The sequence below is a fragment of the Buteo buteo genome, chromosome 15, assembly GCF_964188355.1.
Source record: "Buteo buteo chromosome 15, bButBut1.hap1.1, whole genome shotgun sequence".
NCBI classification, from domain to species: domain Eukaryota; kingdom Metazoa; phylum Chordata; class Aves; order Accipitriformes; family Accipitridae; genus Buteo; species Buteo buteo.
This window is the reverse complement of record NC_134185.1, coordinates 30,776,063-30,920,241: the sequence shown is the minus strand read 5'-3', so window position 1 is coordinate 30,920,241 and position 144,179 is coordinate 30,776,063. Positions and strand designations below refer to the sequence as shown.

Genomic DNA, 144,179 nt, shown 5'->3' with positions numbered 1-144,179 from the left:
CAGAACAGTGCTGCCGTATAAACTCAGAGCAGTTATCTGGGGTAATTACTACATCCCCCTGCTAATGTAATAGGGAGCTGGTGGTGGTGTCTGCCTTCTCCAGTGCACATACGTGAAGGAGCAACCTCAGTGATTGTGAATGTGAAGCGTGTGAAGCAGTGCCATAGTCTATTTGACTTGATGAAGTTCAACAACATGTTCAAGTTGTGTTGAATTCAGCGCCTCGGGAGCAGTGTCCCAGGTACAATCCTGCATGGCTGTCTCATGGCCACATGGCCCCAAAACCTGTTTTCAGGGGGGACAGTGCATCTCCTGACCACAGGGTGTGGAAGGCTGCCTCTGCCTGAAATGGATGTGCCTGGCAGGCCAAGGAATCCTCTAATTTTCCACCTGGATGCAGATTCAAGTAGATGGTGAGGGCTCCAACACAGATATAGTGCAAATGCAATTGAGAAGGGAATGAACAAAACAATTTCTAAACAAACAAGTAAATGAAGACCATAATTTCTTTGCAGTGGTGCTCAAGCTAGGTGAATACTGGTTCATATTTCTTGGGATGAGCAGTGCTGGGGAGAGAGGTGCCATCTTCTTTGTAACTCTATTAACATTTTATGCATTTTTGGTTGGGTTTTTTGGTTTTTTGTTTTTGTTTTTTTTTTTTAACATGTCATAACTTAAGTTCTTTTAAAACCACAGTAACATTTCTAATACTCCCCCCAGTAGTGCAAATTGTAGCAAGTAGGTTTTCTGACGAATCCTGGTCCAAAACTACTAAGAGCTCCACTAGGAGCCTTGGGTGAGTAAAAAGAGCTGAGCAGACACCTGAAGTGGTGGAGGAGCAGCCAAAGGCTGGGGAAGAGTGGAAAGCAGCCAGCCAGGGAAACATTCAGGTAGAGCCATTCCCAAGAGCCTTTTTTCCAAGTAGATATTTGCTTCTTCATTCCTTGAGCTAAGTACTATTCTGCTAAATGATATCAAGCACAGCTTTCTGATACTTGGGTGTAAAATACTGCTATGGGAGAAGCTTTGCCTGGACTTGCAGGGAGTTTATGGTGCTGGCTCCTGTGAGGTGGTATTGTAAATCCAGCGTCAGGGCTGGTGACTCACATGCAGGCTGGCCTTTCCTGCTTGCCAGACTAAAACCTCTGGCAGTTCAGCACACACAGTGACTCACAGGAGACACTCAGCTTCCCACCAGGCAGTGATCCTCACCTTGCAGTCTGATTCCTGTCATTTATCCAGGAATTCCACAGAGGCTTCTCTAAGGGCTCTGTCAAGTACTTTAAGTTCTGCTGCAAAGAAATATATAAATGAGCCGTGTAGCTAAATCAATCTGACATTCACAAGTGCTCAATGAAGTGACATCGACCCGAAATCAAAGCAGTTCTGAATGGCTAATCGATGGTAAGTGAATCTGCATTAAAATGGGTGCGAGCACTGTGCTACTGTGCTCCAGTTTCAACAGAGTTAAGATTCCATGTAGTGAGAGAGAGACTGCAACAGTTGGAAGACAAAGGCAGCATTTCCTCCCTTAATAAATCCAGATTGTCAGAACAGAGACCTGTCCCCATCTTCCACTCTCTGGTCTTAACCCCTTCTATCCAAATGTCAATCGGCAAGTTTTCCTTTGATTGCAAGGCAGAACATGTCTAGGCAAAACCAGCATCTCTAGGTTTTATCCATGAATCATTTACTGTCTCTGTATTTCAATCAAAAAAGGATTTGCATGAAATCCCAGAGCCTGTAATAAGCCATAGATGTGCCATTATGGGAACAGTCTTTGCATGACCTGCAAACCCTTTCTCCAGCATCTGCCAGGACAGAACAGGCTATGACATAAAAGGGCTCAACACTCAGCGTGGGCTTTTGCTCTTGGCGATGGAGCAGTAGAGTTAGGATGAAACTCCACAACTGGAAAACCCCATCCCATCTCATCCCATCCCATCCCATCCCACTTGTCTCAAAAGTCTCCAGTCGGCATGCTAACACAGGGACCTTGTATGAAGGGTACAACAGCCATTTATTTTCTGCTTTCTCTCTAATTCCTATAGGCATCATTCCCTGGAGTGTGTGGCTGGCTACCAGTTCACTCCTGCCTTGCTGGCAGCTGGGACCCCCATCCCCATGGGGTTTACTCTGGGCCCAGTTATAACAGGCTCCCAGATGGATGTTACTCTCACCCCGGATTACTTTGCTCTTTGCAGAAGTCCTTTCCACCTTCAGCTCAAGACTGGCTCAATGTTCTTTGGCAGGACACTAGAGGAAAGCCAAGGTCATGTAAATCAGTCAGGGTGGTGAAGACAAAGGAGGCAGACGCATGTCACTCCAGCTCTGATGGCAAGCTGGGCATGCAGAAAGAGAGCGGGGCTCAGCTCGGATGATAAAAGAAGAAAAAAAAAAATCTCTCTATTCTGAGAGTTTAGCAACTTCATCTTCCTCCTATGAGAGTCTACTGTGACACAATCCTGGCTGAAGGGTAGATGAGCATGTCTGTGTCCTAAATTCACTGGAGTGCGTTGTGCATGGAGAGGCACCAAGGACATGATGACAGCAGGACAGATCCAGCTGGCTCTTCCATCTCAGAGCTTCATAAGGAACCTGTCTTTCCTTGCATATGACAAGTGAAGGCTCCCCTGGCCATCTTCCCTTCTTTCCATCTCATTTCACCTCCTCTTCCTCTTCTTTGCAAGCGGAGGAGGCTGGGAGCAGGCGAGTGTGAATGGGAAGACTGCCCCCGCGACTTGCTTCTCCTCTGAACCATGAGCGAAGAGGGGTTGCAATTTCAAGGCAATTCATGTATTGTGCATCCTTAAATCCTTGGACTGTGATGAGAGCTGAGGTCCCAGATCTCTTAGGTGCCCTGAAAAATTTAATCCTGTGTTTAGCACTGTCCTGGGCCTCCAGAACTGTGCATCTGCTGAAGCAGTACAGCCCCAACTGACACCCCGCTCTCTTCCTTGGCTTGTAGATGTAGCACTGCAGAATCCAAGCTGACTGCAGTTCATCCGAGCCCACGTGGGATCGTGTGAGTCGCTGTGTGCAAACTACAAGGAAGCTTTATGACAACCAGGAAATCTTCAACAGTTTCTGAGATCAATTCTCCCAGTGACCTTTGAAGAGCCTCTCATTTACATGCTTTAACCTTTTTTATTCAGAGATCCAAGGTCATGCAGGGGAAAGCTTGCACAGAGCAACAGCCCCCTGCCCCCCAAAGCCAACAAAAAAAAAACCCCAACAGAAAAAACAAGCAGGATGACTCTATCTTGAGCTTTTATTAACATTTCCAGTGATAGACCTTCAAGCGCTCTCTATATATAGCAATTATTTAAACTTTATAGTTAACTGACATGATTCCAAACTGCATCAGACAATCAAGCCTTCAGGTAAGAGTGCAGCAGCCACAAGCATGGCATGGATGCTTTTGAACAGAAATACTCAGCTCTTTCTGTAAATTATTGCCCCATTTTCTCACCAGCCTCCCAGCTGACTGAGAGTGTTGCTGCAGTGATATTAGCTAAGCCTGCACACATTTATTTCACAAACACTGCATAGCCGGCAGCAGAACAGGTAGAGCTCTCCAATGACATCACGAGTAGGTTTTGACTCAGTGGCAGGGCTAGAGTTATTTGTGGCTCTCCTCAAATATTTGCTGATAAACAAGCAAAATAACTGAAATCATTCTGTTTCTTTTCCTTGCCAATTAGACTTTCATAAATAATTGCCACCTTTAATGAGATGGTGACTGCGAGCGATACCGGTGGTGACTTTTGATGGCAAACTGTAAAGGGAAGACTATACATGTGTGCTGGCGAGGGATGCTACCACAAACCTAAGAAATGAAGAGACCTGTACGTTTGTAATTCAGCAGCTGTGAAGAGGTGGGCCTGAGAAGTGCTTAGCAGATCCTGCTCCATGTGGCCATCACTACGCCGCGTAGCTGGGTCTAACCAGGGACCCTCAGTACCAGCGGTGGTGGGAACTGCTTTCCTCTCTCCATCAGTGCTGCAGGTGCAGCTTTCTGGTTTGAAGGGAGAAGTGGCTGCACAGAAGATTTCTTCGATGGCAGAAACACTTCTGCAGCTTTGACTGAAAGACCTGTGCCTAAAGGAAGAGACTGTTTCAACTGCACCTTTGGGCATCTGAACACAATTAAGACTCATTAGTTGCTCCCCCAGAGGCATAGCTGCATGCATGCAGCTATTCATGGCAAAGAGGACTAGATCTGCAGGGGCTAACCTATGGCTAATACAGTGCCTCAGCAAGGCAGGGAATCACCCTGAATTATTCATCAGTCTGTCAAGCTGGCCAAAAATTATTATTTTTTTTTTTTAATGTATGATTCTGAACCTCTTAAACTGAGGTCATTGTAAATGAATGTCACCAACTTCTGGTGAGATAAAACAATGGTACTGGGGTGGGAAGGGGATTGGGAAAGAAGGAAAGCTTGTGGATTGAGCAAGATAACTTAAATACTCTTCAGTTGTACTTGCAATATAGAGAAATTTTGAAGGAAAGGCCCTGCAGCGTTGAAAATCTAGTGTGGAAAACATAAACACTTTTATTCCAGGGTTTAGGCAGGAAGGGATCTGTGGGGGGTCTCTGGTCCAACCTCTCACTCAAAGCAGGGTCAGCTTCAAAAGTAGCTCAGAAAGAAAGGCAACTTGAATCCCACCACAATCAGGTAAAGAGTATGCTGCTTTGAGTGGAGGGGAGCCTTTTACATGAAAGCAGCATGACTATATATTCCCATCAAGCATGTTCTTATTTAGCACATACAACTGTTCCCACTAACTTAAGGAGATTGGCTAGCTGGGGGGTGTTTTCAGGGTAGAGCTGCCTATCTGCTCTTTTGCTCTTTGCAGAGTAAATGCCAGGGAATGGTTTGGGCATAGGAGACAGATGCATTCTCACCTTCAGTAAAGGGAAAAGCAGTATTCCTGTTTCTCTTTCTTCTTCTCTACATCTGGTGAGCAGTTCTTGGTCAAGAATTGAACATATTCTGGAAGTCGAGAGCCTTAATGTGTTCCACACGTGAGATGAGAGGGGAGGGGAGAGAGGCTTGGCTGAGGGTCAGAAGAAAGAAATCTGTAGCTGTCCCTTTGCAGTAAGCTAATATATTACCTTTGCAAATAGGCTATTTGAAAACTAGTTGCCATTGATTTCACCTGCCATTGATTTTGTCTAAAAGTTATCAGCAGTGATATAATATGCACGGACCCTGTTTGGTGGTCAAAAGGGTTGAAGGCAGACCTAAATTTAATCCAGCTGTTTGGCTTCCTCCTTTGGGAGAAAAGTGTTCCTGGTAACACAGGCTGGGGTTTTAATCAATGCTATGGTGAGAAAAGTGAACCTTAAGGCAGAGTTGTCACAGTTGTGGAAAGGATGGCAGACTATGTGCTGTAGGCACAGGGTGATATGTCCCAGCCCTGTGCCTAATGGACAGCACTGGTGAGCCTGAGCTCCAGGTCTTACTCATTATTACTAATTTTTTTATTTTTACAGAAGGGAGAGGGGAACATTTACCCACACTGGCTCCCTACCATCATGCAGTTCTGACCTCTCATGCTCTGCAGCAAGCATGCCAAGACTGGAGGAGTCCTTCTGTCGGCTTCCTCTCTCCTCTGCCTTTGGGTGGGCTCCCGAGAGCAGTGGGGATACAGCAGCTGCTCAGCTACACCAGTGCCGTGCTGACAAACTCAGCGTTGGAGCTGGGCATCAAAGGTTGCTCTGGAGGGGTGTACTTTTAGCATCTGGGTTGAGTCCCGTGTAGTTTGAAACAGGTTTGTCTAGCCTGGTCTGATTTGTTTGGCCCAAAGAGCCGAGACACAGATGCCTTTGACCAAGGAGTCTTCTTGGTGGGCAGGCGGTTCTCACCAGCTGTTGGAGGTAGCCCAGGAGACATTCAGATCTTTCGCTCTGAAAACATCTTGCAGCTCAGAGCAGCCTTCCCCGCCACCCTGTTTTCACACTGTGCCCCTGCACAGCGGCACCAAGAGCATCAGCACTGAAGAAGAGGCAGCTCTGCTCCGCTCCCGTGTGCTGGGTGCGGGAGGCGCAAGGAGCCGGCGAGACGGCCGGCTTCCCCGGCAAGGACATCGGACCTGGGTGGTTGGTGGTGCAAACCTGCCACCCTAGGTATTCCCAGTCTGGTCTGAGCAGCTGGACGAGGGTCCCTTGACTTATCTGCTGAGACTTATGCTAGGCAGTCTTTTTCTGAAGAAAGGTAATAACCTGACAGCAGTGTGGTTACAAACTGAGGTGTCGCTGTTTGCTTAGTTTAAAAGTTGGGGAACAGGCAAACGAAAGCCTCCTGGGCTGGGGTGGGCAACAGAATCAGGAGCAGACACAGGCATCCCAGAGCCTGGTAGTGCCCACTGCTCTGGACCAGGCTGCCTCTTCTGTGAACAGTCAAGGGTGAGACGTTTACCCAGTGAACCTGTAAGATTTCCCCTCTGGGTTCCTCCTCATGGTGCAGTTGGTCCTGTGGCTGCATCCACCTGTGAGATGGAATAAGGCTGGACCAGCCGTCCAGATGTTGCTATCTGAGATCCTAGCTAGCCCTTTGCAGCTCTCCATCACACACGTGTGCGTGCGCACACACACACACACTTTTTGGGTGTGAAAGAATGCATTTGCAGCAAATAAGCATGTTTACGTGTGCATCTCTCCACAGTGAATTTCAGTACATTCCCTGGATTCCCTCTCACACCTACTCCATCAGGATGGTGCTGAGCACTTACAACCAAGCAATGCAGCTGAAGTGTAGAACAGGTAACACTCTTCCAGTGACCCCCAAATCTGCACCTGAATAAATTGCGTGAATACGACTGTTAGAAACCACAAAGCATTCAGATGTTGGGCAGAGAGGTAAATTCATCAAATAAGTTGCTAAAAAAACATAATAAACTTGTTCAGCTCTAATATGAATCCTAAAACTTTGATATATCTACTGCCTTCCGAAGAGTTCATTCCTCTGGTTTTGCACACAAGCAATCTTCTGCAAGTGATTTCTACCACAGGCTACAATCAGCTGTAGCCTAGCCTCATTTTCTTTTCAGGCTTTAATCAGCAAGGAGCAGAACCAATCCATTTAATGCAGACTTCTGGTAACATAATTAGTTAACTGAGGTCCTTTGTCTCTTTAAATTCACAAATGTTACACTTCCCTTCCCAAGCCCTTAAATGGATACAAAATTAAGTTATCTTTGGGGGTTGTTCTGGTGTTGGCAGGCTGGATTTTTCAGAAAGCTTATCTGCAGCACCAGGACAATCTGCCACTTAAAATGGAGCAGCGGGGATATTTTATTTTCTCATGCTTGGTCTCAAATCAGAGGTGTTCTTAATTAATTTTTAAAATGCTCTTTTAAAAGGCTCTAAAGTAATTAAAAGAATGACAGGAGATGTGGTATATTACCACTGCCAAACATGATTCAGACAAACTGTCACTAGAAAATGTCTCTGACAATTCAAAGTTCTCCAAAATCTATTATTAAAGCTGTTTGGGCTTTTTCTTTTTTTTTTTTCCCCTTGTCAGCCACAGTGCTAAACATAATCTCAGATCTAGCAAAATACAAATTACTGTGGAGGGCTCTACTGTGTTTTATTCTCTTCTCTGGCATTGGGAACTTCTGGGATATATGGGCTGTAGCCAGTGTCAGCAGTCACAAAGCAGCATCATTACTGGGCAACCAATTTCCTCCAGCACGGCTGGTCTAAAGTAGCATATGAATCTTGTCCCTCCTATTTCTGTTTCCAGTTTGCAGAGCGATAGAGTAAGGGAGGGCTTTCCAGCTAGTCCAACATCACATTGCTCTCAGCACTGGCATCAGCCCCGTCAGTCTGAGGCCTTGTTCAGGTAAGTCTGGAAAATTGCTGAAAGTCTCCTGAAACTTTTGAAACTGTTGTTTCCAAAGGGCATTTTGGAGGTTGTGGAAAAAAATCTCCTTAACCCAAAAATGGAGAGTCAAATAAAGAAAGTTTTAGTATAACGCAAAGCAAATGTACATTATTATTTCAGGCTTTTCTTCATTTAGGGGATGGCCTTGTTTCAAACCTGTCCATTCAGAGCTAAGCATGTTATTCTGGTCTGCAGCCCCCTCTCATAGCCTCGAGCCCTGGGACTATTTTCAGACTATGCCTGGAACAAACAAGTCCATTTCCATCCTTCGAACCCCTCCTACAAATTTTCTTCTTTTTTGGCTGGCATTCTACAAATAACCTCCTACCGCTGCTCCTCCATCATCTCCCAGCTCTCCCTTCAGTTAAGTTCATGCTAATAAACTGAAAAACATGCGGGGATTGATGGGATGAGATCCCTGCTCAGCTGTTCTGCAGTGACTGGGTTTTAATTCCTCTGGGTCTCCTTTTGCTTTCTATCCCCAGGTCAGGAGTCACAGCAGTTTTCACGTAGGGTGCTCTTCTTCTAACAGACTGGATGTTTTCCATCCATACCTGTCCTTTCCCCTTCACAAATTCTGACACCAGCTGAGATTTCCACACATCCCCAATTCCCCATCAGAGAGGATGCAATTACTAGCACACCTCCCCAGTATGGCTCATACAGGGGAGGCAAGGGAGCACGATCGTGGCCTAGCCAACATACGCTAGGGTCTGCCAGTCTCTGCCTTTTGCAAGCTGGAGGGCCACCGAGAGCTAGCACCCAGGTGGGCTAGAGCACGGCTTTGTACAAAACCCTCTTGTCTTGGTTTGGTTAGATGTTGCCAGGAACGGAGCCAGGGTCTTGGTACCACTGGTTTTGTTAAAAAATACAGTGCAAAAATAGCACCTTAATTGTAAATACTGCATTCTCCCAGGTTTAGCTTTTGGTGGCTGAACGCTTCAGTAATTTGATGACCTTCTGGCAGCAGGGGCTTTATTCCTTTGACAGCACCTCCAGGAGCCAGGGCCACTTTTGTGTCACCAGCTTGCTGAGCACATGGGGCACAGCCAGACCAGGGAAAGGCTATACTGGTGGGCTTTGTGTCTCACCCTTGGGCCTCTCTCGAGAAGCTTACCCCCACCTTTCATCACCTCAGTGTCATATAGATGTGTGGTTGCCTTCAGCCCGGAGAAAGCAGATGTCTTCTTGGAGCACTGGAAGTTGTTGTTGCTCACTGTCTGCACATGTGGATTGTCCCATGAGGTTGCCCCGTGGGGAAGGGTAAGGAATAAGCTTATGACAGACTTATAGAGAGCTTTGCCCTAAAAATAGATAAGGCATGGAAAGGGGAAGCACAGGGGTGGAGAGAAGAGGGGTTGAGAGCCCTGGAGGGAGAAAGCTGGAGGAGAGTTGCATGCAGCAGTCCAGGTGGCTGCAGGATGTGAAAATCCTCCCACTGCTCAGATTTGCCTAGCAACTCTCTTCTTGGCTGCCAGCATTGCTGGTGTTTTGCCATACAGATGCAGCCTCCATCTGATGGGGAGCAGAGAAGGGGGTTGTAGGAATGCATCCCCACTCTTGGGAGATCTGTGCCTGGTGCCTTGCAAAGAGGCAGCAGTGAAGGTGTTGACTCAATGGTTGCCCCTGGCTGCTCATGGGCCCGGTGTGGTGTCTGCCACCATGTAAGTGATGGCTCTTTTACAATCCTGCAGTGCTCAGAAGCAAGTGTTAATTAGGAGCCCAACTTTATGGGCTACCAACGTCCTTCACCATTGTGAACACAGTGATATGGCAGGGTGCCATCTGCATAGTTCTCTAATTATAAACACAGTGAAAACTACTAGCCATAGAAAAGTGCTGGTGGAAATAAACTGCTTTGACCTTGTTTTATCTCTGGTCACACCAGGGTTAAAATCTACTTCTTGACCTACCTGCAAATCTTCAGCTCTTCTGAGAGCGAGTCAAATATATAAGACCTCCTCTGAGAGAGGGTCTTATATTCCGACCCAATGCACAAATCCCCTGGGTTTTGTGTCTCGTGAGTAACAGGTTGTGTTGTGAAGTAGTACAGGATCAGAGACTGAATTGTCCCCATGCAAGATGAGAAAAAGTCCTGAATCAGAGACAGAGGCAAATCTCTTCGGCAGCAATGGTGACCGAAAAGGGTCCTGACGCCAGACCCCGAGGCTGGTATTCAAAGACAGCTGTGTGGTAGGTCTAAGAAAAAAAGGAAAGGCAGCTGCTGGGAAGGGGAGGAGAAGGTCTGGGGATGTATGGCAGGGCCTGGGGTGGAGTGATGGCTGGCTCACGGGGCTGAGGAAGTGTGAAGTTGGAAGAGAAAAGGTTTGAAAGGGACCCCAGGCCAAGCAGTGCAGTTGATAACCAACAGGAGATCACAGAAAGGAACAATGTAGGTGGCTTTGTGTAGGATGAAAGTTTCCATGGGGTGTGTTGGAGGGGATTTGTACCCAGAGTCTATGTTTTGTCCCCTCTTCCCTCTTCAGTTGTGGTTCACTGGAGCTAACAGTGCTTCCATCACAGCCCCAGGCCCTTTCAGCATCTCTTCTTTTCTCCTCTTCCCTGGTCTGCTTTGCCTGGAGAGCTTTTCCTTCAGCTCGCAATATGTCAAATTGTGCTCCTTGCTCTGCGGTGAAGTCGCTGCAAGCCCCAGTGAAATCCATTCAGGCATGGTGGGTATCTTTTCTGACTGTGCAGCGTTTCCCAACAGATGCAGCATTTGCAAGAGGCAAGCTAAGGAGGCGTTTCCAATCAACAAAGAAGAGAGATGAATGTCAGTGTCAAGGCCTGGGCTGCTCAACAGCCTCCGCACAGAGGACCATGCAGGGATCTCTCCATCCTGGTCACTTCTGTGGCCCATGTGATGGTCCTAGCTTCATGGACGCCCCATGCTGGTGGGAAGGGACCTCCATTGGTCTCCAGTTCAACCTCTCTCTTGGAGCAGGAATATCACAAAGGTATAATCCTGCTCGTGATTTTGCTCTTCAGCCTCCATAAACAAAGCAATAAGCACGGTACCTTGCTGGATCTCCGTGCTGTGTGGGCTTCAGTAGCTTCCCTGGGAGGCGGGTGTGTGACAAACAGCACGGACCAGCACTTGTGGTTTCCCCTGAGAAGAGGGCAGGAGCAAAGGTGTTTGGAGTCGGGCACTTTCTCTTCAACTCCCATGCAGCATTATGCACACACAGAATATTCAAGGCAAAGCTGCTATGAGTTTAAGGAGAGCACCAAGCTCCTCTTTCCGAAGTGCAACTCTTTCACCCTTTCACAGGGCTGTGATGTCTTTGACCCAGCAGGCAGGAATTTGACATGTCTCACCAGGAGGCCATAGTTTTGAAAATATGCCAGGCTTTCTTCAAGAAGCCTCCTTGCATACACACTCCGTCCTGAAGGCCTTCACCCATGCAGTATTTTGGACTGAGGGCAGAATCTGTGGGCTACAGACCACGACTCAGTCAGTGGCGGGAGCAAAGGAGACACATCTCAGTGAAGCCCATCAGAGCAGCCTGATCTACCCTCCAAAATAGTCTCCGTGACTGAGAAGGGAAAGGAACATCAACCATCAGTTTATTTCTCAGCAGCTTAGCAGCAGATACGTTGAGACGTGGATCATCTCCAGACATCAAGTGTCCTTGCAGTTGTGTTTGAATCACCCCCCCCCCCGCCCAAGTTGCTGAAACCAGGCAAAAAGCTGAAAAAAACATACTTAACTGTTATTCAGCAGAGTTAGCTTCAGCTCAGCAGAGTCCCTGTGCACCGGCTGAAGGCTCTCCTTTGAGTGCACCATTGACTGCACAAATGCTCTCGGGGAAGCTTTGAAACTTGGCTGAATCCTTCTGTCACAAGAATAAGGCGAGCTGAAATGTAAATCTTGACATCTGCTTGGAGACAGTAATGCTCTCCCAGTGGCCAAGCCAAAGTTACACACACAAGGAGATTATTTTCTTGAAAAAGAAGTAAAAAAAAAACAGGCTGAGAAAATGTGACTTTAACCCAGGAAGGAGGTGAGGGGAGCAAAATACAATGTGCTCATGAAGAACCCCAAGAGTGGCAGGAGTTGCTTGTGGGCAGAAGTCGTGAGGCAGGGGTTGGCAGTTCCTAAGAGGGAGGGATTTTTATAAAGACATCAAGAGTTAGTGTTCAGATAACGGGAGCTTTCAAAGGGGTATCAGACATCTTTCCTTCAGAATATACTGCAAGGCAGTCCAAAATAATTTCTTATTTGTAGAAAACTGTTAGTTTAACCTTTGTCTTGCTTTATATTCCTGACCGGAACAGCATGCAAATGCAATTCCTAGAGTATTCATTTAAAAGACAGTTTTGAAAAGGCAATTTTGTAGTAAATTTATTTTTATTTTAAGGTTTTCCTTCTCAGGGAAACACAATGTTCCTGAGTACTACCAAAATGACCTAAGAAGCTCTGATAAAACTTTAAACTCAAAATTGCTGAATGAAGCTTCTATATCATACAGATCTGAAACAGCTATTGTACATGAAAAAGTCTCTGCTTACATTACAAGGAAAGCCTGGCAAGGTATACTACAACCAAGAGACATTTGGATGTAGGGAAGATCACCTTCACCCCACAATGCATTTCTGTCAAAATAGCACTGAATAATTTTACTAAATAGTAAAAACTTTTAAATTAGTGATCTTGTCTTGAGGAAGCTTATCTGTGCTTTCTATCCAGAAGATATGTAGCCATAAGTCATGTCATAATGATTTTGGTGTCTATTGACAGCCCTACAACACGACAAATTTAGTAACAGTGAGCCTGCAAAATCTTTCTGTGCATTGCAGCTTTTTCTAGGAAATTGGCCCATTTGTGTTTCTTCATCTTTATGTAGCAGGAAATAGGAAAATTCTCTGCAGTTTCTCTCCCCTTTCATCTGTCCAGGGAACCAGACCTCCAAGCAGATAACCTCCAGCGCTGAGCCAGTTTGAAGCACTTTACAAAGCCATTGCACAAGGAAATTGGATAAGAGAATTGAGGACTGAAAAGTTTGCCATGTGTTTAAAAACCTGCTTGTGAAAGGGACTAGAAATACAGTATGAACAACTCTTTACAGTGTTTTAATTAGCAAAGGGTTTCTATCCCTATAATAAGTTTTAAACCTATGTCACATCAAAGAAAGAAAAGGAACGATAAAAAGCCACAGTGAGCTAGCCTGCTCTCTGTGACTGAATCCAGACTATAGCTAAGAGTTACAGACCCCTGTTTTTTCATTTAAAGTGTCATCATTTACATTGTTTTTCCATTTATGTACCGTGACTGCTCATGGTGCTTTGTGTGATAACATGTTATGACTAATAATAGCCACCAAACACAATAAATCCCTATTACCTACTGTTACAGGGAGGCAGAGCAACTTTTTTACATAATAATACTGAGAAAAATACATATAGCCACAGAAATGTACACTTTCAGAAAGGTTGAAGACAGCAGGAAGATTTTGTTTAAGGATTTAGCTTTATCTGACAACCAAGCTGTAATATTAAATCCTCCTGAAATCTGCCACCAAAAATTCAAGGCTCGGTATTATTAGAAGTGCTAGTCTTGGCAATTGTTGAAAGACATATGGGAGTTTGACATCTTGCCCTGGTTAGGGGAAAGATACTAATACACAGCTGGGCTAAGGAGCCGGGGAAGCTGTTCTGGTTAACACCATGTGGTATGCATCGTGACCTAAAGAGAAGAAAGCCTGTTTCCATGCTATATCTAAAAAGCCTGCAGGCAGCCAAAACCCTCTTCTGTGCAGTTAAATTCAAGGAGTTAAAGGCAAAAATCCAACAATAAAGGTGTGCGGGTTTTCTCTCTTAGTTCCTAGATTAACTCTAAGCCGTTTCTTTGTGAAGGGCCATGTTCATCCGAAAGCACATCTGTAACGTCATTGCTGACCTACAGGAGACTGAGGTCTGGGTTACGAGTTGAGGCATTTGTTTCGTGCTGCTTCCTATGACAGTTTGCACCTGCACTGGCCAGCCCCCAAAGGAGAACCCCTCCAACAGGCATTTCTTGAATGAATGGGCAGCTGAGTTTCAGCGAAAGGCTTGGAAGGGAAGGAACAAAGGAGAGGCAGCAACGTTCCTGTCCACCTGCAAGCTGGGCCAAGTAGTGTCCTTGCTCTCTGGATACGGTCCCTGTACAGGAAGATTTTCTGTTTGATAAGGAGGTAGGTACGTGGTGAGGTGACCAGACTTACATGTCCTAATGGGGCAGACCTTGGGGCAGTGCCCCGACTGCCCACAGGAATAGCACGTGCCTTTGGGCCTTGGGTGCTGTCCTTGCCCTCCTTGTCCCCTGCAGCACCCAGCTTTGAACTCATCTGTTCCTCCCGAAGCCATAATACATCCCAAAGCACATCCACAGGGCGACACAACCCTGATTTTCCTGTGTGTCCATGGGCTTCTTACCATCACTAGCTAGTGTGGCAAGGGGAAAGCCATGAGAAGCCCAGCGAGCCCACGGGGCCCCTGCCCCATCCCTCCTTGTTCCTTGCCTCTCTCCGAACCAGCCTCTCACGAGGACGCAGACCCCGGTCAGCTCCTCCACCTGATGCTTCCTTCCCCAGCTCCTTCCCAGAGCCCTTTTTCCAGCTGAGCCCTGTGATTTCTCCTTGCTTAAAAACGTGGCTCAGAGAGCTGTCTCTGTGAGGGTTGGCAGCTAACTGGCACAGCTGCTGGTGGGAGTTGGGCTTGCTTATTCACACTGCTGTGCTTGCCTATCAGCCTGAGTAAGAGTGATGGGAGACGCAAAACCCAGTAATCCCATGGCAGATGAGATTAAATACATCTCTACCTCCTTTCCACAGCAAGGGCCTTCTCTGTATCACTTTAATGCAACAGCTCTTGAATGTTCTGTATGATTGTAAAGCATTCAGTCCAATATCTGCTCTTAAAAAAAAAACCCAAAACAGAGACTGCATTGCTGGTTTTTAACGGCTTAAGCAGTTTTCCAGCAGTTGGATCTGGACTTGGCGCAGCTCTTGCTCTGCCTGTGTAAGACCTTCCTACTCTACAGTCATTTCTCACCTTGATTATTTAATGTACCCTTTTTGCTTGTAATAGATTACATTATCCCAATCCAAGCATAAGAGAAAAATGCTCTTCCTCACAGTGCTAATTAGCAGCCATGGCTGGCTGTTCCCAGCAGAGCGGACCTTCCTTTGTCTGCAAAAGTCTTAAAACAGTAGAGAAAGTAAAATACCTTGTGTTAAAAAGCTGAAAATTGGACGTGCTGGATTCCCCTCCTCTCTGTGTCTGGCAAGAAGAGTTTAACACGGATGTTTCTGATTGCAGCTGAAAAAGGATTCCTGGTAGCAGTGCCTTGCTGTTGCTTTGTTCCATGGGTTTGCAATGGAGGGGCTGCTGGATGGCAACACAGGTGGGAAATGTGAAGGGATTATCCATCTGAAGCAGCACTCATGGTAGTTTCTGTTAAAGTGAACAAGATGCTGTCCTACCAGAACAAGCCAGAAGAGAAGTTAAACACAGTTTCCCATGGAAAATAAACTCACTGGGATGCTGAAATCTGAGCCTTTATAAGACATGATGGCTCCAGTGACAACCAAGCCTGCCAGTTCCCTCCATGGGCTGATACAGGCAGGGTTACATGTCACAACAGCAACTTGAACTAGGGTCGTATCTGAAGCAACTGTGTTTGTACCTTGTCTGTTACAATCCTCAGTCTCTAAAATGAAGCTTGATTGATTGTTGTTGGGGTTTTTTTGTAATATGCCATTGACAAGTCCACTAGCACAATCCACGTGAGAGGGACTACTTTAATATGATAAGGCCACTCTGATTGCTGCCACATCTCATTAACAACCAGCTGACCTGCTATTGTGACTCCAATTTCACAGATCCATTTGCACTCTATCTGGTTAATCACCACCATTTTTAGCTTGCTGATATTAATTGGTAATTTACTGTGGCTCTGTCTATTTGATGGACACTGATTTCATCTCACCACCAATGCTTCTACCCCACTGTCTCTCTGCGATTGACTGGTAAAACTAAAATCAATGAGAATTAAGTTTGAAGCTGGTTTGAAATCAGAATAATTGCTGTAATTGATTCACTTTAATGGTGTCTCAGCCTCCTGAAGTCAGTGCTTCCATTCACTGTTACCATCTTGAAGGACGCACAAGGATGGCCTGCCCCAGCTACACCTGAGAGACCGAAGTAGCACAGAGCTGCCGACCCCATGACCTACAGCTCAGGAGCAGGAGAGCAACTGCCTCACAGCATACCCACCCGTGTCTATCACCAGCAGAGGTTGGAGGGTATGCCCAGAGACAATAAGAAGAGAGCAGGGAGCTGTGCTGCTCTCTCTGACCCTCCATAGGGAAACACAACCTGTCCACACCAGAGTTCAGGACTGTCAGTGACTATAACAAATATGCTTAGTCCCAGAAAATATACATCCATGGCCAGCATCCAAGGGCGTACCAGGCTCCGCTACACCTGGAAGCACAAAGAAAAGTGTCCTGGCTTTGTGGTTACAGCTGTGATGGCTTGATCATGCAAGCAGAACGAGGCTTTGTAGGGACAGCTCATATCTTCTATTAGCTTGAGTGACATTGTTGGGGAAAAGACCCTGCACTAGCTGCTGATGAGCACTTTTTATGCACCTGCAGGTGGCCCTGGAGGCCAGCACACTTGCTTGTCCCCAGCAAAGTTACAGCAGAAAACAGCAGGCCATGGCCCTGCTGCACTTGGAGCATTAGCAGAGGATGACGGTGCCCCTGTGTGCGGTGACGCAGGGACCTGGAAGGGCAAGGCTGGGCTGGCCATGTGTCCACGTGCCACCAAGAATGTACGTGGGCTGCACTGGCTACAAATGGCTGTGATGTGGCTTGTGCAAGTGTGGATTTGCCGCAAGCCCCAACAGCTGTTCTGAGTTAAGGGGAGTGATGGCACAGAGCTGAACCTCACGTGTTTGGGGGCTGTAAATCTCATGCAGGGCACTAGGAAATGAGGGGGGGCAAGGAGAAAGCAAGATCCTGCACTGGAACAACATTATGCAAACAAACCTTTGAGCCCCAGACCAAGCCTTTTGTGGCCCTGCAGTTGCACATGTGTCTGTCACAGAGTGAGAGAGTTATGGGACACGTTCCACGTACCCTGGAGATCTGAGCAGGGACCTGAGGGTTTCTGGGAGACGCAATACTTATTCTCTGCTCACCATCCCGCTTCCCACTGCCACCCAAGGCCCCTTGCCTGCATGCTGAGTCCTGGATTATTCCTGCATCCTCAGTGTGTGCATTTCTGAGAATCATTCCTCCCCATGCATTTTCTGTAAGTAGAAAATTGCTTTTTTTGTTTGGCAAACCAAAGGGGCTTCCTGGATCATACGACTGCATATGAGTTTTGCACTCTGTCAAATATGCAATTGGGAAATGAATACAAAATCTAGGTGTGATTTGCAAGACGGATTTGCATGGGCTCAATCAGCTCCCAGGAAAGCAAGACCAAAGCCAGTGGTTTAGAGCAAGAGATGAGTTACGATCCGTGCCTACAAAAGGAGCATACCCGATTCTTCTAGCTCCGATGGATTGGCAAGCCTCTCCTGCATTGACACCATGATTTCAAAACAGCACACCCAACTTGCTGCAGCTGTGTCCATTACAGAGTCAGGGTTTGCAGCTCAGCAAAGATGCACTGAGTAGGTTTCCATCTAACTCCTAGGCGCACAGCCGAGCACTTACCAGGAGTAAAATTGCAGGCTAGATGCTGACAGTCAATCAGAGTTCAATTGCACCTCTGGGGTCTCAGAAGAGCAACTGGTTGTTTTATGCTGTTAGATTTTGCTTGGCCTTCAATGCTGCAAGAGCCCAAATTAATAACTATTATAATTATATATATAAACAATAATAATGATATCAAGATCTAGGTGATAACATTAACTTGTTACTGGTAGAATACTTCCTAGGCCAAAAGGAAAGGAACTGGGATCTGTATTTACCATTGTAAGATCCAGGCTTAGAACGTAAAGGAGAATGGATGTAGCAATAAAGGCTGTCTGAGTTTCCAACTCAGAGATGCAATTCAGTTAAATTACAGATTCAGCCCCTTGCCCTTCCTGGAGACAGTCCACTGGGAGAACTAAAAAATCAGCATCTTCATCCCCATGCGCAGAAGAACAGCTCCAACAGATGGTGAGCCTGCAAACAGATAGTGAAAATGTCGGGGAGCCAGGGGAGGGAGGGGAGCAAACGAGACCCAAGATGAGATGAGCTGCGAGGGCAGTCCGCTGCTGCACTGGCTAGTTACAGGACAAGCCTAGTTATTGCAGCAGACTTATTGCCTGCTAGTGAAGGTGTGCAGCTCCCCTCTGCCCAGGAGCCTGGGCTTTCTTGCGGATGAGCTGAGCTGGAGGGGGTCCCCCATCCTACACCCCTGCACAGCCACAAGCTGGTAGTCTCCACAGTGGGAGCCTCATACAGGAGATGGTCAGATCCTGCTGCAGGGATCTGTAGCAGTCCAGGCCCACTATGTTATTTTCCCACTATTTTCCACTGCAAAGAAAGAAAAGGAGCAAATCCTACATGGTTTTGTCTCAGCTGGTAAAGTTTCTCACTCAAAAGCATTTCCAATGGAGAGACTAAGCAAGGACCTGTGTCAGTGAATCAGAAAATTAATATCTTCCCCTCTGTATATCTTAAATTTTCATCTTAGCATTTTGCTGTTAGCATTTTTCCATGTTGACAGCTATATTGCTGGAACACTTCTAGCAGATACCTGAGCACTTTGGAAAAACCCTCCTGGCCACACAGCTCTTAAAATATGTCCAACTTTTCTAACTAGTGGTTTGTTAAAGTGGATGGGGAATTTCTTTAAAGAGCAGAGAAGGAAATAATAATAACAGGGGAAAAAATCTCGGAATGTGCCAGGGTCAGGCCATAATGACCTGATCCAATCTGACCCTGGATAAGACATGGAAATATCAGGTATTATAAAAATAATAGAGTTCAAAGACCTGGAGCAAATCATTCTTGTTCCACCTTTCCTGTAGTTCCCCCTAAGAATGGAAAAAATGTGTGAACCTGAGTTACCTGACAATTTCAAAGCATGCTGAAATCCAGGGGAATCTCTAGCCGCCTTCTTAAATGGCCTGATATATTACTCTTGGCAAAGGAGTAATTGCAATGCTACTCAGGTAGCTACTCATCCATGTGTAGGGTAGGCTATGCCCAGAGCTCGGGGGCTTTCAAGGGCAGATATTGTTCAAGTGCTCCTGGAGCGACTGGGAATGCATACTCTATGGAAAGTCAATTAAATTTGTTTCCTACATCTTTGAGTCCCCCAGGAGCAGCTCTAAACTTTAGTAATGTGGAACTTTATGTCATATCCTCCAAGCAAGGTAGATTCAGTCTGTCAGCCTCGTAGTCATACGCATGGGGCAGAGTCCTTGTGCCTCCAGCACAAGGTGGGCTTATGGATGCTAACCTGCCTCAATTTGACTTGCTCCTATGATGTATAAAATGCCCCCTGGCAGTGGAAAGTCTAAGATAGATTTCAGATGTGTGGCTCACGGAGCAAATACCTGCCCATCATGATGACATGTGGTACCATGTGGTACGTAGTGATCCAGGTGCAGTTGTGCATCAGGCCACCACTAGCAATGTGCATCGCCGAATGTGGCTGTGGCTGTCCAAAGCCTCGCTAGAGCTGAGAAGGCGAGAAGCTGAGCTTCTCCCTTTGGTTAGGAGAAGCAGTGCTGGACCCTTGGCAGCAGCCAGAGGAGCCAAATGACCTATGGTTGCCTCATAAACATTTCTGCACATCATAGCCTATTTGCACACATTGGGCATGACTGTTTCCAATGAGATGCCATCTGGAATAAGAACAAGCAACTTCAAGCATGTATTTGAGCATTCAGACAAGTTAGAAAGCAGACAGGAACGTGGAAGTTAACATTCAGATATTTCCCAAGCTTGTATACCTAGAAGCCAAATGCTCCAGCTAAACAGATTGTGCCCTATTAAATCAAAATAGTGCATTGACAAAAGCTTAGCCCACAAGATGTCATCTGGATCATTGTTACACAACAATGTGTCCATTGGCTATGGATATTCTCCCTGCATTCTTAATTAAAACATTAATGCCTCGCTACATTCCTTGCCCACCCCAGCCACATTTCAAGGCAATAGGGATTAGTTTCATAGGAGGACAAACAGTGCACTGAGATGCTGGGCATTTTGTGTTTGGAATGGTCTTTTGTCCTGGGGTGCTTCTGTGCTCACACAGCTCCAAACACAGTGGGGTCCTCATCTACCACTGGATAACCCGAATTACTAACTATGATGATCTACCAGCTCTTTGCAAACTGATATGTGAGCTAAAGTTAGAATCTATTAACCTGATTCTCAGGTAGACTAAGGCCATTTTAAGCCACTATGGCAATAGAAAGGGCTTCATGATTACAGCAAATTATATTTATATACACTTCAGGAAATTGTTCTTAGATGTCTCTTCCTCCAGTTAATCGATGGACATTTAACTTAAGATATTGAACACCATTGCAAAGACTACAATAGATTCTCCTTCCTTGTATATTCATAGCTGCAAACCAAGCTGACATCTAGTTTTCTCAATCTGCGGACTCTTAGACATTTTTCAGTGCAAGTAAGTTTCAGCTTCCTGGGAATGGACTTGCTCTTTTTTGCAGATCTTTCAGAGCTGCTTGGTGCTTACAGGCAGCAAAACAAAAGGGGAAGAGGTGGCAGTCTTGTTCAGAGAGAAAAGCTAAAGAACATAAGCTTTTCAAGGACACCTTGCATAGCAGAGGAACGTGGTTTTGGTGTATTTATCCAAATTTATAATGTGCTTGTTGTCATGGTATCTAAGCATTACATAATGGGTTTAAAAGAAGAGCAGTGGCCTGGGGCTGTCATTTAAACCTACTTAGGTTTTCAAGGCTGAGGTGGGATGGGGGGATGCAGCACAGAGATTAAGAAATGGCATTAAAAATTCAAGGAGCCACTTTAAAGTCATTTGCAGCCAGATACTGCCCCTCTGTTGCCAAAGCCAGGTTTGCTTGCTGCATGCAGTCCCAAGTGGTCGCCCCTCAAATCTCTAGCTCAGTAGAGCAGGTCAGGCCCTCGATGAGCAGTGCCAGGAAGAGATAGACATGAAGTGGGATGTGTTCTCATGGGAACACAGGTGGGAATTTCCTTATCCCCCATTCCCACTCCAAGTACCCCGTGGCAGTTCAGGGTTTGTCAACACAAGCAAACCAATCTAGGTCTCTTTCTACTAAGTTAAAAGAGCGGGAAAAGAAAAATTAAAGCCTATCCATGACGGTTCATGGTGCTGCTGTTCCAGGCGAAGAAACGTTTGCATGTATCTGTGGTAAGAGGCTGAATCCCAGACAGGGACCTCCAGCACCCCAGCCAGAGCAGGTACAGGAGCACGGTGCATCAGCCATGCCTGAAGAAGGGATTGTTCTGAGTGAATTTAGATCTAGGAGCATGAGCTGGCAGCCCCAGATGTCAATGCTCTGCTTTTCTGGGCTCACGTTGCAGCTGCCTCTTGGAAGCCTGCAAAAATGGCTTGTGCTTCTGTGCAAAGAGTCATGGTGTGGGTCTCTTGGTCTTGGCATTGCTCACCACTGCCTCTGGGTGTCCTGTGTTTGGAGGGAGAGGGGCAGACACTACCATGGTGAGGCACAGTGCCACTTGGTCCTTTCACCCATCTTCCTCCACCCCCCAGCTTGCCCCTTGCTGAGTCTCTCCCCCCTTCCTAGCTCTTCAGTTCTGCTTCTCCTCCACGGCTGAGGCAGGGGCAGGGCATGGGGCATCACACGGTGGGACCTGCTTCCTCCACAGCACTTGGCCAGCCAAATGCATCTGCATCACTCATTTCCTTTGCACTGGTCTTAAGAATCTGCTATTGGGTAAAGCAAACCCGCAGGCCCAATCGCAAGACATCATCAGAAACATTAACCTTTTCTTCCCCCATTTGGTTAAAGAAACCTTTCAACATTTGCACCCCTGAAGGCTGCATGCACTAAATCCAGCCACCTCACGCCCCTCAATAAGTGGCGCAGACCAAGCTCTCTTTCCTCATGAAGTATCATCTCCAGCTGCTGGCCAAGTTTTATTGTCCTTTTCCGGATTTTCTCCAGCTTTTCAGCAGCCTTCAGCGAAGCACAGATCTGAGCCTGGCACACAGGTTGCTCAGGGCCAGGCTCCTCAGCACAGCTGGTGCTCTGCTCCTGCTCCCTGCCACAGCCAAAGGTGCCAATGTCCCTCCTGACCACAGCATCCTGGCAACGTCCCCTCGCCCTTCCTGGTCCTGTGTCCCTCACTAGCAGAGGGACCTGGTAATTAGGACAAACTTTTTTTTTTTTTCCTTCTGAAGATGCTTGTGGATCAAAACTGCACAGAGTAAGGTTGGAACCAGAGAAAACAGAACATTTCTATGCGATGGAGATTTTAAGCAAGAAGCAGCTCCTCCTCCTCCCAGTTCCTCTGCCTTTCTACTTTCATATAAATAAAGTTGTATGCGATCTCTTGATTAATCTGAGTTTGATATGACTGCAGCAATACATTATATTCTTCATTGAGACTAATGTATTCCATAATCCACCCTCTGTTACATTGTTTAGGCAGTAAAACCACAACATGACTTTTGCACATCCACGCCTTCAAGGCAGTTGAAAGAATTTGGGTGGGAGGGGAAATTCATCTTCCAGAAGCCGTGTTGAAATGTTGCCTTATCTTTCCACTTTGTAATTCAATTAACTATTGAAGCATTAGCATTTCCTGCATGGTGGAAATTGTCTGTCCAGCCCTAATTTAAATGCACTTCTTTGAACGGGATATACTTACTGTGTAGGTTAACTAAGTGGCCCATTGTTTTTATTACATACTCTAGTGTACATTTATTATATATACATATATCTAAGTATATGTAGTTCCTGGTAGTCTCCTCTTCGTCGGAAATTGTTAACGGCATTGATAACACCACTAAATAGCAGTGAGTTATACTCGTCACGTAGCCAAGTGGTAATCCTTTTAGCACGATCTTTGTGCTTTGTCCTAAACCCACTCCTGCACTGAAGCCTCACAGGCTACAGCACAGCCCACAGCTCAGCCAGCAGGCACCCTGCCCTTTTGAATTTTGGGGTGGAGGTTATTTGTGCCTGCTGGGTGGTGGCTGGGGATAGCAGGGGCATTGTCACCCCCCCTTATGCTGAGCAGTGGTCAAGTGGCTTCCAGAAGCTTGAGGAGGAAAATATTATAGAGTTGAAAAACCTGCCTGAATAACAAAAAAAGTCATGTGCTTTGGTTGCCAAGTATGGGTGCCTCTCCTAGCTGACACAGCAGAGTGCAAAGCCTCCGAGTGCTGGCTGCAGCTTTTGCAATAGCAATAGAATAATTCTGTGGTATTAATAAAAACTTCTGATGAGAGCAGAGTTTCTCAAGTGTTAATGAACTTTTCTGGAGGAGTCTCTGCTTCCTGCCTTCTGTTCAGCCTCCTCAGCTTTCCTAGCAGAATGGGATTCGTGACCCTGGGGATTGTAGAATCATAGAATAGTTTGGGTTGGAAGGAACCTTTAGAGGTCATCTAGTCCAACCCCCCTGCAATAGGCAGGGACATCTTCAAGTAGATGTTGCAGTGAGGGCTCCGGCAGGAGTGTCCCCACGAGCCTACTGCAGGGAAAGCTCCAGCTTTGCCCTGCAACGTCACTGTGTTTGATGTCACATAGAGAAATGTTTTTCTTTCGCTTCATTTTTTACAGAAATTAATTTGTTGAGCCCCAAGGGAAATAGTTGCATTCAATATGGTGAGCCTCAGGAATTGGAGCGGTCTTGGGAAATAGGCTCATAGTGGGCTTAAATTTCAGCTCTTCCTTGAGAGCCTCTTCCAAAGTCAGCACTGCGTTTCAGCCCTGTTCCATCTCTCCTGGTCGCCGTCCTGCGGTCCAGCATTGCTGATGGCAGGGCTCTTCTGCAGCGCAGTGTCATGTCTAGGTACGTGCTATGGCACGTCTAGGCTGAGCAAGCCCAAAGCATCCTCAGGACAGAGCTTGCCCCATGCTTGCCAGCTTTCTCCCACCCCCATAGCATGGTGCCCCAGGGGCCTTATGCTGCTGGGGTAGGCAGGTCCATGGTTCTTCTTTCCAGAGGAGAAAAATTTTGTCTGTTCAAGTGAGATCTCACCTCAGCCTGGCTTTCTGGCTTCCCTCAGGCAGGAGGAAGGGATGTGGAGTGTCCCCCAAAAGCCAAAGTCCAGGGTTTGTGGAAGAAAATGTCACTGCTCCTCCACAACCCAGCAGCATGAGACATGCCATACCTTCTCCATCCCTCAGTCCCTCCTACCCCTGTCTTCCACCCAGCTTAGCCCCCGACCCACAGCATCCCGGCTGGCACCGCAGTGAAGGGCAGGACTGTGCTCACTGCTTTTGGCTATGCTGCCTGGCATAAGTGATTTAACTCAAAGATTGTTTGTTTGCGCTCCTCCTAAGAGGTGTTTGGGATTGCAATCAAAAGTGTAGAACTAACACTGGGGGGGTGGATGATCAGCCATCCGCATTTCAAGATCATGGATTTTTTTCCTTTTTATTGTTGACGTCAGAGTTTTGCTCTGAACCTCCACATCTCTTCTGCTGTGAATATTAATCAGTTTAATACGAAGCATCAGTCATAGCAAAGCTCTGCTACAGAAGATATCTCTGCATACAGCAAAAATTCTTCAATCTTAATGAAGTCTTGCACAGGAAAGCTGTTGCCCTTCTGCCCAGCCAAGACCAGGGAGGCGGAGATGAACTTTAGATTGCAAGCCCCAATAAACTGGATGTTTTCACATTCATTCCTGGATCAGGCAAGTACATGGATGTAGCTAATGGGCTTTCATCAATCCCTGCTGTTTTAGGAAGCCTTCAGAAAAGTCCCTGGGTTCCAACACAGGTGTTACTTCTACCCCGAATATACCCTGCCTTGAATATTATTACAATTGTGTCAAAGATGCACAGCTGGGGGGTAAAATCCACTTTGTGCTTGGTGCTATCTAGGCATGACAGAGAGATTGGCCTTGCTGCAAAGGGACTGGGGTAATTTCAGGTACTTTTGTAGTAGGATGTTGCCCAAGTATACCGTGTTCAGAAGGGTGGTAGCTCTCATGACAAAACAACATGTTCAGGTTTTTTTTGGAGGGCACTCATTATATTTTGGGGGCTGAAGGACCAAGGCAAGGAATCCATAAATACAAAGCCAGTGTTTTCCTCCTTCTCCTCCACTGCTCCTGCTGGTAAGGACTTCTGTATCCCTATACCTATAGCAGGGCTGCTTGCAGGATCAATGCTGGGGAGGGGGCCCTGAAATTTGTGCAGTGGGCAGCTCTTTTCCACCAAGATGAAGGACGCTGATGGGTCTTTATCTCAATGAAATGGTGTTTGCAGCCTTCTTTACCATGGATAGTAATTGCACAGGAAAGCTCTGTGATGGGAAAGAACCTCTCATTTGAGCAGCCAGCTAAAGTTCTTGGAAATGGCACATGGACACAGGCACTTCTCTACAGACCTTCTCTTTTTGAAAAGGCATCTCAGGACTGCACTGCTTTTATGGGGAAGCATTTTTTCTCATTTCCAATTGTAACTTCCCTTGTCCCTGTCCTTCTGCTGTGCACTCCTGAGATAACCCCTTCAGACAACTGCTGACAGCAATAAGACTTCTCTTCCCTATACAAAAGAAACTCATGATGTTCTCCAGCCCCTTGATTGCCTTAGTGGTCTCTTGCTAGATGACTCTTATCCTGGAGAACCCAAAACTGTGCACGATACTCCAGGTGCAGCCTCAACAGTATCAAATAAAGAGGAATAATCAGTTTCCTTGACTTTTTGGCTAATGTAGCCCAGTATATACCTGGCCTTTATCACCACAAGGGCATACTACACATACACACGCGCACACACGCACACACACACAGGGTACGGGACTTTGCAACAGCAAAGCTAACACAAGATATGATGTTAAGTGCCGGTTTCCCTCTCCTCAGCCAGAACAATCACAGTACCTGTCCTGCACATTAATGAAACTGCACCAACAAAAGGTTGTGGGACAGCAGTGAAATGGGATGGCTCATCAGAACTCATTTTTCCGCTTTGATTGGAAACACTTGTTTTCGGTCTTCTAGACAGAGACCAGATGGGGAGTCCAGCAGGGCAAACTTCCAATTTCCTAATGCACTGTTGTGTTCTCATCTGGACTGGAAGGCATGTCCTATGGGGAGCAGCTAAGGACTCTGGGTTTGTCTAGTTTGGAGAAAAGGAGGCTGAGGGGTGACCTCATGGCTCTCTACAACCTCCTGAGGAGGGGACGTGGAGAAGGAGGTGCTGAGCTCTTCTCCCTGGGATCCAGTGACAGGACGTGTGGGAATGGTTCAAAGCTGTGCCAGGGGAGGTTCAGACTGGACATTAGGAAGTGTTTCTTCACTGAGAGGGTGGTCAAACACTGGAACAGGCTTCCTAGAGAGGTGGTGGATGCCCCAAGCCTGTCAGTGTTGAAGAGGCATTTGGACAATGCCCTTAACAACATGCTTTAACTTTCGGTCAGCCCTCAATTGGTCAGGCAGTTGGACTAGATGATCATTGGAGGTCCCTTCCAACTGAAATTTCTATTCTATTCTATTCTATTCTATTCTATTCTATTCTATTCTATTCTCTCTACAGAGATAAGGCTTTGCAGACAGAAGCATGTCTGCTGCAAACACCCAGCCACGGCTGCTAATTAGCACCTCATAGATCTGCAAGGAAGATCATTTTTCTTTTGTGAAGAAACTGGGTTAATATGATCTTTTATGAGGAAAAAGGGAGCAGTAAATAATCAAGATGAGAAATGGTTGCAGTGTGGTCAGGTCTGAAGTGAGCAGAGCAAAGCAGTGTGGGAGCCATGTGGAATGAGTTTCTTCATGCAGTTTGAAACACAGAAGAGAAAGAAGAGGGTATATGCAGCCCTGGTTTCTCTCTGAGCTAAAGAAGTTATTGGTTCAGATAGTACCATGGCCTAAATTAAAGAGATGATTCATGCCTCTTAGTAGTTTTAAAGTATCATCGGGGATTATTTTTTTTTTAGAAACCAGATTATCAGCTGTGCATAGCAGGGAGTTGGGTGAGCTGTAAGATGAATGTTGCTAAGAAATTCATGCACTAGGTGGAATGAAGTCACTGCAGAAAGAAATAAAATAGTCATCGATGGGTACTGTACAGCAAACAGCATCACATGCTTTCAGGCACTCTCACACCTTCAATGGGCACATTTTGTAAAGCTCAGTCAGATGGAAAGACTTAATGTTTTTTTGTTCTCCTCCCCAAGTCACAGTGACAAACTGAATTAGCACTCCTGGGGGCAGCAGATGAAAAATCATCTTGATCCTTTTTCTATCTTTGCTTTTGAAACCGTCTGTGGTAGGTGGAAATTCCACTTTCCTTTGGCCTATGAAGAGCCTTAATGCCCCATTTGCCCTGAGAGAATGTGGCCTCTCTTCCTGTTAAAAGGATCTGAGCGTAATTTCCTAACCTTTGCTCTTAACCACATGGCCATGGGGTAAAAGAGAAATAGGAAGCCTCTAGAAAAGGAAAAAAAAAAAAAAAAAGATTGCTGTTTGGATAATGGTGGATCACTAAGGTTAATTATAATGCCTCTATGCAATGATTTGGAAGGTACCAGAACATGACAGGCTATGGCACTGAGCTGCTTAGACAGCAGTGCTTACTTAGTGCAACACCATGTAATTGTTCAAAGACACGGTGGCAGGCTGTTCTACAAGAAGCTGCCTTTATTAAGCAATTGCTTTCATTAGCAGCATTTTCTCTACCACCAAGATCAACTCTATTAAACAGCTAATTTCTCCTGGCCCTCTTTCTTTGTCAGGTTTAATGGGGGTCAGAAAATATTCCTGTCAATCTTCTCTCACCAAATGTTTCACAAAGTCACATCTGTTCTCCAGTGTTGTTTCATTTGGAGGGTGGTCAATTAAAAAAAAAAAAAAAAAGCAAAGACTTCCAAAATTTTAATCAAAAGTCATGCAGGGGAACACTGTTTTGAAATTGTTTTCAAAAATAAATAATTTATTACTGGAGCAAGGAAAACTGTGGGAGCAGATGAAAGCAGATGTGAAGTGATATAACAAGGAAGGAACAACTGTATCTTCATGTATAAAATGATGGGCTGACAGCTGGGAGGGAGAGACCTGGTGGGCATGCTAGAAACAAGGCATGAAAGTGCCAGCTTAATGCGTTTGTAACTATAAGGAAAGAAATAAGCACAAAATAGAGGATAACACTGTGCTTCTCAAAACGATCCATGGGCTGCCATCAGTCTGCGTACATTGTGCAGTTCTGGTCCCACATCTCTAAAAGGATGGAGCAGAATGGGAGAAGGTTCAACAAAGGGTGAGGACTGGTCAGAGATCTGGAACAGCTTCCCTGTGAGCAATGATAAATCACGTAGGCTGGGACTCTTCAGTCTGGAGAAGCAGTCCTGTGGGAGGGCATGTGATAGAGCTCTGCCAAATCCTGAGTGGTCTGAAAAAACTGAATAGTGACAGACTATGTAAGAACTAGGGGTCCTAAAATGATGCCGCTTGAGATCAAGTCCAGAATAAATGAAAGGAGGCAACTTGTCATACTTCAGGTGTAAACTAGGGGAACTCCTTTCTGAGGGACACTGTGGGTACAAGACAGTACTTAGAAGAGACATCTGTTAGGGCTCTGAAAAAAATTAATCACAACTTCAGGAACCCCGCTGCGTTGAAAATAGTTGTCCAGAAGAATATAAGCAGGGAAGGTATGACGTATGCTCATACTCTCATTCTTTTGAAATAGTTGAGAAAGTTCTGTGATGCACATGGAGAACTCAGCTGTCAGGCCATGGCATTGCTGTGTTTCTGACCATAGCCTCTCTGAATAAAAACCACAGGACCAGTAAGAAGAAAAATAATGTTGTGTCTCATTGTGTTATTATCAATATTAGGAATTTTTCATGCTTGTAGTGAAACTGGTGTCCACTGAAATAGTGGCCTGAAAGAACCCTGGATGTGGGGAGAGCAGATTCTGGCTGCTGAAGGAACTAGTTAGTAAGGTCCCATGGGAATCTGCTTTTGAAGGTATTGGGGTCCATGAATGCTGGTCACTTTTTAAGAGCCATCTTTTAAGAGAGGAGGAACAGGCAATTCAAAAGTGTCAGAAGTCAAGCAAGCGGGGCAGAAGGCCGGCTTGGATGAGCAGCAATCTTCTTCCAGAACTCAGGTGGAAAAGTAAAGTGTATGGACATTGGAAGCAAGGACAGGCAACACAGGAAGACTACAGAGATGCTATTTGCCTCTGTAGGAAGAAAATTCATGCAGCCAAAGCTTGATTAGAGTTCAAGCTGGCCAGTACTGTGAAGGACAACAAAAAGGGCTTTTTGAAATATGCTAACAGCAAAAGGAGGATCAGAGGTAACATCGGTTTGTTACTTGATGAGGTTGGTCACCTCACAAATAGGGATGTAGAAAAAGCATTAATACCGCCTTCTCCTCTGTCTTTAACATCAGTCCTGGGCCCTGGGCCCCCTGGAGCCCTGTGTTGGAAGACAGTGCCTGGGGGAATAACAAACTCCCAGCCCACTCTGAACTTGTTCGAGACTTGCTACTCCAGCTGGATGCACATAAATCTATGGGCCCCAATGGTACGCATCCCAGGGTACTGAAAGAGCTGGCCGCTGCTACCACAGGACATCTCTCCATTATTTTTCAATGGTCTTGGGAGTCTGGAGAGGTACCAGTTGACAGGAAGCTGGTAAATGTTATCCCAATTTTCAAGAAGGGTAAGAAGGAAGACCCTGGTAATTACAGGACTGTTAGTCTGACTTCAGTGCCTAGTAAAATTATGGAGAAGGTTATTCCGGGAGTTATTGAAAAACACTTGAGAGACAATGCAGTCATTGGTCACAGCCAGCATGGGTTCACGAGGGGAAAGTCCTGTTTAACTAACTTAATTTCCTTTTATGACAAGGTCATCCATCTAGTTGACCAAAGGAAGCCAGTAGATGTGGGGTTTCTTTTCAAAAGCAATTGTCTCTCACAGTATCATTCTGCACAAAATGTCCTGCATACAGCTAGACATGTCACGCTGGATGAACAATTGGCTGACAGATTGGGCTCAAAGGGTTATAGTAAATGGGGTTACATCAGGTTGGAGACCATCACCAGTGGGGTTCTGCGGGGCTCAATTTGAGGGTCAGCACATTAAGTAAGTTTGCTGATGATACCAAATTAGTAAGAGCTGTGGACTCCCTCCAGGGTAGAGTGACCTTACAGGGAGATCTGGATAGACTAGAGAGCTGGGCAATCACCAATCACATGAAATTTAACAAGAGCAAGTGACAGATTCTGCACCTGGGACAGGGTAGTCCTGGCTAAATACATACAAACTGGAGGATGAGAGGCTGGAGAGCAGACCTGTGGAAAGAGATCTGGGGGTTTGGGTTGATGTCAAGCTGAAGGGGAGTCAAGAGTGTGCCCTGGCAGCCAAAAGACCCCACTGTGTCCTGGGGTGCATCAAGCACAGCATCGCCAGCCAGTCGAGGGAGGTGACTATCCCACTCTACACTGCACTGGTGCGGCCCCACCTCGAGCACTGGGTGCAGTTTTGGGCACCTCAATTTATGAAGGACATCAAACTGCTAAGAGTGTGTCCAGAGGAGGGTGACCCAGATGGTGAAAGGGCTTGTTCAGCTTAGAGAAGAGGAGGCTGAGGGGTGGCCTCATCGCAGTCTACATCTTTCTCGAGGGGGGGAGGTTCTGATCTCCTCTCCCTGGTGACCAGCGATAGCACATGAGGAAATGGTATGAAGCTGCGTCAGGGAAAGTTCAGATTGGACATTAGGGAAAGGTTCTTCACTGAGAGGGTGCTTGGTCACTGGAGCAGGCTCCCCACAGAAGTGGTCACAGCACCAAGCCTGTCAGAGTTCAAGGAGCATCTGGACGATGCTCTTAGTCATATGGTTTAGTTTTAGGTAGTCCTGCGAGGAGCAGGGAGTTGGACTCGATGATCCTTATGGGTGCCTTCCAGCTTCAGGTATTCTATGATTCTAAGACAGAGGTAGAGCAGGAAAGAAAATCACTGAGCCTTAGTCATGCCAAGATCAGTGGCTGAAACAAGACAAATCCCCTGACTATAGATTTGGCAATTCCTCCAGTGATATACTGCAGCAAGCAGAGACAAGAGCCGAGATGCTCGAGAGACACCCTGTTGCTTGTGATGGGGTTACTTTCACAAGGCAAGGATGCAGAAGACGAGCTGCCCTGGGTGCAGCTGGGGTCTCACCACTGCCTCCAGTGGCAGCAGGCACTGTAAGAAGAGCAGAGACTGATGGTGAGGTGCCACCTGAGGCCCTGAGCCATGCCATTAGGGAAGTGGTGCACAGGGTGTGATCCCCAGCTTGCCCTCTGCACAGGCTCCCCTGTGACTCTGAGAAGGCCCAACTGGAAGAAGTGGCTTGTTTTTCGGCTCAGGGATATTTTGCATACCCGCATCTTGGCCAGGTAATCACCTCATTCTCCTTACTGTCAGCTGAAATGATCTTCTGGTTCTCCAAGAGTTCATTCTGTTCCCCATGGGCAAAGCCAGGGTGGAGACAAGGGCTGGAACACTGTTCTGTGCTGCTTGTGACAGAAGCAGGAATGGACTGTCCCCTTGCACCGATAGCCTGAAAGCAGCCATTTCAGGGTACGGCTGTGTCTTCACTGCGAAGGAGAGCTGTCTTTCTGTTTAGTTATAGCCTCCCAGCAGTGCTGGTAGGAAGAGACCCTGATGGCTTCCAGTCCAACCCCCTGCTGTCACCAGCACCAGGTCTAGACAAATTCCAAAAACCTCCAGGGATGGAAATCCCTGACTCTGATGAGCTGTCCCAGGGCTGAATTAAAAATCCTAGGGCAAAGCAGGGCTATCCAATTCTTACCTAGAACCCAAGGCTGACCTTAAGTAAGTGCACTGAGAGAGGAAAAATGCCCATCTCTTCCAGACTCGTTATTAAGATATTTTGGATATCAGCCGTCATAGCCTAAAATAAACCCCACACCTTGTCTGCCATCAGCTAGGGTTGACTTTGCAGTTCTGGCAAGTTTTTGCTTGCAGCCAACTTCAGACTAAATTCCAGGTCTCTTTCTACCCCAAGAACAAAGTAATGCTTAGATGCTGGATTGGGTGACATGAGATCTGAGGTTGTGATTTTAGGTGGATTTTAAGAGAATGTGGATGCAGCTGAACTTGAGGGCATTGTGTCAGCTTAGCACAGCCAGCCTCTCTTGAACATGCTTGCTCTGTCGGGAACCTTTCTCCACAGAAACTGAGACTGCTTCTTCTTGCTTGTGCTTCATATTGTCCCAAAAGCAGGTAGAAGACACTAATTCTCACAGAAACCCCGGTCCCCTTTGCCTGGGAAAACAGGGCAGTGTCCCTCTGGGTGTGAACGTCTGGCTGTTACCCAACCATGGACTACCATCTACATCGCTTACGTTGGAACATCACCTGGGTGTTTGGGGTTCTGGGGGAACCTGGGAAGGGAATGGTCTCAGCATGCCGACTCCTGTACCAGCATTTTTCTGACAGTAAAGTGCTCCTGCTAGGCACAGCCAGCCGTGCCTCTCTCAGCTTTCCACAGGGACAGAGGGTTTGCTGGTCTGTGCAGAATGTTTTTTTAATTTTTATTATTGTGGTGCCCAGAGCTGGGCTGATGAGACAGGAAAGGTCCTGACTTATTTGAGGGAACCTGTCAAACAAGCATTTCTCTATCCGGGAGTGAAACCAGTGTGGAAGCTCATAAGCCCACTTGTTCAAAGCAGAGCTGTCTGCACTTCAAACTGTTCATGGAGTGGGGAATGCTCTGAGCTCCGCAGCTCCAGAATATGCCTCTAGCTCACTTGGTAAGATGTGACAGGCAACGTCCCGTCCCTGGCTGCTGCTTGGTGTGTACCAGTCATCCCAGCCTCCTGGGAGAATGCAACGTCTTGATGGCCATGCAGCAGCTACCAGCCTTGCTGCATTTTCCAAGGCACGTGTGGAGGTGAAGCCAAATACCTCTGCACATCCCTGTCCAAATTCCAAAATGCTCTGTGACTCCCTGGTGTTGGTGGGAGGCATCTGGCTGCCTCAAGAGCAGGAACACTCATGTCCCAAGCTCAGTTATATGGAGTTATCTGACAATTGTTACTACTTGCAGGTTTGTTTGTAGGCTAGAGGCCAGCAGAGAGGGGGCATTAAAACATTCTGACAGATGCTAAAACTGTGCTGGGGACGGTGTGGCCAGCAAGGACTGGCCGACCCCCCTTACCAAACAAAGATTAGTTGCTGAAGTAGCTGGGAACTGGCAGCGTTGTTTTTATAACTGACCTCCCAACCAAGAAGGGCAAGTTGGGGAAAAACATATTTCCATTCATTCAAGCAGCACTGAATATATTGAAAAAAACCTGCAGTCTATTCATGGCTTTTGTCAGCTGGGAAAGAGGTTGAATTCATGCAACAAATTATTCAGAAGAAATTGTTTGCCAGACTCTCATTATGAGCTCCACAGAACAGAGGAGTTGAAACATCAGACAGAATTAACTTCATGTTATAAAACCCTTTTGGGATGTAATGACTAGACCCTGCCAGCCCTACTGTACTGTAAGGGCCTGGTTGATGATGATTTTATTAGGAACCTATGTCTATTCAGCCTGTATATGTCTGTATGTAGCAAAATCCGTGAAAATCCTATGAGATATTGTCCAGGATATGTCTGAGGAGCAATGCAGTGAGCCAGGCCAATGCAAGCAGAATTCAAGTGTGAGTTCTGAGTAGGACTAAGCATTCCTCACAGTAATGAAAGATCAAGCTCATAAGCATTAGCACTGAAAAAGATTTTCAAAATGTGTTGCAGCTAGCAGCATTTTGCTGAGGGCAAAGCTAGACCAACACCAGTCTTCTTTCCTAATCGGATCCTTAATTACAAGGTCTTTGCTCAATGCAGTTAATAAATCTCTTCAGGACATGACACTGTGAGAACATGCATTCTGCTCAGCACAACGTGGGGCCTGTAGCCAGAGCAGCGGTCCACAATCCATAGGGTGAAGAAAGTGCAATTGGTTCATAAGCATGGGAAAGCAACAAATCAGATTCAGCTGACACAAAAATGTCCTACGGAGTCTACGCCGTTTCACCAGATTGCTCACAACAGCTCAGAAAATGTTGATCTTGCCTTTTTTAATACACTGCGTTGGACTTCTTATGCATATTTATATTCTTGTCAACTTCTATTTTTTAGTCCTGTTCCAGCTAAACTTCATTGGCCAATGTGAAATGTGTTTTTAACTTTTAGGGACCTCAGTTAAAAACCAAAATAGTAATGAAAATTGTTTCTTGTTCTTAACTGCCAGGGAAATGAAAAATCAATTAGTTGCACAGCTCTGGCTAGAAGCAATGGGAGAGTAAAGGGACGATCAGTCCTGCAGTTGAGTAGAAAGCATTTCGTGAAGCATTTTGGAAAGCATTTCTTGAAGCATTTTGGAAAGTGAAGTTCATCATAAGTGCTCAGAGGCAAATACTGTGTATTCCTAAGGAAAATAATATATGTTGGGCATTTCTAGTATTTATAGCTATCATTTATTCAGAAAGAAGTTTTTAATGCTTTTAAGGTAAATGCTGATCTTAGAATAATTCCATTAAATTAAGCAAACCCGAAACAACATTTGCATTAGCAACTAGCAAGACAGAGACTCAAATCACTGCGATTTTTCCCTCAAGTTTCACACAAAGGAAACTTAATAACATCTGTCACTTCCTCAGCTAGAAAAGAAAAAAAAGCATTAAAGGAAAAAACCAAGAGGGATCCTGCTGAGATAGGGGCCTTAAGCATAATTCCTCTAGACTTATTTTCTTTTTTCTAAAATAGCAACTGTGATGGTGACCCTTAGAATAACCTACAGTGATGATTCAGTTGCACAGCCTGTAAACAGCAGGGATCAGATTGACTTCACATCTATACACACTGCAATGTGGGACAAATGCTCTGTAAAACACTACTTATAACTACTGTTAATAAACAGCCATCATTTTGTGCTTTCAGTGCAGGGCTTGTTCAAGAAATAGCTCAGGCCATGGCTGTGATGTAACTGCATCCAAGAGCCTTAGGAAAAGGAAGTTCCAAAAGGTATCGCTTCATTTTCTCAAGTAGCAGAAGTACCCAACATAGGCAACTGATATGGAAATAAGAAGTGGAGAAACCAGCTAAAATAAGGAGGAGGTCAGGGTGGTTGGGACCAACTGCTGCATCCCCAAGTTCTAACAGGATTTAATAAAATCAGGTGTTAAGAAGGGTCCAGTTCATGCAGCTTTTGCAAATGCAAACTAGATTTTGCAAACCAAGAACACTGTGATCATGGCAGCAAAACGACTATGCAATTGTCAAACGTAAATTACTTGCACTGTGTAAAAGCGAGGAATGTAACAGTCTCCCTACATTGGACAGGCTGAATGTGGAACCGGGATTGTCACTTTTCTTGGGGACCAAAGTTGTCCTAAGAAGAAGTTCCTGTGGTTGTGCATGTGGGCTGGTGTACGTGTGCTGTGTTTGGGCAGATATTGAAAAGAAAGCAGAAATGGAAGCACTGAAATCCACATTAAGAGGCAGAAGTAGTTCTGGAGCAGGGTCAAAGTGAATGGAAAGGAAAAAAGAGAAAGGCTCCGTGATTGCTGGAGAAGTTGAGAGTAGCAAACATCAGGAATCAGGCTTTTTTCCTTAATCTCACTGAGATGCCCTTTTTCTTGTAGAAAGTTACTGTGATACTTTTAAACAGGGGTAGGAAGGCGAGGGCATGGAAATTGGGTGACTTTCAATGAGATGCCCCGTGATGGCAGCTATTCCCTGGGCTGCCTCCTCTCATGGTGGCTCTGCTACATTTTGATTGAATACAAGCCTACCAGGGTCAGGCAAATGAGCAAACCAAGGGAACAGATACAACCATTCTTCCAGAAGCGCCTGGTATCAGCTATGCATTAAAATCAGCAGGACATTCTCTTTAAGATCTGCAGAAGTCTTAACTATCACTGCTAATTGGATCTGGAGATTTGTTTAATTAAACTAAGCAGATTAGTGCAGAGATCTGCAGGAGAAGGCTGTTGCTTGGCCTTAAGAAGTGAGAGGTGCAGTAAGGACTTCTGTGTAGGTGAGATGGGCTGATGAGTTAGTGGGTCTGAAGAACCTCACTGGTGCCCTTGCAGGATCTGAGGTCCAGCATTTGTCATTCTCTGGATGGAGCCAAGTGCCCATATCCACACCTGATGTATAAACCTGCCCAGCAGGTTTTTAGGCTGGTACAATTAAAATGGCAGTTTTAAATTATAGTTCAAACAGGCATGCTTTCCAGCCATTTCCAATCTGTCATAGGGGAAATAACCACATGAGATGGGATCTGTAGGGATTTAGGCCTGGAATAAACTCTGGCTCAGTAAAATACATAAAAGGAAACAACATTAAAGGAAAACGATTGCCACTGCAAAAATGAAGTACACAGGATTTAGCAGGTAACAGATTTAATGTTACCTGTGTGAACTTTATTCTACCCTCCCCGCCCCCCCCCTCCCAGTTGTTGATTGCACTGTCATGAACTGCTTTTTTCTACGGTGCTAATGTCTCTCCCATGGAGGAAATTTTATTTTTTTAACTGCACAGTATTAAACTATAATATATTGTTAATGGGAATTCCTGCCAAGCAGCCTGGATGACAAATGCTGAGAACTTGAAAGTGGCTGTGCAACATTATTTGTGACTCTCAAATTGCAAAGGTTTGTGTGCTGTTTAATTTCCTCTGGATGTGGCGGAAAACAGTAAGCAGTATTTGCAATATACAGTACCTGGCATTATGAAGAGACAGCGGACTAATTCTAGACTAGAGCCTGTTGAGCTTAGTGCCTTCAAGAAGGAATTCTGCAAAGGACCAAAACGTGGCACCGTAGCGGGATGTTTCATGCACCCTTCATGCAGGACCCACCGCAGGATGGGTGCCTGTGAGGGAGGAGGCTCTGGAAGTTTGGTGGCAGCTGGCAGAGGGGCAATGCAGGGCAGGCAGATGCTTCTACCTTCTGCACCAAGCCCCTGGGATCCCAAGTGACTAGTGCTGGGGCCCAGCAGAGAAGGGGACGTCAAGGTCAATATATTGAAACACTCAGGAAAATGGAAAATCGATTTCCGTGGTGCGACACCGGGTGTTGCTTGCAGGGCACTTAGCACCTGTGTCCTGTCCTGCACTCACATCTGGTGCAAACACGTTGGATGGATTCCCAGCTGGCTTGGCTTGGTACGCGACTATTCGTATTGGTGAGACTGGGTGGGTTTTACACCAGCTGTGGACCGAGCCTCACCTGTGGGCAGGAGGAATGGACCCAGGCGGATTTTGCTTGGTCGAGGCAGCAATACACACTTGCTGCCAGCCCACCGAGTAGCTGCTGTTCATCACAGGATTTGCTGTTTGGAAGCCAGATGGTTTCTGCATTCTGGATACATTGTGTTATCTATACACTGTGTGTGTGTGTGTATTATACATACTACATTGCACAAATGCGCAAGTGCAATAACATATTTACATTATACATGTGTTTATGTATATCGTGCTAGCTACTTTGATGAGAGTTAGTGGAATCTGAGAAGCAACTGCTTTTCCAGTAAAACATGAGTAAAAATGAAGTAGAAACTATGTGAGGTTTACTAAATCTGAAGTTAATGAATGGCATTAGGGGGACCCAAAGTCACAAATAGCTCTTTGGACTGGCAAAAGCACTTAGATCCAGAGTCATGCCTCCTCGCTAGTGCCATGTGGGGTGCACTATCAATATTCACTTGAAAGGTAGTTGCCTCTAACATGAAAGAACAGGAACATGTGGTGATCCGGCTCCGAAGACGAAGAACCCTGTTTGGATCTGTGGAGAAAGCAACTAGGAAAAGCAGAGGCAGGGAAGCCGATGCTGCCGTCAGTCCCCGCTGTGTGCCTTCCCCAAGCGCTGTGAAGTTTCAGCCTGGATTACGTTGTCACACCACTGTGAGAGTACGCCAGGCCCAGGGAGGACAAATCCTTCAGGTCTTGCTTCAAACTGGAGCTGTTTGATGTTAAATTGAAAAGAAAAAAAGTTTGCATTAAAAGGAAGACCAAATGACCCCACCACCCTTTTGCCATATGAGACAGTACCGTGGAATATTTTTAGGTTTTTGAAATAGAACGTTTTACACATCATGCTTTTCTGTGGAGAAGAGAGTGAAATGGAGAAAAAGTCTTTCTTAGGCCTTCATTCCCCTGTGCCAGAGCAAGCCTCCTCCTATCCCTTACATCACAGAATACAGAATAATGTAGGTCGGCTCTGAAAAGCTCAAGTCCAACGCGCTGCTCCAAACAGGTCCAATTACGTGGGTTTGCTCAGGGCCATGTTCGGCTGAGGGTTGAATACCTGCAAGGATGGTGATCCCACAGTCACTCTGGTCCCTGTTCCAGTATGTGTTGTGAAAAATCTGTTTCCCTATAAAATGGAGAGTCTCAGAAACACAGATTTTAAACGGTGGCATTTTCCCATAATAATATTGAATCCATATTTTTTCCCACAATGTCAGAATATTAAAAACAAAATCAGGAAATAATAACAGCTGAAACAAAATATTCCAAAATGAAGTGAAAAACATTTTCACTGTATGTTTTTCGTCAGAACCACACAGTTTCCACAAGTTTTTTCTGCTTTGACAGAAAGGCGTGTTCTTAGGGTTTATTGCCTGGTCTAAACCCTTCCAGTTAGCTCTAACTAGGACTTTGGTCAGTGTTATTGTGTGATGGGGTCCTGGCATACAGCCCAGTGCCATGGTCCTGACTTGGGCTCTGGAATAAGAGCTTGTGATGATGTGTTTGATTCTTTAAGCCCTGTACTGGCTTCTCTGATGCCATTAAAATGTTTCTAAGCAAAACACACTGATCTGTGAATGGCAAGACTGAGTGATTGCTCTATCCACTGTGTGGTTTTGTTTGTTTGTTTGTTTGTTCTTGCCAGATACAATGTGCAATGGTGCTGTTTACAGCTGGATATATTCATCTGGCATTGCTCTCTTTCTTCAAACACTTTTACTAACTTTGATTTTAGTGACTGGATGAAGTTTTGCATTTTGCTTTCATTGTTTCTAGGTCTTTCAAAGGGTTTTGGTCTTGATTAAAAGATGGGTAAACTACTCAAAGTCTTCTTAAAGACCTAAGCCTGGATTTTAAGCACTCAGCTCCCACCAACACTAGTGGAGTTATGTAGTGAAACAGTTGTGGCAGCTCTGGGTCCAATTGCTCAGAGAACTTTTCAGAGGTTGAGGGGAAGGAAGATGCCTCACCCAGGCATTTTGCAGATTGTCCCTATATATAAATGTTTTTGAGCAGAGGAACAGTAAGTCAGTAGGTGTCAGGGACTCTGACCTTCCTTTGGCCACTAATGTGAGCCTACATTTTCTTTCAACAGCCTACCAAAGCTTCTCTTATGCTGGGCAGAAGAACGTGCGTTTCAGAGGTTGTGGAGGCTGACATTTATCTTACCCCTAATCCAGCAAGCTTTAATACTGTAAGGTGTCAGCTGGAGAAACCCACTGGAAGAGCAGCCTGGGAATTGCTTTTAAAGGCAGGGCAACCTACCAGCCCTCTGCATTCAAAACTTCTGAGTTTTCTCCTGGAAGCTGGGATATTTAAATTCTTACATGGGTAGAGATTTCTTCTGCTCTGCCTCCTGCTTGTGAGCCAGAAATGAGCATTCATTTCACAGTTCCAAGCATTGTCACTCCATTTCATTAAAGAAGAAGGAGGAGGAGAAGGAGAATAAGAAGAAGGAGACAGAGAAGGAGAAGGAGAAGGATGAGACTAGATGAGATTCTGGTCCTCCAGAGAATCAATTTATTTCTGTGTGTATGTGTACATGCCTGTATGTATACATACACATATATACACAAATACTGACATATAACATGTTTATATATAAATATATATTTATGTGTATAGGTAGGTATATATACACACACATATATATATATGTTGGACTTATCTCCAAGAAGAGCTGTCCATTTTTAAATGGTCTGTTTTCACACAGCATCTACTGTACATTTCCAGCACCTGACTTGCCAAGCACAGATGCCTGCTTTACGGACGAAGGAGCCGGCTCACGCACAAGTTTTGTCCTGGAGCTGAGAATAAACCTACTTTTTCCAAGTTCCCTTCCAGGGCATTTTTCTGGTGCTCAGCTCTGCCTCCTGGTGCGCTGTTGCTCTGACTTGGAAGAACAAAATGATACAGGCATTCTGCTACATGGGAAATAGCCATGCTGATGACTATCAGACCAGAGCACTCGCACAGAGGGAGCAAAATGGATCAAGTTTTCCCATCCTTTCTCCTTCATGCCATTGACGTTTGGTTTGCTGCAACCTCCCTGAGCCACCTGCTTATAATTCTCCATCAGTGTGGGGATAACAGCAAGTGGTCAGCTCCAACCTACCCAAACCAGAGTGCCCTGGTCTCCCTGGACCTTACCTCAGCACTGACCAGGATGCAAAATCCACCCCATTTATTTCCAGAAGCAGAGACTGTAGAGGCTACAGACCCCAGTGGTGTGGGGATTTATGGGTGTGTGCGCAAATGTGCAACTGTGAGGTTACAACAGGCAGGACATCTTGCATGAATCTTCCTAAACAGGTTCTCCCTTTACCTGGGGATGTGTTCGTCTGCCACTGGGACTAGCCTGCCAGCGGAGCGCTGGCTGAGGTGTCAGGCCAGGCCACAGTGTTCTTGGCCATTCCTGGGAACCTGGATCTACCTGAGCTCACTTCAGGCATCTAGGAATTAGACTGCTGCTCTAAAACCTTCTCTTAGGCTCCTCTACAGTCAGCAGAGAGAGATGGATACCTCCAGATGACTAGCCAGCCTATCTGAAAACAGATGTGAGTGAGAGGCTCTGGGCCAGCGATAGGAGTCCCAAGCCTGATCATCAGCCAAGGTCTGTCACTGCTGCTGCACAGCGTGTTTGAAAGCAAATTGGGCTCTTCCCATTTCCAAAATGCCCTCAATAATGAAGAAAAATGGAAACATCCCAGGTGATTACAAACATACTTAATGCTTCAGTTGTCCCCAGTTGCTTAGAAACCAAAAGCAGAATATATTTAGACCTCAAGTATTGGGAAAATGCTGATGCTGAGAATGCCATCCATTTCCAGCTGTTCCCTCCATAACACAGGTAGGTCTTGGAAAGCAGCACTGTCTTCTGATAAAATCTCTTCTGTCAAAAGTGAGTGACCAGTAAAAAAACAAAACAAATGAATAGATTATTTTAAAATGCAATGATGCCCATTCCACTCTGCTTTAGGTTGATTAAAGGAGACAGCCACTCATATGAAGCCAAACTGAACCACAGGCATTTCTGTGGCTAGTTGAAAGCAAACAGGTTTCTGCATTACGTCCTTCTCTATAGTCATGGGAGTGATTCAAGGGTGCAGAACACTGTCTAGGTTTTCATCACTGCCCCAGTTCCTGCAACATCCTGACCACAGCACATCATGTAGGTATGTCCTGGGGGTGCACCATGAAGTTGATATTCTGCCTCCTATCTACAGTCATGCAAGTTCTAGCCAATGGCAGCGCTAGTCTTTCCATTGAAAATATTTTGTTCTTAGGAGAAATCCCAAACGATGAATTTTCTGGCCACAGAAAAAACAATTCAGTTCTCTCATGGTGCTCAGTGTTTCAGAGGCCATGGAAATTGCTGGCCCCATGCTCCCATTCTCTTCTCAAGATGCTTGGACTACACATCCTATGTTACTTTTGGTCCCCTGTTTGCATGAGGGCACATGGGATGTGTCTTGGCAGGAACACCACACAGTGGTGAGAAGGCAGGTCCTTACAAAATGGGAGCTCCCTGAGTTGTTGTTCAGGCATTCCCAAGCTGAAATTTGGACTTGGGGGTAAAATCTTTGGCTGGAAAGATTATTTTTTTACAAGTGATTTTTGAGGGGACTGGATGTGGGAGGGCATTGCTCTGTGAATATATGTCTATCCATGGCAAACCCAAGTGGTATTTTCTTGCACAAGACACAACTCAGTGTTGTAAAGATTGCAAGAGTTCTGTGTACAACTGTAGTACAAATATGATGCACATCTTTTACTTACATGAACTTGTCCTACCAATGACATAAAGCAGGAATGCATCACTTAATGGTTTTACCTACATTATTGGCCTTTGTAGTTGTTACCATTTTTCACTAGCATATGAAATCTGCTTTCAGCGTTTGTTAGACACAAGTCCCTGGAAAGAAAGAGCTCACAACCACCAAATTCAGCTGGTAACCAAGGAAGCTGCAGGTCACCTCCGATAAGCATTTGGGTGGCTACACAAATGAGAAGAGCACAAAGAGGTAAAAGTCCAGAGTATCTTTAGGAATAAAGGTAGTGCAGTACCATCCTATATTGTTAATGTCATTTACGCTTTCCAAACAACATCTGATGGATAGTTTTGAGCAGTTGTAGAGTCATCTTAGACTCCTAGAAGTGCCAGTTAGAATGGCCCTGTGGAGTCTCCGGTCCAACCTCTGACTCAGAGGTGGACAGATGCCAACACTAGATGAGGTGGACCACGGCTTTGGCCGTGTTTTGGCAGCCTTGGCGGCTGGCAGTCCCCACCTCTGTGAAGACCTGTGGCTTGGCTGCACCACTCTCTCAGGGAAGATGCCAAACTAATCATCCCAAATGTGAGAGCTGGCACTTTGGTCAACTCCTGTTGTCAGAAGAGGAACTTCTCCCCAGGGGCTAACAGGCAAAGATGGTGGAGAGAGCATAGAACTGCGGCAAAACTCAGAGTGAGACTGTGTAGAAGGGGAAGACAAAGCTCATCTTAAACAAGACAATTTCCATTGCTCACCCATTCTTCAACACTCACAAGCACGTAGATGTGTCTGTCCAGGATTCCTTGTGGTGACACAGAGGATTAGGAACAACAGAGTCTGAGTCCTTGTCTCCTGATACCTCCCATGATATTGTGTGACTGTTACTTTTACAACTCCACCCAGCCCTGACCCTGCTTCAGCAATAGAGGGAGAAGTCACACCACCGGTGCTCCAGCACCAACGTGCACCCAGCACTCCTCCCAGTGCCACCTCCTGCCAGTTCCCTGGCATTATCTATATTCCATCCTGGATTTCACAGCTGCTCTCAGTCTCTTGACTTGCTGCGTATCCATCACTCATTGACTTCCTGCTCTGCTGTTTCTTCTGGCGCTTCCACATATGCGCCCTCTTACACAGAACTGTCAAGTTTCCTTTGCAAATCTCTACAGAGCTGGAACATTTTACTTACTGTCGCTGAAAAAGGCAGCTCTTCTCTTCAACAAAAACGAGAGTCAGAGACAGTAAAATCAGTGCATGAATCCAGCTGACCTGCAGAAACCTGTATAAAATTATGACCTTAAAGAGTGACACTAGCCAGTTCCTCTCTGATCTCTCTAGCGCTTGTTGGTGTGTGTTGCATGCCTGGAGGAAAACTTCTATGAGCCATGGGCAGAGCAGGGGAAACATAACCTCTGCATTGCACATGAGGGATGAGAACAACTTGTTATTGCTTTGCGGACCTGTGTGCTCTCTGTCAGTTCATGACTGCCATGGAAATCCAAGCCCTGGACTTGCACAGGCTGGAGGGATCAAGGTTGGTGGAGCAAGGGGCAGTCCAAGCCTCTCTTGGTTTTTCTCTGTGCTTATTGCAGGGGGCTGTTGCCTGCTGTAGTAACAGCACTGGAAGAAAGCAGAAAAGTGAGATGAAGAATTCCCATCCGCCCCAGCATCCCTCCAAGCGATGCCAGAGCTGCCTGTGCAACTGTACGGCATTCAGAACAGAGTCGCTGCAGCCCTTCTGCTTTCTCTTGTGGAAGGTGGCCGATGGTTTAGTTATATGACTCCACAGACGAAATGGTTTGTCAATAGAAAGGTAGTTTGTCGTGCTCAAAGCTTTGACGATCCCATAACAACCATTCCCTGACCTGCTATCAAGATCTTACCCTTTCAAAAAGTGTACATTGCAACGCCTGAAGGTGTGCCCTTCCAAGGCAGCCAGGCACCTTATCCCCTTGCTTGGGAGTTTTCTTGCCTTGATGTCGCTGTTTCTTTTTCCTCCAGTTCTGCTTCAAGCAGTTTCTCCCAGCTCTCAGGGTTGCACTGGATTTGCTCTGCACTGTTTGCACAGGCCAAACAAAGTAGCCGCTCACAGGAACCTAACTGGTATCCCAGTGCATTTTGCAATGCCTTAAATACCCACTTCCATCTGTACAAAACAAACACTTTGAAAACAGAGACAATGTCCAGTGTCTGATTTGACACAGGTTAAACACTAGCCTGACTGATCTTGGAAAAAAGGACCTCAGCATTACCTGGCTCATTGATGCCAAGAGAAGGCCTCTTCTTTACAGCCACTGTAGTCTGTATTGCTGGGCCGGCAGAAACAGCAAGGGAGCAGGCTGTGGATCACAGAAGATGTGAACCGTGCTGATGCTACACGCATAAGTTCAATGCTGCCCCTGCTTGTGCAGAGAACACTGTCAGGAGTTTGTCTTATGTGTAACAGCAAAATCAGCTTTGCAGAAAGGGCCACCTCGGTTTGTGAGCCTGCTACCACACAACTCAGTGTAATACGCATATTGAAGTTGAACATGCTGGGGCACAGCTGACAGCTTGTTCGGCACCGTACGTGTCGTGTCCCCGGTCGGGGCATCTGCTGCGGACGTAGGAGCCCTGCGTTGTGCATGGGGCTGCTGGCTTGCACCACGCTCTGGGGTGCGCAGCTGCTCTGCCTGTCCCCGGCTCTCCTCTGCATGTGGCTAATTAGGGACGCGTTTTCATCCTTAATCTCCTTCCAGGTTAGTTCTGCTCTGACAAAGATTTGTTTGGCCTCAGTTTTTGCTGGTTTGTTTTTTTTTTTCTCCAGTCCATCTCTCCCTTTCTTTAAAAGACAAGTAAAATCAGGTTGTTATGGAGGGAAGCTGTGCCCAGAAGGCGAAATACTTCAATAAGAGAAAAAAGGGAGAGAAAAATACTGTTCTCTTTAGCCTGGCAGTAGCCAGGAAGAGCTGTAAGTCTCCCGGGAGGTCTTGTTACTGGAGATCAAAGGGGCTCAGAGAAGACTTGACTGCTTTGGAAAAAATCTCCAGAAAGCTCTTAGCTCCATCCACAAGCTGTTTCCTATCCAGTAACTTAACCAGTAAAATATCTTGTGAGCCTCCCGTAAAGCAGTGAACTAAAAAGTGCAGAGTATGAAGTGGAACTTTATGGTGCCATGTATATTTCCAAAATATGTTTATACTCTTTATGGAGACTCAGGGTGGAATTTTAATGCAAGAGTGGACAATATAAAAGGCAAGGTGGGGACATTTCTGGCCTGGATGGAAACTGCTGAACTCAATCTGTACTCTGTGCTTTTGAGAAGAGAGAGCTGGTGCTGAGCAGGTTGTAGTTCTTGGGCCAGGGCTCTTGCAGGGCAGAGAAGAGGCGTCCAGTGAAGCAATGTGTTAGGCTGCAAGCATTGACCTTCATAGCATTTACTCACAGGTGAGCTATAGAAACCTGAGCAGAGAGCCATACCAGGGCTACCTCATAACAAGAAAGTTTATCAAGAGATGGAGCCAATAGGCCTGGCCACTATTGCTGAGCAAGCCAAGTCAGGATTTCTCTAACACACAGGTGCTTTATTTCTTTTTCAGCAGAATTCTGCAATAAAAGCTCTTTTTCCCCTAGGCATCAGTGGCAGATGACAGGCCATAAGTGTAATTGCATAGCTAAGACATAGCTCTGGCTGCAGCTAATGGTTTCTTTCCTCGATAAATGATACAGGCAAGAATGTTTGCACTTGGTCCTTCTCCAGTATTCTGCAAATCAAAAAAGACTAAAACATTTCCTGAGCTCAAAATAGAATAATGTATTCACAATTTATATTCAGAGCATTGGTACTTTATTCTGAATGAGGCAACAAACAGCAGGCAGACTGAGTATCCACCAGCCTGATCATGTGCTCAGCAGAAAGTGCTTCCGACTGTATTTGTAATGCATGGCAGTCACTACATCGCCTCAGTCAAAATATTTGGCTTTGTTTATAGATGTTGAAAGCATCTCTGAAACTTATCTTCCCAAGTGGCTGGGTTTCTTCTAAGCAAAGATAAACAAAAGCTTCTCAAGGTGTTCTCGGATCTCTAGGTGTTTCAGGTTGTCTCAACTCATCACGATACAGAAAGTCACTTTGAGGCAGCAGGAGACTCCTGGGGCAAGTTTTCAGAAAAATACTATCAGTATGTTGTCCCTCACCACCTGGCAGCTGGGCCCATAAATCAAGACTGTCTCAACTACAGGGAGGTACAGGACCAAGAGTGGAGACCGTCTTCAAAACTCAAGTCACCCAACCCGCCCGCTAAAAGCTGCAGGATTGTCTGACCATCTCTGTAACTACATCATAGGTGTGTGTTTTGGGTTTGTGTGGCGGGGTTTTGGTAGCAGGTGAGGGGCCGCAGGGCCGGCTCCTGGGAGAAGTTGCTCGCAGCTCCCCCGGATCCAAGTCGGACCCGCCGCTGGCCCAGGCCGAGCCCCTCAGCGACGGTGGAAACACCTGTGGGAGAGCAGATTTAAGGGGGGAAACCTGCAGGGAGTGGGGGATTGGAATGTGAGAGGAACACCTCTGTGGATACCGAGGTCAGGGAAGGAGGAGGGGATGCCCCACCAGCCCGTGGAGGGGAGCGGGGGAGCGGATGTCCCCCAAAATGGCCGCGACTCCCGCGCTGGAGCAGTCTGTGACGGAAGGACTGCACCCTGCCTGTGGAAGGGACCCGCGCTGGAGGAGTCTGTGAGGAACTGCAGCCCGCGGGAAGGACCCACGCTGGAGAAGTTGGTGAGGGGCTGTCTCCCGCGGGAGGGACGGACCCCACGGCAGAGCAGGGGCCGAGCGCGGAGTCCTCCTCCCCCTGAGGAGGAAGGAGCGGCAGAGACAAGGGGTGAGGAACCGACCCCAGCCCCCGTCCCCTGTTCCCCAGGGGGAGAGAACCGGGAGTGGGGCTGAGGCGGGAAGGCGGGAGGGCGGGGGGGAAGCTGTTCTCAGGTTGGGGTTTACTTCCTAATTTCCATGTTTTTATTTGATTGGTAGCAAATTAAATTGATTTTGTTTCTTCCCCAAGTTGAGCCTGTCTTTTCCCCGTGACCATGAGTGGGGAGTGATCCCTCCCTGTCCTTGTCTCGACCCCAAAGAGCTTTTCTTTGTATTTTCTCCTCCTCATCCTAGCAGAGCTGGGGGGGGGAGCAAGCTGCCATGTGGTGCTTTGTTACCAGCTGGGCTTAAACCACGACAGTGTGCCAGTGCAATATTTGGGAGACTTTGAATCTGGAAATGGGTGAGGCAATGGTGGACAGCATGATGAGGGAGGCATTTGTACTTTCCCTGTTAAATCGGCACTGGAGATCTGTCTCAAGCGCCTGAATGTGAATGCACATAACATGGGAAGCCAACGGGAAGCTGTCCTGGTTTCAGCTGGGATAGAGTTATTTGTCTTCCTAGTAGCTGGTACAGTTAAACCACGACAGAAGCACTTGGGAAGCAATAGTGCATGTAATAAGAGTGGACCCGTTCTTGCCAAGGCAGAGGAGCACATCCCAGAAGGATGGGGGCACTCCAGACACTGGGGTGCATGTGGTCAGCAGCTGCTGCTTTGAAGGAAGCAGCAATAATCTCTCTTGTGAGCACTTCGAGGCTCATAGCCTGCCCCTGAGCTGCTAATTTTCCCATTTCCTGAGACCATAGAGAAGTGCAGCTTGGTTAGGAAACAACACTGAAGTTAGGATGAGATAATCAGCATATGTACCAGTTCATACAACCCACAAAGTTGGTACAACCTTCTACACTGCAAAGATTTGTTGTGTCTACCAGACTGGTTTAACATCCAGCCTGATGGATGCTGGCTTACGGTAGGACTTCTGAGAAACCAGTCTGGCATTTATTCTGAAGTATGTAGACTTTTCTGGTTCATACCTTTCACTTGTGCCTAATGCTTTTTCCTCAAACTCTAAGAGCAGAAGTACAAAGCAGCAGCTCCGGGAGCTTACTCTTGACAAACTGGAGATGCAGCTCAGTGCGGGTAAGTGAAGGGCTGTACTTGGGTAGGAGTTACGTGCAAGCCTGACCTTGGCTTGGAGAGCTACTGAAGTGACCTAAGCCACAGTTAATCACCAGCCAAACAGGAGGAAACTGTGCTGTCATGGAGAAGGCACTCCTCATACTGGGATGTATCACAAGCAGTTGTCCTCTTTGCATGTATAGAGTCAACTGGTTTTTGCTATTTGCTATGGGTCAGCTGTGAGCTGGAGAGCTGTGTCTGAGCTGCGGCAAGCATCATGGAAGGGACGTAGGACTGCTGGAGAGAGTCCCAGGGAAAGCATGAGGTAGTTTCCAGGTCTGAGCCCTAGGAAACGTGTGTGATGACAGAAAGCAAAAAGAAGCAGGGGTTGACTTTATTTAACCTATCCTGGAACTGCCTTCTCTGTCACCAGCACAACTGGGCTTGCAGTCTGCCCTGGAGGCTGCACACTAGTGATAAGCATAAATATTTTAAAATTTCATATTAAAGAAATTGACTACCATGTGCCCTAAAGATAATAGCCATCGAGCTGTCACTCAGAACATTTTAGGTGTGAACAGATGCAGTTTCCCCTGCAGCAATTTTCCTCTGTGAGAATAGTGATCTTATTAAAGTTTGCCCAGAGAGCATTTCAGCAGCTCATTAAACACAGCTGTGTATTTTGTGTAGCATTAAAGCAATTCACTTAGTAATTAACTAAATGTGTGATAAGACGTTTTTAACTAATATTGCTTTTCTCATGCATGCGGTTTTCACTCATCTCAGTCCAGTGTCCTAGGTGATAGACGGCAGGGGAGGATGGGCTGCCATCCGGGGTGGGGGCAGTTTGTGAAGCCACTGCGTGGCCCTGACAGGCTTTTCATCCGAGCATGTCAGGTCCTTCTCCAAAGCAACCGTCCTCCTCTGCACTGGATTTGCCCGCCTTCTCCCTCTTGTCTCCATCCTACTCCTTCCAAATAGCAGTCTTGGTATTTCTCCACATTTTGCCCTCCTCTTTTTCTGTGTTTCTCCTCCTGTGTCCATAGGTAGCATGTAGTATCTCCCTTCATGCTGCTGCTGCTTCTCTCTTCGTCAAGGGCTGTTTGGGTGGTTTTGCAGCCCTGTGGGTTGACTCATGTCCCACAGTGGCTCTTCCAGGTACCTTCGCTCCCTGGGGCTGTTGGATGGCAGAGCCAGAGCTGCTCTCTGCTGTGCAATTGCCTCAGGCCCAGGGGAGCTTTGCTGAGCCAGGGCCCCCGCATTCTGGGCACCCTGGGACCTGTGAACTTCAAGGGATGTATTTGTCATCCCTTGCCCTGCTCCACTGCTGTGCTCAGCTCCTTCAATCCCCAGCACCGCAATGGCCCAGCCATCGCATGCACGTGCATGGCGCGGCACAGGGGAAATGCATCTGCAATTTCCAGCTCACAGTGCTTGCTGCAGATGATCACCAAGACCTCCATTGAGAAAAGCAATAGTCAAAAAGTCTTATGCTACATAGCCATGTACGCGTGCTGTGTGCTGAGGGAGTGCTCTGTGGCACCCTACCGCCCTGAGCCGGCACCTGGACAGATGAGCATTGTAGCGGCTTTTCCAGGGTGGCTATGGCGTTCATTTTGCACCCCGAGGCAGGGTGACCCAGGGACACCTCAGGGCTCTCGGCGTGCGCAGGGCAGGTCCTGGTGGTGGGCAGCAACGCGGTGCTGCAGCTCCTATGGCAATGGGGAGCAGCAGGTTTGCTGCAAGGAGGTAGCTCTGGGATAGTCTCTTGCTGGGCCAGCAACTTGCAGACAGTCCGTCAGGATGCCGAGCAGTGGACTGCGGGATGAGCTACGAGGGAAGCAGCAAGGAAGATGGACAGGGAGGGCCCAGGCCATTTCTGCAGCTAGGTTTTTGCTGAGCAGCCAGATCTCAGGTAAACCCTTTGCTCAGCACATGGGAAAACCTGTAGCAGATTCAGGGAGGTGCTATGTATGCCGAGTTTGCATCCTTGCCCTAGATAGAAAAAAAAAAAAGGATTCAGCATTATCTGCAGAGCAGCCACCATGTGTCAAAGTCATAATTTCACTTCTGTTGTTCATCAATGGTGATACGATTTTGTTCTTCCTAACAAGTAATATGACATAGGGCATCCACTGAAAAAATGGAGTGCTTTATTACACCACAATGTCCAACATCCCTAAAGATATCTGGGATACTCCCTAAATTTAAAATGGATGCCCCCCAACCTCAAGACAGCACTGAGTATAATAATATGAAGATAGTTTTTTAGCAGCTTCCCTATATGTTGCTTTGTAGCCAGAGAATGAAAATCAGCTGGTGTAAATCTTATTTTGGAATATTTTGGCCTCGTCTCAGAGGCATTCAAAAAGTTTTCTTTTGTTCACTTCCACCAATACAGAGCCCATGCAATGTTTGTAAGGGAGATGGAAAACTCCTGGATCAACCCACTTTTCTTTACAAAGAGTTTGCCATAGACTGGCATCTCTTTGCCTTGTTAGTATAATGTAGCCTGCAAAGTTCAGTGTTAAATAGAAAACAGAGTAAGATGAGGAGCTTGTCTCATCTTCTGAGCATTTAATATAACTTTGCTGCTAGACTTCCTTCACTGTAATGTGAAATGGTGCTTTGTGTGTTGGTGATGGGCTGTAATGGGATCCCACAAGAGGCTCCCATGTCACTGCTTAATGTGCTGCTGAGCAGGAATCTGGGAAAATGCTGACCGTTATCTTCTTAGGCACTTGCAGCACCAGACTGGCAATGAAACACTGCTGATAGAGACATCTCTGAAATACCTCTACAGTCAAAGTCTGCCACTCGCAAATGCACAGGACATTCAAGGGATTATCACCAGCAGCCTTCCTCTGCTAAACAGCTTATTGAATTTCAATATTGTCAATAGGGAGTGGGCAAACTGGATAATATGAATATTAATAAACTTTTTTTTCCCCACAGTCCCCAAGGTATTATTTTTCTCTCTTGTTTAATGTAAGGAAGGTGCTTTGTAACTGTGGAGACCTTCAAATTCACTTCACCCAAGTTTGAGGGGAGAGAGGCAGGGGCAGAGAAAATGGAGAAGAGATGCTTTTTCTTTGGCAGATTTCTCGCAACTCCTAGATCCCACCAAAAAAAAGACACAAGTTCTCTTAGGGGAAGGTATTTCTCTTGTTCTGTGCAATGTAATAATAATTTGAACACAGTCAAAGTCTTGGTCTTTATGCCCTAGATCCTTCTACCCATCTGGCTGAGCCTGGGGTTTCAGTGCCTGCGTGCTGCACGACTCACCATCCTTGCAGAAAGGAAACAGTGGGAAGAGAATCAGGAGAATCAGAAGCATGCGGAGTTGTAGAGGCTTCTACAGCCTTGCTGGTGGCCTCCCAGCAGGAGCAAAACCAGGAATCTGTTCCCTGCTCAGCCAGTATATCCATTTGTGCGTTCTTGTTTTCATCCCAAAGAAAGAGCTTTTGATCTTGCCCTTCCCTGCAAGAGTGTCAGTAGTGGGGACTGTGCTGCGCCTGCCTGCTCTTTGGGCAAAGGGGGTGGTGGGAGAAGATGAAGGCACTGACAGCCTAGGCAGGGCAAGCAGCACTTCTGTCCCAAGGCAGGGCGAATTTGCCCCTGCAGCACTAATCTGCAATGCATGGAAAAAAGCCTCCTTTGGTTCAGGTGCCAAATACTGCAGATGTTGGTGAGACCAGAAGTAAAATACCCTGAGAGTACAATTACAGAAACTAAAAGTAAGCAAAGGCAAAGACGCTGCTGTTTTGTACTTCTTTTCTCAGCTATATCAGCAATTGGGATGGAAGTTAGTGCAGGCCCAGGACCCAGGGATTAACACCTGGTTATGATCCAAAGATCATAAGATCAAAGATCATCACAGCCTGGTTATGATCAAAAAGTAGCGCTCACACCAGCAATCACACAATATGCTATTTGGCACACTGGTACTGCAGCTCTGGCCAGTGAAAACTTTAGCCCAAACCCTCCTGCTTAGGTGGAATATGAAGGCATCAAAGAAAAATAATTATAATAAAAAAACCTCAAAAAAATTACAAACTGCATAAGAGCTTGAAAAAGTCATACAGAGAAAGTAGTCAATAAGAATGAGACATTACAATGTGTGTGTGGCTAGGATTGGCAGGGTTTAAGAAAACAAGAAAGGAGGTCTATGTGAACAGTGACTAAAAGAGAGATTGTAGGGATGGAGTAGACTGAATGCCAGGCAGTGAAACTTATTTGCTATGGTGGAGAAAATGCACATTCACTCAGACTGCATTTTTGCCTTGCCTGTCTTTGGAATGTATCAGGAGATTGTTCATGTATCAGAGCAGGAGGAATATTTCACACTTCATGCCAGGTCAAATCATGTTTATGACAGACAAACACATTTTGATCAGTAGGCCCCAATCATTTGTATGCACAGGTCCAAAACCAATGGCTGAGGAGGCAATCCAGGTCACTGAGGTTTATTCTTAACTAATACTGGAATAATTTCAATTGGGAGGAAAGCAATTTTGCCCAGGACCTCAGGAGATGATCTAGTCCAACTCCCCCCAACACAAGCAAACACTCTCAAAGCTGGTCCGACTCGATCTGGTTCCTGCAGGAGCAAATCTGGGAACAGTGGAGGAGTTTCCAGAGCCTGGGACATCCTAACATTTTGCTTGTGTGCAGACGGTGAGTGGAATGACCTCACAAGTGTTACCAGATATAGCAAAAATAATGGAGAGACAAAGAGGAGATTGGGGTAATGTGGATGAGATTCATAGTTAGTGGCTGTCAACAGAGTCTTCCAGGAAACAGTCTTGTACTGACTATTTGCTGCTTTCAGGCAGGAACCTGTTCCCATCTGAACATGGCAGCGATCACCCCAAGTGCCTCCAGAGCCATATGAGGCCAGCACTAGGCAGAGGGATGCCCCATCTCTGTGTCCCGACCAGGGCTGGACAGACCAGGGAGTCGTGGTGAATTTGGAATTCCCTCGGGCTAAATTAAGGTGAAACGACACCAAACGATCAGTTGAACATTTTATTCATGACAGAAGCAAACTGAACTTGGGAGGTGTAACAGCAGGCGGCGGGGTTTGCCACAACAGGAATTGCCATGGAACTACCTCAGGGACCTGTGTCACCCGCGGTGACCATGTCCATCACTTCAGGGCAGAAGGAGATCCCTCCCGTTGGGTCGGGGGGTTCAGAGCGGACCCCCTTGCTTTCTAGACTCCTTCTCAGACAGGAGCCTGGGGGTGGCTGGATCCACTCCTAGTCCCAGGCTTGGTCAGCAGTTTATGTTTAAAGGGATGAGGTGTAGGGATGATGGAAAAGGAAAGAGAGAACAAGAGAGAGCGAGAAAAAGGAAGGGAGAAGGATGTCGCCGGTCTTGGGTCCAGCGTTGGTCCAGTCAGCCAAGCGGTCCAATTCCAGCGGGCTTCTGTGCCTGGGGCTTCAGTTTGTGTCTTTTTATCATCTCCTTCGGGGGGGCACTCGCACGCATTAGGCTAGTTCAGTGTCATGAACAGTTAGTGAGCCTCTGGGCTTGGGGGTCATCTGGGGAGTCACTTCCCTGCAGACGTGATCTTTGGCCACGCACGGTGAGCTGTCCTGTTCGGCATATCACAACAGCTCATCGGAACAGCATGGTGAGCTGCCCTGCTCAGCACATCGGACCAGCACCTCAGACCAGGGAGCTGTGCACCCTCAACACGGCCTCCCCCTCCTGCTGCTGCTGGGCTTCTTTTCACCTGGGGTGCCTTGCCAGGCAGGTTGTGCAGAGCTGGTCCTTAAGCAGAACTTGCCCCACCACAGTGTTTGAGACATTAACTCCTTCAGTCCCTCACAGAGAGTTTCCTCCAAAGGAGAAAAATCATCTTGGGTACCTTCCTTGGAGGAGTCTGGGCCTGTTAGCTCCAGTGAATAGTCTTGAACTACTCCATGGCACTTACGCCATGGACGACATGGGCACTTATGCCTCTCTACCATTTCTTCCCTTGTAAAATGGAGGCATTTGCACACCCTGAATGGCTGCAAAGACCTGCATGGATTGCAGACCATGGACTTGATATATTGTACTTGATTTGGTTATTAGTAACTTTGAGTTTTTCCTTCTGAGGCTGAAGTATCCTTTGTTGGGCAAACCAGACAGGGTTTCCCTAAGGCAGGAGGAGGGAGGTGAAGCAGTGTGGTCAATGTGGGGTTAATGGGACTATGCCATTTCCCATCAGTGAAAGGTTTGGCCTTCTGCGCTAATAGCAATCCATGGGTAGCGTTCCTGAGCAGGGCACCCCAAACATGCTGTTAAAAACCACCTCTTTCAATTACTTACAAATGCTCAAGCAACTTTCTATGCACTGTACCTAATTTGGATTGCATTGATTTACTTGGGGTGGCGTGGAGGGGGAGAGAAAAGCTACTGCAAGTAGTTATTTTACTACTGGCTATAGTCACTGCAAAAAAAGTATTACTTTAACTGAAGTTGGCATTCCAGTGAAATTTCTTAACATGGAAATTAAACCTCTTTCTTAGGAGCCTGTAGCTCCTCTTCTTTGGGCTTCCAAAAACTCTTTTTTTTTTTTTTTCCTAAAGTCCAGCACAAATAAAGTTTCTGCCTTGTAGTTCAGCTCTTTTTCGGAAAGAGAGCATTGGCCTCAGTGATGATGTCTTGTTGTGGGCATGCTTCCAGCTGTGCCTTCTGGAGGTGCTGCTGTTAGTTCAGCTGCCTGGACAGCATTGTCCACAACTAGGCCAGGTATCACCTTGGCCTTTGGGGTCTCATCAATGGGTTGGACTCTTCGCAGATCAGGATCTGTCACATGAATGTTGTGGAGCTGAAAAGGACTTGACTTCAGGAAAATCGAGTGTCTCGCATGCTTTGCTTTCTTCTCCCTAAGTGTGCTATCTCAGGCTGCTGCTGAAATCTTCATTTGTTGATGGAATATTTCAACAGCTTCTTTAGAAGGACGCCAAGCAAGCAGAAAATCAAAGCATGCATTATGTATGTGAAGATACTAGTTCTCAATTTTTGTACAATTGCTTAGATCAAATCTTGACAGGATGTGGCTGTGAAGTTGTTCCACTGATTTCCAGTCACTGTCTAATTGCCCAGAGGTCCCAGCCTGTGAAAACACATCACAGCATCAGCCAGGGCCCCTCTAGGAGTACTACCTCATGGTGTGGGTAAACCAGCATTAGAGATGAAAAGTGGAAAACACAGATAAGTAGGGAGCAATAAAAAGAAAGAGGAACACATCAGCGGACTGTGTTAGAAATGGTGCAGCTTTCTGGCCCTACGGTGAATCTTCCCCAGTCCATTTCATTGCAGAGATAGGTGCCTCATGGGAGCCCATTCTCACTAGCCTGCTTTCCCAGAGCCAGCTGCCAGGCTTTTTGGCAGCTCTCATCCATGGCTGTGTTTGATTGTGGGGATTTAAGTGTGTCTTGTGCACGCCTGGGCTGTGACTTGGAAGTATTTTCTAGCCACGTGTCCCAGGTTGCACCCAGCCCTGCTGAATCACCCTGTGGTTGTCCTTGGCTGGTCGCCAGGTGCCCACCAAGCCGCTCTATCACTCCCCCTCCTCAGCTGGACAGGGGGAGAAAAATACAATGAAAAGCTTATGGGTTGAGATAAGGACAGGGAGATCACTTAGCAATTACTGTCACAGGCAAAACAGACTCAACTTGGGGAAATTAATTTAATTTATTGCCAATTAATAACAGAGTCGGATAATGAGAAATAAGGACAAATCTAAAAACACCTTCCCTCCATCCCTCCTGTGTGCCTGGGCTCAACTTCACTCCGGACTTCTCCACCTCCTCCCCTCCAGCAGCACAGGGGACGGGGAATGGGGGTTGGGGTCAGTTCATCACACCTTGTGTCTGCTGCTCCTTCCTCCTCACGCTTTTCCCCTGCTCCAGCATGAGGTCTCCTGCTCTAGTGTGTAACCCATGGGATGCAGTCCTTCATGGCCTTCTTCAGCATGGGTCCTTCCCACGGGCTGCAGTCCTTCAGGCACAGACTGCTCCAGCGTGGGTCCCCCGTGGGGTCACAAGTCCTGCCAGAAAACCTGCTCCAGCCTGGGCTCCTCTCTCCATGGGGCTGCAGGTCCTGCCAGGAGCCTGCTCCAGCGCGGGCTTCCCATGGGGTTGCAGCCTCCTTTGGGCATCCCCCTGCTCCGGCATGGGGTCCTCCCCGGGCTGCAGGTAGAGATCTGCTCCACCGTGGACCTCCATGGGCTGCAGGGGGACAGCCTGCCTCACCATGGTCTTCCTCACGGGCTGCAGGGGAATCTCTGCTCCGGTGCCTGGAGCATCTCCTCCCCCTCCTTCTGCACTGACTTGGGTGGCTGCAGAGTTGTTTCTCTCACATGGTCTCACTCCTCTCTACCAAACACTGTTGTGCAGCATCTTTTATCCTTCCTTAAATATGTTATCACGGAGGTGCTACCAATGTCGCTAATTGGCTCAGCTTTGGCCAGCAGCTGGAACTGGCTCTGTCTGACATGGGGGCAGCTTCTGGTGTCTTCTCATAGAAGCCACCCCTGCAGCCCCTCCCCTACTGAAACCTTACCACATAAACCAAATATGTACAATGTTGTACAATGTGGTGATACCAGCCCACTTCTTTGCATACTGCATGCATACCTTATGACAGGTCCAATTAGGACTGCTACAGTGCCTGCACAAGATGAGGACGAGTCCATGGTGAAGTGACCCAAGTCCAGAGAATGGCTGTGGAGATTTAGGGATCCAAAGGGTTTGCTGAAAGGATTGGTAATAAAGCAGTATTTCTCACTATCCTTCCCAGAAGTCATTGCAAATGACTATTCCCAGTGTCAAAAGCCAAGAAGGCTGAATGCTGCTCCATGTGAGGTCATTCTTAAATTGCAGGCAGAGATGGAGCATGGGCAATGTGCCACCATTCTCAGCTCAGTGCTAGTTTTTGTTTTGGTTTGGTTTTTTGTTTGTTTCATTTTGTTTTATCAATGTTTGTAGACAATACAGCCTGCTAGTCCAGATTTTCCAACATATTTGAACACCCAAGGATAGATAAAATGATATATAGCACTCACTGTGGAGCCTTTCAGATGTGTATTTATATCTTTTGGTACCTTAACACAACTAATTATGATACCTAGCAGAAGCAGCATGGCTCAGGAACAGCAAGAGCTGCCCTGAACCAGCAGCAGGGTACGTGTGACTCAGCTGTCAACAGATGATACTCAGTTTCATGTATAACTTATCACCATATTGCTGCCCACTGCTGTATGAAGAGCATTGGGTCAGTATTATACTTTGAATTCCAGATGGAGCAGACTGGGGTTCCCATCAGATTTCAAGCAGCAGATTTTACCCGAGTGTTTCATGAGTGAGCTGTAGCTTGAGAATAATCACAGCTTCCTCAGTCAACCACAAGTCTTGATGGGTTCGATAAAGCACCTTCTATTATCTTTCTCATCATATAACACACTGAATGATTATGACAATAAAGATCATTGAATCATAGAATCATAGAACAGTTTGGGTTGGAAGGACCTTTCAAGGTCATCTAGTCCAACCCCCTGCAATGAGCAGGGACATCTTAACTAGATCAGGTTGCTCAGAGCCACGTCCAGCCTGGCCTTGAACCCTGGCCTCCAGGGATGGGGCATCTACCACCTCTCTGGGCAACCTGGGCCAGTGTTTCACCACCCTGATTGTAAAAAATTTCTTCCTTATATCTAGTCTAAATCTACCCTCTTTTAGTTTAAAACTGTTACCCCTTGTCCTATTGCTACAGGCCCTACTAAAAAGTCTGTCCCCATCTTTCTTACAAGCCCCCTTTAAGTATTGAAAGGCAGCAATAAGGTCTCCCCGGAGCCTTCTCTTCTCCAGGCTGAACAACCCCAACTCTCTCAGCCTTTCCTCACAGGAGAGGTGTTCCAGCCCTCTGATCGTTTTTGTGTCCCTCCTCTGGACCCGCTCCAACAGGTCCATGCCTTTCCTGTGCTGAGGACTCCAGAGCTGGACACAGTACTGCAGGTAGGGTCTCACCAGAGTGGAGCAGAGGGGCAGAATCACCTCCCTGGACTTGCTGGCCACACTTCTTTCGATGCAGCCCAGGATATGGTTGGCTTTCTGGGCTGCGAGTGCATATTGCCGGCTCATGTCTGGCTTTTCATCCACCCATACCCTCAAGTCCTCCTCAGCAGGGCTGCTCTCAACCCCTTCATCCCCCAGCCTGTATTGATACCAGGGGTTGCTCTGATCCAGGTGCAGGACCTTGCACTTGGCCTTGTTGAACCTCCCTGAGGTTCACATGGGCCTGCTTCTTGAGCTTGTCCAGGTCCCTCTGAATGGCATCCCTTCCCTGAGGTGTGTCAACTGCACCGCTTGGCTTGGTGTCATCTGCAGATTTGCTGAGGGTGCACTCGATCCCACTGTCTATGTCATCGATGAAGATAATATATAATCTATAATACAGGTCCTATTAAGTCCGTGGGAGTGAGCGGCACTTGAGTGGTGGGGGTGGCTGGGTCCCAGCGCACAGACAGCTGCTGTTCCTGTTAGCACTTTCCCTGGGTGCTCCCAGGAGCAGGGGACAGAAAGAGTTTTCGCCTGCTCCGCAGGGAGTTGGAGGTGCTGAAGGCGGCACTGGCCGGGTAGCTTTTCACGGCCTGTTTTACAGCGTGATCATGCTTACTTACCACACCTGAGAGAGAAGGGTCTGAGATTCCCCTCCAGATGCTGGGATGTCTGAAGCAGAGAGTACAGACCAGTGTCACATCTATTCTGCCTATGTTTGTTCTGTATTTCAGACCCTGGCATAAAGCAACTCAGCTGCCCTGGCCCAGATCACCTCCACCAGTTCATAGGACCTGCAGACAGGGGAGGGGTTTTTTTGGTTTTGGTTTTTCTTTTTTTTGCGTGTTGCATTAATTTTAAATTTCCTCAAGCTCTGACATGTCAGGGAGGGAAGAAAGAAAATCTCATCACCTCTTTTCTCTAGAAATGTAGCTTAAAGAGGAGATGACAGTATGTTTTAATTTTTTAAAAGTTCTCTCAAGCAAAATGAATATTTATTTTGTGCCCGGAAGCATCTATTTTCTGAGCCATAAATTCTAGTCTGTGTTATTCATAATGTGTCCTTCAGCTTCTTGACATTCCCTAAAGATATCCCAGTCTCTGGCAACATGTCACTTATTAGGACTGATTTCTACAGACCCTGAGTGGCTTCTGGGACGACACTGGGGTCTTCCTCAGGAAGACAAGGCAGGCTGGCTCTCATTGTTGCTGTGGGAGAAGTAATCCACCAGTACCCGCTTTTAGCACTCCAGCCTCTTAATTTTGTGCTACTATTGGGGGCAGCTGACACGAAAGTCGACTTTTTGCTTGGTTCTTCACTACATTTGCTATCTCACAAATGAACCTTTGGCGCATAAGTTGAACTGGGTGTTGCTCAGACGAGTCATGCAGATGATAGGAAGCAACTGAACATAAGATGCTTGGCTGCCAGATAGCAGGACAGCCTGGGATAGCAGCCCAAAAGATGATGATCTTCATGTCAGCAAGTTCCCCAGCTCATAGTGCATCCTTGCCACCAGCACAGGAAAGATGCAAAACCAAGGGACTAAGTGCAGGCTGGGTGAGAACTCTTCGAGCTGTCTTCACCTGCTGGCACTGTGTCACCTGTATTCCCAGCACTGACTGCTAGATGCTATTTAATAAACTAAGCATATGTAAAAGAAAGCTGTCCTGAGGGTCCTGGAGTCATTGCAAAAATTGAGATACTGCAGGTAAATAAATAATCTGTTGGTCTGGCATGCATCATTAAACAGTATCAATAAAAGATATGTATGAGGTGACTCAACAACAAACACTGCATTACTTGCTCTTACTTCTTTAAATACAGTGTTTCTAAGGAAAGAAAACAAAGACCCCCAAATAGTCAAAGAAGCAATTCCAATTTAGACCCTGCAGATTTAGTGCTGGTAGTGAATGCCTTCATCCTGTACAGAATTTTTGCCTTCCTTTGGGGTAATTGATGTCTTTCAGGTTGACCAGTATCGAAGTTGCCTATGCTGTTCTTTGTTGTTTATACTCATGTGCCAGATAGAGGCAGGGATCTGAGCATGCAAACAAGAGCTTGCAGCTTTATTTCGTTTCCTGCTGCCACGTGACAGCAGCCCTAGCGAGGCAGTCTTTGCAAGAGGAGGTCTGCAGATGTGAGTATCCAGCTTAAGTGCAGCTGCTATTCTTGTATGATTTCCCACCGCACCCTCTATTTCACATCGGCTCTCGGGGAAATCAAGAGTTGAACACCTTAGTGAAGCCTGGTGTGACAGACCCCCCACAAGTTCCTGCTCTTGGAGCCTGCTCATGCTAGCACAATAGTGCCGATGGATTTCTGCTAAGACCGTGGACTGGCCAAGTGTGCTGTCACTGCACTAACCCTGCCACCGCAAGTGTCCGTGCTGCCCAGCCAGGCTGCTAGTAGGGACTGGCTAGTGGAGCCAGAGTCCACTGCGCACCTGAGTGCTAGTAGCTGGTTTTTGGAGACAGCAGCCTTCTGCTTAGCAAATGATCCATGTGAGACAGGTGGAGCATGGTTTGTTACTGCCAGCTGTGGGAAGGAGAACACATAAATAATGTGAAGAGTTGAACTGTTGCTTTGTTTACTACTCCTGTATCTCTGGCTGCTGCCATACAGAAATCAACTATGATGCATTTGATGTCAGGTGGCAATAATATTTAGATCTCGGTGGAAATGTGTATTTCTTTAAAAGATGGAGCAGTACTGTCAGATTAACGTTACCTTGGCTGAGAGGTATCTTCGAGCAGCCTTCTGGGCCTGCCAGACCCTGCTTTACATGTATGTTTATTGCTCTGTATAACTGATTGACTACTTTGCCAATTGCACAGCCTTCAAACCAGGTGCCTGGCAGTAACCATCTATTTCAAGAGGCTTGTAAATTATCTTCTGTCCTGCCTGGAATTCAGTATACCTTAATGGAGTTGGCCACAGGAAAGCTTCAATCTATTTCCAGCTTTCACTTTGGCAGGTTATTGATGTGTAGCTTGTAACAATGTACCTCAGCAACACTAGAGAAATGATGGCAGGAGTCACATTAACCTTTCCAATCAGCTACATGCTGGTTTCACATTGCTCTGCTAAGAGCCTGGCAGTGGCTTTTGGGACTCACAGATGCCATCTCAAAACAATTAAATACCAAGGAACGTCATTGCTGAAAGACTCATAACAGCAATGGCAGAAATACCCAGGCACCTTCAGAACTGTAAGTCTGTTTATGACCTTTCTTTTGGCTTCGTTAGCAATACCGCTGTGCAATTGCATGTTAAGTGTTATGAATGGCCAGTGCACCTGTTCATTTCCCTGCTTGACTCTGAGCACAACCAGCAGTTGCAAGGCCCATGCTGACCACCTATGTATCAAAAGTGGAAGAGTAAGCAGGCAGAGCAAGCAGCAATTGCTGTAGATATTTGGTATAATCTTGTATTGGGAAGAAGCAAGGGTTTCACCTGGTGCCACATCACACAATGATGTTAGATACAGCATCACTACAGCTGCTGTAACTCTGTCATGCATATCCCTGATAATGTGGACACCTGGGATTCATGTGTTGCCTCCTCTATAAAACTGATGCTTATGCCCAAATAATAAGAAAAATCAAGCACCCAGAACTGTTGAAATAAACAAGTGATCAGTCAAGTGTGAGACCCATGGACTAAAAAAAGAGGGAGAGAGGGAAAGAGAGAATACTGACCAGGGCAGGAATGTTTCTGACTACAATTCAGTGAGCAGGTGTATCAAACACCCATTGAAAATTTCAAATTACTGAAAGCTGACTGGTTTCAGCAGCTGTGTAACACCTTTAGATTAGCAAAGAGCTGTATTGTCTTTGCCACTGTCCTTGGCAGCTGATCTTTGGTCCCAGAGATACTTCTGTAGTGATACTGGAGTTTTACAGCATAGGAGGAGACAAAACTTCGTGCAAATTGCAGGCAGGAGCAGAAGAGCAGCGTTTGCAAAGGGAATAGCTGTTTTTGCTGGCACAGAGCAAAGGAGTGACCACCTGGGAGGTGGTGTGTCACAGTAACTCCTGACTGGCTGAGGAGTAACACGAGGTTTCGGCAGAAACCCTAAAAAAGGCAGCAGAAACCCTAAAAAAGGCAGCAGCAACCTGGCAGGTACACCCTCATGGATACTGGTGATGGCCTTGCTCTGGCATCTTTAATGACACCTTCCTGAAACAGGGTCCTTGACGGTGCTTGTCAGTCCCCGACAAACACAAAAGCCAACCTTTAAAGTGCAGGTTTCCATGGAGAACGTATTATGCTTTCTCCTGGCAACCCTCCCCTAGGCAACACCGGCAGCTGGCTATTGTGTTTGCAGAGCGGGGCTGATTTGGCTCTTAGCAAGGAACTGGGAATGGGGCCTCTTCCATGTGCCACCAAGGCCTGAGATCCAGGTGGGCATCTGGGCTGAAAGCTCCCTGGGTCCTCACTATCCAGTGGCCCAGGCGGGTGAGAAGGGTACAAAAACATTATCTCCTCTACCTGGGGGGGGTGTTTACTGCTCCCAGGCATGCAGCTGTTTCCACCATACCTGCAGGATCTTCCTACTCCTTTTTAAAACTGCATTGCTTAGCATTAGTTGCTAAACAGCTAAATACTCCTCGGGCTTCCACATTAGAAGGCCACTCACAACTGTCTTTGCTGTCTCACCTCACCTAGAGCCCTGGGAGCAAGGTCTGGCTGATTTTCCCTGGGACAGCAGAGTGCCGATGATAAACAGCCAGTTCTGCTATTTTGGAAACTTGTTTATCCAAAACTGTTCAAGACACCGGCCTCTTCCCTGCTGAAACCGACCCAAAGTGAGTGAAGTCCCTCTGACTTCACTAGGTCTCGAAGCTCCTCTTCTTTAGAGATGTTGCTTCTCACACATCTGAAGTTCCTACCAAGGAGGAGCCAAGTGTAATGCATTTGGTTGACATTGCTTTTACAATGGGAAAGCATATCATTGGGGAGTAACTTTAAACAGCAGAAATTTACAGGCAATGAGCCAGGCAAAAAAACAGTGTTTATCAATTGTTAAAAATTATCAGTCTTGGTGAAACAAATTAGCTAGATTGAGACTTTGCTATTATTCCGAGACAGGAAAACCCTAATCAAAATCACATCTCCTCTGAAATGTTTGTCTGCTGGTGTTAGAGTGCACTATTCATCCTTCATTGGAGCAGGCAGCCTGCCTTTGAATGGTCCATTATCAGCCTGCATTGCTGTCCCTCCCAGTGGCAGCACTGTTCACACATCAATGACTAATACTGGTTCAAATCTATTTTACTGCCAAGTGAAACAGTTATAACTGGTGAAATAATTGGAGCAAATAAGGTTTGCTCCAAAATGTAAATGACAGCATGTCCAGACAGTAGGCTTACTGTAATTGTTTTCAGTTCTGGTAGGTTATCAGATATGATGGGATTTTTCTCTACCCTGAGACAGCAAAGAAATAGCCCGTAACATCACTTTGCTGAAAGTATTCCAGTGCTGGACAGAGTAGATATATGTCTCACAGGAGTGCAGTGGGGTACTAAAAGTGCCAGGCTGCCTGATGGATACCTGTGGAATGGGGCTTTTTCCACCTTAGCTTCTCCCCACAGGGGGAATGGTGGCTGCACCGTGGTGTTTTAACAATGAGTTGTTCCCCCTTCTGGGCTGATCACCCCTCTGGTTCCTTTTCCCCACCACACGTACATCCTTTCCTACCTGCCACTACAGCAACCAGGTGTGAACAGCAGCTCAGGTCATCTGCTTTCTCTCTAGCTTCTCATGGCATCACCCATACCAGCTTCTGGCACAGCAACCAAGCACTAGCGCTAGGGGCTCTTCTGGGGCCCCAGCCCTAACACAAAGACTTTTGCAGGCTACTTGGGTCTCTGTGGAGCTCAGGGCACATGGGGAGACTTAGCATGCTAATTCCAGTTCTAGGGAGAGAACTTGCGGTTCAACCTGGTAAGACAATAATAGTTCAGAGCTAATGGAACCAAATTTTTTTAAGAAGGTCTAAGTGAAACCCCAAAACCATTCTGAGTCAATTCAGAACTTTCTTAATTTTTCAGACTTGGAAGATTTTGCTCCAAGATGATTTATCCTTTTGGAAAGTCTTTTCTTAATATGTAGGTCCATTTTTAGAGGGGGTGGGAGGAAAATAATTGTAATAAACAAATCTCACAAAGGAGGAAATTTGTCCTTTTTGAGTTGGATCTTGAAGCTGAATGACCAGTAGTGAATTCCAGGAACTGGGTTTCAGGACTGCATATTATTTTTTCTCCATCTTTCATAGCCTGTGCAGCATACTGGGAGACTGGCTAGTGCATAAACCAATTCACACCGACACAAGACAAAACACCCTCACCCCTACACTGCTGGCCTTGACCAGCTGTAGCAGTGTGACAAGGTACAGTTGCTAAACAGCCATTTCACCAGCTGCATTTTTTTTCTATGTAACAAATTCGTGCAAGGCAAATTCTTTCTCTCCAGTAAATGATGCGCAGAAAGTGGCATTTCCACTAGATCACCCAGTGCATAAATAAAAGGGAGTTTAATTCTCTACATGACACACTTCCAAAAGCAAGAACTGGAAATAAATACTGCAGTGAACATATCTGCAGGAATTTATGAGAGACTAATTGGCTTTATCCTTAGCGACACTGTCAGGGTTATGTCCTGAAATATGCGGTATCTTAACGCTGTGAGAATGGGCATATTTAAAGTGCCTGAAGATAAGATAAAAATCCTGTTTAAAAGATTATGTCTTGCATCAATTTTCTGCCAGCAGCTGGTCTGTCAGCACAACAGGAAATTCCTCTTTACAGCTTCTTGGTGTATTTTTGTTCCATAAGGTACAAAGCGATCGTTGTGTTACATGTTGAATTTATGATAAATACCAAACACATTGCAGGTTGTGTGCTTCTGCTCGCTAATGCAAATTAAGTTATTTGTCATTACTGTAGTCTTTGATACTGGAACTAGTACCTCAGGAAGAAGAATGGTAGTGCAGTATATGAAAATGCCTGTATTGCAAAGAGGGCAGTCAGACCAACAACTCCACCGGCTTTGCCACACAGGAAGAAGAAACATAAAGAGGGGAAAAAGCTGCTGCGAATCATCTCCAGCAGAATTTTCACCGCCCCAAAAACTGTTCTGAAAATGCAGGAATTCATCCCCTAGCATTCTGTCTTTTCAGTCTTGGTATAATAATGCCTCATAGCTACAGTGATAGGCACCGTGCACGAGAGTAGAAGATGGTTCCTGCCCCAAGGGGACTGCACCAAAGGGCACAAGGTGCGTGCAGCATGCTGAACCGCCAGGTCTTCTTGTGACAGTCGCTGTGAGCGAGTTCAGGGTCTTGGGCAGTTCCGAAAGTGCATTTGGTGCTTAAGCTGCTGTGGTTCAGGGGAGCAACAGAGCTGCGGGGAGACCGCAAGCTGCATTTGACAGCGTTATCACCAGGCACAGGGGAGCCTTCCAAGCCACAGGCAAAGCTCATCCACGCAGGAAACGGCTTCTCCTGGAGCCCACCCGCCCTTTTGGACCAAACGGCCAGCAGCATTCACGGGACAGCAAGCACGCCTCGGCTGCCCCTCTGACCAGCGATGCAGAGCGACGGGGAGAAAGCTGTCTGTGGGGAGAGGAGAAAGCTGTCTGTGGGGAGAGGAGAAAGCTGTCTGTGGGGAGAGGAGAAAGCTGTCTGTGGGGAGAGGAGAAAGCTGTCTGTGGGGAGAGGAGAAAGCTGTCTGTGGGGAGAGGAGAAAGCTGTCTGTGGGGAGAGGAAAAAGCTGTCTGTGGGGAGAGGAAAAAGCTGTCTGTGAGGAGAGGAAAAAGCTGTCTGTGAGGAGAGGAGAAAGCTGTCTGTGGGGAGAGGAGAAAGCTGTCTGTGGGGACACCCCGCGGCTACCCCGCCCCGGGAGCACCGCGCAGGCCGCCGCACCTCGGCTGTGCGGGGAGAGGGACGGAACCACCGTCCAGGCAAAGAGATCCCGACTCCTAGGAAAGCCGTACGAGCTCCGGGCAGAGCCGGTGTTCACGCCAGCTTTGGTTTGGGGCAGGGCCCGGCGCCCGGTCCCAGCCCAGCACCCCACCGGCGAAGGCCCCCCCCAGCTGCACCCATAGCCCACCGCTACCGGCACCGGCGGCTACGAGGGCAGGGAACGCAGCGGGCGGGAACTGAGTTCAGCCCCCTCACGGCTCCGGCCTGGCCCGGGCCGTCCCGCCGCCGCCGCTGCCCGCCCCACGGCGGCCGTTGGGGTCCTGCCGCGGGGCTGTTCGGTCGGGTGCCTGCTAGACCGTTACCGGCGCGGCTGCCGGCGGGAAGGGGGGGCCGGAGCGGCGGGAGCGTTTCCACAAGGGCTTCAGCCGAGTGTCAGCCGTTGGTTTTCGCCGCCCCGCTCTAGTTTTCCGCCGAGCCGCTCGTCCGCTGCCTTCGCTTTCTCCTCAGGCAGTGCGCGGGGCAGCTAAGTACGGTGGCCGGGAGCGGGGAAGGGCGCCGTTATGGCGGCGGCGGTGGCGGCGATCGGGCGGGCGTGCGCCTCTGGTGCTGTCCGAGTGGCGTGGCGAGGTGACGGGGGACCGTGCGGGACCGGGGACTCCTCCTCGGGGGCGGGAGGGGGAGCGTTCGCGCGGGAAGCGGGTGTGCTGTGTCCCCGGGGGGGGCCAGAGGCTGCGGGTGTCCGCTCCGCGTGGGCGTCCGTACACCCGCGTCCCCGCGTTTTGTAAACCTCTGCGCTGGTTCGGCCTCCGTTGCCCTCGTTCCGGCGTGGGAAGAGGGTTTATGCTGTTTGTCGGACTCGGCCCCATCGGTGGGGTTTAACGGTGGTTGCTGTGGCACGATGTTAATCAGCTGGTGACGAGCGCGGAAACAAGGCCGAGAGAAGCGGGAGCTGCTCTGTGTGGGCGTGGGTGGGAAGACACCACAGTCCCACACCTTTCCTTGTCTGTTCAGTCACCCGGGTCCTGCAAGGGCTACACATGAGTTCTGGTTCACGTCTGAACAACGCTAATCCGGCTGTCTAAACAAATGTTATTTTTTTTAAAGCCTGTATTTTGCTAGGTAGTGTGGACATAGTTGATTTTGCCTGTTGTCATGGTTTAATCGAAAGCAGGACAGAAGTGTGATAAATACCTTGTGAAATAACTATTTTCCATTGTCATCCGTGGACAAGGTTGCTGTTGTCACTGCTTAGCAGTTTCTGTATTTCTTTCTTCATGTGTGGTAAACACGGGCTTGATAAATGGGCTTTAGGCGTGCAGGTCTTGCTCATCTTTACAGGGCTTGGGGCAGGCCAGCTGTGCCTTTGGAAACCTATTATCCCATCAGAGTAACTTGGGCAGTAATATATGCATTAAGATAACAGAGTGGGGTGGTTTGCTTTTTAAAGCAAATATTGTTTTCTTCCCATTCTTTCTACTTTTCTCCTCTTATGTCTTCTTGGACGTTTTTAATTGATAGGAATCAAAGGTTGTTTTCTGGACTTCTCTAATTTTTCAGTAGCCATTCCTTTCTGTTTTTTAATCCTCTGCAATCACTTCAAAACTCAAATGTATTATTTTTCCGGTAGAGGTTAAAGCATACTTAGGAGGAAGGCAGAACATCTATCTTTTTTCCACTAAGGATCAGAGCTGACTTTGGTTCTGTTGTTCAAAAATTGTGCTTAGAATATTGGGAAGATTGTCTTTTGATATATGAGAAATAATACTGTATAACTGAAAGCTTCTGCTAGGTGGCATTTTCTGAATTATGTAGTTAATTGTTAGCTAGATTTTTATTTTTTTTTGTGACCTGCGTGCTTCTCATAAGAGAAGATTAAAGTCTTTCCATTATACACTCTTTTTAAGCAGTGAATACTACTGAGGTTTTGACACAAACTGAAGGTGGTACAGGTGTAGCTATTGCAGTGCCATGGGTACTTTAGCCTTTTGTATCGCGAAGTGCCCTTAATTTGCAACTTCGCTGCCAGCCTTTCTGCAGCTTTGTGCCCTTTCACCTAAGCTGCCCCGGCAGTGTTGCAGAGCCTTTGGTGTGGCGTTTTCCCCTTGTTCTCATGCTGTTGTCCTTATGACCTTGCAGCTGTGAATCCCAGTAGTGTTCGGTGGGTTCTTCTGGGTAGCAACTGGCAGGAGCCAGTACTCTTCTTCCCTTTGCTTTCGTCTGGGCTGTAGGTTTTGGATTCATTAGGGGATGCCACGACATGCCTTTGTAGTGCTTAACAGCCAACCAGCCTGCATGTATCCAGTGAGGAGTCTACAAGGGTCCTGATGAAAAGTATATATGTACTATGGGAGATTCTTACGGGGGGGAAATCATCTGCAGCACTGGAGACTGCGCTGGAATGCATGTTAACGTCTTTCTGTCTCCATTTGTTTTCACTTCTCCTTCGAAGTGACTTCCATCATTAGAGTCGTTGTATGCCATCAGCTATGCACCCTGCTAATAAATCTTGGTGAACCTGTCTCAGAATCCTTTATACAGCCGAGGTGGCTTGTATGCACTTAAGTTCTAGGGAAAAGTCATAACGAACTACATGAATGCCTGTGTGTTCTCTAGGGAAAGCTGGTGACTGAGATGGGAAGAAGGGCCAGATTACATTAGGAGAAAAGTATATTCAAGCTTGGTATTAGAACACCTGGAAGCTGGGCATGTTTTTTGCTTTCAGCAGAGGATGTCCCTTCTTTCTCCCCCACTTTCAAAGACAGAATAGAGTTCTCTAGCTTTTTTTTAGCTTTGCAGTCCTCTAGAAACTTCCATCTCCACTCCTAAAAAAAAAAAAAATCTAAGCAGTTAATGAATTTCTGGTCTCTTTTCTTCCTCAGGGCAATCTATAATGAAGTGATGCCCATTGTGTAGCCAAACAGCAATTAAAGCTAGAGCATTCAGGGAGGCTTGAAAGCAGGCCAGTGGTGTTTCGTTGGTGGAGGGAAACATTTTCACTGTCTAGTCACAGAGTATATCCTAAAAAAAAGAAAAAAGAATATTTCTTGCAAGTAGACCAGGAAAAGTAAAAGGCTGCAACTGCTCCTAAATAATTTATTAAAATAATCTGTGTCTTTTCAGGTGTGACCCTCTAACTGTTTCTGATTTGATTGCTTTCATGTTCTGTGCTTAGCCCAGGTCGATAGTCGCCCTTTCCATGTGCTGTGATTGTAAATGCATGGGTTTTAGTTTGAGAAATTAAGTTCTTCATATTCAGATTTTTCCAAGGTAGCTGGAATGTTTTTTAGAGAGCAGTTTGTACCAGTGCAAAGATTTCATTACTACATGGGCCCTTCTTGAGCACTTATGAGGTGATATGAAAAAAAAAATTAACGATTCTGAAGTCTTCCGTGTTGCAATTGTTTGTATGAGTGCATTATTTCTGTGCATAACAGTTTCATTTAAATAAAAAGCAGCAGCAAAATGTTAAAAAGAAAAAACAGCTCCCTGCCCCCTACCCCCCCCAAACTTCATTGCCCACTAGAGGCTAAGTTAATAGCGCTTGATATCTTCAGAATTGCAATTTGGAATTTAATCAGAACATCTCTGTTTTCTTGTACATAAACCTTTTGAGAATGTCGTGATTATTTCAGCCTAGAGCCTCCCATATGTATGTCTGGAACTATATTCGGGCAGTTTTTCCGAAGTTCTAATTATAACCACAAAATAAGCATCTTGATGGCTCTTTTTTAAAGTGTTTTTTTTTTTTTACAGTGCAGTTCTCACTGTTGAAACCAATTTCATGCAGTGTTTCTTTCTCTCAGGTATAGAACTAAGTAAGAACAGTTTTCTGTATTTAATTCCTGTGGAAAATAATTACAGGAGTAGAAATGTTTATTAAATTGTTGCCAATTCTTTAAAAAACATCAGCACTCAGGCTTGCTGAACACTGCATTTGCTAGTGAAGTAAATATGCAGATGTTTAGCATGCTTGCTGTCTTTCAGAATGTTAGGTGATTTAGCAAGCAAATGGCAATGCATGCCAATTTTGGCCATCGTGTCTGATGACACATGCTGCACCCTGTGCATAAATCTCCTAAAGGTGCCATGTTAAACCAGCATGTAACTGAATTAAAGGTTAGCAAAGTTATAAAGGAATGGGTACAGTAAAGTAGTAGACTTGTATATGAACTAGGGTGAGTGTTAGAAAGAAAACTGTTAGGGATTTAAAGTTTGCTGAAATAAGACTGTTAACCTGTTAGGTTTACTTTTCCACCTATCTAGAGATGCATTCTTCTGTTGCATCTTGTGAGAAGAATGAAATGGCTTTATAGTGGTTTTGTTAAGTGACTTTTTAGTGATGAATATATGTATATTTATATTTGTATACAATTTTGTATTCAGCCAGTGAAAAACATCACTTAAAAGTCAGTGCAGGGTTTTAATTGTAATGTTTATAGCAGGGAAGTAAGTATCAGTGAGGAGTTAATTTTATGTTAGTGCAGAGGATGACTTAAATATAGTAAGCATGCTTTTTTTTTTTTTTTTTGCTTTGTTGACACGTCTTTCGCTGGTGGCAAGATATCAGTCCAGCATTCATGACCTGTCTTGTTGTGGTTTAACCCCAGCCAGCAACTAAACACCATGCAGCCACTCACTCACTCCCCGCCTGGCAGTGGGATGGGGGAGAGAATTGAAAAAAAGTAAAACTCTTTGGTTGAGATGAAGACAGTTGAATAGGACAGAAAGGAAGAAAATAATAATAATGATAATAATAGTAATAAAATGACAATAATAATAAAAGAATTGGAATATACAAAACAAGTGATGCACAGTACAATTGTTCACCTCTTGCTGACCGATGCCCAGTTAGTTCCCGAGCAGCGATCCCCCCTGCCCCCTGGCCAACTCCCCCAGTTTATATACTGGGCGTGACATCACATGGTATGGAATATCCCTTTGGCCAGTTGGGGTCAGCTGTCCTGGCTGTGTCCCCTCCCAAATTCTTGTGCCCCTCCAGCCTTCTTGCTGGCTGGGCATGAGAAGCTGAAAAATCCTTGACTTAGTCTAAACACGACTTAACACACTGATGTTTTCAGTTGTTGCTATCAACATTCTTCTCATACTGACCCCAAAACATAACACTATACCAGCTACTAGAAAGAAAATTAACCCTATCCCAGCCAAAACAAGGACACTTGCTTTTACAGATGATTCAGTTTTGAATAGCTTATTGTAAGAAACATTTTAGATTTTAAATAAAAATCCCATCATGGATGTTTGGAGGATGTACCAGGTATGGAGGATATGATGCGTTAACTGTACATACTTACATTTCAAAATTCTGTTTTATTGAGATGTGACATTTCAAACTGTTTACATTCCATAAATATTTTTATTATTTGCTTTCCTTTCAAAGTGTCTGTTCCCTTGGTAGCAGTTTGTGTACAGAAGCATGTGGGTATGCTTTATTAAATACCAGCAGTCAGTGTTTCAGACTTTGGGCATCATGTGGGTTTGGGGCTTTTTTTTTTTTTGCCATGTATTCCTCCTCCCTCTTTTGTCCTGCTGCAATTCAGAGACCAAAACAATTTCATCTCCCAGTGTCCCAAAACATGGTCAACACAGCCCCTGGGCTTTCCTAGACATGTAATTTTGATTGCCAGCTCAGAACTGGTATTCTCTTGTTGCCAGGCTTAAAAGTGTAAGTTACTCTCACTTTAAAAAAGTTTGAATCCTTAAAGAAAACAGGAGATTTGTCACTGGTTTCAGTGAAGTCAGGATCTCACCCTGGGCTTTAACAATTTTTGACATGAGTTGTAATAGTTGGATGTTGTCGTATTTTGTAAAAATAGCTTTGGATCACCAGACTTCTTGAGATCAGATGAAGGTCTTCTGACCTTTTTCTATTACACCAGTGTTTATTTGGCTGCTTCTTTTTCTGACATTTGACTTTTTCGCCTCTTCTGTGCCCCAAGCATTCTGTCAGAATTTTATTTCTGCAGCAGTTTTTCATCTGATTCCACTGTCTCTTGATTCTTCTTACTGTTGTCATTTTGTCCTGACTTTATTGCCTCTTTATAGACTTTTTTCAGATTTCCATCATAATTTCTGAAGGGGACGGTATTTAGAGTGTGAAACTTTTTTTTGCTAATGAAAGTAGGAGTAAAACAACCAAAAGCAAATGGCATTGCAAATATTTTTGATAATGAAGTGAACTGTCTAATACGCTTATGTTTTGTTTTCCAAAAGAATGTATTGTTTCTTAGGCAGAGAATTTAGAATATGCTTTTGTATTACAGAACTGTGAAAGAAACCATCACCTCTGCTGTTAGAAGTGCAGGTGACCAATTCAAAGCAATGACATTCTCACTGTAATGTTTTAATGTACGTGTGAGCCTGGCCCAGACAATTAGTGTTGTTCCTGATGTTCTGAATATTGACCAGTTATTTATCTTGTTTTAGCTAATAAAGTGTTGCTCCAATAGATAACTCGAAGTGAATGTCTGTAGAGCCAGTTTAACAAACAGGATGCAAGAGGAGCCCTCAGAGTTGGCAGGGAAGCTAAATTAATTCTTTGCATCCCTATTCACTGGAAAAAGAAACAAGAGATTTCCATATGGTACCCCTTGGTCATGATGGTGGTGAGAATTAGGAGGTATTTCTGAAATTAAAATAACTGTGAAAGAGGCTATGGGACAGATCTACAGGATGATCATTAGCAGGTTCAGAAACTATTCACAGAAGAATTCTAAGAGAACTCCAGGATGAAAAAGATGAATTACTAGTAAGAGTGTAGAACCTTCCCTTTGAAAGTGCTTTGGTACCTGAAGAGTGGAAGGTGCTAAATGTGGCACCAATCTTTTAAAAAAAGCTTGTAGAATAAATGTGAATAAAAAGGTTAATGTATGCCTTCAGTAATGGAAAATTCAACCTTAAAAATCTCTTGGAGGTTGGGTGTGTTTGTTGTTTTTTCTGGGAGACTCAGTAGGATAACAGTGATCCAGTTAATGCACTGCATGCATGATTTCCAAATAGCTTTTAGCTGAGTTCCTCACCACAGACTTTAAGAAGTTAAGCAGATGTGGGATATCAGAGGAGGTCATGGTGTGTTTAAATAATTCGCTGAAAGTTATGGAAGAGTGTTGGAGCTCTGTGGTACTGGTTAACAGGTTCATAAGCACACTGGAAAAGGGTTTGAGCAGCAAGGGAATTAATTTTGGTGGTGGTACAAAGTTATTTAAAGTAGAAAAGAAAGACTGACTGGAGAGTTACTGAAGATGGAGTTGAATGGGCAATAAAATGGTGAATGAATTACAGTGTAGATAAATATAAAGTGATGAAGTTCTAAATCCCTTCATATCCAAAAGACTAAATCACAACTGGAAAAGACTGATACAAAGGGGAGATGGGTCACCAGAAATACCATGGCAGCAGCTGAGTAAGCTGGGACTTCTCAACCTGGAAAAAGCTTCCTGGGGAACTACGAGAGAAGTCTGCTAGATCACATGTGACATGCATAGGAATTGACTTTCTCTTCCAATTTGACAACTAGGCCATGGAGCTAATAAAAGACAGGATAACAATAATAATAATAATAAGCATCTGGTTCATTACGTGGTGAGTAGTAGATGTGTGGAACTCTCTACCAAGGAGTGTTGTGGATGCAGGATGTCTACATGGTTCTGAGGAAATCACCTGTACTGAAAAGTAGTCAGAGACTCAGAAGACACGATGGAGGACAGTATTCGCTCGCTTGTGTTAAGAACTAGGAGTTAAGTCTGTTTTAAAAAAAGCTGGTTCAAGGAAATTATCAGTAGATGTGCTCATGCATGCGAAAAGATAATTTGTAGGCCAACAGGAAGTATGTGAAGTGGGGAAGAGTGTGCCACTTCAAGTCATGTTTGAGGCATGACAATATTTGCAAGTGCTTGAAGAAGACAGGATTAGATTTTGCAAGTTATTTTGAAGCAATTTCCAGCTGTAGGCAATTAAGGGGTGCAGCAAGGGAAATTATAAATACTGCCACACAGTGCAATTTTAAATTCATTGTAGATACATGGTGTTATTTTTTAAAAAATAACTTCTTTAATTGCATGCTATTCCAAAACCCAGTAATTTTTGTGAAAATTATTCTCAGATGAACCGTTAATTTAATCTTGTAGATTAACAGTTTGTCATTAAATGCATATTAAAAACACAAAACAGCTCAAAAATTGAGTGTGCTTATAGACTTAACATTGTCTATGTAGTTCGTATTAAGAGTGACTGCTAGTTCAGTAGCAGTTTGAAGTGAAAGGAAGCGTTTGAGTAGTGACTAGCATATTGTCTGTATGTGTCTCATACTATGACTCAGTGATATGTTCTGCATTCTCTGTGAATTTAACCAGATATTTAAGAATCTCCTATTCCTATTTTTTGGGGTTTTTTTTGTTTCTAGGCTGCTTTTTATTTTGTGAAAATTAAGTTTTTCACAAAATTTTCATAATGGAGTTTTTTGTGAACTTTAACTTTTCACAGGAAGAAATGATGATAAATTTACATTTTAAGACTACTTTGAGAAGAATTTTTTAGAACTTCATGCTACATTACCCCAGTTAACTGAACTGATTGTTATTTGCCTGGAAGGAGCTATTGTCCTGACTTCAAAAAACGGATTGTTATTTTATTGATACTGGATGGTAACAGAACATGAAGAAGTAGTTTTTTAATTTTTTAAATTTTATTACCGTTTTCTGAATAACATGTTGAATAATTGATTGCAAGACAGTATAGCCCTTTTTAGTTTGTTGAATATGCACACTGGATTGATTGATTATGTAAGCAGGAAAAATACGAATTCCTTCTGAAGAACCATCTTTCTGTGCTGGTCAATAAATGAAAGTATATCTTGCTTTCATTGCTGTAGGTAAGCACCTGAGCCTTAGCAGTTATAACATGCTCCCTTTGGCTAATAGAAGAGCAACCTTTCTGCATCAGTTGAGCTACCTGGCAGAAAATGCACCACCATGCTATATGGAAGTAATCTGTTCTGGAGATAAGAGCATGTGTAATTGGCTAGCTTAGAAATAATCAAATCTGGAGGGCCCTGGGGAAGGTAATTCTGGAGGTTAGTTCTCCTTTCAGGATGGCAGAGTAAGTAGGTTCATGAATTGGCAGAATCACAGAATAGTTGAGGTTGGAAGCCTCTGGAGATCCAGTTCACCTTCCCTTCTCAGAGCAGGGTCAACTAGAGTAGATTACCAGGACCATGCTCAGCTGAGAGTAGAAAAAAAATGTTTTGTTATGTTCAGATGGAATTTTTATGGTTTTTAAATTTATGCCTGTTGCCTCTTGTCCTGTCGCTAGGCACCACTGAGAAGAGCCTGGCTCAGGTCTTCTTTATACCCTTCCTTCAGATATTTATATACATGGGTAAGACCCCTCCTGAGCCTGCTTTTCTCCAAGCTGAATGGTCCCAGCTCTCTCAGACTCTCTTCTTATGAGAAACGCTCTAGTCCCTTAATCATCTTTGTGACCCTTCACTGGACTTTGTCATAGAATATCTGAAGTTGGAAGGGACCCATAAGGATCATTGAGTCCAACTCCCTGCTCCTTGCAGGACTACCTAAAACTAAACCATATGACTAAGAGCATCGTCCAGATGCTCCTTGAACTCTGACAGGCTTGGTGCTGTGACCACTTCTGTGGGGAGCCTGCTCCAGTGACCAAGCACCCTCTCGGTGAAGAACCTTTCCCTAATGTCCAATTGTCATGGTTTAACCCCAGGCAGCAACTTTGCACCATGCAGCCACTCGCTCACTGCCCCTCACCCAGTGGGATGGGGTAGAGGGTCAGAAAAAAAAAGTAAAACTCATGGGTTGAGATAAGAATGATTTAATAACTAAAGTAAAACAAAATGTAATACTAACAATAATAACAATAAAAAATAATTGTAATGAAAAGGAATATGATAAAATAAAAAAAACCCCAACCCTAAAACCCAAGATAAGTGATGCACAATGGAGTTGCCCACCACCCGCTGACCGATGCCTGAGCAGTGATCCACCCCTCCCAGCCAACTCCCCCCATTTTATATACTGAGCGTGACTTCCTATGGTATGGAATATCCCTTTGGCTAGTTCGGTCAGCGGTCCTGGCTGTGCTCCCTCCCAGCTTGTGCACCTGCTTGCTGGCAGAGCATGGGAAAGTGAAACATCCTTAACTTAGGATAAGTGCTACTTAGCAGCAACTAAAAAATCAGTTTTATCAACATTATTCTCACAGGAAATCCAAAACACGCTGTACCAGCTACTAGGAAGAAAATTAACTATCCCAACTGCAACCAAGACACCAGTTCTCCAGTATGTCCACGTCTCTCCTGTACTGGGGAGCCCAGAACTGGACACAGTTCTGCTCCAGGTGTGTCTCACCAGTGCCGAGTAGAGGGGAAGAAGGATCACCTCCCTCAGCCCACTGGCAACAGTCCTCCTAACGCAGCCCAGGACGCTGTTGGCCTTTTTTGCTGCAAGGGCACGTTGCTGGCTCATGGTCAACTTGGTGGCCACCGGGATCCCCCGAGTCCTTTTCTGCCAAGCTGCTTTCCAGCTGTTCAGCCCCCGGGACGTGTTGGTGCCTGCGGTTCCTCCCCGGGCGCAGGACTTTGCCCGTGCTGAACTTCGTGAGGTTCCTGTCAGCCTGTTTCTTTCTCCAGCCTGTCAAGGTCCCCCTGGATGGCAGCTTGACCCTCTGGTGCATCAGCCACTCCTCCCAGTTTTGTATCATCAGCAGACTTGCTGAGGGTACACTGCCCCACCATCTGGATCGTTAACGAAGATGTTGAACAGGATTATTGGCTGATTTCAGATTTGGTTTTCATAGCATATATAATATTTTATGATGTACTTATTTATCACTTTTGAGTGTGTCCAGGAAGATTATTGCACGTTTTGCTGCTAGGACGATATTTCTACTTTTTGAGGGTGCATTCTCACTCTATCAGCAATGTGTTAGAAGCCTTCTAGCTGCCTTCTCTTTGTGACATTTTCTATTGAAGTATTTCCCCCCACCTTCAGCAACTTCCTTTGCACTTCAAGACAAAACGTTCAAGCGTGATTTCCCTTTGGAAACCAAGCTGTATGAGTAAATATTACTGTTTTTTTCTTCTGGTGTGTATAGTTTCAGGAAATGCTGTTTTAAAGAAGATGATGTCCTGTGTATAAACATCTTTCTGTCTTCATTCTCAGGGTTTGCTTCTGTGCCAGTGAAAGGGAGTTGCGGTTCGTATTGCAGCCTAGCATGGGCTTTCCAGGCACGGTGTTCCATCTCTGCCCCCTGGACTGTGACAGTTGAGCAACGCAGACAAAGCAGTTTCTTCAATACTTGTAAGTCTCGAGTTGGATTAAAGTTATTATCTGTAATAAACAGAAGAAAAGAAAATTTTGCTTTGGAGAGGTACAGTCATGAAAATCTTTGTATAGCAACTTTTTGTATCTACTCTAGTTACATATCTCCTAAGATTATAGTTGCAACTACAGCTCTTGACAGAAGTGTGTGCACAAGGTCAATTTATTATCTTTTAGTAGCAAGCAAGGATTTGCTTTATGTCACAGTGAATCCATCTAATATACGTCATTGGATGGAAGGGAGAAACACCTTCCCCTCTGTTTCCTAGTCCTTTATTGAGAATGTAAATTGTGTGTGTTTATTTTCTAAATTATTTTTGAGCTACAGGCAAGACATACTGTTCAAGCTGTGCTATCTCAAAAATGAAATAACTAAAATGCAGTAGTGTGTTAAACAAAAACTGTTGATAATGTCCTGCTAATTGTCTGGCCAGCTGCAGTATTTTCCTCTAGTCCTGAAAGGAATTACACACATGCTTAACATAATTGAGAAATGATGGCTTTTTAAATTCATGCTTGGGACCGTGAACTGAGATAGCTGAGGGCCATTCCGCTTGTTTTGTCGTTCCTTATCCTATCCCATAGGGGAAGAGAAGGAATAGTAAGAACATCATCTCTGGAGGAGATAACTGCAGCAGTTTGGGAGTCAGTTCTTTGACTGTTTGTAATCCATAGAATATAAGAGCTCTGCAAAATCAAGCTTTCAGAACTGGTGGTGTCTTCCTATTCTCAACATCTGAGTGGCAGAATACTGTATTTGTTTTCTTTACATTTGCTAAAGAAATGGAGTTTAAACAGTCATGCTGGATGTCTGTTCATCTTACCCATTAAATTTTGACCACTGCCTAATTTCGAACAACTGAGGGTAGAGAGGTCTGAAAAGACCTGCAAAAGGCTGCAGTGTAAACCAGAGGCTCTGCATGGTGAAGTTTTTCTAAGGATGCCAACTGCAGGAAAAATTAATTTAGAACTTTTTCTTAGGCACCCAAGCAGTCACAAGATGAGAATATGTAAGAAGCTAAGCACTGTTGTTATTTTGTTAATCTATGTTAAATCTAAAATATAGCACTGTAAGTGATTGCAATGTGATTACAATTTGTAGGTTAGATAGTTTCCTTAATTATGCTTATGTTCATATTCACAAAGTCTAGATGAGCTCTGTTTTACCAGGAATTTTGCCAGCTGTCTTGTTAGATGACTTAAGGAAAAATGTTTGTTAGATGACTGAATTAAAAATGTTTGTTGTGATTGCATCTGCACTGTTTGACTTAATAAAATTTTAAATGAGTTATATTTAGGCAAACTACCTAAAACTATTGGCTTACTTAATAAGATGTAACAAATTGGAAGAATTTAAGGGTACCTCCTTTATGTATTCAGCAGAGACAGTAGCCATCATGTTCGGAAGGCTGAGGGTTTTATATTTCAAAGTACAGTTATTCTAAGAACAGTTTCTCTTACAGAAGTAAAAAATAAAATCTTCAAAATTCAAATGAAGTAGATTTTAACAGTATAAATCGCTTGTATCCTCTAGCAGTGCAGTTGCTTCAGAAGTGGTAACATTAAAAATGCAGAGGTGACCATTTTATGTGAAACAATTTTCAAGCGAAATGTCAACCAAATGACAGTCCTTTGTGACTGAGAAAGTTGACTATACTTTTCTATCTCATTAGTGAAGGTTTACTTCTCTTCCATCATACTTTTAAAAATATGCTTGTGTTAGTAGCGTCATCTGTATCTTCAACTTAACTATTAAAACCACTTTAACTCATTTAAATAGAAGGAATTAATTTAAATAGGAGGAGTTGCAATTATCCTAGGCAGTCTGTGATCCTTACCCTGATAGCTGTCTCCTGCAACTCTGACACAAAAACATACACAGGGGTTTATTCTTGTCTTGTGACATATTTCAGTGAGTTTGTAATGAAATAATTTAAAACGATCTTCTTAGTCCAGGCTTAGCTTCTGTCCCTCCTTCCTTTCCCCTTTCCACCCTCCCCACTATGGGAAGCCATTCAGTTTCCATTTACTTCACAGTTTCACGTGCTTACTTAGAGATGTGGAAGGGCCTGAGGGTTTTCAAATCATGTTTAAAAAATACATAACTTCCTCTGAAAAGTCTTGCCTCCTTTTTCAGTGTGTCTTAATAGACCTGGTATTTGCAGATAATGTCTTTCTTGTGCCTGTTTCAGTCCAACTTTTGTCTCACAATAGGGCAAGTCTGTTTTCCCTACTTCTCAGTACATTTATGGGCAGGCACACAGACTGGGAAATCCCGTTAATCCAGACTTTTTGAACAGATGCTTAAGCTTCAGTTGTTGAGAAACATCGATAAAAAGTGCTATATGTTTAATGGAAGAAGTATTTATCTGTCTGACCTGTAGATGAGGAAAGTGTGAGATATAGACCGTTTAAATCTGATAGCCACAGAACTGGGTTGGAATACGTGGGCTGTCATTCCTGAGGGCAGTGGAGGCAGACAGATGTGTCGTGAATACTGAAACGGTTTGGCTGTCTCCCAGCTATAGGAGTTATCTTTGACCCAAATCATCCAAACCAGCTAGCATAATTTTCTCAGCATCTGTTGTGTATCTAAGTGTATGTGAGAATAAAGAACTTTTATTTGGTACTGGGTCTATATAAAAATTATGCTTTCCTACTCACAGTATCAATTCCATTAGCTACCCTTGGGAACAAATGAAAAGAAGAACTTAACTTCTCTGTTGCTAGGTGATGTTTCCTCTTAGGTTAGAATACAGAATAAGGAATATGATGATTTTTCAGAGGTTATAGAACTAGATTGTAATGATCAAGGGAGAATCATTTAGACCAACAATATAAAGTCATACTCAGAGTAACATGTTTTGTCTCTAGAGGCTTTGCATACTGGAAGCAATTAGACTCAGTATAAACCTCTGTGTTTGTGTTCATTCTTGGAAACATCAGTTCCTGAAAGCCTGCTCCTTAATTGCATTTTATATTAAATTTTTGTAGTCCTACATGAGCTTTCTTTGGATTAAATTGGGTTTTCTTCTGTTGTACCTAACTTGAGGATCGGAGTGGAAAAAAAATTTTTCTTTCTTTCAATTTCTCAAGAATTTTTCTTTAAGTATGAACACACCAGACAAATAATTACTGAGTTATCATTTGTCATTGTCAGGAGCATCATATGAAGAGTTTTGATGTTTCAGCATCAAGGATATAAAGAGTTCCAAATACACAACTGTCATCTTTTTTTTTTTTTTCTTTTTCCCTCTTAAAAAGGGGGGTGCCTGTGTGTTGAAGAATAGTTGGTTAATTGTTTTAATTCAGAAAAAGTAGAGTGAATATTAAATGCCTTACAGTTAATTGTACTTAATGGGGGGGGCTATTTTATTAGGTTTTGATTTGTTACTATGTACTGTAACTTTTGTGAAAGCACTTGGCCTCTGGTTTTCAGTTTGTTTTGAGGAAATGAACCAGGCCAATGATGATTAGTTTGCAGACCTCACTGAAATCTCTGTTCTCTGTATCCCTCTGGCGACAGAGGCCAGCTTTGTAATACTTATTATTTAAAAAAAAAAAAAAGCTGCAAATTAAAGCTTTAATAACCAAAGCCTTCAAAAAGATAGTAGCATTTACAACAGCATCTACTAGCTAAGTTAAGGTCCTGGCTTTTTAATAAGTTACGAAGAAAAAAATACAGTTTCTCAGAAGTTTGTCAGCATAATTTACAGCAGTTTTGGTTCTTTGTTTAAGGTAACAAGTTTTTAATCTGATAATGACTGGGTTTGTAGCTAGATTTATTCAGGATTTGAATTGTGACTAACCTGAAAGTCCCATATCTACAACTTCCTGCTGACATTGTGATAAATTGCCAGTTTTAAAAAATGTGAAATTCTAATGCCAAGTGCACTGTGAAAGTGTGTTCAAGGTTTGCAGTTAAGTAGAGTTATTCACTGTGTCTGTGTAGCAGTATGAATGCATCTTTCAGAATAATATTTTCCAGCTCCAGAGCTTTTGTTGTACTATCATAATGCAATAGATTATTTCTGGTTTTGGGGAAGTGGCCCAAAACTGTCCCATGCTATCCTATGGGAATAATAGTTAGATTATAGACATCTTTTGCTGTCAACAAGTTTGCAGACACACCTAAACTAATTTTTTTTGGCAATGCACATAATGAGAACTTTGGCATTTTTAAATGAAATTATTAAACTTCTATGAATAAGCATGTAGCCTTTACAGCTTCAGCCTTATATTAGCAAAACTAAACAGAAGCCAGAAAGTTTGTTAGTAGATGAGGTTTTTTCCTGTTTCACTGTTGTGGAAATCCAGCTAGCAGTGAGAAGTAGAAATGAGATTAAGTTTTCAGTGGAAACGTTTCAGATGTGCACACAGTTCTGATTTTTAGTCTGTGAAGTTTATCTAAAACCATCTTATATCTGTCCCATGGTACTAATCTTTTGCATGGTCTCATGTTCCTCTTTATGGTCTTGCAGTAGTCCTTGTCTTTCTCAGACATTTTCAATGTCCAGATTCTTGCAGTTCTGCAGTTAGATACCATCTGCTATCCAAATTAATTTTGAGTGACTCAGTAATGGACTGTCTGAACTGAATGCTTTATATTCTTTGCTACTTCCTAGGTTTGTATAAAGGCCCTGTAGAGCTAACAGATAATATCCTCAGAAGATGACATCTTAAGAGGGTTGAGGCAGAGCTGTGAAGAGAAACATGTATTTTGCTAAAGCAGCCCTTTTTTTTAAGGCAGTGCTCGGTGGGGGGGGGTGGTGTGGGAGTTTTTTATCTTCTCATTATCTTTCAGCAGAACTCAATATCAGATATTCATCATACACTTCCATTTAGAATGTAAGGGGTCTCTTTTGCAGGTGAAGAAAACAATGTTTTGAGCATGGTCACTTAGGAAACTTGAGAGTAATCCAGCACTGTATCTCATTTTTTATGGATCCATGCTTTTCTCTTTACGGACTGGGATTAGACAGGGAGTCAAGGAACTATGATGTCCCATGATGGCAGACAGTTGCACTTTGGAGATAAAGGAAATAGCAGGGGCAGTTCTCATTTGGGATGAACACACTGATTTTGACAAAACTGCTTTAGAATCTTCCATGTTTTAAGTAATCCATCCAATATTAGTATGCCATTGTTCCATTTTTCTCTCATAAATAAATCTATTTGTGTTATCATCTGCGCAATACTCCTTTTTGAACTGTGGAGGAGGGGATTCAACCTATTAAAGGAGTTAAATAGTTTCCATAAATATCTTTAAACAGGCTGAGTAAGTCTTAGAATTAAAGACTTCCACTTTTAAAACTAACAGGAGAATACTATGTTAGAAACATCGCTTGTCAGGAATAACTGATGGTGTGAACCGAGTTGACAGTTTTTGAACAGTATGTGAGTTCAGTTGAAGATGACAAAGGGATATAAAGTCAGACTTCATCTTTGTTTTGGATGGTTCACTTCTGTTGCTCTGGAATTAGGTATTTCATGTAATTGTGAGAATGCCTCCAGCCACTAGTAGGTCTTGTGCTTGAAATTTAATGTTAATATGTGCAATTGAAAGTGACATCTAAATCATTTGCTTCATGTTTGACTCATGTTCAGCCACTGAAATGGGTTGTAGGTTTTGCTCTTAAGACAGCTGCTCTGTGTACATTTTTGCCTAGCATCTTTATCTTAAATGCTTTGTAGTTAAGGGTATTGTTGTTAGGCACATTTTGTAAGACTGTGGAGAGAGAAAGTAAGACATGGTAAGGCCCAGATTTAAAAATGCGGTTGAGCAGTCCTTCTCCTGACCTAAGTGATTTAAATTGCAGTTCATTGCCAAATCCTAGATGGTTAGAGCAGTTCATGTAGCCTGCTCTGTGCCAACCTGTGTCCTAGAAATCTTTTAAGTACTGATGAGGAGGGGGTGGGAAACAGAAAGGTGATTTTTTGGGGGTGTTTTTTTGGAATGGAATTTGTGAAAAAACAGACACATCTATTCTTGCAGAAAATGGGAGACCAAGGTTGAAGTCCTTGAAATCAAGTAGCATTTGGGTGTCCAGATTCCAGATGAGTGACTTAACTACTGAATTAAGTTAAAGGATCTTTTCCTTTGGATGTAAGGATCACCATAGTTTCCTTTGCCTTCTCTCTTCTGTCCTGAGCCAGCTCCATCTACCTCCCTCTACTCACAGACTCTTCCTGGGCTTGCTTCAGGCAGCTGCTGGATTGAGTGCCCATTACACCGGCAAGTATCACAACTACATGATTTTTCTTTCTGTGCCATACTTGAGCAGTCACATGGGGTAGGCTATAATTGACCTGAAGTTCAGATTTCTCTTACACAAACTTGAAAATGTGAAAATGATCTCATCAGGTAGTGTGTGTAGGATACTACACATTTATCTGGCCATGCTGGCTGTGGATAGCTAAGTACAAACTCTATTTGCAAGTCATTCTACAGTCATTATTTTGTGTGTATTTTTAAAACAGCTGGCAAATTCATGTTAGCAGATGGCCCTGACTCCTTCAAGGAAGTTTCTTTTAAATCAAAATAGATTTAGCATTAATATGAATTAAGAATTTGAAGTGTTAGTTTGTATCAAAACCAAAGATTTCTTTTAATCTGTTTCTAACTTTGGGTCACTTAATGACCTGATTATTGTTGACTGATAGAGAAAAAAGCTTTATGCTCAGTTATTTGAAATATACTGTTTCATAATGTGCTTGCAAAGGAGTAAAAAAAGAAAGCTACTTTTGTTGCTCTTGTTCTTCCATTCTCGTTGATGGATATGAGTTCATTAAAAATCTGAAGTCTCTAACTTACACTGGTTCTTGGGTTTTTGTTTCTACTTCCTTGTGATTTTAGCCTTTGTAGGCCTAATTTACATGAAAAATAGCCTTTTTACGTGTTACTATCAGTTTTCAGCTTAGATGTTTTTTGTACTGTGGTTTTGTTCTGTAAGCTGCAACTTGTATATGCAGCTTACAGGCCTTATTGGGGAATAGATGCCTTAATAGTGAACCTGGAATTTGAGATTGAAATGCTATTCTAGCATATGTTGCCACTGGAAGTCTTGCTGTGGCAGTCATACCCATGATTGCTTGAGTATTGAAGTTTTTACTGTAGACTGAGGTTTAGGCTACTGATCTCACCTTGGCTCTGAAATGTTGAGAGTGAAGGTGCTGTTTTATATTCTTTGCTTCCCTAACATGGAAAGGAAGGAATTTTATCTACTTACATGGGGTGGCTCAGAAAATCTCGTTCTCTTCCCAGTTTTGTTACAGGAATTCTAGGCTAGGTTTTTTGTACAAGTGGTCTCTTGGCAACCTGATTGTAGATGTAAATCAGTTTGCTTCTTCGGGTGCATAAATAACATTTATTTAGCTAATTGATATCTTAGTTTTTCTATCATGAGGTGCTTCTGAGCAAGTTGGAGGTAGCCCTGCTTGAGCTAGAGGTTGGAGTTGGTGAAAACCTGCGGTCCCGTCAAACCTAAATTATTTTATGTTTCTAAAGAAAACAGAAACACACTTTCCTGAGGTGTATAGGCAAACAGCAAAAGGCAGTGTACACAAGTTAGGTCAAGGAAAATTCTGGTTATGCAGTAGGAAAAAGTTCTTCATTGTGAGGGTGGTCTAACACTGGACCACGGTGATGGTCCAGAGAGGTTGTGGAATACGTGTTACTAGAGATATTCAAAATATGACTGAGCAAGTCTCTGGCCATCCTCACATAATCTTGAAGTTGAATTTAGCTTTGAGGTTGGCTCTGCTTTTGAGTGTGGGATTAGATCACGGACCCCCTGAAGTCCCTTATAATGTAGTTTTTTCTGTGGATCTGTGATTCTAGTTTATTTCACTCCTCGTACAGTATTGAAGATGGGGAGTTTCACCTTGAATTTCACTAAAATATACAAGGTGACACGAGAGTGGAAGCAACAGTACATTTTCATAGCTTCAAATTTAGTGACTTAACTTGGCTCCAGTGACAAGGGTGGATTGAGTGTTTTGGGACTCATGTTTTAATTTTTTTTCTTTATTCTCAGTTAATTCTTTGAATAATTTTAAACATTGTTTCAGTGCCTTTTTCTTAGCTTGTTCTTTGTTATATGCTGTCCGTGTGCTGCTTTGTTTCCTAATAAACCCACATATAATCAGAAATAGTCTGTGGTTTTTGGCTAATTATATAGTCAAAATTGAAGCTTCAGGAAGCTATAGTTAATACAATGGAAACTAATGGAAGATAAACCATCTACATGCTTAAGGCTAGAAATCATCATGAATTTTTCAGGCTGTCTTTGTATCTAGTTAAAGCTTAAGATCAGAGTCTCAGAAATTAAAGCGAGATACCTACCATTCTCAAGATTACTGTGCCTAGCAGGTGAAAAAGCCCTTCAGAAGTCCAGGTGGAGAACTTCCCACCATGACAGTGTAGTGTGCACAGGTAGAAAATGTTCTTCTGTGCTGCAGCACTGGGGCCTATACTGTCTCTTAAGTACATCTTCACTATGGTGAGTGATCCTTAAATATCTCCAGTGGTGCACTTGGGGAATTGAGTTAATGTTCAGTGCCACTTGAACTGTTGAAATACTGTGAACAGCTACATGTTGAATGTACAGCTGCAGAATTTTTACAAGAGATGCACAGTTGAAATGCTGCCCATAACCTGTCAGAAGAAAAGAAGTATTGCTTTTAGGGTGAAGAGTTCTGATGGCCACTTGGAAACAAGCTCAATGTGCAGATTGTTTGTCTGTGTTCTCTAATTTCTCTAAATAATTTTTTCCCCTGAATTGGCATATTTGCCTTGCTCTTCAGTAATGGATTCTGGGCATCTGGTGATTGTGTAGTAGCCATGAAATTATAAAAAAGCCCATTGTTTAGCATGGAAATTGTGAATGCAACCTAAAGTACCAAACTTAATACATAAAGATGTCTTCTTGGGACATTTTGTAGATTGATGTGATTTAAACACTGGTTCCTAAAAGATTTTTAATTGTAAATTTTAATTATTTCCCATAATGAAAATGTACGTAACTTACAAGGAAAGTGTTAGAGTGATTAATTCTCTGAGAACATCAGCAACATGCAGCTTAAACAAAGTACAGCACTTTAAATTTTACAGTGATAACAGCACCCTGGCATGTGACTGAGGATTCATTTAATGGTCTACTTCATCAGAACAAGCAGGTTTATGCATCAATCAGGTCTACCGAAAGGTGGCTGTTACTGGTTGTGTAGCTTTACAGAAGTTTGAGAGTTTTGAAAAGATTTCTGAACAGCATTTTAGTCATTGCTGGCTTCCATTTTACAAATGGAGGAAGCATCTGACCATATTTCTCTTTGGCTTTGGAGCCTCAATAATTGGTTTTGGTTAAATTGGTGAAAGAATGCCAAAATATTGTTGTGATCTATTACCAAAAATAACAGAAGTGCAGGTTAAAAGCCAATGCTTTTAAAAACCCATCAAGGATTTTTTAAAAATTAACTGCTATTGGGCTTTCCAGGCTTCTGAAGAAAACTGTCATTTTACAAGGAAAGCCTAATGTTTAGAACTCCTGTAGAATATTTTAGTTAGCTCTGATAAGACAGGGCTGCAGTTGTCTTTTTTTTGAGCGATCATAAACCCCAATTTAATAGGAATAATCCAGTTCTGCCTGTACCTCAGTGGTGAGACTGCTTAATAATTTAGTTTCATCACGTCAGTGCCATGCTAAAAATTCTGATTTCATGGGATATCAATTTATTGGCAGTGGAGTTGTGACTGAGAACTTTTGTAATTTAAAAGTGAATGAGTTACAGCATTCACCTGAATACCTGTATTAGGTGCTAGCTACATAATTGAAGTATTATAAAGATTAACTTCATTGTCTTTCTGGACTCTGAGCACATCCTGCTTTAGAAGGATGACTTAATACTAATCGTTCATGAAAACTGACAGAATGACCTCTCTCTCGAGGCTTTGTCTGTTCAGAACAAATACTGAAATGTAATTTTCAGCAGTGAAGAATTTGTTCATAAGCTATGTGGGACATGAACAGACTTTTCACTGTCTAGTACACAGTTGCACAGTTCTTATCAGAGATGCACATCCTTAAAACGTTAGCCATGACAGTAGACTTTTGAAAGTACGACCATGTCAGAGAACAGAAGACTGCGTGTGTGTTTGTTTTTAACATCTCATACCATGATGTCTGGTTCTACAACTGGAACTTTTAAGAGGTGAAGTTGTTCTAATAAGTGACATTTTTTTTCTCTATTCTCATCCTATTTCAGCTATACCTGGTCCAGCTCTGAGGGCAGGCCCATCATTTGCTTTTCATACCTGTTTAATGCTTGGACTATTCTTAATCAGTCCTCAGTGCTTCCTGTTGTGGTGAGGTGATAGAAAACACACATATTTCTAAGAACTTGTGGAGTCCATACTGTTTTTTCAGAAATGTCTTTCAAAACCAACAGATACTGAATGTGAAAACTATATTTTACAGTAGTGTCTAGGAGGAATAAGTTAAAAATGAACTTCTAGAACATGAGAAAAGCCTTGCCTCATCAGACCGAATGTCCATCTAAATGAGCATCCTGTCTCCAACAGCAACTGATGCTATTGGAAGAAAGTGAGAATTGGATGAGCATGTAGGGATGGTTCCTTAGAAAAACCTCACGACTGTCAGTGATTTGTGACATGTAATTTTTTGAATTTATAGCTCTAGGTGGCTTTTTCTTCTATAAATTTGTTTGGCTGCTTTTGAACACAAATAAATGATCTGACAAGAGTGCATTTTCTTTTCAGTAGATGAGTAAACATGTGTTCATCAGAGAAGACAAGGTCAAGGAATGCCCTCTGCACTCGAGTGTAGTGAGGTTTATGAGGCTTGGTTCCTAGAGGAGTTGATTTTTAAGCTTTTGACCTGCCTCTGAGAAAAACGTCTCCTTGTGGTCATTAAGCAGCTGAGCCTGGACTGTGTAATTTATCGTGCAATTTGTGTTAGAATACGTAAGCAGCACATTCCCTTTGCAGATGCTCTTTCATATTTCACGTGTGTGAAGTATTTTTTCCAAATCCTGTTTTCATTTGGAGATGGTGGCAAAACCATTGGTGTCTGGAGAAGGAAAGGGGTTGAAATATCATCCCTTTTTAGAATTCATCTGCTAATAAAAGTATTTATTCCAAGCTGAAACCTGGAACAAAATGTTAGTGATTGAAAAGACCTTACTAAGTTCCTTAAGGTAATACAGATGCATAGATGTAACGGCATTAGTGGGCAACAGTCCACTGAAAGAAGCATGTTTATTATAACATGTTCACTAGTCTTTTTATCATGTCATTAATATTAATGTCTTTGGATCTCTGCTGCTGTGCTGCCACAAGGCTATTTGTCATCAAAAAAACTTATGGAAAAATTACCTGTAAGTGGAAGAAGTGAGCCCTCTTCCCTGTTTTAGAAAGTTGATTCTTTCTTCTCCTTTTACTCCCTTCAGTTTTCCAACTTACTGCTATTTGTCTTTCTTTGTAGTTTATATTCTAAGCAAGATGGGAACTCATCTTGCAGGAGGCAAAGAAATCTGCTTTTAATCTCAGTTTATCAGGATCTAGGATACTGTTTTCTGATATGGTTTACAGCAAGTCTTTTTGGTAATACTTGTGAGTTACTAAGGTGTGGTCTAATATTCGTCTTCCTCTGAAGTAAGCACTAGGGCTGTCTGGTTCCTGAAATTCAGGGAAAGCATAAAAAGGAACAAATCCAAATCCTTTTCAAAATATTAGACATCTTTTATGTAGATTAAGAAAAATGGAGTGGTGTCATACAAACTTACTATTAGCTGTTGTTAGCGATAGGCTTGCATAAAGCATGCTTTCAGCAAAATTCAATAGTAGATCTTTTTCTGGGCCATAAAATAAAATCTTATATATTTTCTTTTATTTTTTCAGTTAGTAACTATGGACTTTTTGGTAACTGACTAGAAATATGTGGTGGCTTTTGTGACTGGGTCTGTTTTAGCTCTGGAGGAATGCATGCAGACTCCCATTTTACAAAGACAAAATAAAGGTAAGGCCACAAATCACTGAGAGACTGCATACCTACTGTACTGTCTTCGTTTCAGAGCACTTCTGCAAATGGGAAAAGCAGTACAGTGCTCCTCATTTCTATTTGGGATTATTTCCTCCACTACAAGACATTCTCCTGCCTATGTATGTGCTCTCCAGTCATCTTGGTGCTTTGTTGCCAAGTCAGATTGACCTTTCTTAATGGTCAGATTTTTATTTTCTTCGTTGCTACGGTGTTTGTCTGTCGTAAGCAGTGTCCCCACCACTGTAATCTTCTTGACTGCAGCCTGTCCCTTCCATATTCCATCCTTGTCACTTTCTCTTAAAATCAGTGTGATATCTGCCATCTTATAAAGAACTCTCAGCTCTGTAGCCCGTAGGCTTCTGATGTATTTCATTAAATTCAGCTGCTTTCCAAACACATGATAATATTATTGTAGATTGATTAGATGAACTGCACTTTGGTACCAAATGTGATGTTTTCATCTGGTTCTAATTTTGTCAGAATTTGTGCGGTGCTTGAGGCCAAAACTTTACTCAGTCTGACCTCATCTTGCTTGATCTGTTGGCATTGACTGGTCTTCTATGGTACAAACCAATCTTCTTACTCTGTTACTTTTGTTACTTTCCTCTATTGGGATTAAGTGATCTTATCTACAAATATTTACAATACAGCTCAAAGTGCTGGGGTTTTTTTTTGAGTGTATTATCAGGTCAAGAGTTCCCTGTTCTTGTCTCTCAGCTGGTTGTTGCTGCCCCTCTGCAGCCTCCTCTGTAGCTGTTACGACCCCTTGTGAGGCCACACAAACTGCAGTAGACTGGGGAACTGTTCCAGCTTAAAAATAACCCTGCAAAGAAAAATGTAAATACCTTTATTGTAATTCCATGTTTCCAGGCTAGCAGGATTATAATAAAAAAAAAAGGAATTGCTAGTTACACAGTATTTTCTGAATAAGCTAAGAAGCTTAGCTTGATTAATCATCAACATTCCAACTCGTGCAACAGTTCTATAGTCCACTTTAGAGCATGAAAAGCTGCATCATACGTTACCTGCTTACCACCAGTCTTTTTCTATACTGAACTTTAATGCAGTATTATCTTACAGTAATATTCACTGCTTGTAGAAGGTCTAGTACCTATCACAGATTGGCTTTTATTGAAAGTAACATGCTGAGTCAGCAATGAAGTTTTTCTGTGCAGCTGAAGTAGTTTTTTGTTTTTTCATTTAGCACACAGCTACATGCATCAGTTTGTTGTAATCAGCTGGAAATTTTTTCAGTGGCTGACAGTTCAGACACTGGTTTCAAGCCATTTGGTGCAGTTACTGTTTGTGGGATTTTTTTAACCATAAACCTCTGGACATTAGGGTTCACTTGAATGTCTAGAAAAGAGAGTGTAATTTCAGACAGAAATTTCTTTTTTACAGGGACTAAAGCCTACCTAGGAGCAAATACAGTTCTTGCCTCACAGCGTATAAGAAGTGTGATAAATGTAGCTGTTAACCATGGGCATTTCTACTTGTCTATAATACAGCCAAAATCTGTATTACATATTTTGGCTTGTTGTACTATTCCTTCAGTATGTTATTTGGGCATCTAGTGACTTCCTAGGCCATTCTGCTCTTGCCCATCTTGAGGGAATACTATTTTGTAGCTTCCTGAACTTGGAGTGTTGTGTGTCCTTCCTTGTATGCTTGCTTTCCAATGTACTGAGCTTTGATTACTTGATTCAGGATTGCACTTCTCAAAAAAGTATCACGGTTATGTATGCATCCCACTTTGAAAAGGATTTTTGACTGAAGAGATGGGCATCATACCTTTGGAAGAGCCACCTTGACACCTTATACAAACTTATTCAATACAAAAATCAACCTGGGCACTTAGTGGTACCTCTGGAAATCCTGGATAGCTCCTGTCCCTCACCATATTGTCAACACAGCAGAGCTTCCCCAGTTCCAATGCGTTTGCCAGTCGGTGGGGCAGGATCTCTCACATGCATTAATCTAACAATCATGAATTGCTGATGGGAAACTGTAGCAATTTGAGCGTAGTTACTTTAATTCCCCTAGTTAAAAGTGTTTACTGACTTTTTTTGTCTATTTTAAATACACAAAATCAGTTTCTAATCAGAGAAGACAAGAGATTTAAACTGCCATAGTAACATTGCCCCTGGGTGAAGCATATAATAGCATTAATCTGCAAATGTAACAATGGTGATGCTTGTGTATTATATGGTGATAGCCTTCTTGTCTGGACTAACAGGATGAAATATTGTCTGTGGTGTCGTCTTCACGTCATCAGTTTCATTTTGATGTAGTTTGTTTTTATCTAAGTTACAAGGACATCCTATATTTCCATCAGTTGGGCAAATAGCAGTTTGAAGTTAACTACTGAATATGTTCTTCCTAAGTTGTGCTCTCATATGTTGGGTGAAACATCTTCATGCAGCAGGTGTCCTGTACACAGCCACTGAGGGAAGACGCCTGACCAAAGCCTGAGCTCTGTGATGAGGCTGTTTGAAGTGTCATACATTCCTTGCGTTTATACAGGCAGTAAGGGGCACCTTGTGGTTTGTTAGAACATGAGAACAGCAGCAGATTTACGTTGTTGGTTAACTTCTTGTGTTTAGCCTGCTTTAAAATGCCACAAACCCTTGGATATTTTTGGGACTGATTCAAGTAGACTGTCATTGATATTTGTCCTTGGATAAATGCTTACAGGTATTGCTGCTCTGAGTTACTAAGGAATGATTTTCTTCTAATGACCTGGGAATTAATACCTGATTGGTTACTGGTTAGGAATGTTTGCCTTAAAAGGATTTTCAAAATCAATTTAAAAAACCATGTACCTGGCTGTGTGCCTGGCTGATTGCAATCATCAGGAGTAGAGGCACTTCTCTGCACCAGGTACATATACATGTAGCAGGAAATCACTCGCTTAGCAAGGCAGTAATCCTGCAGTTTCAATCCCAGCAAAGATCAAGCAAGGGTTAACATTTTAAGTTGGGTTGTTTGGGTTTTTTTCAGCTTCAGTTTCCAGTATAAGCTGTACTTGCACATTACTTATGAAAGCTTTTTTATTTCAGTGACAGCTGATGAGCTATGGAAAGGAGCTTTGGCAGAGACTGGTGTGGGAGTAAAGAAGGGAAGAGGAAAGAGAAGGAAGAAAAAGCTAAGGAAGAATCTCAATAGAGGCCAGGAAATCGGTGAAGGTACATTAACAAATAAGGGGCTGAAGACATGTCTTGACCTTTCTGTGTATAGTGTTTCTTGATTTAATGAATTGACAAATTGCTGTTAATTTGGTGTCAGAACTGCTTGAGATATTTTTGTCTTTTAAAAAAAAATCCTGATTGTTTAATGTTATTCTTTGTTTTTAAATATAAATTCTGTATTATAAAACACACGTGAGATGTGAGAACCTTCCATTTTATTGCATTGTTCCGGTGTGCAGAGTTTTGGTCCCAATTTGGCATAAAACATTATTTTTCTCTGTTATTTTTAAGGACGTTCTGGTTTCCTCTGGCCTGGTCTTAATGCTCCTCTGATACAAAGTGGGAGAGTCCAGGCAGTTACCCAACGAAAACAAGAAGAACGAGAGAGAATTCAGTCTGAAATTGTTCAGCGGAGAGATACATGGGAGAAGAAAAAAAAAATAAAAATTAAGAGAGAGGGAGGATGGAGTGGAAAGTGTTGGGGAGGTGTCATTCTGGATCCTCCTGACCCAGGTCCTAATGGAGGTAAGAAGACTGGTGATCTGTCTTAATCTTACTTTGCCTTTCTGATAAGGGGCTCAGAGAAAGTGTTATCCAGATTTTTCCTGTGATTAAAAATCGATTTTGTACTCTTACATGCCCATACATGAAGCAAGGCAGCTAAATCAAAGAACAAGTTATGTTAACACAAGTGAAACTTGTTAAATCACTGCTTATTTTAACATAGCTGTTAGACTACTGTATTATGTTATAGGCTGTATGATGTTACACTGTATTACAGGGTACTGTATTATGTTGTCAACTATTATAGGAGTCCTGAAGTATGGAAATATTTTTCTGTGTTCAACATCAGTTGTCTTGAGTATGAAACACAGCCTCTTTCTTTTTATAGTTTCTTAAAGGATCCTGTGGGATAAATCAGGCGCTTTTTTCTAGTTCAAATAATGAAATATGGTTAAAGATTATGTAGTTTGAATGTTTTCTAACACTGTTGTTTCAGGCTTGTTGCAGTCATTCTAAGTGTTAAGCTTGTTCGTATTTTCAGAGATCTCTTTGTCCAGGTGTATGTTCTCCCAGTGCAAGCTTGGATCTTGGAACATATATTGCAGCAAGTCAACATAAGTGGGAAATTATGTGCATGGAATAACAATTATATTGTTGTCTGATCTTCTTGCAGTCACCTTTGCTCCCCAGTCTGTCTGGTGCTTTGTTTATTAATTTCTTTCTGTCTGTGAATATTTTCTGGTTACATTCTATTGGATGTTAATTAAAAATTCAGACATGCATTGAACGAAGCCATAAGGTAGTTGAGAGCATTGTCTTTCCTGTGTGATCTAATGCCTTTGTCTGTGTAGATTGAAGTTATGCTGGCATTTTTGTAGCTTTCTGCTTTATAAATTCATGCGGTTGTTGCTATCTACCACTTCTCTGTTACCTTCCCAGGTTTTCCATTCCTGTAGCTGGTATAGATGATTTTGTGGCTTCTGCTGCTGTAGTGTCTGATATGTATTGTTTCCCTCAGATTGACCTTGTGAATTTAAGAAGAGCTTGCCTGCCAATCTCTTTGAGTATTTTTTAGTTGTCTTCAATTTTAAGAGCAATTCATTCGGTTTTAGTATCAGCATAACACTGTAGTATACAAATTAAAGATTTTCTGTATTTACTTCCCTGTGTTTCATTTTATTACCTTGAAAGCAAATATTCCATGGAAGACAGTGACGTGACAATGAACTTGGCAGACTGTCACTGAATCTTACAACTGAAAAATGGAAGATTTGAGAAATTAATGAATTGTTCCAAATTCCCCTTAAGTCAGTGGTGGAATATAGAGAAAGTCAAGAACGCTTCATGGTTCTAGTGTCATACTTTGAACACAAGACTATGTTGGTTTTAAATTCAAATGTATTTTAAAGTAGTTTATTCCACTAAAAGAAGTGGCAGCTGTTGCAAATGACATTTATACATGTATGAATTTTACCTTCCAGTGTTTTCCTTGATTTTGCTTTTGGCTGATACTATTGATGTTGATTACTTGCATTAAAGTTGGCTGTGTGAACGCTGTAGTAGTCAGGTCAAGTTCTGCCAAAAAGAGGAAAGGTTACTACAATCAAAATAGGAAAATGAAACTGTCAGCTTGTATTATAAATGTGCTTGAGAAAAAGCAGTTTCTGATTAGTATACACTAAGTTCCTTCTAATCTGTTAAAAACTGCGGGGATTTTCAGGTCCCCATAGTTCTTTCAGCATCTTTTTGTTGAGAGAATTAATGATTTTGCAGGGGTACTGGGACATTGGCTGTGTGCAAAGCACTGGCAAGGTGGTAGGAGGAATAAACCCAAAACCACCAAACCCAATGAATCCTTTTGTCCTGAGGCTACAGCGTGGCTGGATTCCCTGGTGTCTAAGCAAGAATGAGTTCTGATTGAGATTTGGCAGTTCAGCCCTTCCCAGTATTCTGGTATTAGATCCTTTAGGAACAAATGGAGGTTGAGCATATGCTGCAGCTTCCTTTCAGCAGCATTCATATTTTCTAATGAAAACAGGTCCAGGAAGTTTCTAGAAACCTCAGTGTAGTTAGCCTTCGACATCTTGCTAATTTTGTTGAAATTGGCCAATATGTTTTAAATAAATAAATAAAATGGGAATGTACTGTGATGGTATATACTTCATTCTTTCAGGGGGGATCTCCTTCCACTAGACCTTTACTTATTGTGCTAGCTATGAGTAGAGAAAGAACAGTTTTTTTCAGTTGGGAATAAAATTATTTTTCTTCCAAGTTTATAATGTTTCTTTGCAACTGAAGAGGCTTCTGAGAAGGAACAGGGTGCCTGTTGGCATTCATATCCTCTACTGTGAGCTAGAAGTCTGCATCTTGTAGACTAACTAATCTGTAAATTGTGCTGAGATGATGTTTATAATCATCTTGGAGGTTATGTGTAAATGATAAAGCAATGTTTGGTGAAGGAATGAGTCCCCAGTTCTTCCCCATTAAACTGTTTTCAGCTTTTCTCAAGAATCTCACTGTAACTACACCAAATAAAATAAGTATTGAATGCTTTAATTAACACTGGTCTTCTACATTATACTGAAATGCTCTTGTTCATGAGATAAATTGGAAAAGCAGGAGGTTGGAAGGATCTCTTATCTATTCTGCTTCTTATACCAAGACATTGCATTTTACTCCATTGTCAATTGTTTTCAAAGTCAGTAGTGTTTGTTTGGTTTTTTTTCCACAACCAAGCTGATAATAGGATACTCCTTGTGGAAAATGTATCTGTATTAAAATATAGAGCAATTATAAGTATGCTGTCAATGGCATAAAATAAACAAATGTATTTGCCATTTATATTCAGGCGTTTGTGTGGTCATCAGGTTTTGAAACAGAAACTCAAAGAAAATGGGATCTTTTTGGCACTATGCGTGATTTGCAGCATTTTTGACTGGTGCTATAAAAGGGATTTTGAGAAATGCTGGTGGGGCTGCTGAAAGCCAAGCCTAAGGGATTTGCTTGCTGCCTTTTCTTACAGCGTGTGTCAGGGATGAAGGCCTATGGATAAGATCTGACTGGGCTGCAGTTTGCATGGTTTTGTGCCCTCTCGTTTGTCTCACCGTCTTTGGAGGCAGTACATGTAGATGCCCATGTCGTGCCCAGAGCTCTCCATTATTCTTGCTCTTTCCTCCCCCACAATGTTGTAAGACATTTCAAAAACATCTTACTGCTTTGAAGTCCCTTCTAATGACAGAGCAGAAACTTACTTTCTGTGCAGTGAAAAGAGTATGTTCACCACGTAGAGCTGAATAGGTAATATTCACCTGAACAGAGTATTCAATGTTTCATTACCGCTGTGATGAAGAGACTCAAACACAGATGTGACATAGAAATGATCTTTATTTTACAGTGCAAAACTCCTTAACTGTTACTAGACAAAATAAATGATGCTGTAATTGTCTTTGATTGCAAAGACTGTTTTTCAGGCAGAATTTGAAATTGAAAGAGAAAAAAAAAAAAAGTCTGGCTATGTGATTCTTGATTAATTGAAGTAGCTATGTATTGTTTTGTTTTATCCTTCCCCTCTCCTTTCTGGAATTTCACAGAAATATGTATCAAGAAATACTTCTCTGAATACTTTCTTTGAATCCCCGTTGATTTTCTGATACAAGTTTCAGAATATTCTGAACAATATTGGATAATAGTTCGGTCACAATGGCAGTGACCCATTTGGTGATTTACCTTTTTGTTTTTTTAACCATTTACAGCCTTTGCTCATTGGGTTTGGGGTTCATTTACAGTTTTAGAGCAGTAGTCAGGAAAGAAGGCAGTTTTTACTGCCAGCCAGTGAAAACTCAAAATATTCTGTTCTCATAACATGCTGTGGATAGTTATTTTTCATAGTGTTTTTGCAGTTGGAAAGAATTAGGAAGAATATCAGATATAATTTAACAAAAATGCTTCAGTGTAAGTGGTGAGTTGCAGTTATTTCCAAAAGAAAGTTTCAGATTTAGTTTGGAGAGGATGTATAGCTTAGCTTGTGATCAAAATATTCGACAGATTCTGAGGATGTCTTGGTTCTTCTGTCAGCTTTGTTTTCTGTGTGATGTTCAAACAAAGCAGTTTAAATTTGTATGTCTTGCTTTACCATTTTTAAAAATGATTATTTTTCTTCATTTGTGCTACTCTGGTTATTTAGGTTGGACAGTCTTTGGAGACTGCATCTTACTTCCCTGTGTGTATTGTACTTAAAAAAGATGAGATATTGATTGCAGTTGGAGGTTGGGGTCCCTAATAGAGCACAACGAATGTGTTTAACAGTTGTCATGTCTTAATTATAACAGGAGCTGTATTGTAATTATAACAACTAGTATTACACTTTCTGGGAAGTTATTTTAACTGGATTTTTTATTTAAGCTAGTTTTCTTCATGTAAGTTGATTTTACTGAAGAAATGAAAAAACCCCAATGCTTTATAAATAAGAGCTTTATGCTGTTTTTTCACTGACCTTATTCTAAAAGAGATTGAATGAATGGAGTCAAGTAAAAAAAACATATTTGAGGCATTTTTTAAAGGAAGCAACTAATAAAGCTCACTTTAGATATGTTTGTTCAAAGTATTCTTACCTTTTCTCCTTACTGCTGAGATTTTATTCATAAATTGCAGTTACATAAAAATTGTATCCTTTTCAAATTATATCACCTACAGGGAGCTGTGTTGATAGGTAGGTAATACAAGGAAAGGTAACATCCTGTTTTTCTCCCAACAGAAACTTACCAAGATTTTGAAACAAGAGTCATTGAGGTAAGCATTACAAATCTTTTCAAGGACTTTAAATAATTACCACTATTTTATATTGCGCTTGCAATTATTTAACCAGTCTTTGCTAAGTCAGTCTTATAGCAATAGGAATTACTCTGGTATTCTGCTTCAACTGCATGACATAATCTGTCATTCTTTTCATTGGGGCTATCTTCTTTGTTGAGCAAATAATATCTAATTCAGAGGTGGTTTTGAGAAACTCTGAAATGGCAAATGCCTGCAGATGAAGCTTTGATAGTTCACATAGAGCCATAGTAGGGAACCTAGTGAGGTGTTAGGGTTATTTCTCAGACAAAACTAGAAATTGGAAGTTGTATAACTCTGCTTGTAAAATAATTAATTAATTAAAGAGGGGGAGCAGCAGCACAGGGCAGAGAGCGAGTGGAATGAAGATCCCATTTTGTGTGCCTCTCCAGTAATAAAATACTCACTTGTCCTAGATGTCTTAAACTATGATATTTGTATCTTCTGGGAAAAATATTCTGACAAAATTTCCCATTCATGGTTTTATATCCACTTTGTTATTGTGCTTATTGACAGAGTAAGGATGATGGGTATGACTGGACTAATGCAAGTCTTGTTTCCATCCTCATTTCTAAACAGATTATATTGTATCATCTCACTTTAAAAATATCAATCAAAACTAGTAACTGACAGAAGATGTTTATGTTCCGGTATTTTCCTTGTCTCTGGTTTTTAGTAAATAAGATCTAATACATGGTTTCAATGCTGATATCTTTATTTGTAAGTAGTAAGGTTGTCTCCCACGCGCTTATCTTGCTAACTTAATCCTGGCTGGACATCATAGAATTATTCTCTGTACTCTGGAACTCCTTGACTGGCTGACTAGGGCTTCTTAATGGAAGCATGGAATATTTTAAAGAATAGCATATGTGCTGAAATGCATTCTACATGTCTTAGGTATTTAATGAAATCAGTGAATCACCTTTAGAATAATTTTGTTGTGGTAAGTTAAGAAGCTACAGAGATTTAAAAATATTTAATCTCTTACATTTCATGACGTTGACACCTTTTTCAAACATACAGTAACTTTCCAACGTGTAAGTGGTTGTATGCAATTCCTTGGTTGGTGTGAAGTGATATTAGGTGACTACTAAATCCATGTCACTCAAGATATTTGCTGACTGACAGCAAAACTTCAAGCTAAAGGGTAAAGACCTTAATGCTACCAAAGTTCTTTAGTGGCCCAAATTCTTCATGACTTCAACAGAAACACCGCTCAGAATGTGGTCAGAGAAGATACCTATTTCAGATATGATTAAGGTGGATTTTTCTTTGAAAACAGGGTAATCCATCAGTAATAATTTTTCACTGGTGAAATACAAAGTGTTAGTAATGCAGATATGTGGACCCATGTTACTTCTCAATGGAAAAAGCCATTACTGAAGAAGGCAACTTGCAACTCATTCCAGAGCAGACTGTTAACAATTAGTGCTACACACACCCACACTATCGCAAGATATTTTATGCTTCCCATTTATCTTATTATTTTTCTTTCATTTCAAAGACATTAGTTGCTATGGAAACCATAGAACTGGTATAAGCATTGTTGGGGGGAATCATGACTTCAGAAATAAATTGATTTCTTGTGACTCACTTGCTCCCAGTCCAGAAGCAGATGACGTACAGCATCCAGAAAGGGAGCAGCTCTGGAAGTGAGAACAGCTATTTGCTCTCTATTCTTGCATGTTCCCTTCCCTTCTACTTGCATTGTAATTTTAGTGAGATGTGTGGTAGCAGTTGCCAAATCATTTCCAACTCTGTGTCCAGAAGTTTCTTTTTTAGACAACTGAAATCTCAAATTTATTTATTTATTTCAAGACCTAATGTGTTAAAAGGACTTGATATTTACTAAAATGATTAATCCATTAAAAAGCAAACCCCTCTACGGTGCGGCAAATTGACCATTTCCAGCTGGGGGCATCAGAAAGCCCCCAGATAAGATTTTTCCAAGTCTTTCTTGTTCACAAGTCCTGATCTTACCGGTGAAGGAGAAGGGGCTGGGAGAAATTCAGTGTTACTCGCAGCGCTTCACGCTGGGGTGAGGTCTTGGAGCCACGTTCAGCTCCTTGTACCCCGAAGCCCACCTCGGCAGTCAGCGGAGCCCCCCAGAGCAGGAGACTCTGCCGGTGGCTCTTCAGGTCGGCTGCAGGGTGGAGGAAGGCGTCCCCGCGGGGCGTTCTGAGGGTGCTCCTGAGCTCGTGCTGCCCTTCTGGAAACGGCTACGGTAAGGTGACATCCTTCGCGTAATTCGGCATCCAAAGTGGGATAGTCTGAGCCTCCGGTAACTGCCACTGAACTCTCACAGACCAAATGAATTCCCAAGGACTGTTTGTCAAAATTTGGATTGTGCTTTGATAAATGAAATTAAACCTTGTCACGCAAGTACTCTGGCGCATGAATCAACCCTGTACTATTCTCAGAGTACGTGATGAGAGAAGAGGAATGCTTTCCTCCCTGGCAGCAGCTGGGAGTAGTCTGTAACCCAGTCCATCTCTCCCTCTCCCTCCAGCAGTTGAACTTTTCTCTTTCTGTATCGGATGCCTTTGAAAACAGTGCTCTCCTGCTGGAACTTCCAAAGGGCTCTAGCAAATGTCCTGCCCGAGTTAAAAATCTATTTCCTTCCTTCTCCTCGTTTCTAGAGTCCCCTCTTCCCCTAAATGTAATGAATCCTCCCATCACTGAGCTCATGTTTCTTCCCCGTGTTCTGTTTGCCCTGAAACAGCATTATGGAGACATTGTCTCAGACGTCTGCTACTCCGCAGTGCTCTTCCATGGTGATGATGAAGATGCTAAGCAAAAGCACTTTCCAATGTCTGCTGTTCAGAGTGATGATAACATCCTTGCAAATGAAAAATAGTTTCTTTTTCAGGTTTTTTTGTCAGTCGTCTTTAAACTTCTTTTGTAGACCTTTCTTTGCCTTGCTGCCTGAGTAATTTTTTTCCCGAATTGTGCTTTTTTTTTTTTAATTTATTTTTAATTTTTTAGTGTTCTAGCACTTAGAGTAAGATGAGTATTTGTAGAGTCCCTTCTGTTATCTTGACAAAACTATTTTATTCTTTGGATATGATCACTATTTATTTTAAAACTAAACTGCTGTTTAAGATCAACTTTGACTTTTCAGAGTCTTCAGCAGAATATATGAAGTGGTACTGGTATGCACAAGAGCAGATGAAATTAAAGTTAGTTTAATGAGGGATATCTTTTCCATTAATGAGTGTATTCAGTCTAAATAATATTTATTAAAGGATCTGACCTTCACTGGCAGTTCGTATTTAATGCTCTCATTTAATGTCATGTATATCTAAACAGACATGAATATAAACCTATACAAATGGCTTTGGTATCAAGATTTTTTCTCTTTTCTCAGGCATCTCTAATACATCCTTGTCAGATTTGCTTAGAAATGATAGAAAATAAAATGAGTAGCAAACTTGCACTTAAAGTCACAGGTGGTTTGTTGCAATAATAAATGGGTTGCATGTTTTTATACCTTCTTGCATATCCTGGTGTGCATATGTCTGGACTTTCCCAAAACAGCTTTTAAAGGATGGTATTATTGGAAAAAAAGCTGGTGATCATCTGATCATATGTAAGTGGATCATCTGATCTGTTTACATACCAAATTCCCATTTAATAGTATTTTAGGGATTATACTGAGAATGATAAACGGAACAAAAATTAACATCTACTTGAGCATTAATGAGATGTCCTGAATTGCACTGTACACTTTTTATGCATTCCTATTTTAACACGCAAAATTAATCTTTTATTCACAGGTTTAAAACCACAAACCAGACGCGTGTGTGGTTTCATTTGAGATGCTGAAGAATCAGAAAAGCCTTCTCTATTTTTGTTGATTTCTCTTGGATTGGGAGTAGCTGTACATGCAGTAGATTGTTGTGGTGGGTTTTGGAAAACCCACACAATTTGTTGAAGCTCCTTTAAGTAAATAAGTTTTTGGAGTGGACTGGGCACTCTGGGCTTTGGCTCTGATATAGCAAAGACCATTTGGACCACTTAACCTTTATCTGTGTCTGTGTTGGAACGCAACTTGTAACAGTTGAGTTGCATGAGCACCGCTCATAGAAGAAGTGATTTTTCTTAATGAGCCCTGCAGTTGGCAGTGTTTTCAGTTAATTGAAAGGGCACTGCAGAAAAGTGGCTGTTGTTTTGTTACTCTGACATGTCACAACTGACTGTCAGTGTGGATACTATAGTAGGTATTTACTAAAATTGGCCATTCTTTGCTGGCATAATTATTTACAGTCAAATTCATTAGATTAAACAACAACATAAGTTGCTATGCAATGCTTCTATGTGCTATAGAAATCTGTTTCAATGCTTTATTATATCTGAATAATAAAAAAGCTTTTAGAAGCAGGCTGTTATATGAGATTGCCACAGATGTGAACTGAGAAAGAGCAGTGTTTTTTTCAGAAAAATAGCAGCAGCGGCAAAAGCGTCTATATTCAAAGCCAGCAGTGAGCCCAAGATAATTGAGTCCTGTAATTTTCTGATGACAAGTATGAGTTTTGAAATAAACAGATTTTTTTAGTATTCTTATTTTAAATAGATGGCATACGTGTTGCTATTTCTGTATGTCTTTTCCATTATCTTTTTTCTTCACAACAGTACAGGAGATTAAAATAATGTTTGCTGGGAAATTGTACTTTACAGCAAGAAATTGAAAGCCATTTATAAAGGACTGTCTTATGAACAAAGATACGAAAGCCCCTCTCTGTTGTAATTATGGCACTAGAAAGGCTGTGCTCTCTTGCTAAAAGAGAGAAATTGCTTATTAAAGTGTTTTTCTTATAATGTAGAAACAGAACAGCTAACTTGATTTTTCCCTGCTTGTAGAATAGAGTACAGACAAGGTCAGATTTTCATGTAAACTAGAGCTAAAGTTGTCATAGAGAAAAAGCTAACTCGAGTGAGTGTTAAGGGATAGCCCCAGGGACTGCATATCGGTTTTGTTTCTGGCTTTCCTATAGACTATTGTGTTAGAGTAGGTGACGGGTTACCTGTTTCTTTCCCTGCCAACCTGAAGGCATATTTCCTGTTTTGCTCATGTATTTCACATAAGAATTTCTGTGAATAGACCTGGTGGCAGTATTTGCTGTTGTTTAACATAATGTAATAACAGTGGTAATTAAAATTTACAGCTGTAGCTGACATATGCCATTCTTATTTTAACTGGAAGGCTTCATTTCATGTATCATCTATCCCGAGATTAATTTTTCTTCTATTTTTCTCCAGAATCAACATGGTAACGTAGTAAAAAAAGTAGTCAACATGATATCCTTTGTTATGATAGTTTTTGCCTTGTAGTGCAATCAAAATTAGAAAGTGAGACCTAGTAATCGGTAAGGCCTGAAAGTACGTAACATGAGGTTAGTGGCCCTTTGAATCTTTCACAAAGGGGACCTTTCTAAGGGAGAACATAAAGTTATAAATAATGCCCTTTGCAAAAGACAGATCTCAGTTTTTTTGTCCAATACTGAAGTTGCTCGTTGCAAGTTGTGAAAACTCTGCCTTTTGATCACTTACTGTTATGTTCATGCTTTTTTATTTTTGTTACCTGTTTCTAATAAAGACAACTTTACTTGAAGAATTTTGTGCAAGCATGGCCCCACTGTAACTGGGTCAGTGCAACCATTCCAGTTCCCTTTTTTAGGCAGATGGTTAGGATATGGTACTGTCATTTTTAAACAAAAAAAAAATGTTGACATGTGTTTAAGTGTTAAATTACAGAAAGGTATAGACTTGCTAAAGAAGTTCAGGTCAGGCAATATGCTCAATTTGTGCAGAGAAATGGTACAAAAAGCAGCAACATAAAGACACTGATGCTATCCTTAAAGCAAAAGCTGCTTTCTGCAGGTATAAGTACACTGGTGCTTTTGTTCATATACAGAGCTGCATATGTCATGAGCTGGGTACTGGGATGTTGGTATTATCTTTTTTGGTCCTTAAAATACAAAATAGTTTTGTAGCTATTTTAGTTTAGGGTTACCTCTTATTCTTTCTTATCTTGTAGGTAAAACTGTATGTGGACCTTTTTCTTTTGGGTGTTTGTGTGGGTTTTGTTTGTTTGGTCTTACTTTCTAAGAGTGTGGGAAGGAGGGGAAAGAGAGAGGACAAAAAAGATCTTTTTTTAACACTTGCAGAATAAAAATAACTAACTGGTTCTTCCTTAGATAGAATCAGTCAAAGTAAATTGCATTGTGTGGGTAATTGAGTGCGTATTCTGAAAAGCATACAGATGATATTTTTCCAGGAATCGAGTTAGTGATGAACTCTACAGAAAGCCTTTGGGAAGAAATACAGTAAATGAAGCCAGATTCTAGGCTGTCGCCTAAATCTTCTCTCTCTTTTTTTCCATGTTACCTTCAGGAGTATTCTTTACAGACTTTATTCTTAGTTGAATTGACTTGAGATTGGGTATGCTTCACAGAGTTGTATCGTAGTATTGGCAGTTCATATCTGAGTCCTGAAGTGCCAAGACTTCATGCAAAACCTGTAATTTCTTAAAGCCGGCTTTTTGTCAAGTGAGTTTGGTCATTTGCTTATTCTTCCTCTGTTTTCTTAAGACATTCAGCTGGATTCAAGCATGTTTGTTTTGATTGAGACCTGTTTTGATGCAGCATTTACTTCAGCTCTTGTATGGCACTTTCGAGCAGCAAGACTGAAGAGAGCAATCGGGGAAAAAAAGCAGTTTTCTCCTCAGGGTCTGCACAACCCGCATCTGATGCGGGTTGCTGCAAGTGTGCAAAGTAGTGTTAGGTGTGCTTGTCATGGTCCATTTGGATCACTCAAATTTATGGGGCAACATACTCTGTATGTTAAACTTTATTTTATGAGCTTACTAGGAAGGAAAACAAGCAAACACACCAAACAAGCGCTCAGTCCCCTTTGTACTGACTAATCTAACGTATGAATTCACTAGTTCATCACTTAATTCATGAGGTTTCTAACTCAAAAGTTCTCTAATTCATGACTCATAACTTGAAACTTGTAACTTGCGTCTGTGAGCAAAACAGTTGCCAAGCCAACAGTAAGAGTGCTCATCCTTCCTCCTCTGTCACGCTGCGGGCGTCCCCTGTACCACACTGGGCAGCATGAATGCTTCAGCAGTCCGGCTGCTGTCGGATCCACTTCAGAATTTTTTCGGGTAAGCTGAAATATTTATACCTTCCAACTTGGAAGTTTGGTGTCTACCAGTGCCATGAGTTAGGGGTTTCTGAACAAACTGCCAGACAATCAGTATGCAAGGGAGATGGCTGCAGGGGACAGTAAGCTGCAGGTGGCAGTGGCTGCATAAGGACCTTTAGCCCTTCCTGGCCACCGTGTCCTGCCTACATGTTGCTCTCACTTCAACCTGACCGAGCTGCTGCCAGCATATATCAGGCCTTAGCATGAGCTGAGTGTTAGCCAAAATCTGAGCAGGAGTAGAGTGAAGAGTCACTATTCCTAGCTGGCAAAGATTAGCAGAAGTTTGTGTTCTTGCAGTTGAATGCCACCTGTACTTATTTAATCATCTGAATCCAGCCCATGGCAAATATCAGTGGGGCAGTAGAGAAGATCGGTTGAGTGGGGACTCTCATTCTGTTCTGGGACTCTTCAGGGATGGTGACACTAGGAACCACTAGGCTTTCTTTACCAAGCTCTGGAGAATTGACTTGGCTTAGGAACAGTAGCTTTATGTTGGCATGTGGAAAGCAGGGGTAAAGTCAGAAAAACAAAGATTTGTTGCGTCAAAATGTTATGAAGGACCTTGTCTTAAGTATTTCTAAATGTATTGTCACAAAAGTGCATGCAACTGTAGGGAATATGAACACAGAAGAGAGTTACAACTGTATCACTCCATAGTCATTTGTTCTGCATCCACTGAACAAAAACAAATTGTCTCAGTGCAGCAGGGGGTTGTTAATAGAATATAAGGCCATAGTTTCAGCTTTCAACGAAGTAGCAAAAAACCCAGGAGTACCTGTTTGTTTTAAGACCACAGGAATAATCTTGGTAGACTCGCTACTTGTGACAAAAAGAATATTCCTTAATATCCAGTCTAAAACCTTCATTTCTTTTTGTAAGTCACTGGAAATTGTTTTCTAGCTATTGTTTTTGCAAAGAGCACAATAAAACAGGCTTGTGAAAAGGAAATGCTGCATGAAATTACAGTGTCTGAGATCCATTGTTTGACATTCTTGACTGAAAAATTATATGGTATACAGGATACTCTCTGAGTAATAATTGACTTCAAATGAGATGTTGGCTCAGAAGTACTTTTGGGGGTATTGGAGCTCTAGATTTTGCTTTTAGAACTACAGGGAAGTTTTCTGTTCCCTGGGTGATACTGACAGTGTCTTTAGACTGACAATGAAAATTTCAGACAGTTTTTAAGATAGCACCTGAAGCAACCTGTCACGGGAAAGAATGAGCAGTCAGAGCTGTGCACTAGAATTTATTTCTGATATTCCTGGAGTTCTCAAGAGTTTTGGCCTGTCTTTGAAGTAGAGTTTAGGGATGCTACCTTCAACTGGTTCTGTTGATTAAATAATTAAATCTTTTTATCTCTTTTACCTGTCAGCCTGCATGGGTGAAATAATTGGCATTTTGAACATTCAGAAGCTTCTAAGTGAATTATAATTCTGCATGATTATGGATCATCCTTTGAAAAGGAAACAAAGCCATTTCAGATATAGTGTGGCTTTGAGCATGCATTATTGTGCGGTTAATCCAAAGGTTCTGTACTCAGATGTAAGCTGTAGTATGAAGTCATATTTAGACACATGCTGTGTCAGTAGGACATTTGAGCTAGGTTATTTTTCCTAGTGAGTTATAGAAGAGAGTTTTTCACACATGTGACGGGAAAACTATCAGCACTAAACACAGTTTAGTCAGTAGTTTCTCTGCAGATTGGGCTCATTACTAATTTGGAGGAGAACTGCACTTGGGGTTTGTCCCAGAGCTGTGATCAGTCAGCCTATATGAAAAACACTTCAATTATCTGGTCAAAAACTTTGATTTGTTTTGCTGAGTGAGGGGTGGAGGAGTCCAGATTATTTTCTGTCCTGCAGCTTCTCCACTTACTGTGTCCTTGGGGGATGGATGCGCCGTGAACAGGATGGCTGGTTCTAATCTTCCTGCTTCTCGGAGGTCATAGCTACTGAATCAGATTCTTCGAGAGAGGAGCGCTTGATTTATTCTACTGATGACCAAAATGGAGACAGTATTGGCTGTTAGGTTATGTGATAAAAGGTCTGTCTGCCCACACACAAAGGAGCAGAGAGGCAATAGCAGGTAGAGGAACCCACGTAGCACCCTGCCGGCACTCCTCCCAGGACCATCATAGGAGAGCCGTAACAGCATCCGTGGCTCATCTGCACAGACCAGAGGAGCACAGAGGCAGGCAAGGGAACCAAAATTACAGACTCAGAGAAACAGACGCCCTGTTTGGCTCCTCCCGGGGCTGTACAGGAGTAGCCTCAGCCCTGTGGTCCAGGGTTGACATCTATCAAGATGAGGCTTTCCAGAGCACCCCACAGACTGAGGGGGGGTTACCGCCAGGGGTTTGGGGACACATTATAGAATGCAGGGGAAGAGCATTTCACTATTACACAAGACTTACGGGAGGTCTAGGGCAGGGACCAAAGGGAGAGTAAGGGAGGGATCTAGATGATTTGGGGGAGGAACAAGTGTGGGAAAATAGAGGGATAAGGGGATAGAAAGGGTGGCTCGCATGTAAGCAGGGCTGGTCAGTATGCTTGTTTTGCCATCACCTGTGTCTGATCAGTGCAGTCTGTCCTGACATCTTACTAAACTCAATTTCTAACTATTTTCTTGGGCTAGGGACTCTTGTTTACTGTGTGCACGTGTGTGTATGGGGGTCTAAGTGCCAGCAACTGGAGTATATATATTTCCCACTAATGAACCTTCATCCTGATCAGCCAGAGAGAGGAACAGGATGAGGTTGTTAGTGCTGTTTGTGTTTGTGTGAGTGCTGTTCATTTCTGTTTGTGTTGATCTGCAGGGCTTGCTGTGTATATATGCGTATATGTGTTGTATAGGTGTGTTTATGTCTGTGCCCACTGGGATTGCATTCCCATCTTTCTGTAAGGGTACATGAATGGAGAGAGCATCTCCTTCTTTAAGGGTGCATGGTTAAGGACCTTTTCAATGTAAAACAGGGATAATAAGGAAGAAGCCATAAAAAAGAACATACAGAGATGTAAACCTGACTGACAAACTGTAAGGCACGCAGTAATGAGAATCAAACCAGGTCAGCCACGCTAGTTGCTAAGGGTTTGTGAAGAAATGTGAGGATATTTATTTAATTAAGATTATCTTATAGAGGTCCAGTGGGATAGTAAGAAAAAGGGGGAAGCTGTAAGCAAAATATACCGAGACACAAACCTGACAGACAGGCATAATGCAGCCAAAGAAAAGAAGCAAACCTTGTCGGTGGCATTCATTGTTGGGCTGTCAAAAAGCTGCAGGCAAAGCAGTACTTCACAGCTGATAAGGATGCAAACCTCAGGGTCCGGGGATGTTGGAGTGGTGTCATTGGAACTGTGCAAACTGGTGATGGAATGTGGAGGTGAGGGGGTTGGGGAGGAACAAAGGAAGAAGAGGCAGAAAGGAGGAGAGTAACAGGGGCTGGCTGCGTTTACGATGGGGCCAGTCAGTATGCTTGTCTGAGCCCTGCACCTGATCACCACAGTCTATCTTCTAATTAAATCCTTTCATAATTATCTCTCTGTCTAATCTCACTCTGCCGCGTGTGTGTGAGAGGTCTGCAGGGACTAAGTGCAAGGACTTCTTCTCGGGGGGTCTGGCGTGAGTGGACACTGGGCCAGCAACTGGAGTCGGACGGGGGGTGCAGGTGCCCCATGGCCTGCGGTGTCAGCTACTAGAACAAGTGAGGGTCCTAGCATCGGTGTTTGGAGGGGCCATAGCTCTCTGGATCGAGGGAAGGTCCTACGGAATTTGAGCCTGGAGTGCTGGGTACATGATGGGACCAGTGGGAGCGAAACTGGTGCCAGCAGCTGCAGTCAGGCTGGGGGTGTGGGCACCCCGACTTGTGTTGTCGGCAGCTGGAGCGAATGGGGCCTCAGTGCAAGCTGCTCAGGGAGGTGAGGGTCTTTGCCACCAGCCACTGGTGCAGGAACGGTGTGTGTCCTGAAAATCGGCTACTGGGGGGGGCCAGGGTAAATGAAGCAAGTTGGGGCTGAGCGCTGGTGCCTGGAGCAGGACGGCAGGTCACAGCCCGTCTGCCTGGTGCCAGCTGCTGTGGAGGGAGCAGGGAGGTGAGGGTCTGTGTCTTCCCCAAACCTGATGTTTGTTTGGGGTTTTTTGGGGCAGCAGGGGAATGCAATCTACTAGCAAACTTCAAGCTCTACTAGCCAGTGAGTAGGAAGCCTGAGGTCCAGGCACGGCATCAGGCAAGCAGAGGACCGGTTGCTTGTATTCGGGGGGACGTGCGAATGCAGAGTGCCGGTGCGACGAGCGCGTGAGCACTGCGTGTTTGCTGGTGAGGACCAAGCTGGACCAGCCGGCAAGTAGAATGTCCGTGAAGCGGGTAAGAGGGCCTGGGCAGCGGTATCAGATGGACAGAGGGGCCATGCTGGCTCTCAGGGGATCTGCAAATGTGCATGTGCTCGTAAATCAAGAGAATGGTGTGTATGTGCCTGCACTAGTGAACTTCAGTCTCTACCCGCTGAAGAGGAGGAAGGGTCGTGACTGTCTATACTTAGGTTTTATGCAAGTCCTCTGTGTAGATGCTGTTTCAGGCAGTGCCTTGTCTGTGACAGACAGTAACCGGACATGTCAGTGTCCTGCATGTGTGTCTCTGGGATATATACTCAGCTTTGCTACTTTTTGAACCTGCTGGAGTGGGCTCCAGTGGCCAGGCAGGACAAAGTCCCAGGCCTGGAGCTGCGGGAGGTGGTTTCCACTCCTGACACATCCCTTAACACCTTCCTACTTGTTGGACCTGGGAGCATGGAGCTATGGCAGCCTTGCCTCCGTTGGGCTACCGAATTCGGCTCTCCCTAACACTTACATTAAACATCAGTATGGACTGATAAATCCACCAGCTAGCTGTTCCTTGAGAGGGCCGCATCGTAGTAGTCATAGCAGAAGACAGACTAATTTGCCTTCTCCTGAAGCACTGCCCTTGCCACTGCCCACCATTTGCACACTTTTAGGGAAACCGTATGACACCCTTGTCATCTGTCAGCAATACTAGTTCTGCCCTCCAGCTAGCTTGTGCAATTTCTGATTTTCAGGTACGGTAGGTTTAAGTTACAACTGGGAGATGTTCTGTCACTGTGGTACAAATCTGCTCTGCCCTTGGTGCTTTTCACAGAGAAGAGAAGGCTGATATGGACATGATCTAGCTAACATGGGCTTGATTTTTGTTTACAAGTTTATTACTCAATTCTTTGGGGTAACTGGCTTCCCAAGCCTTTTAGCTATGTCCCTGAGCCCCTCTAGGCTCACTTGCATGGAAGTGCTTTTCTTTCAGCACTGCACCCTGCTCTCATGTTATCTCGTCTCACCCTGTACCTTAGAGAAGTATTGGGACCAGAGGTCCGTATGCCGCGGGGGGATCAGCCTGTGCAGACCCTCTCCTCTGCGTAACAGCAACAAAAGAATAGCAGTGTGGCCTAGAGGTGGCAGGTTCCTAAAAATCATGTCTAGAATATGATTTCTAGAAAGGAGGACTGGCCAAGGGTAGTCAGTTTGGCCTGTCATTCATTCTGCTTTTCCAAGAACAAAACCTCTAGGGAAGCGTACGTTGGGTGTTTACCTTTTTCTAACAGAGTGCAACAGCTGATGAGTACTTGAAATCACAGTAACCTTTAGCAGCCTGTCTCTGACCGTAGCCTATGTCCACACTTTCAGTTCTGCCTTTGAAACTGTTGCTTGCCATTTCTCCTCTTAATAAATGTTTGAGGTGGTTTCATTTTGTATTTGAGAGGTGTGGTTCTTCCCTCAGCTCTTAAAGTTGAATTTGCATTATCACCACTAGACAGTGGATACAGGGAGACAGTCAATTTGAGGTACGCTGTGGTTAAGTTTGAGCATGCATCTGTTCTCAAATTTTAAAAATTGGCTTTAAATCTGGCTTGAGTGGCAATCTAGTAAATGGGGGTAATTGTGTCTTAGTTTCAGTGGTTTTTCAGAGGTCATGCTGTTTTAAAAGTGGCACGTTGTTCGTTCTGTATTTGTTAATTCCAGTGCAGTTTAGTGGTGGGCTTTCAGGTGCATGCTTTATTTCCAAGGGGGACGGGAAGCGTTGTGAGCACGCTCCAGAAGAGCACTGCTTGCTTTGACGTCAGGAGGCACGGGGCTGTGGTGGGGAGAATGTAAGGACACTGTCGTTCCAGCAGGCATGGCTGCCTGTGTGCATTATCAAGCTTGAAAGGGCCTTCACAGCGTTTCAGGAGAGATGCAATAGCACTGATTGTGATGGGTGACTGAACACATTTTCCTTCAGAGCTGCTCAGAAACAGCTGACAAGTGCAGTTTTTGGAAGGCTTCTGGAGAAGCTCATTGCATGTGTCTTTATTGCCACCTTCTGGAAAGGGAGAAGAATAATTCTTGAGTAGGTTTCTGCAAACATCACATCCTTTGTTTTTGACAACACACATGCCAACTTTTTCTTTCTTTGTACAAGTAATTATTCAGATTTGCAATGAAAGACAAAAGTATGTGCAAAGCAAGAATAGTATGCTCTTGATGCTCCTGGGGAGATCACTCTACTTCACTCTCTTTCTTTCATCATTATTTTGCATTTTCTGTAAATAGCCTGTTTCCACAGGCACTTTCATCTTAGGGGGCTTGGTTTTTTAGCTTGTTCTTGTAAGCAGTAAGATTGCAGGAAGAAAAATAGCTCGGAATAAGCAATTAGCAAAGCCGATATTTCTTCAAAGTGCTCTCTAGAATATATGTGTATCTTGAATTTAACAGCATCTTTATTTTAGTGAAAGCAAGGTGGAATTTTTCAGAAGCACTCATTCCTAATCTGTACCTAGTGATGTCAGTAGAATTTTCAGGGGTTTGCTTTCTTTTTTTTTTTTGTGTGTGAATTTCAGTAAGAATGTTTAAGCCATAAGCAAGTATTTTATAATTATCTACTTTTAGATGTATAACACTACAACCAGACTAGCTAGCTGCAGAATTACATATAGGGAAGAAAAGGGGGGAGCACTGCTTAATTCATGTATTAACAACATGTGTTTAATTTAACTGTTGTTATAATTTACGGAAATAATATTGAGGCTTCAAGAAAGTAGACCCTGATGCATTTGGGAGGAAGGGGAGCAATGAATCATGAAGTAAATTGTATCTTTTGACTGTTAATTCTGAGACACAGATATTAACACAGTCAAGAAATATCCGTTATGTTCTTTTATATGTGTATATATACTATATATTGTATTATACTTTTATGCTTTATATATCTTATGTATTATATACAGTATATAAACTATATATAAAAATATATGTCTATATTTAAATAAACATATATTTTTGGACAAAGGATCTCAGATTATGTATTAGACCATTTAAGGTGGGAGGCTATAAAGCAGTGACTTGCCTATTGTCACATAGAGGAGTCTGTAGCAGAGGCAGAAGCAAATTTATACTTCCAGAATGCTAACCATAAGTCCACCTGTCTCCCCAGTTGTTGTTGTGTCCTCCCACTCCAAACTAAATAGCTTTCTTGCTGCTCTGCTTGAATTTCTTGCAGAGTTTCTGTAAACATTTATAGTTCCAGGAATGAAATTGCATTTTTTTATTCCTCTCTCTTAAATGAAGTCATCTTTTTAGCAGCTGTCATCTCGGTAATGAGACTGCCTTCTGCAGTCTGCAAGTAGATTTAAATCGTAAGTTTTAACCCATGTAAAGCGACAACATGCCTTCAGCAATTCCTAAAAGTGCTTCTAAAATATGTTAAAATGTGAGGGGGGCAGTGAGATATTAATGTCACTTTCAATTTTTTTCCATGTCTTTTCATCACGATTGAAAATGCACATGAAGCTAGCATCATTAGAGAATTATCTGTTGTGCAGCTAAACACAACAGAAGGGGTATTTTAATGAAACTCTACTGAGGTAACTTCTTCTCTGTCTGATTATAGATTTTTAGCAGCCTTTGTGTATTTAATACCTCAAAGCCAGTGTACCACTGCAGATGATACCCATTGACAAAGAGTATATATTGTAAGGTTTCATCACAGACCTCTCATTCCTTTTTGGTAAACTGACGTTCTTTAAAAAAAACCAAAACAAAAAAAAACCCAGTTGGACTGTGCCATAACAAGATGCTTTGTGGTTTTTTTTTTTCCTCCAGGTGAAAAATGTGTTTAGTATGAATGCAAAGGAAGGCAGAAAAAAATCAATACGTGCCTTAGTGGCTATTGGAAATGGTAAAGGGGCTGCAGGTATGTTCATTTACTATATGTAAAAGATGCCAAATTAATCATTGTTTTTAACAGGTCTTCAAGGGGCATGGTGATTTAAAGGGACTTTTTATACTTTAAAAAAAAAAAAAAGAAAGAAAGAAAACTTACCCTTTTTTCCACTGGGCAATATTGAAATACCTGTAAGAATTTTGAGTTTAAAAGTAAGCTTTATAATCAAACTATGTATGTATTTGTTTGGACACTTTGTTTTGTCTAAAAAAAGAAATTGGGAAAAGTAGTAACATGTGATTAGGTTTGGAGCATGTATTATCCAGTGGTAAAAACATTTTTTATTTAATTCTAGAGTGATAGAACTAACCAGTGGTAGATCCTACCAGAAGGGATGATCTATGCTTTCCTGTACACACTGTTTCTTTTTGTTGTAGATACTGTTTATGTTTAAAAAAACCCAAAGCCTGAAAGTATTCAGCCACATATATCTGCATTTGTTTCACCTAGCTTTAGACACCTAGCTGCAGAGTGTAGCTGTTTACTCTCAAGACAAAGAAAAGCATCAGGCACTTGCAAAAGGTGCCTGGAATTGCAGGTGGGTTGACATGCCCCAGGAACTAACTGTTCATCCCCTTGTGCCGCTGGTGGAATAAAACTCAGCTGAGTTTGCTCTTCACAGAGGTGCCTGTGATTGACTAAAATGAATCTGAGCCTCCATGGTTAGTAGAGCAGATAGAGTCATAAGGAAGTAGGATTCAGTAGATGTGGATTTGTCTTTCTGGTTTTGAAAATCGCTTTCATGTTGTTGGCGTTCTTGGGGTTTTATTTTCAGTTGCTCTAACAGGAGTGACCACTTTGCAGCAAAGGGCAGCATGACTGGTTGTGTGTTTTCCTGGGTTATTGTCTAGCTAGTGTTAGTATTTCTAGGTAGAATTAGTATAAATCTAGCTGATTCTTTTTTTTCTTCTCTGTAGGTCTCAGGGTAGTCCACTGGTAGTATTACTGCTTTTAGTTAAAAAGGGCTTGTTTACTGGTAGTCTCAGCAAGCATCTTGGTTCAGAAATTCTTTATGAATCTGTCAAATTAGAAGACCCTAAATTTCCTTCTGATTCAGCCTGTTTAGGAAGCTTTCTTATTTTATTGAAGTTAATCATAAAAAAAAATCCACTTTACGGGCTTCCTACAAATACCATATTTACACTTTTAGGGAAAAGTAGAATACTCGGGGGCCCTTTGAGTCTGGTCTCATAGTAACTTCAGTGGTCTGCAGCTCGACCCATTTATAGGCTTTCTCCATTATGACTCTTTATAATGTTCTCTTCAGCAAACAATTTGAAGTTTAACCATAGAAATGCTGTCTGTGGCATAAAGTAAATAGGACAAATAAAACTAACGTAAGATCATGAAGGATCTTACAATACGAGCTGTGAAAAGAGACCTTTTTCCTTTTCTTTCTCAGCAGAGACTGGAGAAAGAATACTGGTCAGAGGCATTCCGTTCAGTTGTGATTTCCTTGTAACGGAACTCTAAGCACAATTACAGGATAGTGATGACCAACCTATCTCTAGAAGCAATCAAACCATCTCAGTGCAGCATCTAACTTGGATTAACTAACTCTGTATCCCATTATAAAGGAACTGTGCAGCCACCCTGTACAACAATGAGCTTCTTGCGTGTTTCCAGTTCCATTATTGAGGAAATAGTGTTTCTCTTTCACTCAGTTTTCAAATACCAGGAGTTAAAGACTTTTTTTGTTGCAGGATAAGTTTTATTTAAGAAGTACTCTTGAATGTGCTAAGTTTTTCTCCATAAGGAGATAGTTTTCATGCATTCACTTGTGGATACAAACCAGTGTAAATTAAAATTCCTGTTAGACTTCAAATGGACTTAGAGATAAGACAGCTGTGCAGAATTAAAAGAAGAATCAGCTAAAAAATTAGAAAATTAATAGCTGTGAAGTAAACAATCCAAATAATATAATCCAAATAATAGAGAATTCCTACCTCTATCAGGAGGCAGGAATATAGCATGTATTGTATTAGTGACAGTACAGGAAATTGCATTTGCATTGCTATATGACTCTAGTAAAAATCCTGCTTTCAATATATATGCAGAGCATCTACCTTTTGGATATAAAGTCTCCTTTTATTATGAGCTGAATAGATATCTGTGATGATGGGATGTATGTGGGAGCTTATGTTGTGTGTCAGCCCGGCTGACACAACAAACATCAAAGGACCAAAAATCCTAGATCTGCTGATTGAAGTTAAATGATTTTAATTCAATCTACCTTGACGTTGTTGGACTACAGAGTTTGTAAAAACAGTTGTCACATCCTCTTATTCATTCCATTCAGTCACTTGATGCCTTGCTCTGAGCTGACTGCAAATATTCCAAGACTGCTGTGAAATCTCTTCATCACTACCACGATTGACCTGGTAAATAGGAGTAGGCCTGAGAGTTCAGAGAGAATTAGGTAGCAGTCTGTTTTTCTCTGTTCTACAGGCATGCATTTTTTGCAAATGCACTATTCTGTTAAACCTGGTTTTCATATTCTCTATTTTGCTAATAGAAACCTAGTCTCCTTCTTTGCTTCTAGGGTCTTGGAGCTACTCTTTGTACAAACATAGTTGACATATCTGCATCAGCTTTATTTTTTTTCCTTCTTCCCCTTCTTTCTTTTTAAGCAGAAGACTGGATTTTTTTGGCTGAAGCAGTCACCACTATTCAATTGTTTGGAACAAGTTAGGACAAATACACAAAAGAAATAACTTAAGCCTTATTTGTTTTCATTTGACAACAAGCAATTGGCATCCAATTGTTAGATATTCATAACTCCTAAACTGTTACTTTCAATGGTTTCTGGGGTTTTCTCTGGACCATTTTCTGAGTATGATTTTTGCAATGGAGTGGAAATAACAGATACTAAACTTGGTTGTGAAGTTCTGGGGGGTTTTCCCTTTTGCTTTCTGAAGGTCCTGCCTCATGTATTTCTCAGTAATAAAATGACTCTTTTCTGTCTTGCAGGTTTTGCATTGGGGAAAGCAGGTGACAGGATGAATGCTTTACGGAAAGTATGTTGATTGAATTATTTGTTGCTTGACGACAAGCACAAATAATTCATACCTAAACTTTTTCATTTTTTTTTAAATAAGCAGTATCTTTTGAAGTCTATGCAAAGAAGCAAGTCCATGTATGTAATTTGTCCATCTTGATACAAATAATGAGGTTGCCCTGCAATGAGATTCTGTTAATGCACACTTTATTTTCTTTCTTCTCCCTCTTCTGTGGCCTATACCTACCCCCCCTTGCTCAATTGTTTCCAATATCTATGTAGCATACAATCTGCTTATATAGTTAGTGTGTAGGAATTTTTCTCGTACACATGCATAAAGACCTTATTAAGGCTCCTTTAGACTTCAAAATGTTACTTGTCCATCTACATTAATCTAGTTTTTTGTGTTGTAATGCTCAACTAAGCTGTCAAAGTAGCAATGCTAAAACACACAAAGTTTGATAGAGTTGTTACTATATTGAGAAATCTTTTTAAATATTAAAACTGTTAGGAGAAGGCAGTTCTTTAAAGAGAACATTTTCATTTCTATGAAGTAAATGGTTTAGATGTGGCAAAGCTGTTTTCCTAAGTTTTCTTTCGTGCTTTTTTTCTCTCTAGTTAACTGAGCAATGGTAAATTTCAAATACTTTGCAGGAAAAATTCAAGAAAAACTGTTTTCTGCTTTTATTACCTAGGCAAAGAATAAAGCAATACGCTGCTTACATTTGATAGAGCTGTATCAGAACCACACGGGTAAGTATTATGACTTTTTTAGACTCTTTCTTTAACTTCCAATAAGTACTGAATATACAAAAAAGAACTGGTTGCAACTAGTTACAAAGCATAAAACAATGTTAACTAAAACCTTTCTGATCTGATGCACTGTATTATTATTCTTCATGCATTATTTTGTTTCTTCAGCATGCTGCATGAAATCCTAGCCCCAGACTGTTTTAGCTAGACGGTAGTAATGTCAGAGTACATAGTCTGTCAATCCTTCTGTAAAATGAATCACCATTACCTGGAATGAATATGTGATTTAGTCTTTACTTTCACTCACTCAAGTTTGTATCAACAGTTGTAGGAAGGTCCATGAAGAAAAATTAAGATTACATAATATGAGGTGTTGTTGTTAAAATATTGAAAGATTTATCTCCCTTCTAGTCTCCTGCCTTTGCCATGAAAGATGGGGACAGATGACTTAGAGGGGCCTGTTGTAATAGGACAAGAGGTAATGGTTTTAAACTAAAAGAGGGTAGATTCAGACTAGATATAAGGAATAAATTTTTTTATGATGAGGGTGGTTGTCGTGGTTTAAGCACAGCTGGCAACGAGGCACCACGAAGCCGCTTGCTCACTCCTCACCACCCCCCCGGTAGGATGAGAAGGAGAAAATATAAAGAAACATTTGTGGGTCGAGACAAGGACAGGGAGGGATCGCTCACCACTTATGGTCATGGGCAAAAACCAGACTCAACTTGGGGAAAAAAAAAAAATCAATTTAATTTGTTACCAATCAAATCAAAACAGGATAATGAGAAGTAAACCCAAGTCTTGAAACACCTTCCCTCCACCCCTCCCTCCTTCTCAGCTCAACTCCACTCCCGAATTCTCTCCCTCCTCCCTCCAGCAGTGCAGGGGGATGGGGAATGGGCGTTGGGGTCAGTTCATCACACGTCTCTGCCGCTCCTTCCTCCTCAGGGGGAGGACTCCTCACTCGTCCCCTGCTCCAGCGTGGGGGGGGGTCCTTCCCACGGGCTGCAGTCCTTCAGGCACAGCCTGCTCCAGCGCGGGCTTTCCCATGGAGTCCCGGCCATCTTGGGGGGCATCCATCCCCCTGCTCCGGCGTGGGCTCCTCTCTCCCCGGGCTGCAGGTGGGCGTCCGCTCCCCCGCTCCCCTCCACGGGCTGGGGGGGACAGCCTGCCGCCTCCCCGCGGGCTGCGGGGGCATCCCCTCCTCCTTCCCTGACCTTGGCATCCGCAGAGGGGTTCCTCTCACATTCCAATCCCCTGACTCACTGCAGGTTTCCCCTCTTCAGTCTGTTCTCCCAGAGACGCTACCACCATCACTGAGGGGCTCAGCCTTGGCCAGCGGCAGGTCCAGCTTGGAGCCGGGGGAGCTTCCAGCAGCTTCTCACGAGAGCTGGCTCTGCAGCCCCTCCCCTGCTACCAAAACCCCGCCACATAAACCAGTACATTGGTGAAACCCTGGCCCAGGTTGCCCAGAGAGGTGGTAGACGTTCAAGGTCAGGTTGGACGTGGCTCTGAGCAACCTGATCTCGTTGAAGATGTCCCTGCCTATCGCAGGAGGTTTGGACTAGATGACCTTGAAAGGTCCTTCCCACCCAAACTATTCTATGTTTAAAATCTGGATATTTAATGCATAGTATTTCAGGCTCTTTAAAAATGGGAGCAGGGGAAGAGGGTAGTAGCAAGATTAGATCTCTGCTGGCACAATTTGAGTTAAGGCAGTCATACTGTCTGGGCATCTCTTCTCTACAGTGAACTCCTCTGTGCTTTTCCACTTTGTATGTCAGAGATGATTCCCTGTTGACTCAATCCATGTATGCTGACAAAGCCCAGCAGCTGGGAAGAATGTGGGCTGCAGAAGTCAGTCTGATGTTTTATGGTAGCTTTTTGTTACTTCAATTTAATACCATACAAGACCTCTCTGATGTCAGACGTGGTACCAGTATACCAAATATTCAGTTACCTTTCAGAAAAATTTTGAAAGATAGTACCTTACAGAGTGTATTTAACCAAGTCATTGTGTAGATAAATATTCAGTATAGTAAAACTCAGCTTACAAATACAAAACTGCAGTTACCCTCATGAGTCTATTCCTTTAGCATTATTATGTCACACGAACAGATTGGGGATTTGTTTAAAAACTGGTGGTGTTTCGACCGTGCTTTCCATTCTACTTGACATAGAGGTCTTCTCTGAGCCATCTTGACTGCAGTGCTAGAATCCACTATGCAGAGACTGAGCCACTGAATCAGATGCATATAACAGCCACCCACCAGAGGATATGAGTTTGGGGTTCCTTTTGAAGCAGGGAGAAGCAGGAAGGCTGGAATGGTAAATATTCTGTATGGAAAATCCAAGAATGCTGAAGCCTATGGGGAAATCTTAGATTAAAAGCTGAATTATTAGAAAGATCTGAGTATGAGGAAGAAGGTTAAAGTGTGACATGTGAGCTCACTTCAAAGCTAAATGAGGATCGTTGAAGGCATACAGACACTTCATATTTTTCAAGTGAAGCTTGGTTTTATATACAATGGTAAGATAGTATTCACAGATGTGTAAACACTCCTAATCTGTTCCAGAAATTTACCTAGCTTAACCCTTCTCTTTAAAGAACTTAGAGGAGAGTAAAACCAACTTCCGTTCACAGTTCTCAAAAAGAGAGGTACTCCTTAAATGTGCTGAGCTAAAGCTTTTCCAGAAGGGAGAATTTAGCTGTAATGCCTTTTTTTTCTTTTCCTCCCTCCAGTTTTCCATGACATTACAGTGAAATTTAAAAGAACAACCATCCGCATGAAGAAACAAAACAAAGGTAATTAAAGCTGCCTGGAAATTCTGAAGTTTTCTTAATTACTGGCTGGTATGAAGTTAAATTTTTGCAGTGTCTATTTACTTCAGAGACGGGTCATTTGGTGCTAGTCTACTATGTTTTAAATGTTGAAGATGATCAATTGTTTTTCATTAGAAATACCTACTGTTGATGACATGGCTTAGTTACTGTAAATCTGGGTTTGTCCCTCTTACACTGGTACCTTTATTTGTGGTTTTCTTTTGTACTTCCTAAGTGTAGTTCCTTCGGCTCTAAATTACCTAGATGTGGAAAAGTCTAATCTAATAGCATAGATGTTGGAGGCTTTTAGAAGAACCCTGCAGGTTTTCCTTCCCACCACGTGCCCCATGCATGCTTTGGAGAACTGATAGGCTCTTTCCATTATATTTTAGTGATTTTTTTTTTAATCACTGTTCTCAAGACAAGATTCAGAGGTAGTTTAGTATGCAGTACTGGGAGTGCTTCAAATGGGAATCAGAGTGCAAGCCGCATCTGTGTGCCTGTCCCTCCTAAGTCCGTGCTGGGATAGTGTGGGCAGATGTCCTCCCTCAGCTGCCTCAGGCTACCTGTGGTGATGAGCTGGAGCCAGGGCAGCACCCAGCCTGCTGCTTCCTTGAGACCATTACTGCTTTACTTTCCCTAAAATCAAGAGCTCCCAGTGTGGAAACTAGAGGGATTATCTACCCTGGCTTGTTGTCCTGCACCATACCAGCACAAAGACCATCTGCTTGTTACGCAGTAGCAGTGTTTTCATTTCTCCATCTTTGCAGGCTGTTCTTCACTTTGATCCCAGTTGTAGTACATGCAAATGCTTCTTTAGACTCCTGTAGGTTAGATGTGAATAGTGGTGAGTTCATGCCTGGCAGCTCTCAGCTCACAGGTCTGTTAAGTGATGTTAGATGTACAGCCGCCTCCTCCAGCCGCTTCAGCCCAGGACCCTCCTGCCCGACCACTGGAGCCCAGCCCAGGGACCCAGGGCCTCTGCCCGGGCTGAGGGATGCGGCTGTCACTTTCCCATTTGCAGGTGGAACCAGTAGCGGAGCTGCGTACGCATGCCAGAGACACAGAGACACACACAGGCACACGGACACTGGCATGGCTGGCCACGGACAAGACGCTGCCTTCAACAGCACCTACATACAGGATTCGCATACACATAAACACAGACAGCCAAGTCCCCTCGTCCTCTGCGGCTGGCAGAGGTAGATCACTAGTGCAGGCATGCACAGCACTCTCCAGGTTCACAAGCACACACAAGTTCGCGGATCCCTCAAGTACGAGCACGGCCCCTCTGTGTGCCCAGCACCCTTGCCCAGATTCTGGGCCCTCTTACCTGCTTCACAGGTCCTCTACTCACCGGCTGGTTCAGCTTAATGCTCGCTAGCCAACACGCATACACTCACACGCTTGTCCCTCGTGCAGTCCGCATTCAGAAGTCCCCCTGGGTATATGAGCACGGACCCCCTGCCTATCTGATATCCCAGCCCAGACCTGAGGCCTCCCTACTCACCAGCTAGTCCAGCTTAAAGTTTGCTAGTGAAAACACGCACGCACCTCACACACAGCAGGATTGGGCAAGATACAGATGCTCGCTCCCCCCAGCAGCCACCACCCTGCAGTGAGAGGCTGTGAGTTGTGGTCCTGCTGCAGCCACTGGTGGGTTTGTAAAGCACTATTGATTCTCACACCCCTCCCAGTCTAGGTCTCCCCTGGTTTACAGTCTTAGCAGTTGCAAAGTCCAGGTTGATCTTCCTGGAAGTGGCACCTGTAGTTTCTCGATAGCCCATCCATTAGTGGCAACGTTTGTTTCTTGTCATTGTCTCTCTGTTTGTTTTGTCAGGTCTGTGTCTCTGTATTTTGTTTCTGGTTTCCCCTTTTTCCCCTCAGTTTCCCAATTGACAAGGTCCCCAATCAGATAACCTCACTAGAATAAACGTTCTCACACTCTCACATGCTCTCATGAGTTAGTGTGGCTGACCAGGTTTGGTTCTCATCACTGCCTCCTTTATCATTTGTTGGTCATGTTTATGTCTCTGTATGTTCTTGACACTCTCCTTCGACGAACCTTACAGCTACCAGTCCATTGGAAGTACTTGCAATTAAAAATACTTTCAGTCCACAGTGGTACTAAATCATTGTCAATAGTTGTGAAGTATGGCAACTCAGCATGTCTAGTATCAACAGTTCTGCACCAGCAAGACACAGCACAGATTTTGTCATCGGACTGGAAGTGGACAGAGGGCCATGACTGTGTTCCCCTCCCAGCTTTAGCTGAAGAGATACACAGCCCAGCACACACTGTCCCTCAGTTGTGGGTATGCTGTCTTTAATAGCTTCCACATGAATGCTGACCTTTTGAAGCCACATTGCTGACTTCGTTATCCCTTTCCTCACTTTCAGAGCTGTTGCAATATGTGCTTTGACAGTCATTTACAATGACAGGGATACACCCAGAGTGACCTTGTAAACTGCTGTCATGTTCTTCAGGATGGCAACCTAAAAAAGTTTTAACACATGAGGTAGTTTGGGGAGCTAAAGGTTAGCTTATTTCTAATGCATTGCCGTTTTCAGTGTGATCCATTTTACCTTCTAGGGTCTTTCTGTTTTGAAAACCTGCAATGATGATATGAGGTCATTTCTTTGCATGAATCTTTTGAGTTAGAGCTTTATCTACAAAGGTTTGATTTGACTTGTTTAGCCTAACTTTGCTTTCAGGACAGATAAAGGTAGCTGCTGTTCCATAGAAAACAGATTTAGTTTGCTGCTGAGCAATCTTAATTGGTCCCTAATTTTAATATACAAATAGGAAACTAATTCATTTACTTGGTTAGTACTTTGTAAATCACTTCAGTTTCATTATGATAAGATCTAAACTGCAAGAGCATTTAATGATTAGCTTATAGTAAGTCAGAAACTTGGGATAATTTTCCAGTCAGAACACTGTCCTGTTCAACTACTTAATTCATCAATTTCTACAAACTTTGAGTAAGCTGAAGCATTGACACTTTGGACATACTGTTTTATTTTGTGTATCTGGTATTCTTGTTCTGCACTGTCACATTAGTAATATGAGAATATAATTATTAATGTTCAAAGTTACTAATGTATTTTGAAAGCATCTAAAATTGCTATGAACCTTCAACACATCTTTATTAGATGACATTTTGATTCTGGGATGAGGGGCTTTTTTAATCAGTGTGACAGTAAAGTGATATCATGGGCTTAGAATAATCTTTACAAGCTAACAGGTATGGAGTCAGACTGTCTTATCATTTGTGTTTCTGCAGTTTTTCTGCATTTAAGGAGCTCTCGAGGTGGTAAATTAGGTAATTAGGCTATAATTTTTAAGATGACCACTTAAAAGAAACTTCAGTTTAGTCTTCAATGTCATGAATGAAAAACATGCACATAGCAGGAGTAAGCACAACTGAACTACACATTTGACCGTGCACGTACAAACAAATAATGCTGTTACAATTAAATGGTAAAGGAAGGTTCGCGTTAGATGTTGTTATTTTCTTGTTAGTGGAACGTAGAGTAAGACATACCTTCCCACCTCATCTGACATGCTACGTTCATGAACCTCAGAAGCAAGAACAATCAGGGTCACCTTATGATGAATTTTACCTCACCAGACTGTTGTCCTAATTTATTTGCATTTTTTTATTAGATTCGAGAAACAAACTGTCTCCACTACCTTCTCTTTTTCCCAGGAGGGATCCTTTTGTAGCTGACATACTGCTGTTGCCCTGCCCAGTGAGGTTCTTCCATTCAACTTACACAGTAAAAACTGCATATCACAGAATGGTTGAGGCTGCAAGGGAAGTCTGGGGGTTGTCTTGTCCAACCTCCTGCTCAAGTGGAGTCACATAGAACAAGCTGCTGAGGACTGTGTCCAGACAGCTTTTAAACATCTCCAAGGATAGAGACTCCACAGCCTCTGAGGGCAACCTGCGCCAGTGCTTGGTCACCCTCACTGTGAAAAAGCGTTTCCTGATGTTCAGATGGTGCGTCCTCTGTTTCAGTTTGTGCTCATTGCCTCTTGTCCTGTCACTGGGCACCACTGAAAAGAGCCTGGCTCTGTCCTCTTTGCACCCTCTCTCCAGATATTTATGTATATTGGTAAGATACCCCCGAGCCTTCTCTTCTCCATGCTAAACAGCCCCATCTCTCTAAGCCTTTCCTGATATGAGAAATGCTCTAGTCCCTTAATCATCTTCATAGCCTTTTGCTGGACTCTCTCCAGTATGTCCACGTCTCTCCTGTACTGGGGAGCCCAGAACTGGACACAGTTCTGCTCCAGGTGTGTCTCACCAGTGCCGAGTAGAGGGGAAGAAGGATCACCTCCCTCAGCCCACTGGCAACAGTCCTCCTAACGCAGCCCAGGACGCTGTTGGCCTTTTTTGCTGCAAGGGCACGTTGCTGGCTCATGGTCAACTTGGTGGCCACCGGGATCCCCCGAGTCCTTTTCTGCCAAGCTGCTTTCCAGCTGTTCAGCCCCCGGGACGTGTTGGTGCCTGCGGTTCCTCCCCGGGCGCAGGACTTTGCCCGTGCTGAACTTCGTGAGGTTCCTGTCAGCCTGTTTCTTTCTCCAGCCTGTCAAGGTCCCCCTGGATGGCAGCTTGACCCTCTGGTGCATCAGCCACTCCTCCCAGTTTTGTATCATCAGCAAACTTGCTGAGGGTACACTGCCCCACCATCTGGATCGTTAACGAAGATGTTGAACACGATTGAGCCCAGTATTGACCCTGGGGTACACCACTAGTTACTGGCCTCTAGAGTTCATGCCACTGATTGCCACCCTCTGAGCTCAGCTGTTCAGCCAGTTTTCTGTCCACTTCACTGTCTGCTCATCCAGCCCATACTTCATTAGCTTCTCTGTGAGGGTCTTACAGGAGACAGTGTCAAAAGCCTTACTGAAGTCAAGACAGGTAATATCTATAGCTCTCCATTTCATCGTAGAAGGTTATAAGGGTCAAGCGTGACTTACCCCTGGTGAATCCATGCTGACTACTCCTTATCACCTTGTACGTCATGTGCCTGGAAGTGGTTTCTAGGATTAGTTGTTGCATCAGCTTCCCGAGGATCTAGGTGAGGCTGACTAGCCTGTAGTTCCCTGGGTCCTCCATACCTCAGCCTTTTCCATGTCCTGTGTTGCCAGGTCCCCTGCCCTATTCAGCAGCGAAACCACATTTTTCCTAGTCTTCCTTTTGCCACTTAGGTACTCGCAGAAGGCCGCCTTGTCACCTTTGACATCCCTTGCTAGATTCAGTTGGGCTTTGGCTTTCCGAACTGCATCTCTGCACGCTCAGACAGTGTCTCTGTATTTTTCTCAGGCTACCTGTCACTGCTTCTATCTTTTTATGTTTTGCCAGGAGCATCTTGTTCGTCCATGCAGCCGTCCTGGCATTTTTCCTGCTGGTTGGGGTGGACCGCTCCCAAGCTTAGAGGTGATCCTTTAATATGACGAGCTTTCTTGAGCTCCTCTTCCTTCCAGGCCCTTAATCCACAGGATTCCGCCAGACAGAACATTGAAGAGGATGAAGTCCAGCATTGTGGTCCTGGTTTTTGCCCTGCTCCCTCCTGAATGCCACCATCTCATAGTCACTGCAGCCAACTCTGCCTTCAACCTTCACATCTCTAACAAGCCCACCCTTGTTTGTGAGCATGAGTTCCAGCAGAGCACCTTTCCTTGTTGGCTTCTCTGTCACTTGAGCCAGGGGGTTGTCATCGATAAACTTTGGGTATCTCCTGGATTGCTTATGCCCTTCTGTGTTGTTTCTCCAGCATCTATCGGGGTGGTTGAATTCCCCTGTGAAGACCAGGGCCTGTGATTCTAGCTGTCTGCAGGAGGCCTCATCCACTTGTTCTTCCTGATCGGGTGTCCTTCAGCAGACAAGACATGCCATACAATGTCACCCATATTGGTCTGCTTTTTAATACTTACCCATAAGCTCTCAGTTGGCTCATCATCCATCCCCAGAGCAGAGCAGATCTCCAGGTATTCCAGCTATTTTCTCACATAAAGGGCAACCCTACCTCCTTGTCTTCCCAACCTGTCCTTTCTAAAAAGCTGGTATCCCTCCACTGTAGCACTCCATTCATGTTAGCCATCCACCATGTCTCCGTGATTTCAACAAGACCATAGACGTGCAACTGTACCCAGATCTCTTAATTCCTCATGTTTATTCCCATGCTGCATGGAAACTCCGTGCTCCCATACAGGCACTTCAGAGAGGCACCTTAGCGTGCTGATTTCCCAGAAAGTACTTTTCTATAACAGGGCCTTGCAGACACTTCCTTGCTTACATGCTAATGCTGGAGGTGACCCCACTCAAGCCCTATTTTGATGATTTTTGCTCTCCCTTTTGTTCACATCACTCCAGACCCTTTGTTCATCAACCCTGTCTGTCACCCCTGCCAGAGGGCTGCCGATTACTCTCTCCCTCCCCTGTCATTCCTAGTTTAAAGCCGTCATTGCTAGGTCAGCCATCCTACTGGCAAAGATACCTTTGCCTCACTCTGCAAGGTGCATCCCATCTCTCCCTAGCACACACTGATCCTCAAACAAGGTCCCATTGTCATAGAACCCAAAACCTTCTTGCCGACACCACCTCCACAACCAATTGTTGACCTACGTTATCAGTGCCCTCCTTCTTACACCCTTTCCCTTTCTCGGCAGAGTTGAGGAGAACACTGCCTGGGCCCCCATGCCCCTGACTATCATCCCCAGAGCTCTGTAGACGCTTTTGATACTCTCCAGCTTGCTCCTGGCAGCATCACTGGTGGCCTCGTGGAAGAACAGCAAGGGGTAACAGAGGGCTGGACAAGCTTCAGCAGTCTCTCCACAGCATCTGGGATCCAGGCCCCTGGCGAGCAGCAAACTTCTCTGGATGAGAGGTCAGGTCAGCAGATGGGTGCCCCTTCGCCGCCGCAGGGAGTTGCCCATTACTGTCAGTCACTGCTTCCTCCTAGTTGTCTTGCGTTGGTCAAGGTCTGTTGGCCCAGATGCTTTACTTGAAAGCACATCTGGCTCCTCCTCAGCCTTGAGGGCGGTGAACCTGTTTCATAGTGGCAAGCCTTTAGGTGGAGTTGGAGCCCTCCTCTTGGTGCCAGAAGTCACGAGCTTCCATTCTTTACCTTCCTCAGAGGTTGCACTTGCCATTCTACTGGACTGTGCCAGTGTCCATGCTGCTGGTTGGGTCTACACCTCTTAAAGCCATTAACACCATTGATCAACATTTAATACATACAAACAACATTGATTAATAATGCTTGGAAAAACTTATGTAGCATGCAGTTTGTTCTAGGCCTCAAATATGCTGCAGCAGGATAATTCTGTTGATCTCGGGGGGTGCGGGGTGGGGGGGGATTGTGGTCCATTATAATCCCCAGATCCTTTTTCTGTTGCTGTTTAGTCAGTCTCCTCTATTTTGTACTTGTGCTTTTGACTTCTAAGCAAAGCACTCTGCATCTGTCTTTGTTGAATTTAAGTGTTTTGGTTTCAAACTGTGTCTCCAGTTTGTCAGACCTGCATTGACTTCTCCCGACCTGCAGTACACTTGCAGCCTCTCCCAAGATTGTATCCTCAACCCATTTTTTTCAGTCTCTGTTCCTCCATCCAAGTCATCAGTGAAGATACTTGCAGGTATTAAAGCCACAACAAGTCCACAGCAGGATCCTATCTGGACCATGCTCTTGGCCTCACAGCAGACTGCTGTTACTGGGGATACATACTTCAATGATGATTTTGCCTGGTTCTTATTTCCCTAGTTTATTTGTGAGAGTATCATGCCAAACTGCGTCAAAATACAAATCCAGTTCTGTCACATTAGCACCTTAGCCTTGGTAGCATGTTGCTGCCAGTTTGGGCCAGTGCTTTGCCTTGTCTGAGTGTCTTGCTAGCCTTTCTAGTTACACAACACATTCACATATATGCAAGTATCTGCTAAAAACCAGGGGACACTTTTCCACTAAATGAATGTTTTCCCTGTTTTGTAACTGATAGAACTAGATTGTCCATCTCCTGAAACAGGTTTGATGTTGTCAAAGGAAAAATCGTGCTTATGTCCAACATGCTCCAGACAGCAGGCATCATTGGCCTTATTAAAAAGTGTAATGATAGGTCAGTGTGTAAAACTTTGTAGATTAATTGGATGGGTGTGTGAGAGAGAGACTTCATTATGGGCTCATGACCTGAAAACAAGCTATAACATTATATGTCTACGCAAAATTGATTTTTTAGGGATAGTATAGATAAAGCTCTTGCTAACTTTACCTTAGTCCCTGACAGGCTTTTGTGTTAATACTCTAAGGGAAGGATTAATAGCAGCAGTGGGAGCTGGCTGTAATTTTAGAACAAATAAATGACTTGCGGACATACTACAGAACAAGATTTAACTTGAGGCAGGCTCTGGACTTCATGTCTGCCACCATTCCAGTTCGCTTCTGTTTTTAGCACATGCCAGCTGGATGGAAACTATGGGGTGTATTGCTCATCTGTGCTCCAGAATATGCTACCTTTTGGAGCGTGGACAGCTCTTAATCTTCATCTCTGACTTGACTTTACAATTACAGTAGTCATGAGACTGCTAGCCACATTGATACATCTCTAAGTAGTTTAAATTAGTTCCTAATGTGAATTAATAAGGGGAAATGTAGAACAGTTTGTCAAATACACTTATGTGGCTGTGAAGCCCAGCACTGATACCCTGTAGCTGTAACTAATAAGTACAGGAAATTACAATTATTCATAGTTTTCACATTAGACCATGGCATATGTAGACTGTCTTCACTTAAAGTATAAAAGATTCCTTCTGTTTGCTGCTCGCATTGTAGCTGTATAGTTATGTATGCTGAAGCCTCTCACTTTGCATAATTACAGCTGGCAGTTTATTTCCAGTTCCTGTGCGTAGGACTCAGACAGCTATCTCAACAAATGATCGCAACAAAGCCTAATGTTTCAGAAGAAAAGTTAAAGTTGCTGTTATACTTAAATGTTCCTTTCTTGAATTTATTCCTAATCCCTGTAAAGTAGAGAACACCCTCATCATATAGTCAGGATTACACATTAGACAAGTGACAATCCAAGTTGAAAGGGTAATGCAATGTGAACATGTGAATGTGAACTCACAGTAGTCCCTCGTGTGGTTTTAAAGTGGATGTTGTATTTTCAAACTTTTGTTAGTGGCTACCCAGAAAATCTAATATAGATTGCCCATAACAGGTTGTGTTAGTTTATGGGAAGGTTACCTTTGTACCTTTTTCAGTGTGAAAAAAATTGTTATGTTTAAGTGACCCTGTTCTCTTATATAGGCCTCACTGAATTAAACTGGAGTAAGGCAGCGTGTGTGCCACAGACAAGTTAAAAATGTCTGAGCCCAACTTTTTCTCCATAGCTGGAGTTTGCAGTTGGAATCCTTTGCTTTAGTGTTTGGAATAAATTTTGTTCAGTGACTGATGGACTAGTTTGCTAGCTTCTGAGTTTCATGTATTAACAATCTACAGAAACCTGACTGAGATAAGATGGGAGAAAAGCAACAATAAAGACGCCAGAAATTAAATGCTTTAAGTCACTGAAAATGAAACTTTGACTAACAGCCTTTCAGAGGTCATTCACATGTAATTGTGTCTAAAACTTGACTTTGTCCTGTAGCATAGAAAACAGTATTTTCTCAAATGGCAGAACAAATGGCTTTGGATAGTTATAGTTTCTTCTCCGATTATAGGTTAAAAGAAAAAGGGACGTATTGGCACAATAACACATGCAGCACTGGAATAGATTTCCTCCCCCCACTTACTCAGCAGCAAGACTGTTCCACAGAGTGGACTAATCAATAACCTGGCTTTTCAGCTTTTAAGTAAGATACATTAGAACTATCACAAACCAATTTTTAAAGATTAATAGAGCTAGGCCACATGAAACAAATCGCTCTGGGGAATGAGGGAGCAAAATTAGACTCCTCAAAAAATAACTCCTCCATTAAAATCTGGCAAGTCTAAGAAACCTTTTGCAATTAATGATAATGTACTACAATTAGGCATTGGAGCTAATACAACACTCTATGATGGAGATGGATGCAGATGACATGGAAACCTCTGTTGTGTTTGTGGATTTTGAAATATGTTTGTCTCTCCTCCCCACTCACCTACGTATTTCAACTTGTTACAGTTACAAGCTTTTATAATTTGTCCTGTGGTTTCCACAGACACACAGAAACTTTTTTCGATTATCTTACTGCTTTGAACAGTAAGTTGAAAACAAATGAGGGTCACAACACTCATTTGTTCTTCAAGCTTTATTAAAATAAATGTTTTTTCTGGAAAGATGGAGAGTATTTTGCTGTCCTTCCAATGTAGTTTTAGCTCCAAGGAGTCTGTTACCTTCTTTATTTCCATTCCCCATCCTTCACGTTGTGCCACTAATGTAATAAAAAAGCATAATTCATGCCAGTTGCTGGGCCAGGAGAAAGGAAGCGATGTCTCTGCATCTTGATAAGACAGCACAGATTACTCTCTTGGTAGTGCATAGTATTCTGCTAGCTTTTGTAAGCTGAAGGGGAAGAGCCTAACTTTTTCATGGCTAGTGGCTGTTATATTTTGCATAGACTGTGAAGCTGGTGAATTGCTGTTGCTGAGTCAGGAGGCGAGTAGCAGGTTCACATTCTGGAGATCAACTGCAAAGTGTGAATTTGGTATAAGTGGGCACAATGATGCCTTCCTTAATTTGCAGGCAGCTTCAGTCCCACTTTCACTGCTCAAAGCTTTGCTTACCAAGAGCCGAATAAAATAAAAACATGGTAGGTTTTATTTTGGCTACCCAAAGGCCTGTGAGCAGCAAGAGTGCCAGTGGACACTCGCCCTCTTTCCCAGCAGCTCTGTCTTTTGACCAGACTTTTGTGTTGGAGCATCACTGCCCACAGATTTGCTTGGACTCCCCTTTTCCTTCCTTCCCCAATTTCTCTGCCTGCTCTGTGTCTGATAGAGGTCTTGAGCACAATCTCAGGCTTTAGGAAGGCACTGTAGACCTCTCATCCAGCAGCAATCTCCCTGGGAATGAGAGACACTGACGTCGCTTCTGCTGCAGGGTCCTTCTCGAAGGAAGCCCAAAGGACAGCAGTGCTTGAGCATACCAGTTGTTTTGAGCATTAACTTCACCATAGGAGACCAGTTTAAATCCCTCCATCGTGTATGTGAACCAGGTCTTTAAAGTCGGAGTTACTGAAGCTGTCATTCAGCAGTTGGTCACCTGAAATTGCAAAGGAAGTGGGTTTGAAGCTATGTAGGTATTGCTTTTTGGAAGAGACAGTCTTGGTCGGGATCCAGTTACATTTAGATCCTCTCCCCTTGTAATAGCTTCCTTTTAATACTGTTTAAAGTAAACTTGTTGACTTGCTTCTCTGCTATTTTTTTTTAATTATTAATATTTTTACTTTTGGGAAGTACTAGAGTTATTTTTCTGCTGAGTGGGAGAAAGAAATTGCCTTATGTTTGGTGAATGTTCCCAGGGTGGTGGGGTATGTTTGTGTAAGATTATTCTGAAGCTGCCAGTGGTATTTGTAAGGAATGCTACCCTGTGGTATTAAACAAATCCTCAGGTTGCATTTTTTATGCTTTTATGGTTTGAGTTTATAGGTGGTGACATTTTCATTTGGTTTTGCAATATGTTAAGTAAGGTATATTTAGTATAAAACCCCCATGATCTTTACGTTAGCATGACTGCAAAGACTGGGAAGAATGGTCTTCCCAGAATGGTTTTGCCATTTTTAAGATACATGTTCCAACATGCTAGGTAACACAGATAACTAAGAAGAGATCTTAGTTCTCTCTCCTTCTTTAGTTAAGTTGTATACTTACAAATAATCACATAATGCTAATTTATATTTTTTCTTTTTCCCCCAGGATATGGTCTTCGTTGCCACCGAGCTATCATCACCATCTGCAAACTAATTGGCATTAAAGACATGTATGCCAAGGTTTCTGGATCCAAAAACTTGATTAATATTACCAGAGCTCTCTTTAAAGGCTTAACACAACAGGTAGATTGCACTCTCAGTGGTTCTATATGTTAGGTCAGGGGACAGAATGGGATTGATATTGCAATAGTTTGTGGTCAAACAGTTTATGTTCTGGGCTTAAAATGAAGTAATTTTCCAAAGAGCAAAAAAAATCAGCATGTGAATAATTCCTCAGCAGTTGTATGAAGTTGTCCAGTCAGAAACAGCTGTATGTAACTCTGCCTGTTCCACAGCCAAGTGCCTCCAGGGGACATCTGAATTTCTGGGCTTTCATTTGTAGTATTTTTGGTGACATTTGAAAAATCATGGGCGGAGGAAGTTGTGGCCCAGCTTTGGTTGCTGCTGCTTGTTTGTCTGCATTCTAAGTTTTCATTGCCTGAGGACCAAACATCACAGCTGCTTCTATCTCTAGTATAATTAAGATCTCTGAAATAAGTCAAGGAAGTGGTGTCATTTCCTCTAACTCAAAGTGCTCACAGTGGAGATGTCTCTGTCTGAGCCATCTGCCTGTAGTTGATGGAAAGATTGAACATGCGGCATTTCGTCTGACTTTCTTTGAACACCAGCCTCAGAATGAATCAGTCCTTTGGAAATTCCTGGTTAATTCATTTGGTCGTAGAGTCTTGGTAGCTGCCAGGATTTAGCTGCTTACCTTCCCAATATAGCCGTGCAAAGATATATTTGTCATATCTGTCACACCGTCCTAGCCAACTTTTTCAGTTCAGCCTCAGGAGGGGAGGGGATTATGATCCTCTTTGCCTAATGAGATAGTTAGAGATGCTTATCAGTATCTGAGGTTAATCAGACTTGAGGAAGTCTGTCATATTTTCAATGCATTGTGTCTGAGAAGTCTTCCACAGAATGAATATAAGAATAGAAGGGCCTGCTGTATAGATTGTTGCTTTGAGGGATGTGCACTTGATATATTTTCTTGACTGCCCTGAATGGGAAAAATTTCCTGTTCCCAGTAGACATTTATTCTGTAAAATCTGAGTGTTAACAAAACAAGTTGTATGCAAGGAAGAGGTATAGTTGAAAATAATGTTAAATTCGTATCATTATATTAGCTAATATTACCTGTCAGGGCAGTAATAAGCACTTTACTGTTGTCAAAGCAAAATTTTTGTCCATATAAAGACAGAAAAACGTTACTGCACATTACTAAAGTGCTGACATGTATCCTTATTAGCAGGATGTGCCTTTCTGGCCAGGTCCTTTCCAGAAGCCAGTTCCTCTAGGATGACATTGTAATGCTAGTATATCTGCAGTCTAGCTATCTGAATTCCTGCTGCTTCTGCAATTAGCTCATTTGAAACCCATGAGAATGAGCCTGACAAATCATTTAATTTACACGTTTAAACCGTTTATTGGTAAATTACTTTTTTTTTTCCCTATCCCATATACCATGTAGAGCTTGACCTGAAGTAAACCATCGTTGTCCATCATTGCTTTGATTTGTCTTTTCTCTTTCCTACTCCCAGGAGACTCACCAACAGTTAGCGAACGAGAAGGGTCTCTATGTAGTGGAGTTCCGGGAGGAGCAGGGCCCTCTGCCCATCGTCGTGGCACTGCCTGAGGGGCCTGTCCGTGAGGATCCTGAGCCTGAGGATGAGGTTCCAGACACAAAGCTGGAGTGGAGTGATGTGAAAGAAGCTCAGGGAATGAAGAAATCTCCCTGGGCGAATGTCAGACGGGCAGTATGGTGAAAGCTTCAGTCCCTCTGTCTCTTCTGCTCAGAGATGCCTCTGGGAAAGCCCAGCCCAAATGGACAGGTTGTCTAGGCTTACATTTCAGAGGAGGGCACCAGTAGCTCTCTCATGTCATTCATATTGCTGCTGCTGTTGCTACCATTTAGTAACACTGTTTGCTTTTCCACAATTCTTCTGACCACTGTTTGACTAGGGACGTTCAGATGGCAACAGCCGTTGAACATGAATTTGTCTTCAAGCATGCGTTTACTTGATTCCTGAAGATGATGTTTAATCAACAGATCCCATGTTTCTTTCACAAGTTCTTGGGAAACTACTGAAAAGATAAGATTGTGAAAGCAATAAAGGATCCTCAGAATTTGTTCAGTGTGGGTTTGTTGGGGTCTTTTTTGCAAAATGCCAGTGTCTGGGAGATCTTGAAGCAAGCAGCAGTAGGTGGAGTTAATGTGTGCACTCCCTAGGCTCACTCATTATGGTGGGGGAACCGTGAAATCAGAAAGTAGAAGTTGTGTGTCTTCTGGTGGGGGGGAAGGGGAGCAAGGTGATGGTGGGCAGCAGCTGGAGTTGTGCAACACTGTTCATGCAAGTGGGGGAGTTCCCCAAATGAAGTAGAGCCCAAATATCTGAGGACAGCCACTTCACAGTCTCCTGTAGGATGTTGCAATATTTTGACTGGCATTGGAAGTCCAATACAAAACCTGCAGTCCAGCCTTTCTTACAGTACTGTCCTCTGCATGTGTGCTGGGATAAGACCTAACTTCTTTTTCTGCCAGTTTGGTACTGAGCATAGTAGAGTCTTGGACCCTATCCAGAACTTAGAAAGTGCTACAGCTGTCAGAGGATTAAAGGAGAAAGAGCAAGTCTGTGATACACACCAGCCTCTGACTGGAGATGGAGTAAACCCCTTCATGTAAGTAGATCTCCACCTGAAGCACACCAAGGTATGTGCTAGATGCTAGCTTAGCTCACTGGTTGGAGGGGATCCATCACCCAAATCCCACCAGAAGTTAAACAGACTCTGCATCTGCATGCGAGGACGTAATGCTTTACCTGGTAACTCTGTGTTTTTGTCTTGGGCATGGCAAAAGAAACAGTGGAACTGAACCCAAACAATGTTTTATCACAAAGTATTAGAGCAGTCCAGGCTATAAAACAAGTCAGGAGTTAACTTCTGTGCCTCCCAGTCTGTGAGTGCTTGTCGTGGCATTTCTCTGTATGCCAGAAGATGCTTGTACCACCTGTTTTGTTAGTACAGGAGAAAATACCTTAGAAATACTTCAAGACTAGCCTGGGAATTTACATTTGAAGTTCTGATGTTAAAGATATTTAGGAGCAATATTTTGCATTGATTTCAGTGCAGGTTTCAGAAGACAGCAGTTGCGTATATACAAACAGGCATGGTGAATTTAATTGAGTTTTATCTCACTCTGGTAATGAAAATTCTAATTCAAAGGCTGTGCCTGCTGAGCAGTTGGCTGAAGGCTTTATTCCTGTTTGCCAGCTCAATCTAAATCCACCTTCAGTAGGATTGCAAAGTGTTTGGTTTGCAAACTTTCTTGTAAGCAGCATATCAAACTACTGTTTGAGAATGTATGCTCACGTTTAGCTTGCATCTTACTGTTGAGCAAAATCAAGAATGAATAAACCTGGGCTAAAGTAATCCAATCTTGCTGTGTTTAGATGACCTTCAGTTTGCCTCTGTCATTGCAGAAGTGAGCTGAAGTGAGTTGGCTCTGCCACTGACCCAAAACAGCCTCAGCTTGGGTAGCAGAGAGAGCCTGAAGTGACTAACTGGGTCAGCTGTTTGTCATTTGCTTCCCTGTGCTGCAGTAAGCAGATGGATCGTGCCAGCATTTTCTCTCTTCTCAGAATCAGGAATAAGGTGTGTGTCAGTAGCAGGTGATTGCACCCAGGCTTGGAGATGTCCTGCTGCTTCCTTGCACTCTGTTCTTCCATTTCCTCGCCGAACACATATCGAGAAGCCCACCATGTTCTGGCCTAAGAATGGTGATGGTGCCACAGGAGATCATACAAGGCCACTGCTGCAGAAAAATCTGGGATGTGGGTGATGTCAAGGTCTCCAGCAATGCCCCATCTGCGCAGTGGGATGAGATGGCAGAATTGGGCAGGCCCTTGTCTGATCTTAGGAAGGACTGAAGAAAGACAAGCTGTAGGGACAGGTCCTTGGCTAGCAGCACCCGACGCAGAGCAAGTTGTAAAGTCCAGCTCTCCCCAGCTGACCTGGGCCTGAACACTGTTCCTTGCGTATCCCAACCTGAGATGTTGCATCACACTTTCCCAGCTCCTGAGGTGCACAGGCCATCACTCGGCACAAGGGTCCCAGCCTGTCTTTTGTGAGTAGAGGTCTGCAAACAGACATCACCCTTGAACCTTTCTTGGTTACTCAGTAATTTCTGTTCTCGCTGCTAGTGTAGGGTAAAACAAGACATTATTCTCAGTGGATCTTTCCTCCGTCAGAGAAGGTATTGTAGTAACCACAAATCTCCCTCTTTCCCCAAGGTCTGCGCACTAGCCACACTTGCATCTGCTCCCATGAGGGTCTTCAGGACTCCTCCGCCCTTGCCTCTGCTCTCTGGAGGAGGGTTAGGGCTCTTCTCAGACCCACAGGACAGTGACTCATGTTTGAGCACTTCCATAAATCAGGAATAAGGCATTTCCATCCCTGAAAGCAAATGGGGTTTCAGTGCTTGATTCAGTTAGCTTAAGTGAGACCAAGGAGCAGGAGGGGGCCGTGGTCTTGGTGCAAAGATGAGAGGTTGGGAACGGACCACAGCTGAGTCAGGAGAGGCAGGGACAGACCGAGACTCTGCCACAGACCCACATGGAGCTTTGATCCCTCCATAGAAGTAATCTTTTGTGGGTTTCCCATTTTCACAAGTTAGTTCATATTGATATAGATGCTGGTATAGATGTTGTACCCAGCATACAGTTTGCTCATCACTCACAAATAAAGCTGACCTTAAAATGAGAAATGTCAGAAACTCCTGTGTTTTCCATGGAGCAGGCCATAATTTTCTGTTAAGTTTCTTTGCTTTCAGACAAAGAATATTCCTCTCCTGCAATTCAGGAAAAGATGGAAGTGCTTCTAACTCATTGCATCACTGGAGGCAAGGTATCCAATATACAAATATTTGAGGAACAGCTAACATTGCAGGTAAGAAGCTATTTAATTAAGCAAGAGCGACCAAGATTACAATCTGGGCATAGTTAATGAATGCTATGTCTGTAATCTTTTTATCACAGGAGCTGAGGTTTTGCTTGCCTTCAAGCAGATGGTTTGTTTTAACTAAAGCCTGATTGCCTGCTCTCTAGAGTAGATGCCTGCAGGGGCTCCTTGTTTTGCTGAGGAAGCTGGAGAAGAGCAGAGGTGGCCACTCTAGTTACACTACCAGTTGAAATCTGGTGGTGGCTGCAGGGGTGCAATAGGTTTGCACTGTTTTTAACTGTGTGAATGGGACTTAAGCGCTCTGAAAAAAAGGGCTGATTTGTGGCTTTTTAAATGGGCTGCTCCATCTAGCTAAATCTGCAAGGGAATCCCAGGGGTGCATGACATGACATGGCATGAATAGGATGCTGTTGAAGGTGAGGTGCTGGCCTAGGGGGATCTGGAAATGTCTGAGCAAATGCCGAGCGTGGGATGTTGGGCCAGGCTGGGAGCAGCTCTGCAGGCAAGGACTGTGGGTGCCTTGTGGTCAACAAACCGCAAGCAGCCAACCCCGTGCAAGCAGCACGCCCCGGAGCCGGCCGTCTCGCATTCTGGGGACTCATGCTAATATGCAATTAACCCCAGACAAGTATCTCCATGGGAGAAGGATCAAGACTGCAGTGTTCATCACGAGCAACGTTTCCAGTGGGGTGACAGCAAATTCTCAGGCCAATGCTATCCTCGGGGTTCTCTGTGGGGACGAGACCTGGTGCATATAGGGTAGATGGTTTGCAGGTCCTGGGAGATTCTCCAAGCTCCGGGCAGCAGCATTCCCTTCAGAAGCATTGAGGTGTGCCATTTTCCAGGCAGCTACCTTGGGCTGCCCAGCTTCCAGGGCATGTGGGTCTTCATGGCTGCATCGAGACGATTGGAGGGCTGGGCATGATGGCAATGGAGACCTCTGGGTGCTTTTTTCATTTTCTCTTTCTTTCTCTTCTTTCCACCGTGCAGGGAACGTGCATATTGCTGCAACTCACCTGGCACCAGGCAGGTGCCATTCAGCCTATTATCTCTGCCCAGCCCTCCCCAGGTAAAGACTTGGCCCAATTATACTGGGACCACAGGGCCTCCCTCCAAATGCCATGTCCACCGTCTTGTCTCAGCCCGCTCCCCAGCTTGCGCAGGGGCTGGCGAGCACTCCCCTGCCAGGAGCACCTCGCTGTTTTTTTCCAGTGCTGGTTTACAGCAAGGTTACGCTAATGCTGGGGTGGGGAGGTATCTTCAGCAAACCAGAAGCAGGGCCAGAAGGAAAGGGGCGAGCGAGTGAACTAGCGCAGACTGGTGTAAACTGGTGTGCAGCAGGGAAAGGAGAATCAAAGGGCAAAGCAAGGCAGAAGGAATTGGGGAGGAGAGATGGGAACCCTGCCAAGACATAGGCTGTAAATGTGATGGCCATAAGGCATAGGGACATGGATGAAAGGGGAAAGACAGCGCTGCTTGGTGAAGAGCTGCTGGCCACACCTGGGTGCAGGAGGTGGACAGGGATATTGCATCCCAGGGTCCAGGGTATGACCGCAAATGTCTGCCTTTGTAAACAGACCCAAACAGAAAGGCCTCTTTGTCTTTTAATGCTAATTTCAGGGGCGTTAATAGAAGCAGGGCAAATCTAGGCAAAAGCCCTCCCCCACCCCCATCCCCATGATGATGTGATGTTGAAACCAGTTTCAGCAGGCGCACATTAAACCTTTAGAACCAAGTGATGTTGTACAAAGTGGCTGTGAGTTCGCCCTTGCTCTGAAAAGGGGGGTTTTTTTCCACCTCTGTTGCAATGAGTTTGTTGTTGTCACACTAACACAAGCAAAACAGGTCAGGCTGGTTTTGAACAAGGAAAAAAACAAGAAAAAAAAATCAAATATTTTCCTCACATTGCAATTAAAAAGCTTCAACCCAAACCCATGGTCACAGCTCAAAAGTCCCCCCTGGAACTGAAGCAACACAGGTGTCTCCAAGGCAATTTTATTTCCCTTCCGTGCTCCAGTCCTTGTTATTATCCAGGAACTTCAGACTCAAAATGGAAGCAATTTTTGCCCCACAAGCTGGAAGGGCTAATTAGGCACCTCTAACACGTGAAAAGACCTCTTCTTGGGTTTAAACCACATTTAAATTAACTCACTGTTGTGGTTTAACCGCAGCTGGCAACTAAGCCCCACGCAGCCACTCGCTCACTCCCCCCTGGTCAGATGGGGAAGAGAATCAGAAGAATAAAAGTGAGAAAACTCGTGGGATGAGATAAAGACAGTTTAACAGGTAAAGCAAAAGCCACGCACACAAGCAAAGTAAAGCAAGGAATTCACTCAGCACTTCCCATGGGCAGCAGGTGTTCAGCCATCTCCAGGACAGCAGGGCTCCATCACATGTAACGGTGACTTGGGAAGACAAACGCCATCGTTCCAAATGTCACCTTGCCTCCTCCTTCTTCCCCCAGCTCTATATTACTGATCATGACATCCCGTGGTCTGGGATGTCCCTTGGGTCAGTCGGGGTCAGCTGTCCCGGCTGTGTCCCCTCCAACCCCTTGTGCCCCCCCAGCCTGCTCACTGGTGGGGTGGGGTGAGGAGCAGAACAGCCCTTGGCTCTGGGTAAGCCCTGCTCAGCAGGAACGAAAACATCCCTGGGTTATCAACACTGTTTCCAGCACAAATCCAAAACACAGCCCCATACCAGCTACTGTGAAGAAAATTAACTCTACCCCATCCAAAACCAGCACACTCACTCAAGTTAATGCTCTGGAGTAATTTAAGAATTCAGATGAACCTCATCACTGAGATTAACTGGAGTTGGTCTATGCCCTGGCCCTGGCTACAGAGCCCCCCAGGCTCCCCTCACCAGAAAAGGCCTCTCATTCATTCATGCCCAAATCCGTGTCTCGTCGTTACACACTGCCTTGTTACAGTGCAGTGCTCCTGAGGCTGTACAGGGCTTGTGTACCTATGTGTGGCAAAGACAAAATAGCAGAAATGACTCATCTATTTGCAAAATCAGAGCAAACCCATCTTTATTAGTGACACAGTGCTGGTGTTTGTGAGAGAAGCTATGCACCAAAGACAAGAGCTGATTACCTCTGCTTATTCAAGAGGTTATTCTAATAATCCATACAATTCTCCTACAGTCTACTGCCCATCTTCTAAATTGTATTTTGTAGGGGGATTAAAGACAGTGGTAATTCCTGGCATTATGGTTGTGCCTCATAATTCAGCAATACCTTTCAGGGGTTGCAATAACTCATATTGCCCCTGAAGCAAGTTAAATATTGCCCGTGTTTCTCATCACAAGTCAGAGATGGCATTTCCAGAAACTGCATGAAAATATTCTTTTGGCACAGCAGGTTTAGGGAAGGAAACAGGCTTACATGGATGGGTGGCATTTAAAATGACCGCATTTCATACTCATGCTCCTTAGTGCTGGTTGTTCAGGCTTCCCCTGATAGCAATAACAACCCTGGAGGCATAAAGGTGTGGTTCAGGGAGATTTTAGCGCTCTGAACCCAACTATATTATTCTTTCTAAAGGTGGATGTTTTTTTTATTTGGGCCCCTATTACCAGCCGCAAACCGTACTCAACCCAGAAGAGACTGAAGGGAAACAGTTTGTGCCAGGATATAGCTTTCCCTGGCAGGTTCTTTGTCTTCATTGCCAAGGTCCCACATAAAAGCTGCTTGTTTATAGCATACACATTAAAAACCAAACCCCAAACCCAGCCTGGAAACTGCATTCGTTGAACAACTTTCATGCTCATGGGGTGACCACAAGACACACTTGCAAGGGGAGGCTCTTAGGATGATTTCCATCGCAGGAGTGAGCACACCTTATGGATCACGTACAACAGGGTAGCTACGAATGCGAATACCTACAATGGAAAAACACATCATCCAGTTAACTTTTTATTATATGGTATGAGTTCCTGCACTGAGCAAACACCTCATGATGCATTATTGTTACGGATGCACGCATACTCAAATCCAACACGTGTTAAAGCTCAGATTCCTGCTGGGGGTGGGTGGGGAAGAGTGTACTGCCACAGTTATATTTCTGTTGACTCTTGCATGTTTGGAGACATTCATACGTAGCAGGACCAAGACTAGTTTCTCTCCCCTCTCCCTGAATGGTTGATGCAATTAAAGATTTGCCCTTGAGGCTGCTCCGCAGTCACCTCCTCACCTTCCTGCCCCTGCTTGCCAGGCACTCACCACAGCAGCAATGTTCTCCCGGTAGATGGTCGTCCCCACGGGATCGGTAAGCGTGCTGACGCTATAGGTGAAGTAGGCTTCCAAAACGGCAGCACTGAGATAGAACAGAGCTGCTGTCTCCTGGCAGATGATGTCCTAAGAAACAAGGATCACACAGTCATTTCCAAGGAGAGAGCACGCTGCCAAGGGGAAGAAATAGGAACCCACACAAGCAAGCCCCAGCCTGTGATTTGGAGTGCAGTAGCAGCAAAGGAGGCAATTGTCTACCAGTGACACCAGGGAGGGGAGAAGCCCTGAGGTTTGTCACATCCACTTACCAAGGTGACCCAGGAGCTGCTGCTCCCATGGGCCCCACAGATGTAGAGGCACAGGAGGGTGGTGGACATGACGAAGCAGAACACAGAGACAAACATCACCCAGCCTTGCAGGATGGGTACCGGGACCCTCGAGGATGCCACCAGGATCCAGACAAGGCCCCCAAAGATCTGCAAGTGAAAGTGGAAGAGAGGTCGAACATGGGATAAATTGGTTTATCCAGAGCAGAGCCAAAAGCGACGCATGCCTCTGGCACTAGCACTGCATGTGGCAATAGCCCAGGGATGCCTTTGAGTTCTTCCCAACCTCCACTTGAAACTGGGTATGTAGCTGGGAGCATCTGCCTTTGATCTTGACCCCAAAAAAGCTCCCTGCCTCCTGGTGTCACTGCCATTCACGCCCTCCCCACATCAGTGTGCTCAGGAGGTTCAGACATTTTTGAAGGCTGGTTTCGATAAACAGGGAGGCTTATTTCAGAAGGGCACATTTGCTTCGCATCCAGAGTGACAGATCCTTGAAAGGAGTGGTGTCGAACCCAGCTCACTTGCACAAACGGCACATGAAGACCACATGCAAATGTCACCCTGAAAGGACAGACAACAGGTTGAAGAGAGATAATATGGCCAGTTTTACTCTCCGAGGTAGGGGAAATAAGGTTGAGGCTCCCAGCTCTTCCTGGCAAGGAGGGCTTGTATTGCTGCTCCAGCTATTTGGGTCATCCTTCGTCACCAGCTGCTGGTCCGGTAGCAGGTGGGACCTCATTCTTCTCAGCCAGCCTTGGGAATTTTCTATGGGTTTTCTGGTGGGGTGGGGAACACAAAGACAGCTATATCTAGGTTCCATCCTTTCTCCGCCAGCAGATTCCTACACAAGACTATGAGAGCACGATGTCCGATGCTGCGGAATGTCTGAGCTGCAGGTGGTGTCTTTGCACTAAAATGCACTCAGCAGCTTTTCTCTGCTGCAAATCAGCCCAGTTGTTTCTTGAACCTGTGCAAAGTTTAGTCTATGCAGCATCCTATGATAAGGAGCTCCTCAGCTGAACCCACACTGTGTGGAGACCGGTGCTGCTGTGGGGACCTATTCCTCATCACTGGCTGGTCTTGGATTTGCAGGCAAATCTCCAGAGGTAAGAGAGCCTCACTGACTCTAAGATCATTCTGATCGCTGGTGTATCCCAGGCCAGCCTTTGCCAGCATCCAAGTGCCAACTCATACAAATCATGGCGTTTCCACTTCCTTGGAGGCATTTTGCAAGTGGAAAAAAGTTTCTGATTTATGATACTCAGAAAATGCCACATCATTTGTGTCACCCCACTTTTGTAGGAAAGTTCATTGGTTCCATTATGCAAATTGATACATTAAATCAATGATGTGGTTGAGACCTTGCAAATATCTGAGTGAAAATAGGTCTTCCAAAGTGCTGCTGTTTTGGTGCCCCTTGTAACAACCAGAACCTGACACTTGTACACTAATCCAGTCCCTGTAATAACTCATATGGTGACACCATGAGTGCGTGGCAGCTAAAGATCTGGGAGAAAACCTTACAGTTTCTCCATTAAAATCCAGCACAACTGGGGTGAGATATGAGGTTGGGGGCAGAAGTATCACTTCTCGTTGCTTACTACTCCCCGTCTCTCCTTTCTGCAGGATGTGATTTCTCACTCGGGCAAGTATGTTTGACATGGTTTGATTACTGACTTTGGTTTTATGATGCTGCTGTTCAGCAGACTCATAAAAATGAGGAAAGGGTCAAGAGGCTTTCAGTAACAACCCACAGCAGGTTGTGGACAGCAGTCTAAGAAAAACTTATCTTTCAAATGGCCTTTTACAAAGAAAATGTTTCTGTTTTCAGCTTGTTTTAGCTTTTGTTTTAGCTTTTCCAGATATGCAGAAAGCTCTTCAAATAAAATAGATTACAAGAATTAAGCCCAGCCTCACAGAATAAAAATGGTAGTTCTTAATCAGCACATCCAGATGTGGCAATCATCTGAGCTGCAGGCAGGACCTTCTGGCATTTTCAAAACTGCCTTAGCATTTGAAATGCCAAATTTTTTTTTTGTAGTTACTGTATTAACCCACTGCGGGCAACCTCAGATTCCACTAAGGAGTTGAGAAACCCTATCCTTCTGAATGCTGTGATTCAAGGCAGCCACCTCCTTTGTACACAGCAGAGATAATACAGCTGCACAACCTAGAGTCATACACCTCCGGAGATGGAGAAATCCGGTTATGCAGCATTCCTCTTCCCCTGGCGGTTCCTGAACCTTTAGGATGCACATTTCCAGGTCTTGCCCAAACCAAAGGGTAGGGTGCTTATTTTTGTCTCATTAAGAAAACTGCCTTGCCAAATCCCCTGGAGACAGGAATTACAAACAGTTCAAGGCACAGCGGGTACTGTAAGAATGCCGAGGCCAACAGTACGCTCAGCACCAGGACTAATACAGCCCAGTGGCAGGGCTGGCTGGCAAGTGTCTGCCCAGCCGGAATCTCCACAGGGACTTTGCACCCTCCTTCATGCAGCTGTGGGAAACCTGGAGGTTGCTCTCAGGGCCCAGGCACAGAGAAAAAGTCCCCAGACCATATTCGAAGGTGCTGAAGCAAAGCCTTCCTCTACACATTGGTAACGCCTGCTTTAATCCAGTTCCTCTTTGCTTTACTGCTGTCACTAGGAGAATGAGATAACGCTGTGAATTCCAGG

At 43.8% G+C, this 144,179-nt stretch overlaps 2 protein-coding genes across 6 annotated transcripts in view; one reads left to right on the top strand and one right to left on the bottom strand.

Moving 5' to 3' along the window:
* The first annotated feature begins 66,553 nt into the window (after window positions 1-66,553).
* Window positions 66,554-134,118, top strand: MRPS5 (mitochondrial ribosomal protein S5). 5 transcript variants are annotated; one of them, XM_075046915.1, is made up of 12 exons: window positions 66,569-66,653; window positions 76,272-76,406; window positions 77,231-77,368; window positions 92,508-92,633; window positions 92,928-93,161; window positions 97,894-97,928; window positions 113,331-113,421; window positions 116,422-116,468; window positions 117,145-117,202; window positions 119,946-120,008; window positions 131,928-132,064; window positions 133,525-134,118. In XM_075046915.1, exons 1-12 carry the CDS (start codon window positions 66,587-66,589, stop codon window positions 133,747-133,749), a joined length of 1,356 nt encoding a protein of 451 aa, XP_074903016.1. In that variant the 5' UTR covers window positions 66,569-66,586; the 3' UTR covers window positions 133,750-134,118. The 5 variants fall into 5 exon arrangements, with proteins under 5 accessions (XP_074903020.1, XP_074903016.1, XP_074903017.1 ...); XM_075046916.1 differs by lacking the exon at window positions 66,569-66,653 and adding an exon at window positions 74,868-74,913; XM_075046914.1 differs by lacking the exon at window positions 66,569-66,653 and adding an exon at window positions 75,401-75,419.
* Window positions 134,119-139,996: 5,878 nt separating this feature from the next.
* Window positions 139,997-144,179, bottom strand: part of MAL (mal, T cell differentiation protein (MAL blood group)) — a 5,165-nt gene continuing 982 nt past the window's right edge. The window contains exons 2-4 of the mRNA XM_075046402.1: window positions 141,482-141,649; window positions 141,165-141,299; window positions 139,997-140,824 (exon numbers count right to left, since the gene is read on the bottom strand). Coding sequence (XP_074902503.1) covers window positions 140,750-140,824; window positions 141,165-141,299; window positions 141,482-141,649 — 378 coding nt within the window. The 3' untranslated portion in view covers window positions 139,997-140,749. The remainder of the gene's footprint in view (window positions 140,825-141,164; window positions 141,300-141,481; window positions 141,650-144,179) is intronic.

Coding starts and splice junctions, on each gene's coding strand:
- MRPS5 (XM_075046915.1), top strand. CDS start 66,587: ATGGCGGCGGCGGTGGCGGCGATCGGGCGGGCGTGCGCCTCTGGTGCT. Junction 76,407..77,230: donor TGGACACAGTTCTGCTCCAG/GTGTGTCTCACC, acceptor CTTCATTCTCAG/GGTTTGCTTCTGTGCCAGTG. Junction 120,009..131,927: donor CATGAAGAAACAAAACAAAG/GTAATTAAAGCT, acceptor TTTTTCCCCCAG/GATATGGTCTTCGTTGCCAC.